The sequence below is a fragment of the Schistocerca piceifrons genome, chromosome 5 (genome assembly GCF_021461385.2).
Source record: "Schistocerca piceifrons isolate TAMUIC-IGC-003096 chromosome 5, iqSchPice1.1, whole genome shotgun sequence".
NCBI classification, from domain to species: domain Eukaryota; kingdom Metazoa; phylum Arthropoda; class Insecta; order Orthoptera; family Acrididae; genus Schistocerca; species Schistocerca piceifrons.
This window is the reverse complement of record NC_060142.1, coordinates 287324974-287469152: the sequence shown is the minus strand read 5'-3', so window position 1 is coordinate 287469152 and position 144179 is coordinate 287324974. Positions and strand designations below refer to the sequence as shown.

The following is a 144179-nucleotide window of genomic DNA, read 5'->3' as shown; positions in this document are numbered from 1 at the left end:
ACTGCTTCTTTCAGGCCTTTATTGACTTCCGGTAGTATTCCTTTAGAATCCGATACCTCTCTGTGTATCATGCAAAGTGTGAATCGTACAGGAGGAGAAACAGCACATACTCTTGGGATGAACTCCTTTCAATTTCCAGTAAATGCTTCCGCCCCGTCGGTACATCCACCAATACAATTTGTCCATGACAGACTGTTATCAATAAATAAGGATTCCACAAGAAAGAAAACGCCTCTAGTCGTCCCTTCCGGAGCCTTACAAAATAGAATGTCCTCCTGCATTTCTTTTTCATACAAGTAGCGTACAAAAGCAAGGAACTGGGAAAGATTTCCGATATCAGTACTGTTATCGAGTTGCAGGGCAAATTTTGAGCTGTAGTGAAGACGTGGGGGCAATTTATTTTTCATGTCAGTAGCTGTTAGGTGGTTAGTGTTTAACGTCCCGTCGACAACGAGGTCATTAGAGACGGAGCGCAAGCTCGGGTTAGGGAAGGATTGGGAAGGAAATCGGACGTGCCCTTTCAAAGGAACCATCTCGGCATTCGCCTGAAACGATTTAGGGAAATCACGGAAAACCTAAATCAGGATGGCCGGAGACGGGATTCAACCGTCGTCCTCCCGAATGCGAGTCCAGTGTGCTAACCACTGCGCCACCTCGCTCGGTAGTAGCTGTTACTTCTATGCGACGAACCACGGTGTCCTTTGGGAGTTGTCCGGCCCCGGTAGCTGAGTGGTCAGTGTGACGGAATGTCAATCCTAAGGTCCCGGGTTCGATTCCCGGCTGGGTCGGAGATTTTCTCCGCTCAGGGACTGGGTGTTGTGTCGTCCTAATCATCATCATTTCATCCCCATCGACGCGCAGGTCGCCGAAGTGGCGTCAAATCGAAAGACCTGCACCAGGCGAACGGTCTACCCGACGGGAGGCCTTAGCCACACGACATTTCATTTCATCTGAGAGTTGTATTGACTTCAGACTATCGCCAAACCTATCTCCGTGCATGATTTCTCACATTTTGCGGGAATAATTAATTTCTCATCAATAATGTGTCATCCTCGATGCATAAGTGGTCAGCGCGGCCGAATGCTGTGCATAGGGGCCCGGGTTCGATTCCCTGCTGGGTAGGAGATTTTCTCCGATCAGGGACTCGGTGTTGTGTTGTCTTCATCATCATCATCATCATATCATCCCCATCGACATTCAAGTCACCGAAGTGGCGTCAACTCGAAAGACTTGCACCAGGCGACCGGTCTACCCGACGGGAGGCCCTAGCCACACGACATTTCATTTATCAATAATGTTTGATGATTCGGATTTTGCAATTAAGTAGTTGGCCTATTGGGATTTTCTTAGGCCATTCCTAGGAACTGATACCTGGTTTTTGAGGAATTTGACATTTCCTTTTATTTGTTGCTCATGACGCTTGAAAAATTCTATGGGTTTACCCACGTGGTCTGGATTTTTTGTCTGTAGGCGTCTCTTTAATTTTATGAGCTTCAAACTCTCATTAACTGAAATCTCCAAAGAAAGAACACTTTGTGGTCGTACCTCGTTCAGAAGAATGCTATGTTAGATAAGTAACTTGATATTTACAAAATTGTTACCACTCCGAACCAGCCACTGGAAATGGTGGAAGTTGTATCACTTTATTTTAAATCCTGTTAACTACTTCTACTAAACACACACTAGTATTAAACTTGTAGTTAACTCACTATCTTTGAACTGACTACGGAAGCCTGGCTGAAATCGAATGCACAGTGGCAGTGGCTGTGATTAATCTGTTCTAGAAGTCAGTGTTGCAAAGAAGTGGCGGTCACATAGTCATTATTTACTTTCAATTGCTGGGTGAGTGTGTAACCCTGGCATGATCGGTGACAGGAGCCGAGCGGTTCTAGGCGCTGCAATCCGGAACCGGGCTGCTGCTACGGTCGCAGGTTCGAATCCTGCCTCGGATGTGTGTGATGTTCTTAGGTAAGTTAGGTTTAAGTAGTTCTAAGTTCTAGGGGACTGATGACCTCAGACGTTAAGTCCCATAGTGCTTAGAGGCATTTGAACCATTTGATTCACCCATTCATTTTAAGCGGTTGCTATTCCCAATCGCATTAACATTTTCATTAACAATAAATAAGGCTCAGGATAAAAGAGAAGAAGAGGAGATGGACGGAGATGGAGGGGAGGATATGAGCATACAGAGAGCGTGGGATGAGATGGAGAGAGCAAGAGACAGCAGGAGGACAGAGGAGGTGGACAGAAAGGAGTGGGGAGAAAATTGACAGACAGATAGTGGGGGATGGCGAAGAAAATTAGGACATATAACCAATTCCCATACTTGTTTAGCAGCTGCGAAGCATTGGCTGGTTCGCTTGCAAATTACATACACATTTCTTCCTCGTAAATCAACAGAACAGTGGAAAATCCAGAATGGAATGTAACAATGTTATGAAAAGGAAAGCTTGCTACTCACCATTCACGGGAGATGCTGAGTCGCAGCATCTCCGCTATACAGGGTGAGTCACCTAACGTTACCGCTGGATATTTTTCGTAAACTACATCAAATACTGACGAACCGATTCCACAGACCGAACGTGAGGAGAGGGGCTAGTGTAACTGTTTAATACAAACCATACAAAAATGTACGGAAGTATGTTTTTTAACACAAACCTACGTTTTTTTAAATGGACCACGTTGGTTTTGTTAGCACATCTGAACATGTAAACAAATACGTAAGCAGTGCCGTTTGTTGCATTGTAAAATGTTAATTACATCCGGAGATATTGTAACCTAAAGTTGACGCTTGAAACCTCCGACGTTCAGTTGCGTGTTGTAACAAACACGGGCCACGGTCGGCGAGCAGCATCTGCAGGGACATGTTTACGATGACGACCGTGTTTACGAGTGTGGCTGTAGTGCACAGTTGTGGTTTGGTCTAGCTGTCGCAGTGTCCGCATGTAGCGCTTGCTGCTATTGTTATTCTGCATTCGTCCCCGCACGCAGACCAACTGTAGTACACCGTGTTACCAGACGTCTGTGATAGTGTAGTGTTGTAGGAACTGTGACCATGGTGTATTCAAACTCGGAAAAAGCGGAGATGATACTCATCTATGGCGAGTGTCGAAGAAATGCAGCTGAAGCCTGCAGGGTGTATGCAGAACGGTACCCGGACAGAGAGCATCCAACGTGCCGCACATTGCAAAACATCTACCGCCAACTGTATGCAACAGGTACGGTCGTAGCACGCAAACGGGTCCGTAACAGGCCCGTCACAGGAGAAGCGGGTGCAGTTGGTGTGTTAGCTGCTGTTGCCATGAACCCACACATGAGTACACGGGACATTGCGAGAGCCGGTGGACTGAGTCAAAGTAGTGTCATGCGCATACTGCATCGTCACCGTTTTCACCCGCTTCATGTGTCGCTACATCAGCAATTACATGGTGATGACTTTAATCACCGAGTGCAATTCTGTCAATGGGCATTAACAGAGAATGCGTTGCAGTTCTACCTGTTTACCGATGAAGCGGGTTTCACAAACCACGGGGCAGTGAATCTACGGAACATGCATTACTGGTCCGTGGACAATCCTCGCTGATTCAGACAGGTAGAGCGACAGCGACCGTGGACTGTAAATGTATGGTGCGGAATCATTGGCGACCACCTCATTGGTCCTCACTTCATTGCAGGGGCCCAAACAGATGCAGCATACACCGCGTTTCTACAGAATGATCTGCGAACGTTGCTCGAAAATGTCCCACTGGAAACGCGTCGACGTATGTGGTATCAGCATGATGGTGCACCTGCACATTCCGCAATTAACACTAGGCTGACCCTTGACAGAATGTTCGACAGGCGTTTCATAGGACGTGGAGGACGCATAAATTGGCCAGCCCGTTCTCCTGATCTTACACCTCCGGACTTCTTTCTGTGGGGTACGTTAAAGGAGAATGTGTACCGTGATGTGCCTACAACCCCAGAGGATATGAAACAACGTATTGTGGCAGCCTGCGGCGACATTACACCAGATGTACTGTTGCGTGTACGACATTCATTACGCCAGAGATTGCAATTGTGTGCAGCAAATGATGGCCGCCACATTGAACATCTATTGGCCTGACATGTCGGGACACACTCTAATCCCCTCCGTAATTGAAAACGGAAACCACGTGTGTACGTGTACCTCACCCCTCATGCTAATATACATGTGCGTCAGTGAAAAAGACCAATAAAAAGGTGTTATCATGTGGACGTAATGTGCTGTTCCAGTCTCTTCTGTACCTAAGGTCCATAACCGTTCCCTTTGGATCCCTACGTAATTCGGTGCTCTCCGATACACACGATCGATCAGCGGAGGAGTGGTACTCAAGCGTCAACTTTAGGTTACAATATCTCCGGATGTAATTAACATTTTACAATGCAATAAACGGCACTGATTACGTATTTGTTTATATGTTCAGATGTGCTAACAAAACTAACGGGGTTCCATTTAAAAAAACGTAGGTTTGTGTTAAAAAACATACTTCCGTGAATTTTTTTATGGTTTGTATTAACCAATTACACTAGCCCCTCTCCTCACGTTCGGTCTGTGGAATCGATTCGTCAGTATTTGATGTGGTTTACGAAATATATCCAGCGGTAATGTTAGGTGACTCATCCTGTATAGTAAATCAATCGATTAGTGAAAGCCATATCAAAATCCCTTCAGTAATTTCTCAGCTTAGACTTTACATCCAGACAGGAAAACATGACCTTGGGACATTGATTTAGTAATACCTATAGACACACTCCTTTTCGCAGTGATGACAATGGCGATGGATTTACAACACTTTGAAAGCATTGCTCCACGAACGCTGGACTTAAAAGGACGTATGCCATTTCATACAACCGATGACAAGTGTTTATCTGTGTCTGGCTGCCTCCTCAGAGGAGTGACCTCTTATTTACGGAAGGAGAAGAACAGCGACAGAGGTGGCGGGCGTTGAAAGCTGAGAGCCGGCAGCGGACCGCCGCCGCTGCGGCTGCTCTCCGCCCAGGTCGGCGTCCGCTAATGAGTTTGGGTTGCCAAAGGCCTTCCGGAGCGGCTATTGTTCGCGGGCGGCCGATCTTTCCGCTGCGCCACTGCCACGCTGCCGCCTATACTCGCCCAAACATCTGGCGCGGCTTGGCGCCATGAAAATGGACCCTAACGTTCAGCAGGTGCCCCAGTTTCGAAAATCCTTACTTCCACATACACTTTCCAGTTATAGTTAAGTCACCTGAATAACCGCCATTTGCAGCGCAGACCGCTGCGAGATGCGTAGGGAGGGAGTGAATGAGATCCTTGAAGGTACCGACAGGGAAGTGGAACGATGCTGACTCCCTTGCCGTGGCCAGCTGCACTAGAATCCTCGGTCGAGGATCCATGAAGCGAACAGCCCGATCGAGGTGCTCTATGAGATTCTCGATTGGATACAAATCCGCGGAGTTTGGTGGCCAGGCGAATACGGTAAACTTATCCTGGTGCTCTTCGAACCATGCACGTTCAGTCCGAGTTGTGTGATCCTTTGCATTGTCCAGCTGGTAGATGCCATTGCACCGAGGAATAACAAAATGCATGTAATGGTGGACACGGCCCCAAGATTAGTTGCATAATTTTGTTGATCCACTATGCCTTTCAAAAAGATAACGCTTCCGCCTCTGTCCTAGACCATTCCGACGATTGCTGCAGAGTGTTTGCTTTCAGACGTTTCACACTGTACATGTCAACAGACATCTGCCAGATTGAACATAAAATGCGATTCTTCTGAAAAGGCTACCTGTCACCTCTCAGTGAACGTCCAGTTGGCAACGCCTAAAGATGGAATACAAAAAAAAAAAGAAAAAGTGGAAGATAACAACTCATATGGAAATCTACAGACGAAATGACCAACAGTGAATCGGCATAAGGATTCGACGAATGTTGAAGCATAAAAGTTTAGGCTGCCAAAAATGGATCTCCAATTCAACAGCACAACAGCACCACAGGCATATGCGAAGGTTAATGAGTGACAAAATTGAGTGCGAGATTACCCAAGGCCTCTCGAGTTTACAGTGGACGCAAGCTGGTAAACCAACAAAGTTTACGCCTCTGCATGCAGTATTTACCTTAAGCTGCAACGAGCTGCCGACTGCAAGGCCACATTCTCCCGCTGAAATTCCTATGAAACTAATCTGGCCTTTGCTGATCTTTCCAGCAGAAACTTTCCCTATGTTTCTTATTATGCAAGAAAACACATAGTCATTGCTAGTCTTTGTAGGTGGTGATATACACGTGCATGGTTGGATCAGCATGCATATTATAGTGCCCTCTCAGTTCTCACATGAACAATTAACTAATTTGGCTGGTTCGTTACTCCATAGTTGGAGCCAAATGTTGCTACAGCTAATTTCTAGCTGTATTGCAGCTGTTGTGAACGCCGTGTCCACACAAATTTCTTCTCTGTGTCATAGAGAGCATTAATCGCTCAGTTCTGCACTTGACGCCCGTTCAGAGAAGAGCCTCTGAAAATTTCTCTCCCGTCTTACTCATGGCAGGACTTCCTTCCCCACTTGGGTTCATTCGTTCTTCACGTCACGGCCTTTTTCGACCAATATGAGCGTTCCTCTTATTTTGTGGAAACTCTCTCTACCAGTCACAATGTCTCTTCTATCAAACTGCATCGAAACTACAGTATTTTTTTCCTTCCTAGTGCGTTTCCGCCAATCGGACGTTTTGTGCCCGTTCTAGACGTCTAAAGTACATTGACCTTTCCGAGTGTCGCACCCTCTGGATACGTGACCGAAATGTGTTCTAATCCTGTTGGAATTCTGAAACACAGCTTTCTAAAACTTCTTCTCTGTCCCTTGTGCAGATGTGCTGCTACATGCTGTCCTCCCTGAATCACCTGGTCAGGGTCACCGCCTTTCCTCCAGCCATCCCTTTAAGTGGTTTCTGCCGTAACCCCTGCAGCATGCCTTAGCTGCTCCATTGTCTGCCTGGCTTTTCAAACTAAAAACAACTTGCATTACCTGTTCCACCTTTCGCTCAAAGACATGCATTGTATAGGAACAGTGTGTTAATTACCATCAATTGACTGTCATCCCTTTTGGCATTACATACTGATAGGCAAATGTTTCTTAACCGCCAAATTACATTGCATGTCATATTCGCCTTCTTATTGCGATGTATAAAGCTCTCATGTAAGGTCCGAATCTGACCATTTATTCTGCCACCTTACAGCCTTCCAAAAATATGAGACAACCCAGGGAATCCCAAGAAAATATTCCAAAGACCACAACACTTCCGCCTCTGTCCTAGACCCTTCTGACGGTTGCTGCAGAGTGTTTGCTTTCAGACGTTTCACGCTGTACACGCCAACGGCCATCTGCCAGATGGAACATAAAACGTGATTCGTTTGAAAAGACCACCTGTCACCTCTCACTGAACGTCCAGTTGTGGTATTGGAGTACAAATTTCAGCTTTCCTCGTCAATGAAGAACAGTCAGCATGCGTGCGTGAACCAGGCGCCTTCTGCAAAAACCCATACGTCTCAAAGTTCGTTGAATGATCGTTGGGGAGACATCGCTGGTAACCCATTGTTTCATCTGGGCGGTCAGTTGCTCTACAGTTGCACATCTATTCGCTGCTGCACACCTCCGCACCCATTGTTAATCCCTGTCATCCATGGCATGTGGTACACCAAAGTTGCCTCGGCGCCAGTTTTATTTTTGATATGCACATTTTACTTTGACCTTGGCGGTAGGTGAATGGTTTCAAAACTTAGTCGTTTAGGGAATGCTTCCATCCTTGATTCGAAAACCTATGATCATGCGCTTTTGAACATCAGGTAAATTACGCGGTTTCCGCATTACGACGCCAACTGCACTCTTCGTCCATGTCACATCCCTCCAACAAGCTTTAAATACACACCACTGCTAGAGTTGACAACTGTCGTCTGAGAATGGTTATTCCACAGAGGCGGCGGTCACATTAATGTGAATCCAGTACACACTGCTCAGGAGAGGCTACATCGAATCAGTTATATTGATTTCCTGCCCTACTCCATTAGCATATTGAGCAAGGGAAACGCAACTTGTTGTGTGCCTATGTTTACGTCCTAAGATCTCTGCCCTTATTCCCATGATCTTTACGCAATTCATAAGATGAACCACAATTCGTAGACTCAGACACCACAACGCAATTCCTTGGCTACTAACGCAACAAAAATACATCATTTCCGTATTTTCGGCAGAAAATAGACGTCAAAGAAAGGCGCAACACTGTAATCTACAACAAGTATTTTGCTTCAGTCCTTTACATCTCCGTTGTCCAGTCAATACTGTGGGTAGACTTCCATACTGGGTGTAGCTGTGCCTTTTTTTTTTATAGTATTCCAATTTTATGTCGCGCGGTATGGTATCTAGTATCTACATCGTAACACAACAATTACATCAAGTCTCAAAATTTTAAACATGGCTGAAGGAGCAACTATTGAAAATCTTCATGGCAAATGATAACAGCCAAACAGTTGCAGGAAAAAGATTTATTGAAATCCTTGACCACGGTTTCGGTATATCTAAATATACCTTCATCAGAAGCAAAAACATACATGAGCAGGGAGACACCTTCATTAGCAAAAAGCTTTTTAACGTGACTAAGACAAAAGTAAAAAACAAACACTTATAGCTTTAAGCACCATGAAAATGACCAAAGTATTACAAGCACAAAAACTTTTAGTCACTTACTAAAATCACATCCTGCCGTGGAGGTGCGTAAAACAATCGTGCCAAAGGCGTCGTCAGTAGTTAAAATTAAAATATAACCTCCAACAGTACAGCATGTTTATATTTATGAAGAGATGGTCGATGCAAACACGGCATATTATCAATATTTAGCCTGTGAACTAGCGTGAAGAGGGTGTGGAAGCACTAGGGCAGACAGTTTCACCGAGAGAGGGCACTTGCGGTATGCGCGAGACACTCGCGCACATTAGAACCCGGGATACATTGTTATGCTCGTCGAAATTTTAAAGGTTATGCTACTTCAAACCCTCTGTCTTAATAAATCAAAATATATCAGAACCTTTTAAAACACCTGCATACAATAATTTTCATGGTACTTAACGCTGTATGTGTTTGTTTATTTCTTTTATCTTAGTTATGTTGATAAGTTTTTTGCTAATGAAGGTGTCTCCTTGTTCAGGCGTATTTTTGCTTCTGATGAAGGTATATTTAGTTATACAGAAACCGTGGTCAAGGATTTCAATATATCTTTATCCTGCAACTGATTGGCTGTTATCATTTACCGTGAAGATTACATCAAGTCTTAACAAATCCTGTGTAATTAGTTAACACTAACACAGATATTCCTTTTTTGAAGACTATTTTTGCCTTTAAACAGCCCTTCCTGTTTTGTCGGTCCATTGTCAACATTCCTTGCTAAAATTAGACTCCTTCCCCCCCCCCCCCTCCCCATAAAAAAAACAGACTACAATCTCTCCCTCGTGCTGTATCTGTGCTTCTTTTATGATAGGTAGCTCTCCTGCAACCCTGCATATCACATGGCCGCGTCATCTAAGGAAACTCCCCAAAGCACCACTCTCAGATTTAGTGGTAAGAGGGCCCGGCAGATAGCTCGTAAAAAACTGAACACAGATTAAGCATGAAAACGGAAGGTGTACTGAACTGTGAAGAAAAAGCAAAATAGAGACAGTGAACTGTCCAAGGACAAGAAGTGCAATATAGAGCAGCCTGACATAGCAACGGGGTCGTCGATAAGTGATCAAGGTGTTGGACCGCTCAGCAGGAAATCCGTGTTCAAACATCTGTCGTGTCTTTCTTTTTTTTTTTTTTTTTTTTCGCTGTTCATTGTATTCAAATTTGTGTCTGTGTAACGTCCGTTTGCAACAGCGAGGTGTAAGGGAAGGACCTATAACAACAGTTGATTCTGCACAACTACTTTATTAGCAACCGAAAGGAAGTGGCTTTCGAATGGGAACCGCAAACGTTTGGTGACAAGGCGGCAAGTATACCGAATACTCCACAGGAAAACACGTCTGGTGTGTCATACACGACATTAGTGACAGTGCGTGTGTCGTATGATAGGAATCACTTACCGACGGTACGCCTGGTGAGTGAGTGAGATATGCCTCCTTGCCCGTGATCACTACCAAGGAAATGATGCAGACATAGTAGTTTGTCACAAAGAATAGTTCAAACGGCTCTGAGCACTATAACAACATCTGAGGTCATCAGTTCCCTAGACTTAGAACTACTTAAACCCAACTAACCTAAGGACATCACACACATCCACGCCCGATGCAGGATTCGTACCTGCGACCGTAGCAGCAGCGCCGTTCCGGACTGAAGCGCCTGGAACGGTTCGGCCACAGCGGCCGGCAGTTTGTCACATAAGCTGCAACAAATGGACGCAACAGTTTCGCAATCACACAGTTGCTTTGTGTTCTCTCAAAACATATACCTTTAACGTTTTTGAAGTTGCGTTCCATTTTCGAAGTTTTGACACTTGAATCCCTTTGTCGTAACATAGTTCACACCGGTTCATTTGTCGTTTTCATTTATGCGAGACGTCTGTGTACTGTCTAGCCTGCTCTCACTATTCATCGCCTGCTCTCACCATTGATCAGTAGTGTATAGTATAACTGCCAAGACTACGGAAGGAGAACAAATATTTCAATGACCAAACAGACATTTCATAATTTTGTTTAAAAAAATAAATGACACGAAATAGTTGATAACACCGCTTGTCCATTTGGAAGTCCAACGCTCTTGTCACTTAACTACGAAGCCACTTCTGTTTCAGGTTGCTCCATTCTGCACTTCTTGTCCTTTGACCGTTCACTGTCTCTATTTTTATTTTTTTCTTTCACAGCTCAGTACACCTTCTTTCTGTTTGCATGCTTGATCTATGTTTAGTTTTTGATGGCTATCCACTGGACCTCTCTTACTACAAAATCTGAGGTGTGTGCGATGGGGAGGTTCCCTTGTAAGTGTAGTGTTTTACACTACTTCATTGAATTGTTTTCGATGTTCTCTCCTACCACTGTGTCTCAGTTAAAACGATCATGCTTGCTATTTTTATGTCCATTACATTTTGTAGGACATTACCTCACCATTAGGTCTATCAAACCGTTTCACAGGTAATTGCCAAACTCCTTTACTTTTGTTGTACTCCGTCGAACTGGTAGTGCTCTTACGTAGCTGCTCTTGTAAATGTGGATGCAACTATACTTAAAAAAGTTCACAGGAGCATGATTCAAAGAGTCGCTAAAAGCAGATGCAGGGGACGGGGAAGGTCCTTTCGGCATCTGGTCTGAACATTATGTATGTTTTCTGAAAGACATGTGGTCACTGATAGTGTATTTAAAATAATACAATTACAGAATGCAATATGTAAGTCCTTTCATCCTGTGGCAGGTAATTTATTTGTGAATTTTATTCATAGTGGATGCTGTTGAACTCCCTGACTGTTCCTTTATAGTGTGTAGAAAAATTTCCGCTACCAGTCACAATAAAAGGTTATTTATTTGTCACAAGACCGTTTTCGGGCTTGCGGCCATCCTCAGGTGTTTATACATTCATGTACATGTTTATATTGCTGGAGATACTGTATAAATACAAAAAAATTATTTGCTGCTGACTAAACAGATACAAGCGGGACAATTGCAAGTGCCAAGGCAGCATTTGTCGAAAATATATCTGTACTTACATAAAGATGAAGCATCATTATTATAGTTACGCTGTGGTAACAGTTTTTCAACTTAGTTGCACACTTATCATTTTCACGTTCATATTTCAGTTTTATAAAGTTTAGCTGCATATTTCACTATTACGACGTGCACTCATGAAATACACTGTGTTTACGTACAAGCATGTGGGCTATGGCCAAAGAACTTAGACGTAGCAGGTGTAAAGATGTTGCTCATACAGAAACATGTAGGTTATGGTCAAAGAACTTAGCCACAGGAATTGCAAGAGTGTTGCACATCTAGAAACTTAAAAATCCATTATAGACTGCGAAGTTTTTCGATACACATTATGAAATTTTTTGATCCACATTTTTGTCGGAGAACTTTGATCTACGAAGTAGAATGATGATATATATATGAACTGTTTTGAGACACACTATTGTCAGAGAACTTAGAGCTAGGAAGTACTATGATTTTACACACACGAAATTTTGAAAGCTATTACAAATTACACAATGACTGTTACAGTTTGTGTTTAGAATATGACTATTACAAATTACGATAATGACAATTGAACTGTTGTATGACTACTACATCGAATTTCCATCGAATATTGCTTTGTTATTATATAAGAGGATAATTAGCTTTTGTTTTTGAATAATTCATGAAATATGTGAAGATAAGATTTGTTTGCAAGCTCCACTTGTTCGTTGAGAATAAGGTCTGGTGAGTTAGAGCCGTGGATATAAATTTCTAGCTCTTAGAGCAGATTCACTTTCTTTCCTTTGTCCACAGTGTGCAGTATTTTGATTCACCCTGTATACGATTGTCACACCAGAGTTCTCACGCAGTCTTCTTGGAATATTGGTTGTCTAAATTTCCGCAACAGAATTTCGCTGGAACAATGTCCAATAGGTAGCACTGCTGCCAAGTGATTGTGAAGCATGTGGTGCGTTGTAAGAGAAAAGAGTAAACGCGCAGATGCAAAATACTTCTTCAAGATTAGAATAATAGAAAACGACTGCCCATTCATTTCTGTGTTAGTGTTTATTATGAACTATGTGTAACTGCCAAGTATGACTCAGAATTAAGAAACAATAATAAGAAATTCATCGCGTTCTCTTTCATGTCCCATAAAGGGGCGCCGGCTCCAACTTACTATCAGCCCGACGAGAGTCAGGAAAGCGCCTCAAGATGACGGCCAGATCAACTGCAGAAATACACAGAAGAGCCAAAGAAGCTGGTACACCTGCCTAATATCGCGAGCCGGCCACTGTGGCCGAGCGGCTCTAGGCGCTTCAGTCTGGAACCGCGTGACCGCTACGGTCGCAGGTTCGAATCCTGCCACGGGCAGGGATGTGTGTGGTGTCCTTAGGTTAGTTAGGTTTAAGTAGTTCTAAGTTCTAGGTTCTAGGGGACTGATGACCCCAGATGTTAAGTCCCATAGTGCTCAGAGCCATTTGAAGCATTTAATATCGCGGAGGGCCCCTGCGAGCACAGTGAAGTGCCCTACACGACATGGTATGGACTCGACTAATGTCTGAAGTAGTGCTGGAGGGAAGTGACACCATGAATCCTGCAGGGCTGTCCATAAATCCGTATGAGTAAGAGGAGGTAAAGATTTCTTCTGAACAGCACATTGCCAGGCATCCCAGATTTGCTCAACAACGTTCATCTCTGGGGAGTTTGGTGGCCAGTGGACGTTTTTTAAACTGAGAAGAGTTTTCCTGAAACCACACTGTAGCAAATCTGGACGTGTGGGGTGTCACATTGTGCTGCTGTAAATGTCCAAGTCCGTCAGAATGCACTGTGGACATCAATAGAAGCGGGTGATCACACAGGACGCTTACGTGCGTGTCAACATTACAGAACCTCCACAAGCTTGAACAGTCCCCTGCTGACATGCAGGGTCCATGGATTCCTGAGATTGTCTCCATACCCGTATACGTCCGCCCGCTCAGTACAATTTGAAACGAGACTCGTTCGACCAGGAAACATGTTTCCAGTCATCAACAGTCCAATGTCAGTGTTGACGGGCCCAGGAGAGGGATAAAGCTTTGTGTCGTGCAGTCATCAAGGGCACACGAGTGGGCCTTCGGCACCGAAAGCCCATATCGATGATGTTTCATTGAACGGTTCCCACGCTGACAATTGTTAATGGTCCAATATTGAAAAAATGGTTCAAATGGCTCTGAGCACTATGGGACTTAACTTCTATGGTCATCAGTCCCCTAGAACGTAGAACTACTTAAACCTAACTAACCTAAGGACATCACACAACACCCAGCCATCACGAGGCAGAGAAAATCCCTGACCCCGCCGGGAATCGAACCCGGGAACCCGGGCGTGGGAAGCGAGAACGCAACCGCACGACCACGAGATGCGGGCTCCAATATTGAAATCTGTGGCAATTTGCGGAAGAGTTGCACTCCTGTCACGCTGAACTGTGCTCTTCAGTCGTTGTTGGTCCCGTTCTTGCAGGATCTTTTTCCGGCCTCACCGACGTCGGAGTTTTGATGTTTTACCGGGTTGCTGATATTCACGGTACACTCTTGGAAAGGTCGTACGGGAAAATCCCCACTTCATCGTTACCTCGAAGATGCTGTGTCCCGTGGCTCGTGCGCCGACTATAACACCACGTTCAAACTCACTTAAATATTGATAACCTTCCACTGTAGTAGCAGTAACCGATATAACAACTGCGCCAGACACTTGTTTATAAGGGCTTTGCTGACCGCAGCGCCGTATTCTGCCTGTTTACATATCTTTGCATTTGAATACGCATGTCTATACAGCTTGTTTAGCGCTTCAGTGTGTTATAACTTGACTCTTTAGCAACAAACCCAAGGAATCACAAGTTCTGTCGCCGGGGAAGTCTCCCAACTCACAGTAATATATTCGCTTATTTCAGTGCTTGACCCTTCTCCTCGAGTATTCCTAGCCAACACATTATCCACTGTGCCAGTTGTCCAGTGCTGCTGTACCGCATTGAATGGGAACGCTTGATTACAGTTTCTTGAAATTACCGCTCTCCGATGTCAGTTATATACCGAAAATAGGCATCTAACAATATATATGAGGGTCACTCCAAAAGAAATGAAAACTATTTCTCTTTAAATCCATCTTTTATTCTACATGTTTGAAAGTTTTACGGTGTGTAGATACATCCTTTAGGAGCAATATTTTCATTTCTTCACATAATTTCCATTACTCTCAACTGCCTTACGCCATCTTGGAACCAGCGCCTGTATAGCAGCACGGTTAAATTCTGGACCAACCTGTTGGAGCCACTGTTTGGCAGGGTGCACAAGGGAGGCATCATCTTCAAACCATGTTCCACGAATAGAGTCTTTCAGTTTCCCAAAGAGATTCATCTCCACCATTCTCGTACTGTTGCAAAAGTTCGCTGCATAGCGTTTTTCTTGTTTCTTTGTGAGCCAACACTTTCAGTATTCTGCAAACACTTCCTTTCCCCATCCCAATTCGTTCACTGTGATGCATCTGTCAGCAGTCAGCAATTCGTTAACACTCTGCACATTGTCTGGAGTGTGTGAAGTACGAGGCCTGCCGCTGCGAGGACAATCCTCAATATTGCCGTTCCCGCTTTCATCACGTAACCTGCTTGCCCTCCGACTAACTGTACTGCGACCGACAGCAGCATCTCCATACACCTTTTTCAACCGCTTGTAGATGTTTCCCAATGTCTCGTTTTCACAGCACAGGAATTCTATGACAGCACGTTGCTTCTGACGAACGTCAAGTGTAGCAGCCATCTTGAAGACATGCTCTGACGGCGCCACTCACGGGAACAGGTTGAACTAAGTTTGAAAACAAGCGAGAAGGATGTATCTACACACTGTAAAACTTTCACACATGCAGAATGAAAACTGTATTTTTACAAAAATAGTGTGCATTTATTTTGGAGTGACCCTCGTATTTTCGTGTAGCTAGGATGCGAAGAACCGCGCTGTGAAATCTGAGTGACCCTGCTTGTGGAAAACAGGTCACTGATGTAGGATCGTTACTGCATCGTGTTATTTTCCTATTTTCCCATATGATACACCTAATAGGATGGCACAGTGGTACATGGCATCTGGCTCGCATTGTGATCGATCGTAGTTCAAATCTCCGTCCAATGTTTTCTGTGGCTTTCTAATGTTGTTCATTGCAAGGTATACGTACCAAGGGCTGGAACATTTTTGATTATTGACTCGAGCATGTCTTCTCGAAACTTTGACTATTGGCTTCTCGCAATATAACTTTACGGTTGTTAAAATTTCATTCTGATGATGACGTCGTTAGAGGTGTAGAAATCTAGGCTGGTGTATTAAAAATTATTTGCAACTGGCTGGCTGTATCATTTTTCCGTTGAAACTTATATACGGTTGCCGAGAGACAGCCATGTACAAAAGTGTTTCCCAGATCTCTTAAGACAAATGTGGCAATTCTTATTTTGAATAGAAGAGGGCCCGTTTTGTTCCTCGTTCTTCAACAACCCGCGTTGCCGCTCTATGTCGTCGTCGACGTGTCATTTGTGTGATCTTTCTTTCTTTCTTCCTTCCTTCCTTCCTTCCTTCCTTGCTTCCTTCTTCTAGGGGAGTGGGCACTTTTTGCGCGCAAAACGTCGTAATATACTGCATAGAATGTAACAGAGGTTGTCACTTTGAGAGCGAGAGACAGTTGCAGTATACTATTTCCAAGTAATTCCATCTTAAAAGTTTTGCTGTACAACAAAGTTTCAGTTATTTTCCCCGTCTTCTGTACATTTAGGCGGTCTGGAAACTGCCGTTGGCAACGCATATGAGCGTCGCAGAGGCACAGGTACGGTCTGCGTTTAGTATTCACGCATACGCACTCGTGGCGGGCGTGACTGTTTATGTGCTGCGCTCGACTTTATGAGACGTGCAAAAATTGCTCGCGTCCGCAATCGTCCATTGTGTCTGCTTCGTTGTCGCACCGAGGACATACGGCGAGTGAATTACGACAAACCCCACGGCCTAAGTGCTAATGCAAGCCACACTTCTCACGCCACACCAGCCATATTTAGTGTTAAAACAATGTATCAGACCGTCAACTCGCAAACAGGACATTTATTCATGTATGTTCAAATAAAGCGTCGCTTCGTTTAACGTAAAATTTTTAGAGCTCTATAGCCCAAAGAAAGTTCGTCATAAAGTGGGCTTTGAGCCGTTCATCGCACGTCTACTACCAACAATCAAAGAACTCAGTTTTGTTTACGTAGCTCTCGTAATGGCTGAATGTGTCTCAGTTCTTGGCCACTGTGGTTTTCATTCACTACTGATGGCATGATTTTGCACTTCGCAGTTACATGCTGGCAGTAGCGTTGCAAGCTGGTCAGGAATCTTCTCTCCCCGTATGCGGTATAGTATACACTTAAACTCACTGCATGCATACTTATTTTTTCTTAACACTTTGCCGTCCGCACGTCTCATACAAATTTATTCACTTGGCGCCGGCAGCGCTAATTCGGATTACTTGGCTTGTCGCCGGCCGCTTGTCACCTTTCCGTTGATGACAAGCTTCAAACACATTGACTTTTGCGCGCTTAAATTTTCCGGAAATCCTCTATTTTGCCGTATCGTTCCACAAACTCGAATTTTCTTTTCAATTAAATTCTCTGCAAGTTCTACACTGTTATAATAATTATCCATGCAATGGTGATGCCACTTTCCATCAAAAGGTGTCAATAGTTCTATCACTGTTTTTGCTAAATGCTGTCCAGCGCGGGAATATATCTTGAATGAGAAAAAGTATCCCGTAATCGAATCACACAGCATCCTAATGAGTATGCAACATTTCATAATTTTCGACGGATTGTAAACTTTAAAATTTAATGGTCCACTCCACGGTATCATTCCTTCATCAAATGAGATGTTTTGACTTAGATTAAACGTTTCTTCAAACTTTTTGGAAAAATAATTAGTTACGAATTGCACTTTGACAAGCCGGTCGGCATTATCTGGTTTATTGTTGCTGTCGGAAAAATGTAAAAATGATAATATTTGTCTGAATCGGTTGCGGGACATCGTTTTGCGAAATATCGGTGTGTCTATCAACCGATTCGTTGAACATTAATCATCGATCCTTGCTTTTTTCACAGTTCCCATGATGATAGCAAGCCCAAACCATTTTCTAAGTTCGGATTCCGTAACGTCTACAAATTTGGCATTTTTAAAATCCAGTTACGCCCACTGCCAACCGCGACGTTGGATGCCACCTGGTGGCGTTGTGGTCACGTGACGCGATAGAAAAATTATGTAAGCGGAGCGGAGACGGAGGTGGGATCACACTAGCGAAGATATGGGCTGAAAATGGGGAAATCAGTTGCTTATATCCAGCATCAGAGTCTCTGCAGCAACGCCCTCACACGGAAAAGTTTTGACCGCTACTTGTAGCATAAACAATACTATAGAACAGGTAATAGAAGAAAACTGTCTACACAGCTAGAGTGTGATCCATGTGTGCTACCTAGGGGGCGTCCTTACCATGTCGGATCTCATTCAAGAAAGCAGTGGCTGTACAGCGTGCTGGAGTTTGGTTCGCATTCAACTGCACGAATATGAACCGAGTCACTGGGTGTTCGCCAGATGCCATACCACAAGTCATGCCACCTCCCCATGTCCAAATACTGACTTATTATGTAATATTTATAATTTATTTTATTTTACTAGGAGTATTTTTTTATTTTTTAAACTACTTATTACTTCCGGTGGCCCACTGTTCCACTAACCTGTGGATTAGGATTTATTATTTCGCATCATGGACTCTTCTCACAGCTCATTCAAAATTTCCCTCTTAACGCATGGCGTCTGTGCTGTAACGGCTCCTTTGAGGGAATGATCACCACTGCCCAGCTTTTTCTAGCCGGATAAACACCTCCATGCGTCATGCCCCAGGCGCCTCGATCAGCCTTGACCGTTCGAACAACCCGAGATTACAGTTTTCTTGAAAACTGTTGCCATTTCGTTATCTTACAGCATAGGTCACATAATGGTTTTGCTACACAGGCCGCACATTCACTTTCTTTATTGCCCCCTTAAAGTAGCAACGGTAGATTAGGTTGTAAATATATCTGCTAAGTGATGGAATTATGATTGCAAGTAGAAGAAAATGGTTTTATTAATTATTTTAAAAATATGTCCGACAGAAAGAATGTCAGCCTCGGTCGCAATATCATCCTTTTATTGCAGATCTAGATTTCAACTAGCAATAAAAAAAGGCAGATCATATTACGCCGAATGCTGACATTCTTTCTGTCCTGTATTATATCACAGTAGTAGGTAACTATCATTCCCATGGAATCGAACATGATTAAAATATGAATATGTTTAATGTTGGGTAACAAACTGCCACGCAGTATTTAAACCTGCGAGGGGATGGATTATGTGGCTGGAAAAGGGATGAGCGGTGACAGTACAATAATGGCTCGGCCACTAAGATACATGCAGAAGCTGCCAACGAGTTGAATTGTACCCATGTCAGACGCATAATGATTTTAGTAGAGCCAGACCCGACATTTACCTATCGTATGGTAAAAAGGACATTTCTGGCAATGAGAAGCCTATTAGTATCATACATAGGACTTAACCCTGTGGCGCATAGCGTCCACTACAGTGGACAGCTATTTAAGGTCGCTTCTTTGGCATTTTCAATCAGTCCTGAGGCTGCAAATGCACACAGTTCACTGCAGTGGGCACTCCCTACTGGTGCTGTGTCCTGCATGCATTTGCAGCCTCATGACTGATTGAAAACGCCAGAGAACTGACCATTAAAAGTTGTCCACTGCAGTGAGATTCATGCACCACATGGTTAATTTGAGGAAGAAATTTCTGAAAATGTACTTTTGGTACTGAAACGTGATACTGTGGGAAAAACAGAGCAGAAGAGACTCGAAGCATTTGAGATGTGGTGATACAGATGAATATTGAAAATTAGGTGGACTGATAAGGTGATGGATGAATGAGCAGGTTCTCCACTGGATCGGCGAGGAAAGGGATATATGGAAAACACTGACAAGAAGACAGGACAGGATGATAACATGTCTGTTAATAACTCAGGGAATGTCTTCCTTGGTACTATAGGGAGCTGTAGAGAGTAAAAACAGTAGGGAAGACAGAGATTGGAAAACCTAGAGCTAAATTTTTAGACAACATAGTTGCGTGGAGATAGCAGCGATTGGTTTATTTATAATCAATTAATCAAAATGAACAGTCACTATCGCGTTATTTATTTTGTCGCCAGCAGGTTTCAACCCGCGATGGGGTCATCTTCAGGGCATTTTACACCATTTGCTCGCTCGTTGGAGTCGTCACCCTGTGCAAGCATGCACGGCTAGGGTGACGACTCCATCGAGCGAGCAAATGGTGTAAAATGCCCTGAAGATGACCCCATCGCGGGTTGAAACCTGCTGGCGACAAAATAAATAACGCGATAGTGACTGTTCATTTTGATTAATTGAAACCTAGAGCTTATAATTCATGACGTAAATTGCAAGTGTTACTTTGAGATGAAAAGGCTGGCACAAGAGAGGAATTCGTGGCGGGTTGCATAAAAAAGAAAAAATAAACTTTTCAGAACACTTCGTTTCTCAGTCCGTGTCTGCTACAGTCCGATGCCCGGTGAATTCAGGATTTTAGTTGCTACAAATGTTGCTGCTAGCAGACGGTCCCACGCCACATGGAATTTCCTGAGTGACACTGCATTACCATGTGTTGTACTGTTTGTTCTGGAAGGCCACAGTCGCACTGACGATTTTCAGCCATTTTCCACGTAAAGAGCGTAGCTTTCCTTCTGGCATGCCTTGTTCTATTTATGTTCAGGCAGCTCTAAGATTTCCAAGGCAGATGCATTCCTAGACACGGTTTGGTTGGATCTGCGTAAGTCCTGTAGTTGTGATTTCGAAAGGATGCCTGTTATGGTCTCCATTGTTCTTCCAAATCATAGGTGGGTGGAATGTAATTCCAGATAGGTTTCACAGTCTTAAGCCTGTTATGACGTAAGGAGCTCTGTGGATTATTTATTGGCAGGTGTTTAGAAACTGAGATATGTCTTATTTGTTCCAGTCTTGTGTCATTTGTAGTTCTCGTCTGAGTTGAGGAGGGGCCGTATTCGAGAGAACTGGTAGCAATGGAAGAGGCGTCGATCTGAGTGTTCCAGATATTATCCTCATCGTACTGTTAAGGTTTACGTCTATCATTTTAACATGCCAGCTTCTATTCCATGCAGGAAAGCAATAATCAGCAACAGAATAGGCCAGAGTTTGTGCCGCTGTGCCTAGTCTTCTCCCCAGCTTGGTCTAGCCATTTTTCTTATCGAGCTGTTCCTGGTTTTCAGTTTTTATTGTGTCTTCTCATTCAGACAAAGGACAGGTTGATAATACGAGGCGCAGATTGTAGTTTCTGGTTTCAGAATATACTGGAAAGTTTACTGATCAGGACTCTACCTCTTCTTTTAAAAATTAAGAGGAGTGAGCGAATGTATGATGAACTTAATTTAAATTTATTACATTACAAATCAGTTTCCCTTCATATAACCCTTCGAGTCCCAACAACACAAAAAACAGCAATTAAAAAATTTTTCATAAAAATAACCTTTATTATCATAGCAAGCAACGAACGCAAGAAGAAACGAAAAGTGAACGGGGAGTTGCTTTAAGGAGTTGGTTTCACTTTCGAACGACCAAGACCATTTTTTTTTTTTTTTTTTTTTTGTTTTCAACCACCCATCATTTCAAGTCATACATATGAAAGGAAATTTGCATTTTTCCCAGACATATTCCGTCATCTGGAAGCTCCCATGAACCCATTATGCCTAAAACAAACCATAATCTTAAATAACAGCCGAAAATGGGTCAAAAATTTAATAAATTTTGTAGCAAAACTACGTAGTGCCTCAGCAGTTTCATTTTGAGACCTCTCATAAAAGCGGTAGTACAAACTCAGACTTATGTTTCAATAACTTTAGGTGTACTCATTTTCACTGTCAATGATCTCCTCAATATAACCGTTAAAAAAACGTCACTATCCAGTTCAATCACATAGCAAAGTCACCGCGCCGATTGTTGCTTTCAACGCTATAAGTGACTGTGGAAATGCATTACATCCTTAGAAGTACCTCAGTGTCTCTGTATTGCTATAGCGTTAGTGGCTTCATGCTAAAGTCTCTGATACTTTCAAAAAAATAATAAAATATTAGTTTCAGGAAGAAACGGCTGGTAATCTGAGAGAGGGTGAGATGTGTTATATGTAGAGAGAATTTCTTTGATTGTGCTGCTTATTCTTCAGAATTATTGTTCGCCTAGAGCGGCGGAACGTTTGCTATTGTAGGAATTACTTACACTACTGGCCATTAAAATTGCTACACCAAGAACTAAACGCAGATGATAAACGGGTATTCATTGGACAAATATGTTATACTAGAACTGGCATGTGATTACATTTTCACGCAATTTGGGTGCATAGATCCTGAGAAATCAGTACCCAGAACAACCACCTCTGGCCGTAATAACGGCCTTGATACGCCTAGGCATTGAGTCAAAAAGAGCTTGGATGGCTTGTACAGGTACAGCTGCCCATGCTGTTTCAACACGATACCACAGTTCATCAAGAGTAGTGGCTGGCGTATTGTGACGAGCCAGTTGCCCGGCCACCATTGACCAGACGTTTTCAATTGGTGAGAGATTTGGAGAATGTGCTGGCCAGGGCAGCGGTAGTACATTTTCTGTATCCAGAAAGGCCCGTACAGGATCAGCAACATATGGTCGTCCATCATCCTGCTGAAATGTAGGGTTTCGCAGGGATCGAATGAAGGGTAGAGCCACGGGTCGTAACACATCTGAAATGTAACGTCCACTGTTCAAAGTGCCGTCAATGCGAACAAGAGGTGACCGAGACGTGTAACCAATGGCACCCCATACCATCACGCCGGGTGATACGCCAGTACGGCAATAACGAATACACGCTTCCAATGTGCGTTCACCGCGATGTCGCCAAACACGGATGCGACCATCATGATGCTGTAAACAGAACCTGGATTCATCCGAAAAAATGACGTTTCGCCATTCGTGCACCCAGGTTCGTCGTTGAGTACACCATAGGAGGCGCCCCTGTCTGTGATGCAGCGTGAAAGGTAACCGCAGCCATGGTCTCCGAGCTGATAGTCCATGCTGCTGCAAACGTCGTCGAACTGTTGGTACAGATGGTTGTTGTCTTGCAAACGTCCCCATCTGTTGACTCAGGGATCGAGACGTGCCTGCACGATCCGTTACAGCCATGCGGATAAGATGCCTGTCATCTCGACTGCTAGTGATACGAGGCCATTGAGATCCAGCACGGCGTTCCGTATTACTCTCCTAAACCCACCGATTCCATATTCTGCTAATAGTCATTGGATCTTGACCAGCGAGAGCAGCAATGTCGCAATACGATAAACCGCAATCGCGATAGGCTACAATCCGACCTTTATCAAAGTCGGAAACGTAATGGTACGCATTTCTTCTCCTTACACGAGGCATCACAACAACGTTTCACCAGGCGACGCCGGTCAACTTCTCCTTCCAAATTAACTATGTAAGTGTAGACCAGAAGTGGCTTGAACTCAAAGAAATAGTATCGGCAGAAATTGAGAGATTTTACACCGAATAAATTAACAAACGATGGAGTAGATCCCACACTATACAAAAGACAGATCAGAACATTATTGCGGAAGCAAAAAGCATACCAAATTTTAAAGGAACGCAAAATCCCCAAGATTTCCGATCTTTTACAGAAGCTTGAGATTTAACGCACACTTCAATGCGAGATGCTTACAATAGTTTCGACAACGAAGCTTTGTCTCGAAACCTGAGAGAAAATCCAAAGACTTCCTGGTCGTATGTAAAGTACGCTAGCGGTAAGACAATTGAATGCGTGACAGCAATGGAAATACTATCGATGACAGTGCTGCTAAAGTAGATTTACTAAGCACAGCCTTACGAAATTCGTTCACCAAAGAAGACGAAGAAAATATTTCAGTATTCGAATCAAGAACAGCTCCAAACATGAGTGACTTACAAGTAGATATCATCGGAGTAGTGAAGCAATTTAAGTAACGCAATAAAAGCAGGTCTTCCGGTCCAGACTGTATACCAGTTAGGTTGCTTTCAGAGTATACTTAACGTACGCTCGACGGAAGATCCGTACCCAAAGACTGGAAAGCAGCACAGGTCACACCAACATGTGTTCGAATATTGAGAATTGCCTCGAAGAGAACGGTCTATTTAGAAAACATTATTGTTGTGAAACACAACTATCTCTTTACTCACACGAAGGGCTGAGTGTTGTCGACAAGGGATTTCAAATTGATTCCGTGTTTCAAGATTTACAGAAGGCTTTCCCCACCGTATCTCACAAGCGACTTTTAATCAAATTGCGTGCTTAAGAAATATCGTTTCAGTATTCCTATCAGAAATATCACAGTTCACAGTAATTGATGGAAGTCATCGGGTAAAACAGAAGTGATTTATGACGTTCCCAAAGGTAGTGTTATAGGCCCCCTGCTGTTCCTTATCTACGTAAACAATTTAGGGGCAATCTGAGCAGCAGTGTTTTGTTGATTACAGATGACGCTGTCGTTTACCGCCTATTAAAGTCATCATAAGATACAAACAAATTTCCAAACGATTCAGGAAAGGTATCTCCAGGCTGCGAGATTTGGCAACTGACCCTAAATAGTGAAAAGTGTGAGGTCATCCACATGAGTGCTAAAAGGAATCCATTAAATTTCGGTTACACGATAAAATTAAAGGCCGTACATTCAACAAAATATCTGGAATTACAACTGCGAACAACTTAAATTGGTAATACCACACTGAAAATGTTGTGGGGAAGGCAAATCAAAGACGCCGTTTTATTGGCAGAACGCTTAGAAGATGCAACATATCTGCTAAAGGGTCTGCCTACTCTAAGCCTGTCCGTCTTTTTTTGCAGTACTGGTGCGCGCTACGAGATCCTTACCAAATTTGATAAAAGCAGTACATCGAGTAAATTCAAAGAACGGCAGCACGTTTCGTATAGTCGAGAAATAGGTGAGAGAGTATCACGGAGATGATACAGGATTTGAGGAGGGCATCATTAAAAAAAGATGTTTTTAGTTGCCGTGGGATCTTCTCACGAAATTTCAACCACCTACTTTCTCCCCGATTTGCGAAAATAATTTGTTGCCACCGGCCTACATAGGGAGAACCGATTGTCATAATAAAATGAGGGAAATTAAAGTTCGCACTGAAAGATACAGGTGTTCGTTTTTTCAAAGCGCTGTTCGAGAGTGATAGATTTAGTGGTACCGGGTGGTTATAATTAAACTTTTCGCTGTTTAACACATTATGACACGGAAACTAATTACCGTATGAGGACCAAACTTGGTAGCATTAATTTCATGGACATGGGGAGGAGAAATAATGCATTGGTAGCATTAATCAAGGACATGGGGAAGAGAAATAATGCAGAATCAGTTCGATTGAAACACTTTTAAATTGCTGCTACTGTACATCGTACCATTACATACCCGTACCATTGCTGCTACAAAAGGGGTTCAATATGGCGCCTATCAGTGTCCAGAAGAGTCTGAAAGCACAGGATTGCATTCTGCACAGCAGAAAGAAGCATGTCCGTAGGTATGCTGGCTACCTCTCTTGAAATGCTGCGCTTCAGATCAGCGCATGTGTGAATGTTCGCCTGGTAAACCCTGTCCTTCACGTAGCTCCACAACCAGAAATCGCAGGGACTGAGGTCAGATGGCCGTGCCGGCCAAGCATTTGGAAACGATTGGCTGATAATTCGACCGTTTCCAAATGCGACTCGGAGAAGCAGATGAACTTCACGAGCGATGTGCAGTGGGGCACCACTTTGCATGAGAATTCAATGCGTCTCTCCCCTGTAGGGCGGATGTGACTTGCTGGCAAGCATATCGCAATAACGGTGGCCAGTCACACTGCATGTCTTTGGTCATTGAATGCCAACCTCTTCAAAAAATAATGGGCCAATGATGAACGCATGCTTGAAGCCACACCTTACGGTGACGCGTTCACCATACAGAGGAACTTTATGCACAGTGACTGGAGATGAAGATGCCCACACTCGGCAGTTCTGTGTGTTCACCTCACCCATCAGAGAAAAATGAGCTTCGTCTGTCCATAGGATGCACCAGAGCCAGTCCTCGTCAACTTCAATCTTTGCGAGAAAGTGGAGAGCGACGTCAACACGTCGTTGTGCGTCCTGTGGAGCAAGATGCTATACGATATGGGTCTTGTACGGACACCGTTTGAGAATGGTTCAAAGCACCTTCCGTACATTGGACCACGAGATATTCAACTATCGTAACACAGCACACGCACTGCTTGACGATAGGAAATTGCGCGCAGCGTTGTCTGTCATAGCAACAGCGATTTCATCAACCACCTGTGGTGCAAGCTGTCGTCGACATCTTCCCGGAGAAACGCCCAGTTATCCAGTTGATTCGAACTTCTTCATCATGCTCCGCTCAACAGGTGGAGAAAGAGGACCCTTTCGTAATCCTTTCAGGCGGCGATATACTCGAAGTGCAGTTGCAGCATTACTGTTGTTTTGATAACAGAGCTTCACAAATAAAGACCTGCTCCTGATGTCCAAGGTCATGTTGACAGGTCAAGACGTGCATAGCGACTGGTCAGGTTTGTGAGACTGACTGACGATGACTGGTTGCGGCACCTGATGGACATAGTTGGAACTGGATGGAGGGGCTGTGACGTATGGAAATCATGCACCCTATTCTACTAACGCAAATTCTTTACAGACGAATGGAAAAACTGGTAGAAGCCAACCTCGGGGAAGATCAGTTTGGATTCCGTAGAAATAATGGAACACGTGAGGCAATACTGACCCTACGACTTATCTCAGAAGCTAGATTAAGGTAAGGCAAACCTACGGTTCTAGCATTTGTAGACTTAGAGAAAGCTTTTGACAATGTTGACTGGAAAACTCTCTTTCAAATTCTGAAGATGGCAGGGGTAAAATATAGGGAGCGAAAGGCTATTTACAATTTGTACAGAAAACAGATGGCATTATAAGAGTCGAGGGGCACTAAAGGGAAGCAGTTGTTGGGAATGGAGTGAGACAGGGTTGTAGCCTCTCTCTGATGTTGTTCAATCTGTATATTGAGCAAGCAGTGAAGGAAACAAAAGAAAAATTCGGAGTAGGTATTAAAATCCATGGAGAAGAAATAAAAGCTATGAGGTCCGCCGATGACATTGTAATTCTGTCAGAGACAGCAAAGGACTTGGAAGAGAAGTTGAACGGAATGGACAGTGTCTTGAAAGGAGGATATAAGATGAACATCAACAAAAGCAAAACGAGGATAATGGAATGTAGTCGAATTAAGTCGGGTGATGCTGAGGGAATTAGATTAGGAAATGAGACACTTAAAGTAGTAAAGGAGTTTGCTATTTGGGGAGCAAAATAACTGATGTTGGTCGAAGTAGAGAGGATATCAAATGTAGACTGGCAATAGGAAGGAAAGCGTTTCTGAAGAAGAGAAATTTGTTAACATCGGGTATAGATTTAAGTGTCAGGAAGTCGTTTCTGAAAGTATTTGTATGGAGTGTAGCCATGTATGGAAGTGAAACATGGACGACAATTAGTTTGGACAAGAAGAGAATAGAAGCTTTTGAAATGTGGTGCTACAGAAGAATGTTGAAGGTTAGATGGGTAAATCATATAACTAATGAAGAGGTATTGAATAGGATTGGGGAGAAGAGGATTTTGTGGCACAACTTGACTAGAAGAAGGGATCGGTTGGTAGGACATATTCTGAGGCATCAAGGTATCACCAATTTAATATTGGAGGGCAGCGTGGAAGGTAAAAATCGTAGAGGGAGACCAAGAGATGAATACACTAAACAGATTCAGAAGGATGTAGGCTGTAGTAGGTACTGGGAGGTGAAGAAGCTTGCACAGGATAGAGTAGCATGGAGAACTGCATCAAACCATTCTCAGGACTAAAGACCACAACAGCAATACTCTGGAATTTAATACTACCAAGTTTGGTACTCGTACGGTAATTATTTCCCGTGTTATAACGTGTTTAATATGGAAAGTGTAATTATAGCCACCCGGTAGATGTAGAAGCAGCGTTAAGAGCGTGCTCAGTTAGGACATAGTCACTAATACTGTAACGTAGTGCTCCCGCCACGAAGTGTGCAATTGTTTCCACAGTGTGTGCACCAACGTAGACCCACCGACCTATTCCGGCGTATTTGTGTGACAAGTGATGTTCCGCCCACTCAGCTAGCGCCTAACGGGCGGCATCCCGCAGTGCGCGGCAGCCCGGCGGGCGTGTCGGCGAGCCACGCCGCGGCGCGGAACTGGGCCGACGGTGGGCGTGCAGTCCGCCTAGCCAGCCAGCAGTTGCGTTCCTCTGAATATGCAAGTGCGTGGCCAGCCGCGCCTCGCGGACGGGGGCGACAATTTATTGCGGTGGCGCGGCGCACACTGCACCCGGTCTCCGCAAGCACCATACCCGGCTTCCGCATCCGCCCATTTCGCGATTCACGCGTGGGTGGCGCACTGCGCAACTGAACATACACGACAAAAAATTTGTCACCTTCAGAAGACATCACGCTAATACTCCGCCACCAGCCTTTCTATTTCTCTCACTTCGGAGACGATATCCCATATCTAAGCGTGGCATCGACTGAAGATTTTTCTTTCTTTCTTTTTTTTTTTTTTCTTTCTTTTGATTCGTCAGTCCCCTAACTGGTTTGATGCGGCCCAACACGTATTCATCTCCTGTGCCAATCTCTTCGTCGCAGAGTACCGATTGCAATCTACGTCCTCTATTACTTGCTGGATATATTCTATTCTTCTTCTTCTTCTTCTTCTACAGTTTTTACCCTCTGCAACTCCAGCTAGTAGCATCGAGGTTACTCCGTGTTGTCTTAAGAGATGTCCTACCATCCTGCTCCTTCTTCTTGTCAATGTTTTCCACACATTCCTTTCCTCTCCGAGTCTGCGCAGCTCATTCCTTGTCAGTCCACTCAGTTCGCCGGTAGCCTATCGACTCAAATGCTTCCGTAGCCTAACGACTCAAATGCTTCCGTTCTCTTTTGTTCCGGTTTACCACAGTATATGTTTCCACACCACAGAATGCTGAGCTTCAAACAAACGTACATTCTCGGAAACTTCTTCTCAAATTGTGGCTTATATTTTATACTAATAGACTTCTCTTGTCCAGTGCTACTCAGCTTTTGGTGTCCTCCGTACTCCGTCCGTCATTGGTTATTTTGCTGCCTAGGTAAATGGTTCAAATGGCTCTGAGCACTATGGGACTTAACATCTATGGTCATCAGTCCCCTAGGGCTTAGAACTACATAACCCTACCTAACCTAAGGACATCACACAACACTCAGTCATCACGAGGCAGAGAAAATCCCTGACCCCGCCGGGAATCGAACCGGGCAACCCAGGCGTGGGAAGCTGCCTAGGTAGCAGAATTCCTTAACTTCGTTTATTTCATGACCATGAATCCCGATGTTAAGTTTTTCTCTGTTCTTATTTCTGCTACTTCTCATTACTTTCGTCTTTCTTCAATGTACTCCCAATACGTGTTTTGTACTCACTAGACTGCTCCTTCCATTCAGCAGATCAAGTAATTCTTCTTCTCTTTCCCCGAGGATAGCAATGTCATCAGCGAATCATCATCGACAGCCTTTCACCATGAATTTTAATATCACTCGTGGACCTTCCCTTTATTTCCCTCATTGCGTCTTCGATGTATAGATTGAAAAGTAGGGGTGAAATACTCCATCCCTCTCTTACACCCTTTTTAGTCCGAGCACTTCGTTCTTGGTCGTCCACTTTTATTATTCCCTCTTGGCTCTTGTACGTATTGTATATTACCCGTCTCTCCTTATAGCTTGTCGACAACTTGTATGAATTTGTCTCAGTTTTTCTTAAGTCTTACTTCCATTATCAACCGCAACGTCAAAATTACTCCTCTGGTGCCTTTACCCAAACTGATCTTCATCTAACAGATGCTCAATTTTCTTTTCGATCTTTCTGTATATTATTCTGGACGCATAGCCTTTTAAGCTGGTTGTGCTATAATTCTCGCAGCTGTCAGCTCTTGCAGTTTTCGGAGCTATGTGAATGATATTTTTGCGAAAGTCAGATGGTATGTCGTCCGTCCCGTACATTCTACACACCAACGTGAATGGCCGTTTTGTTGCCATTTCGCCCAAATATTTTAAAATTTCTGATGGAATGGTACCCCTTCTCCTGTATTTGATCTTAAGCCCACCAAAGCTCTCTTAAATTCTGATTATAATACTGGATCCCCTATCTCTTCTAAATCGACTCCTGTTTCTTCTTCTATCACATCAGACAAATCTTCTCCCGCATACAGGTCTTCAATCTACTCTTTCCAGCCATCCACTCTCCCCTCTGCATTTAACAGTGGAATTCCCTTTGCACTCCTAATGTTACCACCCTTGCTTCTAATTTCACCGAAGGTAGTTTTAACTTTCCTACTTGCTGAGTCAGTCCTTCCGTCAGTCATCTCTTTTTCGATATCCTCGCATTTTTCATGCAGCCATTTCGTCTTAGCTTCCCTGCACTTTCTATTTATTTCATTCCTCAGTGACTTGTAATTCTGTATTCCCGATCCGGCCGGAGTGGCCGAGCGGTTCTAGGCGCTTCAGTCTGGAACCACGCGACCGCTACGGTTTCAGGTTCGAATCCTGCATCGGGCATGGATGTGTGTGATGTCCTTAGGTTAGTTAAGTTTAAGTAGTTCTAAGTTCTAGGGAACTGATGACGTCAGCTGTTTTGTTCCATAGTGCTCAGAGCCATTTGAACCATTTTTTGTATTCCCGAATAGTTCTTCTATTACTCATGGTTTCTTCGCAGCTACCTTCTTGGTACCTATGTTTTCTTTTCCAACTTCCATAGTTGCCCTTTTTAGAGATGTCCATTCCTCTTCAACTGTACTTCCTACAGAGCTGTATCTATAACCTTAGAGAACTTCAAGCGCATCGCGTCATTCGTACCCCACTTATTTGCGTATTGATTGTTCCTGACTAATCTCTTTAGCCTCTGCTACTCTTCATCACTACTAAATTGTAGCGTGAGTCTATATCTGCTCCTGGATACGCCTTACAATCAATGATCTGATTTTGAAATATCTGCCTGACATGATGTAATCTAATTGAAATCTTCATGTGTCTCCAGGCCTTTCCAAGTATACCTCCTCCTCTTGTGATTGTTGGATAGAGTATCCGCTATTACTGGCTGAAATTTATTGCAGAACTCATTCTTTCTCCTCTCTCATTCCTAGTCCCAAGCTCATATTACCCCGTAACCTCCTCTTCTGCAACTTCCCCTACAACCGCATTCCAATCCTGCATGACTATTAGATTTTCGTTTCCCTTTACGTATTGCATTATTCGTTCAATATCCCCATATACATTCTCTATCTCTTAATTTTCGGCTTCCGGCGTCGGCATGTATACCTGAAATATCGTTGTCGATGTTGGTTTGCTGTCGATTCTGATCAGAATAACCCTATCACTGAACTGTTCATAGTAGTTCACTTCTGTCCTACGTTTCTATTCATAACGAATCCTATTCCCGTTATACCATTTTCTGCTGTTGTTGATATTACCCTATCTTATCCCCAGTATGGAGAAGAATGGAAAAAGTGAAATGGGTAGAGCGAGTAAGTAATGAAAATGCATTAAGAAGAGTTGGAGAAGAAAGAAACATGCCGAAAGTCATCAGAAAGATAAAACGGAACTGGCTTGGACATTGTTTCAGGAGGGACTGTTTATTGAAGGAAGGAATAGAAAGAATAGTGGAGGGAAAAAAGGGGAAGAGGAAAAAGAAGATCTCAAATGCTGGACAATATCAAAGGAGACAAATATTGAGAAATGAAAAGACTGGCTATGGACGGACAAAAGTGGAAGAGGCTTAACCCATGACAAGACCTGCCGTAAGGGAGAATACCATACTACTACTGCATCCCCAATAATCCCTTTCCATTTCACTTCTCTGACCACCACTGAGCCTAGCATTTCCCTTTTAAGATTTTTTAGCTTCCGTACCACGTTCAGACTGCTGACACTCCACGCCCTGACTCGTAGAAAGTTATCCTTTCGTTGGTTATTTACATCCCCCTTGGCAGTCCCCTCCCGGAGATCCGAATGGGGGCCTAATCCGAAATCTTTTCCAATGGGGAGATCATCATGACACTTTTCAATCACTGGCAACAAGTCCTGTGGATACGCATTATGTGTCTTTAATGCAGTGATTTCCACTGCCTTCTGCATTCTCATACCATGATTAATATTGATTGTTCCACCTTTAGCGGCAGTTCCCCACCGCAAGGGCGTGTGAGTGCCCTGAACCTCTATGCACTCCTTAGCCCTCTTTGAAAAGGCTGTTGGAAAAATGAGTGACTTGTAGTGGCAGAAGTCTTCGGCTACCACCACTGCTGATAATGTTTAAGCTGTATCGAGGTTCAAACTTTAACTACTAATCAAGACTCTCCCCACAGACCACGGGTCTCTCTCAAAGTCGATAAGATTTAGGAACGCTATCAAATTGCGGGGGTGTTGGTTACTAAGTTCCATCCACTTTTTTCAAATGATTAAAAATATGGAATAAGATGCTTCATACGTCCAGCCGATGTGCTGTACGGTGTCTGAGAGTTCGTCAAACCAGCTAGGAACGTAGACCATCTGATCAAAATGTCGAGACAGAATTCTTTTCCCCTCTAACACTCCGCCACGAATTCCCGTCCTGCGTCAAGTTTTAATCTCATAATGACAACTGCAAACTACGCCCTCAGTTATTTGGATTATTGCTGTCTCTGTCTCCTCCACAGTTTTCACCCTCTACAGCTCTGTCTTGTACCATCGAAGTTATCAGAGGTTTCCAAACATTCCGTTCCTCGCCGATTTTGCGGAGAACCTTCTCACTTCTTACCTTATCATCCCTCTAATTTTCAATACTCCTTTGTAGGACCACATCTCAAATGCTTCGAAATCATTCTCTTCCGATTTTCCCACAGTCCATGTTTCACTACGTACAATGCTGTGCTCCTAACTAGTGTGCTTCTCATGGAGAGGAACGCCCTTTTTGCCAGAGATAGTCTGTTGTTTATGTCCCTCTTGCTCCGACAATCATGGATCATTTTGCTGACTAGGTAACAGAATTGCATAACATCGTCTATTTCGTGATTCCAATTCTGACGTTAAGTTTCTCGCTGTTAACACTTCTGCTGCCTCTCATTACTTACTTTTTTCTTAGATTTACTGCCTGTCTATATTTTGTTGTCATTAGATTGTTCACACCATTCAACAGAACCTATAATTCTTCTTAACTTCCATTAAGAATATCAGTGTCATCACCGAATCTTATCATTGGTAATGCCCTCTCAAAACTTTTCTCTATTTCCATAATTGCTTCTTCGGCCTATAGATTGAACAATAGGGGCGAGAGAATACGTCCCTGTTTTACGTCATGTTTAATCCGAGAACTTTGTCCCTTTTGGTTCTTGTACTTAACGCATACAGCTTATGCCTATTTTTCTCAGGATTTCGAACATCTTGCTCCGTTTACATCGTGTAACGCATTTTCCGGGTTGACGAATCCTACGAACGTGTCTTTATTTTTCTTCAGTTTTGCTTCCATTTTAAATAACGTCAGAACTGTCTCTCTTGTACCTTTACATTCCCTAAAGTGAAACTGACCGTCATCTAACATCCTCAGTTTTCTTTTCCATTTTTCATATCACACCTGTTATTGGACATTAATATGGGGGTATGTCCATCCTTCACCTTTATGACTGCTGGAACTCTGTCGGGGCACTTTCATTGATGTGTCTGAATGTCTATGGAGAAATGACAGCCCATTATTCCTCTAGAACCGAAACCAGAGGACTTAGTGATATTGGACGCTCTTGTCTGAAGCGGACACTGTAACTCATCCAGATGTGTTCCACTGGACTCAGTTTTCGAAGTTCCCCTACTGTACGCAATATATGATGCTTAAAGTTGGTTTATACCCTTCAACATTTACCGTTTTCTGAAGCACAGTAAGGTGAAAAAAATGGCTCTGAGCACTATGGGACTTAACGTCTAAGGTCATCAGCCCCTTAGAACTTAGAACTACTTAAACCTAACTAACCTAAGAACAACACAAACATCCATGCCCGAGGCAGGATTCGAACCTGCGACCGTAGCGGTCGCGTGGTTCCAGACTGTATCGCCTAGAACCGCTCGGCCACACTGGCCGGCACAGTAAGGTGACCACAATCTAACCATGAAAAACGCCCCTTCACTGTACCGCCACCTCTCCATACTTCTCTCTTGACAGTATACATCATGGCAGGTACCGAGCGTCAGGAATTCGCCAAACCCAAACTCTTTCATCGGATTACCTCAAATCACTCGTTTCCAGTCTTCCACTGTTCAGAGGCGTCGCTCTTTGCTCGAACTTGAGCGTCGCTTGCCATTCACTACAGGCATCTGTAGCTTATGAGGACAGTTATACCCCTATGTAATACAATGGAACACCTACAGCTATCCTTATGATGTTATTTATTATATGACTGCCAGGTTCGATGCACTAGTGCACTCAGGCCTTAACAGACGCTGAGGGGGTTGACTCCAATCGTGTACAATATTCATCAGTGGCCAACATCTATGAACTGGTTTTCGTAGACTACCTGTAACAACGATGATGTGTCTCTAACCATCAACTACCAACTGACTGGAGAAACATCCAGAACAACTCGTCTTCAGTCTTCCACTGTCCAGTGGCGTCACCATATAATAAATAACGTCATAACGGATGTAGTTGTTACATTTTATTGCGTAAGTAAACGGCCGAAGTCCCTGAAACCTCCAACCAAACCGATGAACTACGTTTAACTGCCTAAGTACGTAGGTCTAGCTGAACTACTGGTAGCACTTTGGAATACACGTGTGATTCCTACCACTCATTCCACGTGATATGGCACAACCATCCTCTGCGGTGCTCGACAGTCAGTTCCGCATTACACATGCCTGTCCAGCTACTTTCGACCAGGTATTGTTATATCTGTAGCCCTATGAACACCGCTGTCCTCACCTTGGATGAGGTGAATGCAGATAGTACAATCATGAAGATATTACAGAAAGGAAAATGCTTGGCCACCGATAATGTTGAAATAAACATGTAGCGTTCATTTTAGAAAGGACTTTTTATACATTTGTTATTAAAATGTATTCATTAGATATCGATTTTGGCCTCTTGTCCCATTGTCAAACGTCAATCCACTACGACACAGACAGGTTTGACAAAAACATAAACAACTCCGGCAAATTCATTCACGGTAATGTCATCATCACGTTCAATCATGACAATTTCTTGTGCAATTTTGTCTTATTTCATTGATCCCTCATACGATTGGCACGAACACGTTACTTCAGCGCCAAAAGTTACATCTGCGGTGGACGATAAGATAACCTCCTGGTGTCCGCCCCCGGTAACTGAGTGCTCAGCGGGACCGAATGTCAATTCTAAGGGCCCGGGTTCGATTCCCGGTTAGTCACGATTCTGCTTACGAAATCATCCGCAACAGATTTGGGTTTCATAAAGTTTGTGCATGATGGGTCCCAAAACAACTTACACAGTTGCATAAACAAACGGGCTTGGATATCTGCAAAAACATTTGGATCGCTGTGGTACCGAAGGGGCAATTCCTTAGACAAGTTCATTACTGGTGACGAAACATGGATCCATCATTGCGAGCCGGAGAGTAAACGGCAAAATATGGAATGGTAACTCCAAAAGGTGTTGTGTTGTTGCACGACAATGCCCGTCCGCATACTGTTGCCCACACTGATCGAACGCTACAGAAACTCAAATTTGAAGTACTGGACCATCCTCCATATTGTCCCGACTTGCCCCTTCTGACTACCACTTGTTTGGTCCACTCAAACAAGCATTAAGTGGCAGTCGATTTTCCTCGGACCAAGCAGTGAAAGTAGCGGTGCATTCCTGGCTCGCAGTTCAACCGAGAACCTTTTTTTTTATGAGGGCGCCAGGAAGCCTGTACAACGATGGACCAAGTGCGTTGAAACGCAAGTAGACTATGTCGAAACATGATGTTCTTGTAAGTTTACAATAAAATTTTATAACTATTTTGCGGATTATAATTGACTTGCCCTAGTACTATGTCTGTCTGATGGTCCAACGACGGTATGTTTGTACGATTCTCCTGCGTCTCTTCAGGTGTGCACTGGGCCATGACATTATTTTTATGGATGAGAATGTGCGACCTCATGGAATAGCGCGCCTGGGTTAGGTTGTTTTGGGGAAAGAGAGCAAACAGCTAGGTCATCGGTCTCATTGGATTAGGGAAGGACGGGGAAGGAAGTCGGCCGTGCCTTTTCAATGGAACCATCCCGGCATTTGCCTGGAGCGATTTAGGGAAATCAGGGAAAACCTAAATCAGGATGACCAGACGCGGGATTGAACCGAGACGCGGGATTGAACCGTCGTCCTCCCGAATGCGAGTCCAGTTTGTTAACCACTGCGCCACCCCGCTCGGTATAGTGCGTCTGGAGGAGCTCATGAAACGACGTAATATTCGGTGAATAGACTGGCCTGCACGTTCCCACACCTTAAAACACATCGATCATGTGTGGGATGGATTGGGAAGAAGTATTTCTGCACGTCCACTTGCACCAGTGACCATCCAGCAGCTGGCAACCGCGCTGGTGGAGGAATAGAACGCTCTACAGCAACTTCTGAGCTATGTTGTGGCCAGCAGGGAGCTCGTTGCAGAGCATGCATTGCCGTCCGTGGTGATTACACACCCCATTAAGAACCATTTTCTACATTTTGTTATGTCCACAGCACCATCAGCCATCTCCGTAACTGTAGTGTAATTATTGTCTTTGAATAAAAGTCTCACTTCTGACGCGCCATGGTAGCTGACAAGGGAACCTCCCCATCGCACCCCCTCAGATTTAGTTATAAGTTGGCACAGTGGATAGGCCTTGAAACACTGTACACAGATCAATCGAGAAAACAGGAAGAAGTTGTGTGGAACTAGGAAAAAAATAAGCAAAATATACAAACTGAGTAGTCCATACGCAAGATAAGCAACATCATGAACAGTTTTAGCTCAGAAGCACTGTGGTCCAGTGGTTAGCGTGAGCACCTGCGGAAAGAGAGGTCCTTGGTTCAAGTCTTACCTCGACTGAAAATTTTACTTTTTTTATTTTCGCAAAGTTATGATGTGTCTGTTCGTTCATTGACGTCTCTGTTCACTGTAATAAGTTTAGTGTCTGTGTTTTGCGACCGCACCGCAAAACCGTGCGATTAGTAGACGAAAGGGCGTGCCTCTCCAATGGGAACCGAAAACATTTGATCGCAAGGTCATAGGGCAACCGATTCCTCCACAGGTAAACACGTCTGATATATGCTATACGACACTGGTGACGACATGTGCGTCACAAGACAGGAATATGTTGTCGACCCACCTAACTTGTACACTTGGCGAATGGGTAAAAAGATTCTTCTACTTTTCCCGATTTAGGTTTTCTTGTGGATGGGATAATCACTCCCAAAAAAGTGATGAAAACATAAGAGTTTGTCAGATAACAATCGTCTGAAAATAAAAAATTAAACTTTTTACTCGAGGGAAGACTTGAACCAAGGACCTCTCGTTCCGCAGCTGCTCACGCTAACCACGGGACCACGGCGCTCCTTAGCTTACACTATCTTGCCATGGACTACTCAGTTTGTATATTTTGCTTATTTTTTTTCATAGTTCCACACAACTTCTTCGTGTTTTCTCGATTGACCTGTGTTCAGTTTTTCAAGGCCTATCCACTGTGCCAACTTACAACTAAATCTGAGGGGGGTGCGATGGGGAGGTTCCCTTGTGAGAGCGCTAATGCGCTGCTTCCTGGACTCGGGTAGGCGCGCCAGGTCCGGATCGAATGCGCCCGACGAGGGCCAGTATGCCAGCCAGCCTGGACGTGGTTTTTAGGCGGTTTTCCACATCCCACTAGGTGAATACCGGGTTGGTCCCCACGTTCCTCCTCAGAGGATTCGCAGACATTTGAAAACATTCACACCATTCCATGGCTTACATTAGATGCAGACAGCTGGGGTACACTGATTCTGTCCCAGGGGGCATGGGGTGGCGACAGGAAGGGCATCCGGCCACCCCTTCACATTAACATGCCAAATCAATTGCAACACGGCCGACCGTGGGTGGCACGGGCAAAGACCCCAAGAGAGACGACAAAAGTGCCATTTCTGTTCGTCTCATTGCGTGTTTTTTGGTCAATTACCTTCCAAGCTGCATTGTAGCAGTCCTTTCCACATACGGTACAAGTGTGATCGAGCGAGCTCTGTAACAATGAAGTTATTGTCATCCCTAAGTTTTTCACACCAGTGTATTTTATCCGGTTAGTATTCATGTGCAAGAATCTGTGGATGATGTTCGGATACATCATCTTATCAGCAAGCATAGTTTCCTACGAGAGAGACGAATAAAGAGGCATACGTATTGAACCTGAAATTCATCGAAAAAATTTCGTTCTTCAGAGACATGTGAGTATCTTCTATAAGGCATGAGCTTATTGTCATCTGACGTAACACAATATTTGAACATTTAAGTAGCTCACTAGCGCTTGTAATTTGAGATGAACCATTGTCGCCAGAGCCAGTACGTGTAGGAGGCAATCAGCTTGAGTTGAGAACGCGTGAGCAACGAGACAGTACAGAGCCGTAATGTAAATCGCGTTATGCGGAAAGTCCTAACGTTTTACTAACGATTTTTTGCAATGTGTTTTCAGTGTTGTGAAGAATCTGACGAACCTATTTTTATAGATGTGTATTGTACTCGCTAGCATTGGAAAGCGTTGTTGGAGTTCTTGAATACTTGAAAATACATTATAGAAAATTATCCTAATCTTAGATTGTGGTCGGAAAGCACATTTCGCGTCATAGTTCTGCAAAATACGACCAGTCCTGTTGGAAATACTTCCTGCGTAGGGAAAAAGGTCGTACACTTTGGTGCCATCTCGATGTTACCAACACCGACACAGTACGCGGATAGATCGATAGCGCAACGCACGTCTTATCTTTCATTATAGGCATTCTGACGAAATGTGATTTCGAGGTGGGCTAACTCAGCTGACAAACAATCAGGATCCGAGATGACATCGAGGTAAGAAGTTAAGAAGTACCCTTTAAAACTGAGCCGGATGGTGACAACTATCAGAAAGAGGGGGATGGTACGTAGGGACATGGCGTATATCGGAAGTTTGCTCACATTAGCTTGTATCTAGAGGCTGACATTTGTCACCATGTCTGGCTGCAGTAATTTGTATTTCCAATTGACATCCGATCTACCTTTCGCCAGGAATCGTAATGTACTCGTACTCTGTCCTTGATAGTCACTGCCTTTACTTTCGTTATTGCTTTTCCAGTGGTGTGCGTAGCAGGTGGACATGGTTAGACACTTTTAGAAGAGAGTGTTGAAGAGGTAGATGAATTTTGCTGTCAATAGATAAAGATGCTACAAGATAGGGATATTAGCAATTAAATCTCTCATTTTCTATAAAAACCGCTAACTTGTAAGACCACAAGCACTGACAGCAGAAAAAGGTTTATAATAAGCTTTGTTTTTTACACACCTATGTATGGGTGTGTAAGATGTAAAATTGGTAAAACCGAATTGAAAGAATTAGAAGCATTTAAAATGGGGTGTTGCAAGGCACTGGTGGAAATCAGATTCATGAGTAAAAGATTAAGATGTGATTCAAGAGAGGGAATGTCTAATAAAGGTTAAGTTAAAATAGATGTAAGATATTACGGCAGAAATTTCAGCTGAAAACTAAAGAAGATCGCAGGTAGCAACCTTGTCCCAACAAGTTTTGTCGTCAAGCAGCCACTAAAAGTACCCGCTCTCTGGGCCGATGGAATATAGCTCCTACAAACATCACGTAAAAAAATCTGAAATCTGCATACCTTACACATCTCTATAGTGTATGTAAGCAATGTGCACAGTGGACAGACATGCAGGGTGGAAAATGAATTTTATTCATGCTTTAAAATTTTCAATTTTTAACTGTTCAGTTCCTGTTCTTTATCTGACGTAGAAACGTTCCTCTGCAGAACTCTGGCTGGATGCGGGCCGGCTTAGCACCGGATATGACTGGGAATCTCCACCTGTACATGCTCAGTTTCTTGAATAGGTTCTCACAGTAGGTAAGGCTGACGGGGTAACGCCATCGGACACTGTCACTTAGGCACGTACGCTCTTCTAAGCACCGCCGGCAGCCAATCAGAAGGAAGACTGACGAGTGGGCTGTAGTTGCGGCTGCACGCTCTCTTCTCAGCCAGCCCTCATCCGATCTAGCCGTGCCTTTCCGTTTCTCTTTGGGGCACCATGCCCTCTGCCTGTCTGTTGGTGGCAGCCTCCAGGTGCCGTAAATTCACTCTTCTGTACCCTTAGCGGTAGAATTACAGCAATAAAGCCAAGTTATTCTCTCTGAACACACGTGTATCGTACTTTAATCCACCTAACCACAGCCCACACCCGGACGCCCACGTGCTGCCTACCATGTCCGCTGGAAAGTCCTGAACAGCATGCCAGAAACCCGTTTTCAATTTATATTAGGATCGGTGTTTTTTCTTAAATTCAGGGGCACTTTGAATAGTGTATTGTCTATAAATAGTTCAAATACCTGTTCTTAATTTCAGTTAAAAATGGAGCAACGCTCCTTAAAACCAAGTGAAATTTTCTCCTGTGAGAGACAGCTTCGAAATTCTCCCTTCATATTTAGAAAAGTATTCTACTGAATTAAATACCGCTTTTTTTCCTTTATTATCGAAATACTTCCGTCGGCAATAGCTCTTTTCGAAATTGGGTGTTTCATTGTGTTTCCTGTATAAATAGTGTTTAGAGGAATTTGCGACAAATATCTAATGACAGATCACATCATGTGTAGCAACTTGTTAGAAACGAAATGTTCGCTGACGTTTCTCAGCACCCTATGAATCCTATAGTGTTCGCCGGCCCTGTGACGACGCAATTCCACCGAACTAGAATGGCTTACTAACCAGGTGAGCAGTATTCTGGCTATCCTAGTAAACTGGTAGCGATTTTCAACAAGATAACCATTAGAATGAGAGTCTCTAAGTGGAAAAAGATATTTTGCAAGCGAACCAGAAACTTCAATTTTGTTTAGTCTGCCGCCTTTCAAGCGGAGCAGATGGCAGGATAATAGGCAAAAAATATTACATAGGAACGTCGCTCAGTGCCAACACCCCGTTGCCTCTTTAAGAGCATAAATAGTCCTAAACGATACCTAGCCTTACCGACAAGTGTCAGCCAGCATTTTTCTCTAATACAAGCTGTTCCCCTTAACTAATCTATCACTTTAGTGGGATCAGTATTAGTTTTTTTTCATAAAATGGGAGAAATTTTCGCACGCGAAAAAGTATTCTGCCTGAGAACTAGGAGGTACGATGCTTTGCACAGTGGAAATGCCAATACGGCGGAAGCCGGCAGGCCAGTCTGTCTTTGGTGTATTGCTGAGAAGTCCATCTGTCTGTCAAACGACAATATTTTATGTTGGACGACTAACATTTTTCGTCTGGGGTTCACGATCATGTAATTTTTTTAGATGGACGTCATAGTCATCTTTGAAATTAAAACTAAGTCCGTTACTGCGATTTCGGCTGTATAGCATTCTCAGGTAAAGTACTACGAAAACTGTGCTTCGACAAACAGGAAAACTGAAAGTATCTGCTATGTGCGTATGTCTTCATAGTGTCCACATACTAGGTATCTAACGTTACGTAGTCATCTTTTACATAAATACAATGAAACCACTAAAAATATCGACAGTATTTATTTAAAAGATGACAACGCTGAATAACCATAACATGGACGTGATGATGACAAATATGCATGTCGGAACTTTGAAAGAATGCTATACAGTATGTAAAGGGTATTTTTATGTGTGGTACCACATCAGGGTGTTGATTGTTTTCTCTCTGTCTGTAACAGTCTTCCTGCAAACAGGTCGCGTAATTTATTACCCGATGTCGTTTGCACGGTCGTAACTGCACCTATAAGTTGACTACATCTGTTATAATAGGCTAACCATTTTGGATCCATGTGTCTGCTCATCGCCGGCCGGGGTGGCCGAGCGGTTCTAGGCGCTTCAGTCCGGAACCGCGCGACTGCTACGGTCGCAGGTTCGAATCCCGTCTCGGGCATGGATGGGTGTGATGTTCTTAGGTTAGTTAGGTTTAACTAGTTCTAAGTTCTACGAAACTGATGACCTCAGATGTTAAGTCCCACAGTGCTCAGAGCCATTTGAACCGTTTGTCTGCTCATCGACATTTAACCTGCTGCCCAAGGATAAATAAGCAGTAATGGCTTGCTCTTGCCACATGTACTTAGAGATACTAACCAACCTAAAAACATACGGCTTGTAATATTTGTAATTATTAGTTTGCAAATGACGTAAATATTGATATAATGTTGTTCAGTACACCGACCTCAGCCACCAATAAATATATCTGTACTTATGCCCTTATGCCCGTTACACCCTGTATATAGTGAAAAACTGCAGTGGTTTGATGCTATTTGTATAAAAGATGTCAACAGCGTTGAGTACCAAGCATATGGACCAGATGATGACACATACAAGTGCACGGTATTTCAAAGTGTTTGCATCAAACGTAGAGAGATGATATGTCACGTCATTGGGAACAACTTTTGTCAAAGGCGTAACGTTCACTGGTGATTCCCAGTAACGCTACGTGTCCTTTTGTATTATTTATGCCCCTGAGAGGCAATAGAAGGTATCCAGTTTGCTATAATCCAGTTATCTGGTATGTTTAAAAGGGGATAGCCCCAGCTAAAGTAATGCTCCTGATACGCTTCTAAAATATCTTCCTCCCTTAGAGACACTCATTCGTAAGGTTTTCTTGTTGAAATTCTATGAATTTTATGGGCTACGTAGTATGCAGCACATCTGGTTAGTAGACCCTGTAGTTCGATGAAATGTTGTCGTCTCTGGGCTGAAGAATACTGAAGGACGCCTAGCGTCACCGGGAAACGTCACCAAATATTTTGCCCCTAATGAAAGTTGTTCCCCACGATAAGATCTGTGATCCCTGGATGTTTTTAAGCACAATTTTCACTCCACTCAACTTGAAAATGGCCCCAAGATCTTGAAATTTAATAAAATAAATTTTTTATTTGTTTTGTGACTATTAGTGTAATGAAATAAAATAAAATATGAGCCGTGACTTATACAAAAAAGAAACACATTAATGCAATGGCTCAGCATAAAAGGGAAATAACTAATGTAGGAATATTATTAACAGTGTAATATGTTGTTTAATTTAGCCCGACGTGTATAAGCACTCAGTAAACTAGCTCAGTTCTGAGGGTAGGTTACGTAACGTTGATAATTAATTGTCCTTTTCTTATTTATTCAACACTAGGCTCGTGAGAAGTCGTGTGCTTATTGTACCAGAGATGAACAACAATAAATTCCGTAACTCAAAATCGTGGTTTCGTCTCGATTCCCCAATATAAGATAACAAGAGTAGCATCTACAAATGAAATCCTATAATGGAACTGGAATCCTGTGACCAAATCTTTTCTACCTGGCATGTTATCTCGTTATATAAAGAAAATCTGTAAAAAAATTGTTAAATTATTAGTAGCTGCCTCCGGTCTCGTGGGATCTGAAATAAAGTTAATTGTCTAACCGATGGCACGTCTCGTAGATGCGCTAAAAGAAAAATGTTAAAGAATTTTCTAAGATGGCGCCTAACAATGAAAATTCTTTGTTAAGGCCCATATCTACTTGTGGTGTGCGTACTGCAAGACCTTCGGTACACACACCATCAGGTTATTTGACTTGTCGCTCTAACGAAGTAGGCGAGTGTCAGCAATATGTCTCGTGGTCTTATCGTGGCGTATTTATCTTCTGCCGTTAGGTCAGACGATAGAAATGCCACTTGCACGCTTAGAGTAGCAGATTGACGGTGACCAACTTTAAACAGAACTTGATTAATTTTCACACACATTTATTAAAATAATAAAAATCATAGATGTTCCGTAACTTGATTCCGGATGCTGTTTACAATTGACAATCTGAAGTTCCTTTGGTCTTGGTACGTTAATCTTATTCTCACATATCTCTGATACTTGACAAAGTGTTTATTCATTTATCTTCATGGCTATGTACAGGAATATGATAATCTCATTAGGCGCAGACTGAAACTTGACTACAGACTAATGCAGACTAACTAATCGGAGGTCTGTACACTCGTTATAATACCTCGCGCGTTCAGGTATCACTGCGCAAGTATGATCCGCGAGGAGAAAAGGTTCTACGTTAGCAGCAATCTCATTGGCTGCGTTATATATTAATACGCGGATCGGCGGAAGCAGAATTTGGTCCGTCTTTATGGTAGCGTCATCTCGTAGAGCGGAGACGGACGAGCGCTGCGCCTGCGCTGTTGTGCTTAGCGGGGCGCGCTGTAGTGGGAAAGTTGTGTACGCGGTGACTACGCGGAACTATGTACACAACACTGCTTAAGATAGTCTAGGTATCAGACGATCAATTAATTGACCACATTCAGTAATTCTTTTGACAAAATACCATTATATTTTTTGGGTTTTAAGTACAACTTACATTATAAACTGGTACAGCAAGATGAGCTTTACACAAGAACGTCCTCTTAGGTCCGAATCCAAGCAAATGAGATAAGTGAATGACAAAGGAAAGATAGCTCATGCATAGAAGCGCAAGAGTCCATGGAATAACATGTCCATTGTAGTTCTATCTCTTCTTCGTTTTTGTACTTGTCGATTATTTATCAAATCTATCGTAATATTTAGTTTACATTTTTTTAAAAACCCAAGTCCATCCAGGAGAAACAGTACAATCTGATCTGCAAAAGTTGATTTTATGAATGTGCTTACAGCTGAAGGCGACTATGCCGTTCTTCAGCAAATCAGAGAGTGGAGTTTATGACAGATACAGCGATACCGAGGCATAACTTAAACGGTTTGTCGTCATTAACGTATCCTGTTACAATAATTACGTCATTAAGCTAAATTTTGGAAGACAGCTACAGATAAAAAATTTATCATCTTTTGCAATTAGCCAGTGCTTTTGGAGTGTGCGAATGTACCGAGCTGTATCGCCGGCGTACGCGCCCGGGGCAGTGGCTGAGTTGTAAGGGCTCGTTATGAAGTTGAGAGTAGGATCAAGGCGAGGTAGCGGAGAGCTTTACGAGCGCCGTCAGAGCCGTAACTCTCCGTGCGGAGGCTCGTTAGCCAATCCGAGGCGGGCAGGCCGGCTGGAAGCACGGATGAGCTCCGCGAGCCGTCTGCCAGGGGCGGAAGAGGCCATTATTAGCCGCGAGGGCGGCGGTGGCGGGCTCCGTGGCCTTCCGGAGGCCGAGGGGCATAAATCTGGGCCGAGCCTCCCCCCTCCTCCTCCCCCGCCGCCCCCAGTGTGGGTTTCCCTTAACGAAGCACCGGCCCGCCTGCCTGCTCCTCTGCCCCTGGCGGCGGATGCTCCCAGCTAGCGGCCGCTTTGCCTCTCTCCGCGGCACGTCAGATAACTGGGCAGCGATTCACTGCTGGCGTCACGCGAGCTGTCGGCAGAGGCCAGCCTATACGCCCTCCCACATGACTTGCAGCTCCTTCCGCCTTGCAACTACTCACGAAAACAGTTGGGGCCCTTATTTGGCAACGTTGGCGCCTCGGTCGTATGTCAACCGGGCTAAGTTATTTGGCAGCGAGGAGGGCGTTCGTTGGTCGTTGTTGTTTTGACAAAGTGTTGTTGTGACCGTAGATAATTTTAATTTTTTATTCTTGCTTTTGTGACCCTAATAAGAGTCCAGACTCCATAGGCAAACAGTCAGCCGACATTAAGAAATAGTCCACCAGGACGTAGGAACAAGATAAGCGGCCGAAGCTGCCAAGTATGGCTTGTTGATCAAATAGCTTAGTGTTTGACTTCCTGCCAGAAGAAGCAGCATGAATCAAACTTGCGCAATGGAAGACGCAAACACCAGGGCGATAATACAGCAAGGGAGAGTGCCAGTCACGTGCGGAAAAGACTCGTGTTGTTGTTGTTGTGGTCTTCAGTCCTGAGACTGGTTTGATGCAGCTCTCCATGCTACTCTATCCTGTGCAAGCTTCTTCATCTCCCAGTACCTACTGCAACCTACATCCTTCTGAATCTGCTTAGTGTATCATCTCTTGGTCTCCCTCTACGATTTTTACCCTCCACGCTGCCCTCCAATACTAAATTGGTGATCCCTTGATGCCTCAGAACATGTCCTACCAACCGATCCCTTCTTCTGGTCAAGTTGTGCCACAAACTTCTCTTCTCCCCAATCCTTTTCAATACTTCCTCATTAGTTATGTGATCTACCTATCTAATCTTCAGCATTCTTCTGTAGCACCACATTTCGAAAGCTTCTATTCTCTTCTTGTCCAAACTATTTACCGTCCATGTTTCACTTCCATACATGGCTACACTCCATACGAATACTTTCAGAAATGACTTCCTGACACTTAAATCAATACTGGATGTTAACAAATTTCTCTTCTTCAGAAACGCTTTCCTTGCCATTGCCAGCCTACATTTTATATCCTCTCTACTTCGACCATCATCAGTTATTTTGCTCCCCAAATAGCAAAACTCCTTTACTACTTTAAGTGCCTCATTTCCTGATCTAACTCCCTCAGCATCACCCGACTTAATTCGACTACATTCCATTATCCTTGTTTTGCTTTTGTTGATGTTCATCTTATATCCTCCTTTCAAAACACGAATACTTCCTCATTAAGTGAAAACAAATTAAGTTGTGTGTAGCTAGAAACGAAAGTGTCGTGTAGAACTGAAGGCATTGTTGCGCAAGTCGACCAGTTCGAAACGAGAGTGTCATGTGGAACCATTCTTGTGCAAATGGCTCTGAGCGCTATGGTACTTAACATCTCAGGTCATCAGCCCCCTAGAACTTAGAACTACTTAAACCTAACTAAACTAAGGACATCACACACATCCATGCCCGAGACAGGATTCGAACCTGCGACCGTAGCGGTCGCGCGGTTCCAGACTGAAGCGCTTAGAACCACTCGGCCACAACGGACGGCACATTCTTGTGCAATCCGATCACTTAGAAATGAAAGTGTCGTGTGAAACAAATTAACTCGTGTGCACCCAAGTACATGAGAAACGAAATAAAAGGCCAGGCAGCGGAAAAGCTAGAAGCAGAGATTCAGATGCAGATTCAGAGCCAGTGCCGGCAGTTTGGAGATCACGCAGCGAGACGCCGGCGGGACCGACTAGGCCCACAGCAGCCGATTCAGCTGATAAAGACTTCAACAACGAGAACACGGCGATAGATTCTGGTGGACACTCAGGAACTGCAGGTCAAGTAGGATTTTTAGGGTTTCATTGGAATAGCGTTGAACAGAAGCTGTCAGTCATTGTCTCAATTACTTAGAGAGATTTCAGTGCTAACCAAGAACAAGTGATTGCTTTGTACTTGTTTCTCATATGTTTCTTATAAGTACCAAGTCCGAATAAATAGACTGAATGTTACTAAGGGGTTTATGGTCCAACACCTCACATAAGTATATGTGAGAATAAAATTGATAGAAACTAACCGATCTTTCAGTCTGGAACCGCGCGACCGCTACAGTCGCAGGTTCGAATCCTGCCTCGGGCATGGATGTGTGTGTTGTCCTTAGGTTAGTTAGGTTTAAGTAGTTCTAAGTTCTAGCGGACTGATGACCTCCGATGTTAAGTCCCATAGTGCTCAGAGCCATTTGAACCATTTAACCAATCTTTTCTGCCTATTGCAGTTCTGTAACCTATTTTCAGGAAACTTATTTGCTTCATACCAAGGAGATTCTCTCCCTCTCATCTCCGATATAAAGGTTGACAGCAATTTATAACTAACCCATTGTCGTTAACGTCCCGATTGCGCTACGCAGTTCGCACTTACTTCATTCTGGTATAGAGAGGCTGTGCCGGGACGTGACAGTGTGTTTTCACTCGGGCGAACGTGTGTACATTAATTTCAATCAGTCGGTTTGGAGTCGCGATGAGTGAATGGCTTGAGCGCCTTGTACACGATCGACTCTCTTGTCTCACTTGAGTACTCGAGACTGAGTCTTCAGTGATAAAATCCGCTACAGTCACAGTTGTAAAATTATTTGGTGATTCGAGGAATGATGCCACTGGATGGTAGGTGTGCCGAGGAAAGTTAAGATGTTTTTTTCATAGGCTAATATCAATTAGAGTACTTGTTGCCCGCAGGGTGTAACACTACACACATACGCTAATATCAATGAGAGTACTTCCTGTCCACAGTTCAGCTTTCTGTAATGAAGCTATTCGTGCCTTTTGGCACTATATTGTATGACCAGTATCGGTTAATAGCAACGTGTGTGGTTTGAGAATGGGCGTGACAGCCCGAATACGGTTACTATTCCAGCAAAAATATCAGTGCTACTGAGACGGGCGAAAGAAAAAAAAAATATCCAGTTGCCTCAGTAAAATTATTCATTTCTAAAAAGGAAAGCGCAACCGGTTTCAGGATACGAGTCCCATCTTCAGATGTATATTAGAACGTCAGTCCATAAATGATGCCTAACTGTGGTTACAATATGTTAAAAGGGTGCGTCTCTGGTACATGGCACGAAACAGGATAGTATTGGAATCATGTCGTCCCGCAGGTTCAAAACTAACTCGATCGCGGGGCAACAGCGCCTTCCGATAAAATTCGCCTGCGGCACTCGTTCTCGCTATAAACCGAAGGTAATGGATCAGCGTGACTTGAGAGGACGTGCAGAATGCGTCACAGACGTATGAGCGAACTGTATCGCCAAATCAGTGAATTTAAAAGAGGAAATGGCGAACATCCATCCCGAAAAGTGCTGCTCGAAGTGTTTCGGCAGTGCAATGGCTGCGATCAGAATGTTTCACGGAAGGACGTAGAACACGAGGAGATGGATCAGGTCACACCACCCAGACCACCCGCCGAGAAGATCAACACCTCATCCAAAGGCATTGCAGGACAGATATGCATCCACCTCGGCTCTGGGTGACAGTGGAACAGATGTGACAGTCCATCGTCTTTTATTAAGGCTTGGGTTACGTGCACGTCGTCCACTTCTCCGCCTACCTTCGACGAAAGTACAGTAACATACTAGGCGGGACCCGTGTGTGGAACGACATCACTGGGGACAGAAATGGCATAAGATATTGTTCCTGACGAATCTCGGTTCTGTTTTGTTTGAAAATGATGGCCGCATTTCGGTTCACCGCAGAGAAGGGGAGCGGCATCGCAGTGACTGCATGCGCAAAGGACATACCACGCAAGACCTTATGGTGTGGGGTGACTCATAGTCCTACCCATTCTGCAGAACACGACAAACGCCATTTTTCACAAAGACAGAGATCGAACACGTGCCTTCTTGGTGTAACAAGATGCCAGCCTTTTGCTCTAGCCTGCTAAATCACCAGAGTTGTCGCCAATAGGAAGTGCATACGGTAAAGTGAAACGACGGGTGCAGTGCTGTGACCCAATGCCGACCACCACAGATGAACTTTGGAACCAGGTGGATGCAGCATGGATGGCTATGCCACAGGACGCCCTTCGCGCCTTATACATGTCGATGCCATCACACATCGAACAAAATCAGTGTCCAAGGCGAACTGTTTGCCTACGAGGCTACATGCTGGACCGAGCTAACTGAAACGCTAATCATTTCTGCAAAAGATACTAATGTCCATGTCCTGTTAATATTAACGTCCTGTCTCTAGTCCTTCAAGGTGTTCTGTGTCTCTCTGAACATGAGTATATTTTAACCTCAGTTATGCATCCTTTATTGATTCACTTTTAATATGCACCTGAAAATGGGACACGCATCCTCAAACCGGGCTGTGCCTACCATTTTAGAAATAAATAATTTTGGAAATGTGCAGATGAATAACGGTTGTAGATGTCCTGTGAAGAGGAACGTGTGGCAATTCGGTCTACCGCTACACGCCTTGCTTTTTTTTCCTTCACTGGCAAGTCGGTCTGCCGCTACAACCCTTGCTTTTTTTTTTATCCTATGCTGTCTCTCGTCTGTTTCGAGTGCTCATTTTCGTTTACACGTCAGCGACAAAATTACGTATGTTGTAAAGCTGTATGTTTTACTATGCAGTTTGGCATCTGAACCGTGAAGGTGAGATTATGAGCGACTATCCTCATTAGGAAAAAAAGCGAACAAGCACTGATAACAGTTTACGAGGTGCATTCAAGTTCTAAGGCCTCCGATTTTTTTCTCCGGACTGGAAAGAGATAGAAACATGCGCATTGTTTTAAAATGAGGCCGCGTTCATTGTCAATACGTCCCAGAGATGGCAGCACCGTACCGCAGATGGAATTTTACCGCCAGCGGTGAGAATGAGAATTGTTTTAAATACTTAAAATGGAGACGTTTTCCTTACTTGAGCAGCGTGCAATCATTCGTTTTCTGAATTTGCGTGGTGTGAAACCAATTGAAATTCATCGACAGTTGAAGGAGACATGTGGTGATGGAGTTATGGATGTGTCGAAAGTGCGTTCGTGGGTGCGACAGTTTAATGAAGGCAGAACATCGTGTGACAACAAACCAAAACAACCTCGGGCTTGCACAAGCCGGTCTGACGACAGGATCGAGAAAGTGGAGAGAATTGTTTTGGGGGATCGCCGAATGACTGTTGAACAGATCGCCTCCAGAGTTAGCATTTCTGTGGGTTCTGTGCACACAATCCTGCATGACGACCTGAAATTGCGAAAAGTGTCATCCAGGTGGGTGCCACGAATGCTGACGGACGACCACACGGCTGCCCGTGTGGCATGTTGCCAAGCAATGTTGACTTGCAACGACAGCATGAATGGGACTTTCTTTTCGTCGGTTGTGACAATGGATGAAACGTGGATGCCATTTTTCAATCCAGAAACAAAGCGCCAGTCAGCTCAATGGAAGCACACAGATTCACCGCTACCAAAAAAATTTCGGGTAACCGCCAGTGCTGAAAAAATGATGGTGTCCATGTTCCGGGACAGCGATGGCGTAATCCTTACCCATTGCGTTCCAAAGGGCACTACGGTAACGGGTGCATCCTACGAAAATGTTTTGAAGAACAAATTCCTTCCTGCATTGCAACAAAACTTCCGGGAAGGGCTGTGCGTGTGCTGTTTCACCAAGACAACGCACCCGCACATCAAACTAACGTTACGCAACAGTTTCTTTGTGATAACAACTTTGAAGTGATTCCTCATGCTCCCTATTCACCTGACCTGGCTCCTAGAAACTTTTGGGTTTTTCCAACAATGAAAGACACTCTCCGTGGCCGCACATTCACCAGCCGTGCTGCTATTGCCTCAGCGATTTTCCAGTGGTCAAAACAGACTCCTAAAGAAGCCTTCGCCGCTGCTATGGAATCATGGTGTCATCGTTGTGAAAAATGTGTACGTCTGCAGGGCGATTACGTCGAGAAGTAACGCCAGTTTCATCGATTTCGGGTGAGTAGTTAATTAGAAAAAAAATCGGAGGCCTTAGAACTTGAATGCACCTCGTATTTCGGCCAAGCAGGATTCGTCGTGGAAAATCTTGTCAAAGGTCCGGTGTTAGATTCTTTACACTTCTGAGAACTGTAAGAACGTGAAACTTTCATCCAAACATTACAGAACATATACATTAATTTGCTCGAGAAAATATATACTTTCAGACACAACACACAGTATCTAGAGCGTGGTAAATAGCACCTCTTTACTTTATCCTTCGTCCTGTTTCCTTGTTAAGGTCCAAATAACAACGAAAATTATTTTTCTCGACAAATAATTCTGACTTCTTCAGTGTTGAAATAATTTACGTCAAAACACGATTATCTATTTACGCTCTTATTTCTGCTTCGTGTAGGCTTTTTGTCTGTAAAGCGTAAATACCTTTTACGTTAAGATATCTCGTCTCTGTTGTAGGAGAAAAAAAAAACAGGACCTTGTGTAACTTTTAAATGTGTCACGAAAACAAAGCAGACATCACGGTAAAGATTAAGAGGACAGGAAAGCACAATTTTTTGTGACAAGAGTGAGCTCGTCCAGAATACGTTAACTTCTGGTGTTGGCAGATGCCGCCATTAGCCCTTGTTTCGGCGCATGTGCATTGTGCAAGATACTCGGAAATTGAGAATACTCGCTCGGCACAATGTGTAGATCATGGACGCCATAGTCACACTCGTATCGAGGCTGGTCCCTGGTTTACATGTTGGCACGAAAGCCGCAAGCACTTCAGGTAGATTTTGATCAGGCAGTTGCCGGCATGGAGCAATAACTGGTACGAAATATGAAAATTATGTACGTAAGGAGTATAACAGGGCAACCTCGTGGACGGAAATTAATAGCACACGTGAGCAAATACTACTAAGCGCAGTAGACAAAAAATGTGAGCCCCCCCCCCCCCCAGGAGACGTCAAGCTAATACGGTGTAATTTCAATGCTATCCTTAACAATGGCCTCACTTCATGGAGGAAGAGAAACCAGAAGTTTCTTCTGATATGCCACATTCAGTTGTAGATGATAATATCCCGCAGAGGTAACAAACTGTGGGCGTGTTGCCACTTTTCACCCGCTGTTGTAAATAGTGCGCGGTGCAATAGCGTGCCCGATTCTTCGTCAAACCAGGACCGTACGCTCGCAGCCCTTGGAAGACGGCACTGTCCGCAGCAAGCTCAACAGGAAGATGTAGTTGACAGTGCAACACTTGGACATCGACAACGTTGAAATGAACGTGTTGTTTCACGTTCACTGTAACCTGAATGGTTGGGTCGAAGTCATGGTGCGAAAAACACTCCCAAAAAGTCACAGAACCTCCCCCGGCAAGTTTCACGCGACGAGATCAGTAACTTCCATCGGCAGAATAGGTGCAGCCATAAATTTATATTAATTCATTTGTGTGTTCTTTCTCAATTTTAGTTCCCAAACTTTTTCCAATTGCTTTGCAGAGAAATTAATATATGTTTACCTCCTTCTGAATGCCTTTGTCATAGTTAAAAGTAATATGACATTGAAGATAATTGAAGTGAGACACCTGTTACAAAATTTTGTGGTTTATTATTGCTTTCAATCCGGCTGGATTCGTCGCTTTGTAAGCCATTATCGTTTTCTTAATTGTAGACATAGGTAAGTTGTAATATATCGCGTTTTGGTTCAATCTATATACTGCTCTTTGTAAATTATCTTCTATTTCCTGTATAACTACTGCTCATCAGCTTATAAGAGAGTGTTTAATGGCACACTATTTCCTGTATTAATTCCTGGCTGTATTTGATCTACATAAACAAGTCGTCTATATATAAATTAAACGAAGTACGTGATAGATTGGGCTCTTGTCGAACACCGCGATTTATTAAAATTTCATCTGACGTTTTCGAATCTAAACTTACAACTATTTTTGTATGTACGTGTAGGCTTTTTATGGTATTAATAAGGTGTTTAGGAAAACGTTTTATTTATAATATTTTCCACAAAAGGGATTTTTTAACTTATCAAACGCTTTCTCAAAACAATAAATGTTAAATGCGTTTCTAAGCCAAATTTCCGACTTTTTCAAAAATTTACATTATTATAAATATATTATCATTACATGACTCTTTCTGAATGCAATGATAACCAAATCTAGACCCTAAGCTGTCGACAGGCGTTGATATACATCAACGGGGACAGTTGAAAATGTGTGCTCCAACCGGGACACGAACCCGGGATCTTCTGCTTACGTGGCAGACGCTCTATCCATCTGAGCCACATGTCCGAAAGAACAGATACCATCTTCATATAGTTAAGGCTAACTGGCCATTGACCTTCTTCTTCTGCGCTAGATGCACACGCATTGCCCGAACTCTTACGGAACTCAGTAAGATTGTCTGCCGCGAGTAATGAGTGTAATGGGCAGGGGCACTACGAGTGTATTGTGTGGACATTACGTTGGAAATGTGGGTCTCACGGGGAGCGTACAAGGGTAAATCCGTGCAGTCGCACTATCCTCTGTGCCGTCGGTGGCTCAGTTGGAATCTTCCTTCCGCACTACTACCCACCGTTTGATGATGACGAGTGTGATATATGCTGCCATGCAAATGAACAGGACGTCGAAAGTGATTGAAAGCAAACACCCGACTACGAAGTGGCGTGCTGTGAATGCTGCCACCCTTCATACTGACGTGCAGTCTGCATGGTACGTAACTGTTAATGGGAAACAGTTCTGCCAGTCCCGCCTACATCACATCCACCTCGCCGATTCACCCTTGTGTGCCACATGCCAAGTGATTGACACGGATGAACATCGTTTGGAATGCGGGTCGGCAAAGGACGTTTGGTATTTGGTGCGCCAGATATTGGCTTTTCTCACACGCACGACTCCCGACGGGATAACTGCCCGATCACTTTTTTTTCCCGATGAGATGTATTTCCCCAAGAGCAAAAACGAACTCTGTAACGTGGATTAGCGGCCTTGCTGTTCACTACCTATTCGGTAATGGCGAAAAGGCAGTACCCGATTTTTGGTATTACCTCAACGAACGACATTGTACGATCGTCAAGAACCCTAAACAGAGGCAATATTTTTCTAATTTTCTTTGGAGCGCATTCCATAATCCGCCACGCAGCTGGATTATCGATGACATGAGAAGACAACCATAGCACACCTTTACAATTTCCTTTTTTTTTATGAGATTGAACAACAACGAAAACAACACAGTTCGAGACGACAGTCATCGAAAGATTCGCAGCGGGCTATAGTAACGGGACGACTTCCTATCATTCTGTTTATGTAGCCGAAGAGGAACGGCTTTCCTTTATTCATTTGTATAAAAAAAAAGGATGGATAGAGCGTCTGCCGTGTAAGCAGGAGATCCGGGGTTCGAGTCCCGGTCGGGACACACATTTTCAACTGTCCCCGTTGATGTATATCAACGCCTGTCGACAGGTTAGAGTCTTGATTTCAATATCGTTTCATTCCAAGATAGCTGCATGGTCACTGATGATATCTGTTCTTTCATCTTTATATATCTGTTTCTGAAGTCTGATAGTCGTTCTGAGATTATTGGGTCAATAATGGTTTCTAATCATTGATTAAAAATTTTCCCATAAATTTTATGTCTCGCATTTAGTAGGTTTATTCCTCTATAATTTGCTGTGTCTTTTCCTATTGACACTCGACTCGCATTCCGGAGGACGACGGTTCAATCCCGCGTCCGGCCATCCCGATTTAGGTTTTCCGTGATTTCCCTAAATCACTCCAGGCAAATGCCGGGATGGTTCCTCTGAAAGGGCACGGCCGACTTCCTTCCTCATCCTTCCCTAATCCGATGAGACCGATGACCATGCTGTCTGGTCTCCTTCTCCAAACAACCAACCAACCAACCAACCAATCTTTTCCTATTGTGTTTCTTCAACCTATAAATTACTTTATTGGTTTCCTGTTTTGCAGGTCTGGAGCAGTTCTTTCAACACGTATTTTAAAAAATAAAGAATGTAAAATTGTAAAATAATTTCTGCATATTTGATTTATTTAGCACTAATGCCATGCTAGTATAGAGACAAGAAAGTGACCTAATAAGGGTATTTTTTAAAAAAAGAAACTGAGTCACGGTTACTAATACATCTTTCAGTGAGCTGTAGTTGTCTACGTGTGTGTGTACTGCAGCAGTGGTTGTTTACACGTGGTGTTGTTGTGTTTGCAGGCAGCCGGGAGGCGGCGTACACGTACGCGGCGGCGAGCGCGGGCGCCGCGTGGTCGGTGGCGGCGGCGTGCGCGCGCGGCAACGTGTCCGCCTGCGGCTGCGACCCCCGGCGGCCGCGCGCGCCGCCCGCCGGCTGGTCGTGGGGCGGCTGCAGCGCCGACGTGCGCTTCGCCACGCGCCTCGCGCGACGCTTCCTGGACGCGCGGGAGGTCGAGGGCGACGCGCGCAGCCTCATGAACCTGCACAACAACCGCGCCGGTCGCAAGGTCAGCCTCAGACTTACCCCTTATTCTCTTCTCACATCGCACCCCGGCAACAACACTGACACAACTCAATCGACATAAAAATTGACTGCTACGGTCGCAGGTTCGAATGCTGCCTCGGGCATGGATGTGTGTGATGTCCTCAGGTTAGTTAGGTTTAAGTAGTTCTAAGTTCTAGGGGACTGATGACCACAGCTGTTAAGTCCCATAGTGCTCAGAGCCATTTGAACCATTTTGAACATACAAATAAGTCCATTAAAAGTAATTTTGGCAGTAAAGTCCATTATAATGAACTCATCGAATGTGAGCTCTTGTCACGTAATATTAAATAATTCTTTGAGTTGTCTCATTTTTCTTGACTTCCTAAAAACTTTTTTGTTATTCCTCTATCCCCTTGACACCTCATGCAAATTCTTCTGCCACTTTTCCGCCCCAATAATATATATCAAAAGCTGTGGCTCGCTTTATTGCACAGGTTACTGTTCCTTGCTGTAGGCGCTGTAGTTTTGATATTTTTTCTAAACCAGCAAGGTAAAGTGAATGGTTGAAATGGCTCTGAGCACTATGGGATTCAACATCTGTGGTCATCAGTCCCCTAGAACTTAGAACTACTTAAACTTAACTAACCTAAGGACATCACACACATCCATGCCCGAGGCAGGATTCGAACCTGCGACCGTAGCAGTCGCGGACTATGGAACCTTTATACGAATGTGAATGGATCCGCAGTTCGGGACGACCGTAACAAAAAATGGTTCAAATGGCTCTGAGCACTATGGGACTTAACTTCCGAGGCCATCAGTCACCTAGAACTTAGAACTACTTAAACCTAACTAACCTAAGGACATCACACACATCCATGCCCGAGGCAGGATTCGAACGCGCGACCGTAGCGGTCGCGCGATTCCAGACTGAACCGCCTAGAACCGCACGGCCACACCGGCCGGCAAGGTAAAGCAGAGGCCACTACTTCCATCACATGAAGTGGATTTAGTACTCACGTACTCACACTAAGCTGTGAACACTTCCCAGTTTATCACTGCGGGATAATTGAAAATTATTATTACTATTATCGGTACCATGCGAGCAATGGTCCTGCCAGGCTCGCGATATCGAGTCTTTATCCTATCATTAAAGGCGCGAGACCTGCACTACCTTATAGCAACCGTTATAGTTCTGCATTATTCTACTGTAACAAACAAGGGTGACTTCACGTAATGAAAGGGATGGAGGTGGAGGAAGAAAGAATTGAGTTCAGCAGCCTGCCCCGACGTACGTTCATAATAAGCCACGGCATCAGGAGGAAAGTAAGCAACGATCGCCGTAATTGTCAAATGGAGTTCAGTTTACTAAAGGACGGAGTTGCAGGCATGCAACGACCACCACCATGAATCAACCTTAGACTAAGAAAGATGCTACTGGGGGTGAATCGCTAGGTAGCCTCCTGTACCAAATGAATAAAACGAGCCAGACGCGAAACTATTCATACAAGCGATACTAAATAACTTTGGCTCGCGGTAAGACTACTTTAACGAACATGCAGGGGCGCCAACACTCACCACGTGGCGTAGGACAAAGGGCACAAGTTTTCAAGCTAGGAAGACATAAATTCTGAGTCAAATTTTGGACGGGAGAACTGAAAGAGCTACTGCCACACGATGCGGAAAAGTGAGCATGAAAGTATAAACTTTAATGCCGAACTGCAAGCTACTGTGACTAACCAACACATCTTGCACATTATGCCCAACTGTACAAGGTAAACCTACAGTCTAATAACCCGTAAAAATTGCGTAGACCGTAATTTAAGGAACGCACATCAGTAAAATGACCTATAAGGTTCCTTCTCGGCAGCAGGGCGCGAAGCTACAGTGCACGTCGGCGCTCATGCTTACCGAAACTTCACTCCTGGAAGCAGCACCTCCATTCGCAGGCACGGTTACACTAGAACTGACTTACTGCCCCTTTGTCCACTATCCACCCGCAGAGGGTGGTTGGCGCCCACCCGCGAAAAACGGGCGCGCACCTGAACTGGCCAATCAGAGGGCCGGAATCTCACAGGGAGGCGACCTCGCGACGTTAAAATCGAGCAGAAATAGCAGTTACAAGGTTGGTAAGGTAGGTCGGGGAACTGAGAACAGGAGAAACTTTGCCCACTACTGAACTTTCAAACGACACCACGTGCTATCCTGGCGATTATAAAAAGGATGGAAAATGGGAAGCCATTATGGCTGCTAGCAAGACTGCTGCCTTCGCCCATAAATAAAGAAAATTCCTAGCGCCAAGCTCCTCTCACAGATCAGTGTGAGACAAACTGTAAACATCGTCAAATAAATTAGGCAACCCATAGAAATTATTAACAGGGCCTCAATTATTATATTACCGAATACCAGAATGTTGGGATTAGAAATATGAAATACGAGCTTAAGAAAAGCAGACAACATTGAACGACCAGAGATAGGATGTTCATATTCAAAGGACAAATACACTCCTGGAAATTGAAATAAGAACACCGTGAATTCATTGTCCCAGGAAGGGGAAACTTTATTGACACATTCCTGGGGTCAGATACATCACATGATCACACTGACAGAACCACAGGCACATAGACACAGGCAACAGAGCATGCACAATGTCGGCACTAGTACAGTGTATATCCACCTTTCGCAGCAATGCAGGCTGCTATTCTCCCATGGAGACGATCGTAGAGATGCTGGATGTAGTCCTGTGGAACGGCTTGCCATGCCATTTCCACCTGGCGCCTCAGTTGGACCAGCGTTCGTGCTGGACGTGCAGACCGCGTGAGACGACGCTTCATCCAGTCCCAAACATGCTCAATGGGGGACAGATCCGGAGATCTTGCTGGCCAGGGTAGTTGACTTACACCTTCTAGAGCACGTTGGGTGGCACGGGATACATGCGGACGTGCATTGTCCTGTTGGAACAGCAAGTTCCCTTGCCGGTCTAGGAATGGTAGAACGATGGGTTCGATGACGGTTTGGATGTACCGTGCACTATTCAGTGTCCCCTCGACGATCACCAGTGGTGTACGGCCAGTGTAGGAGATCGCTCCCCACACCATGATGCCGGGTGTTGGCCCTGTGTGCCTCGGTCGTATGCAGTCCTGATTGTGGCGTTCACCTGCACGGCGCCAAACACGCATACGACCATCATTGGCACCATGGCAGAAGCGACTCTCATCGCTGAAGACGACACGTCTCCATTCGTCCCTCCATTCACGCCTGTCGCGACACCACTGGAGGCGGGCTGCACGATGTTGGGGCGTGAGCGGAAGACGGCCTAACGGTGTGCGGGACCGTAGCCCAGCTTCATGGAGACGGTTGCGAATGGTCCTCGCCGATACCCCAGGAGCAACAGTGTCCCTAATTTGCTGGGAAGTGGCGGTGCGGTCCCCTACGGCACTGCGTAGGATCCTGCGGTCTTGGCGTGCATCCGTGCGTCGCTGCGGTCCGGTCCCAGGTCGACGGGCACGTGCACCTTCCGCCGACCACTGGTGACAACATCGATGTACTGTAGAGACCTCACGCCCTTCGTGTTGAGCAATTCGGCGGTACGTCCACCCGGCCTCCCGCATGCCAACTATACGCCCTCGCTCAAAGTCCGTCAACTGCACATACGGTTCACGACCACGCTGTCGCGGCATGCTACCAGTGATAAAGACTGCGATGGAGCTCCGTATGCCACGGCAAACTGGCTGACACTGACGGCGGCAGTGCACAAATGCTGCGCAGCTAGCGCCATTCGACGGCCAACACCGCGGTTCCTGGTGTGTCCGCTGTGCCGTGCGTGTGATCATTGCTTGTACAGCCCTCTCGCAGTGTCCGGAGCAAGTATGGTGGGTCTGAGACACCGGTGTCAATGTGTTCTTTTTTCCATTTCCAGGAGTGTATATTACACACATCAAAAAAAGTTTTGCATCGCCTCGGTTCCGAGAGTTCCGGAACCATTACAGAAAATTGGAATAGAGATCAACATAAACATCACTTCCGCCCTTTTTACTGCTCATGGAAACCACACATTGCATGTTGTACTACCATACAGCGAGACGTTCGGAGGTGGTGGTCCATATTGCTGCACACACCGGTACCTCTAATACCAGCAGCACGTCCTCTTGCATTGATGCAAGCCTGTATTCGTTGTGGCATACCATCGACAATTTCATCAAGGTACTGTTGGTCCTGATTGTCCCACTCCTCAACGGAAATTCGGCGTAGATCCCTCAGAGTGGTTGGTGGGTCAAGTCTTCCATAAACAGCCCTTTTCAATATATCCCAGGCATGTTATGTCTGGAAAACATACTGGCCACTCTAGTCGAGTGATGTTATCATGAAGGAAGTCCTGCACAAGATGTGCACAATGGGGGCGCTAATTGTCGACTAGAAGACGAATGCCTCGCCAATATGCTGCCGATATGGTTGCACTATCGGTCGGAGGATGGCATTCACGTAGCGTACAGCCGTCACGGCGCCTTCCATGACCACCATCGACGTACGTCGGCCCCACATAATGCCACCCCAAAACAGCAGGGAATCTCCACCTTGCACTCTCTGCACAGTGTGTCTGAGGCGTTCAGCCTGACAAGGTTGCCTCCAAACACACCTCCGACGATATTCTGGTTGAAGGCATATCCGACACTGATCGGTGAAGAGGACGTGATGCCAATCCTGAGCGGCCCATTCGGCATGTTGTTCGGTCCACCTGAACCGCGCTACATGGTGTCGTGGTTGCAAAAATAGACCTCGCCTTGGACGTCGCCGCTGGCCGCGGTGGCCGAGCGGTTCTAGGCACTTCAGTCCGGAATCGCGCGACTGCTACGGTGGGAGGTTCGGATCCTGCCTCTGGCATGTATGTGTGTGACGTCCTTAGGTTAGTTACGTTTAAGTAGATCTAAGTTTCTGGTATGATTTCTTTTTTTTTTTCTTAGTAATTTAATTGAAAGCTTTGTTGCTTTGGTAAAAATAAAATTGGTTCTTTTTGTCGTGACAGAATAAATTACTATTAATCACACCAGATTTGTCGGAGAACAGCAGCAACATGTGTAATTGATCCAGCTTTAAGAAACTCTATTACCTTTTAGCGGAAAATTCGTGCGGTACTCTCCGACGTTAGAAAAGTCGTAGTGTTCCGTTCGGAGCAGGAGGCGGCTGTCTTTTCTCCTTCGCGATATCGAAAATTACTAAAGAAAATGAACAGAAATTTTTTTTCGGAGGAAGATCGCGCGGAGAAAACAGACGGAAGTTACATGAAAGAAACCTAAGGGACCAACTGATTGGATTTGTACGAACATATAAACGGAACTGAAAGAACTTGGAATAAATACTATAGCGATGTCGTCACGACAGCCTCCTGTTCCGACAGAACACACGCTGGATCATAAGCTGCATAAATCTTTTAAACAGGAAGGATTATCATAAGTATAATTAATGAAAATAAGGTTGAGAGATTTTCTTTGAAATTAAATAAACTTCAAGGCTTCAAGTATTATAATATGAAACGGAAACTTACATTAACATGGCCACCCATTGTGGCGGTGGAGCGAATTTTTCACGATATACATTCTCGCTTGTTTGTGGCTACATATATTTTTAATCACTTAAACTCTTAACTTTACAATAAAAATGATTATATCAGATGGAGCACAATACTTTTGCGTCCGACTCGCAACACATTCACAGAAGAGCTAGACAGCGACGCGGCTCCCTGCAGAAGTAAAAACTGGCAATTGTTATTTTGAAACATAGGTGCATCGGTTTTTTTTTTTTTTACTGATCGATAGCAGCGTATAACAGTTCATAGCTATCGTGATATTCTGCGCTTTTCAGGAGCGCGGCAAAGATATCTGGTTACAACATTCATTGGTATATGTTAGAAGTTCGCACATACTGACGCAAATACAGAAAAAAAAAACTTTTACATGTTAAAAATCGCAGTGATAAAGGCTGTAATGTCACAATGCCTCCCATGTGAGGCATGATGATTCCGGAAGGATCATCAGGACTCACATATAGTTTCAAGACATTACTGTGTTTTATCATCTGTTTACTTTCGTTCTAACATAAAATTGGAATGAGTTTGTCATCTAGTTATTTTATGCTTCCAGTACAGTTATGAAAACAAATAGTCTTTCAGTGTCTTTTGTGCACTTTGGCACTTCTCTCAGTTCATTGTAAGGTGTCCTTGCACTGTCATCTTAATTGCTGTTACGGTGAAACAAAATATGAAAAAAAAAAAAACAATCTTAAGTCTAACACACACAAAGATAAATGAATAATACTCTATATAGAAAACAAAACATGTCAGTAGACAAACATACACAGATACATTGAAATAATTACTTAAACAGTCCTCTAAAATTGTCTGTGACCTGTTTGGTCTCGTAATGTTTTTTTTTATCCGTTTCATTAGATTCTTTTAGAATGTCGTTGTTAATCAGGACGTTTCACTTGACACTACACTGTACACTTTTATTTGTCACGCGCTCACTTAACCGGAGTCTGCAACGTCTATTCTCGTTCGGTGAGCGGCGTCGTCCGAGAGGTCACGACCCTGGGTAGCGTCCTTTTTTTTTTGTGTTCGCTCGTGTTGCCTCTCTAGTGTCTCGCATCAAGCGTCATGTCGTTTACATGCAAATAAACAGAAAGAAACCTGTGTTAGGTTCGTGCTACAATGTAGACTTACAGGTAAAGGTTTTATAGGATTCTGGACAGGATTGATGACCTTCCCCTCCAGTTAACGTTTCAGTGCTCAGTAATGCCTTGTCTTTATTTAACTATCTATCGCAAAATATCCGACGTGACTGATGAAATGGAAATTAATTTGAAGCTAAGACTTCTCGTTTTACAGAATAAATAAAGTTCATAATTAAGTTTCACTGTGATAGCTTTAGCAATGTCTCTTGCGTAGTTGTGAGACGGAAAACATTCTAAGGTCAATGACACGCCTCCACAGCGCGCGCGTCGGTTGTGTTTCAAATGTTAATTGTTGAGTCCAATTGCAAGCAGCTCCGCGCTGTTGCCGGTTACTAGTCCAGTGCAACACGCGCTCGTGTATGCTCGTATGAAGTTTAACGTGTGTCACTCGCGCTCTGCTAAAATGAGAACACGCGGAAACACACGTCTAGTGTCCTTTCTCCATCGTCGATCGGCGTATCGAAAACTTGGGTAGAAAATACCACCGTCTGTTTCGAGGATTTCACACGACAGTCCCTGCGACCCGCCATGCTGCTTACACACAGGTAAGTGAAGTCAACGTTTTACATATAGTTTGCAAAATGCTTTGCTGTGATCGCTGTCACTACCTGCACTTGCGTGTACACATGTCACTGCACACGTATTTTGTACACTTTATCACTCACATTTTGTTTAGAACGTCTTAGAGTGTCTGCAAATTCACATCTCCCATCTCACATTGCGATTTCAAAGTTCACAGTTCAAGTTACTCACAGGTAAATACATTACAAGATTAAACAATGTCCATAAATTACATACATAGATACATACATTTCTTAAGTTTGCTTACAGTCACAAATTCTGTTAACCTTTTCAGTCACGCCACGCCGGATTAGCGTATTGAATACCACTACTTGTGCATCAAGGCACGATTATTTCGGTTATTCTCTCTCCCTTTTACAAAGGTAAAATTGTTCTTAAAACAAATCTTTTAAGCAGCTTGTTATTTCGTTTCTCTTCAAAATTTAGTGTCACTGTTTATGTAGAGCACAGATTGAACAAATTCTATCTCTACTGGTCGAGCATACTCATGCATTTCTCTCCGGAAGATTCATGCTTCATAAAGTTACTGGCTGCAAGTGCTACTCGCGGGATGTATTATAATCTCTCAACATTGCTACTCGCGATACGCGATTAGAACAAAATTTTCGCTAACGGATCTCTCCCACAAATTTCGTTTCCACTTCAACCGTCTAAAGAGCACTCAGATGAGCCTGTCAAATTCTAATCCTCAATTTTTTTTTTAATGGGATAGGATGGGGAAGTGGAAGAGGAGAGGATCAAATATGAACATAAATATACTATATACATATACAAATTCTAGCACAACTACACTAGGATATTTTTTTTTTTTTACCTTAGATGCATGACATGCGTCACGTGTGCCTTCAAGTGGCTATTCTTTAATCTAATATCAGATCTTAGTTTTATTATTATAATGTGAGTCATTTCTGGTGACAGCTTTCTAGTTTATCACGCTTCCTTCTGGGCGATTGTCGGGCTTGGCTGTGAAATAGCTAATTACTTTAGTGCATCTTACATGTTTAAAGAAGAAACATTTACCATCAGGAATACTCCAGGCTTGTCAGTACGACGTATATGTTTCGATGTAGTGGCACTCTCGACTACATGACCTAACAGCTGTTGTAAAACACAATAAAGGAAATGCTTTGTTGCTTAGCTATTAAATCTTTATGAGGCTTACTGTTCGTAGATGATATTTTGAATCTGAGATTGAATCTCCTGAAAACTATCAAATACTACGTGATACTCTATCTGTTATTTACTGCTTTTGACAGTTCAAACACTTGGCTACACAAATCTGTTTAATTCTAAAGATCGCGCTAACAAAAGGTATAGTTCATGGCGGTGTTACAATAACGCACAGTTTACACGCAATAGGCTGTACTCTGTACACTTAAAGACTAACATTCCATCTTGAGGGCTGAAAAAGAAATTGCTTAACCTAATATTTCATATATATATATATATTCATTGGAGTTGGAAGGTGGCAATCTGCTACTTCCTTCCGTATCTCCTTTCACCAATAACGGCATTCCTCAATGCCAACAGCCAACTTGGACTGCTTACACCTATGACTAACTTAAAACTAACTGAGAATCTATCCTCTCAAATGGAATGTGCTTTCTTTTTCGTACGCCATAATAAATCAAATCTTCAATTACCTCCATAGTTTTTCGCCAAAGTGTGAGTACTCGTATTGGTGTGTTTGAATACCGAAGTGTTTCGCAGGTTAAACCTTAGGCTAATGTTCCTTTGCTCGTTACTTTGCCTCGTTATACTTCTTGAGATCCTGGTGGTGATACAATCCTTTAATTCTGCCAGATGCTGGATCCGCCATTAGATAACATCCTGTATGTGGTTTTCTAATTACTACAAATGGTCCGTCGTACAATAGCCTCCATTTCCGATTTCTTTTCAACAACTTCGATGGCTTAAAATGTGTCCGTAAAAGCACCTTTTCATTAATATCATATGTAAGAGCCTTAGATACTTTCTTGTCATAAGACTTCTTGCGTAGATTCGCCTGTACAGCTAAGGATACCAATGCTTGCCTAAGTTTTGCATCTAAATCTAATTCTGGTTCTACAATTTTAGGTATGGGATCTAACCATTCATTTCTTTCCCGATGACACGTCATTAATTCCGCAGCATCCCCAAGGAGGCGAAAAAGTGCTGCCTTTAGTTTTCCGCTTTCTTGTGATGCGACTGATTTGATTCTTCTGTCACATCACTTGACCATTCTCGCTGGTTTTTTACCCATTGTGTTTGTTGATTTGTATCAAACCCTTGTTGGTAATGCACTTGATTACCAGGCTGAAAAATCGGTACATTACTTGCCTGCGTAAAATATACCGGTGGATTGTATTGTTTTCTTGGTTTATTGTTATTGTATCTAAAGTCCTGTTGTGGTGCCGTGTACTGTTGTTGTCGCATGAATGGTTGTTGCTGAGGCGTGTATTGCTGTTGTTGCTGGTGTTGTGGCTGCCCATAGGGTTGTGGTGGAGGTAGCTGACCTCCGCAATTTTGATTGTTGCAACGTTTACCCTTGTATTTGTTCCCATTCTCGTAGAAGTTACTACCGTTATTGTTTGATTGGTATGGGGCATTCCCGTAATACTGTTGTTGCGTGTTGTATATTGGATTGTACCGTTGGTTGCCGTAATGCTTGTTTTTGTGTTTACCATTACGGTAACCATTGTTTCGGCCTCTATTGCGGTTATTGTACTGTTTGTTTCCGTATTGTGTTTCGTGTGAACCATTTCCATTACTACCGTTTCCATTCGAATACGTGCCTGCGTTGTTGTTCTTACGGTTAGCACTCGCACGCGCGTCTTCGTGTATAAGATCGAGCGAATCAAGGACGGATAAAAATGCGTCCTGATCTTCCTCTGACACGTTCACTAATTTCTCGCGTATGGAAATGGGTAGTTTTGACTTAAGGATCATAATAACATCTTTTGTTGTTATGGGAGTGTCCCAATATTGTATCTTTCTCAAGTACTTCTCAAAGTACCGGCGAAGTCCGCCACTGTTCGAATGGAAAGGTTCGGCGTTATAGACCTCTTTGCGTAGGCGTTGCTGAACACCTGCGCTCCAAAATTTGCTTAAAAAGTTTTTCTCAAACTCGCTAAATGTTTTGCACTTATCAACCATCTCGGTTCCCCATATAGCACTTTCTCCTTGTATGTATCCGGTAATGAATTGTATTCTCTGTTTGTCATTCCAGGCAGCTGGAAAGACTCCTGAAAAGTTCTTTAGGAAAACGACTGGATGAATATTTCGCTTTTCCGGTTGGAATGGTTGAAAAACTCTGTGTTTCAATACACTCTCCTCTTTCATGAGGGTTGTGAGTGTCAATTGTTCAGTGTTGTTGTTGTGTGAATCGTTAAATTCATTTTTCAGTCGCGGAATGTACTGTGGTGTGTTGTGTTGTTGTGTTGTCTGGTATTGATGTTCATCTGGCTCAGAAGGTAGTGAGTGTTTCCCGTCACTCTGGTTATCATACTGTAGTGTTTGAATTTGCTGTTTCAGGTCGGATATCTCATCTGTTACTTGCTTCCGCCATTCCGGCAAATCCCGGGTAAACACTCGTCTAATTTGGCCTAGTTCAGTACAAACAGTGTCTCCTGAACTGCCGGGTGCAGATAATATGTCTAAGGTTGCGGATTTAACAACATCTTTCAAGTCACGTGTAACCTTCTCCTCAACTAGCTTCTCTTGTACATCAATCCATTCTTTGTAATGTTCGGTAAGTGCTTTAGTGTGCGAAGCAACACTACTGTTAACTCTTTCGTCAATAGTTCGGTCCGAAATGTCATTCGCCATTGCACTTACTTTTGATTCTACAGTGGCTACCGCTGTCGCTAACTCGTCTACCTGTCGTGCAACTGTTTTATACGCAAGTTTTACCGAATCGGTTTCTTTGCGACACGCTTCGATTTGAGTTGTGAGATTCTGACCGATGTTCTCAATTTTGTTATTCAGAGTGCTTATCTGGGTTGTCAAAGTGGTTACTTGCTCGGTGACGTCACCCTTAACCGAATCTATCTGTGCCGTGACGTCACCCTTAACCGAATCTATCTGTGCCGTGACGTCACCCTTAACCGACTCTATCTGTGCCCTGACGTCACCCTTAACCGACTCTATCTGTGTTGTCATATCCGTTTTCAGCTCTGATAAAAACTTGTCTCTGTCTTTCTCACGTTGTTCGCGATCACGTTCGCGCTGTTCCCTCTCCTGTCTGTCTAATATCAATTCCTGTAACATTTTGACAATGTCAACTGATACCGTTATCGGGGAGGTGGGTGTTTCCTGCTGAGTGTCGTCCACGTTAGCTACCTCTTGTCTGTCGTCTGTCCTGGCCGTCGTTCCGCGTGAGCGGAGTCGGTAATGTTTGTTAACAGTGCCGTCGCTTTCGTCTGCAGAGTTCGCGCTCGATTGTCCGTCCGTCATAATGAAATTCAACTATTGCCAACTTAAAATGGGTACTGCCAACTGAAATTCTGATTGTCAATTATTCTTGCCGCGCAAGTTAAAGTCGCGGCGCGTTCGTCAAATGTCTAATGTTACGTGGGTAATAACTGACACACGTCTGTAGCAAAAAGACAAGATGGAGTCAACGCCGTTGAAACAATTGATTGCCAACGCTGTTACACAGAAAAGACTGAAATGGCATCCATCTTGAACTTACACGAGAATACTAACTACAGTATAAAACAAATAGGCCAAGCAAAAGGTTACAGAAAATGTTCAAATATTTACGTAGAAAAAAAAAATGGTTTTTTACGTTAAGCTACAGAAAGGATAGAGTGAGGTCGAATTTGAAGGTCAATGAGCTACTCTTTAGACAGAACTATGGCAAACGAAAATTTGGTACTCACTCGGCGTTGTCTTCAAAACTGCAAATCTGCGTCTTATTAAATCCCAAGATATTTGTGTAAATACCGCGTCCTTCAAGATTGCGTATATTTATTGCTCATCCGTAATTTTATGCAGCAGTGGGTTCCAAAGAGCGATACATGAAATAAGACAATCATATATTAGTACCGTGACACATTCAATATTTTAGTCAAGTCCCTGTTCGGGCGCCAGATCTGGTATGATTTCTTTTTTTTTTTCTTAGTAATTTAATTGAAAGCTTTGTTGCTTTGGTAAAAATAAAATTGGTTCTTTTTGTCGTGACAGAATAAATTACTATTAATCACACCAGATTTGTCGGAGAACAGCAGCAACATGTGTAATTGATCCAGCTTTAAGAAACTCTATTACCTTTTAGCGGAAAATTCGTGCTGTACTCTCCGACGTTAGAAAAGTCGTAGTGTTCCGTTCGGAGCAGGAGGCGGCTGTCTTTTCTCCTTCGCGATATCGAAAATTACTAAAGAAAATGAACAGAAATTTTTTTTCGGAGGAAGATCGCGCGGAGAAAACAGACGGAAGTTACATGAAAGAAACCTAAGGGACCAACTGATTGGATTTGTACGAACATATAAACGGAACTGAAAGAACTTGGAATAAATACTATAGCGATGTCGTCACGACAGCCTCCTGTTCCGACAGAACACACGCTGGATCATAAGCTGCATAAATCTTTTAAACAGGAAGGATTATCATAAGTATAATTAATGAAAATAAGGTTGAGAGATTTTCTTTGAAATTAAATAAACTTCAAGGCTTCAAGTATTATAATATGAAACGGAAACTTACATTAACATGGCCACCCATTGTGGCGGTGGAGCGAATTTTTCACGATATACATTCTCGCTTGTTTGTGGCTACATATATTTTTAATCACTTAAACTCTTAACTTTACAATAAAAATGATTATATCAGATGGAGCACAATACTTTTGCGTCCGACTCGCAACACATTCACAGAAGAGCTAGACAGCGACGCGGCTCCCTGCAGAAGTAAAAACTGGCAATTGTTATTTTGAAACATAGGTGCATCGGTTTTTTTTTTTTTTTTACTGATCGATAGCAGCGTATAACAGTTTATAGCTATCGTGATATTCTGCGCTTTTCAGGAGCGCGGCAAAGATATCTGGTTGCAACATTCATTGGTATATGTTAGAAGTTCGCACATACTGACGCAAATACAGAAAAAAAAAACTTTTACATGTTAAAAATCGCAGTGATAAAGGCTGTAATGTCACAAGTTCTAGGGGACTGATGACCTCAGATGTTAAGTCCCATAGTGCTCAGAGTCATTTGAACCATTTGATTTTGGACGTCGGGAACGAAGTTGCGCATCAAGCAGCCTATTGCGCAGAGTTTGAAATCGTAACACGTCCTGTGGCTGCACGAAAAACATTATTCAACATAGTGACGTTGCTATATGGGTTCCTCCGTGCCACAATCCGTAGGTAGCGGTCATCCACTGCACTAGTAGCCCTTGGGCGGCCGCAACGAGGCATGTTAGAGACAGTTCATGTCTCTCTGTATCTCCTCCATGTCCGAACAACATCGCTTTGGTTCATTCCGAGACGCCTGGACACTTCCCTTTTTGAGTGCCCTTCCTGGGAGAAAATAACAGTGCGGCCGCGATCGAATCGCGGTATTGACCGTCTAGGAATTGTTGAACTACAGACAACACTAGCCGTGTACCTCCTTCCTGGTGGAATGAGTGGAGCTGATCGGCAATCGGCCCCCCTCCGTATAATAAGCGCTGCTCATGCATGGTTGTTTACATCTTTGGGCGGGTTTAGTAACACCTCGTAGCAGTCAAAGAGACTGTGTCTGTGAAACAATATCCACAGTCAACGTCTTCAGGAGTTCTGCGAACCGGGGTGATGCAAAACCTTTTTTTGATGTGTGTGGGTATCTTCTGCAGAAATGACTAGCATTTCAGTCACCTCAGTTGACTACGTGTCCTGTTGCCTAGTAGGCAAAGGGTCCGCCACAGGCCTTGATAACTTGTTCCATGCCTGATGGCATCGACGTGTATAAGGGCAATGGCGTCTTGTAGTATAGCCATTTGTGCTGCATTCACCTAGTTCCAAATTTCATTTATGGTTGACATTTGGTCACAGCGCTGTACCCGTCGTTTCACCGTATCCTACACATTTTCGACTGGCGACAAGTTTGGTGATATGGAGGGCCAGCGCAAAAGGCTCATATATTGTGACACCAAGAAGGTACGTACTCGTGGAGTAACTTGTTGTTGTGCATTATCTTGCTGAAAAATGGCATCTGGGGTGTTGTGCAGAAAGGGTACGGCTACAGGTCACAGGGTGTAACTCGCGTAGGTTACACCAGTCACAGTACCCTGGACACGCACTAACTGTGATTTATTGTTGTACTCAATAACGCCCCACACCATGAGGCCTTAAGTTAGCGCTGTTTGTCTTGTGTGAGTGCAGTCACTGTGATGTCGCTCCACCTGTCTGCGGCGAAAATTTCAAAGAGAACTTGGATTCCCCCGAAAACACTATCTGATGCCATTCCTCTCCCCAATGATGTCGTTCCATACACCACTGCCGTCTGGCATGTCTCGGTACATTCGTCAAAGGTAAGTGGAAAAATGGATGACCCGCACATAACCCATGCCGTAATAAACGGCGACGGACTGTCTCTCATGATGGTGTACGGTGTGTTACACTGTTCCACTAGAGCCGAGGAGGGCTGTCCTTCTTCTCGGGGAGTATTCTGGGTAGTGCGATCTGACCCATCTCGTCGTGTTCTACGCCTTACGTGAACCATTCGGCACGCAACCGTTTCACTGCCGAAACACTTCGTCCCACACGAGCAGCAATTTACCAGATGTATATGTCACCTTCTCTCATGCCAATAATGCACCGTCTTTCAAACTCACTGATTTCACTGTACTGTTCGCACATGCGTCTGCGGGGCATCCTGAACGTGTGCTCAAGTCACACTGATCCATTACCTTAGGTTTATAACGACAACGAAAGCCGCAAACACATTTTATTGGAAGGCGCTGTTGCGCCGCGGGCCGACATGCTTCAGACGCTAATCATTTTTACAAATCATACTAATGTACATGTCCTCTTTATATGAACGTTCTATCTCTAGTCTTTCAAGGTGTTTTGTTTGTTTTTCTGAATTCGAACCTCCATCAGACAAAATTAGTGCTTAAGTCAGAATAAAAATTGGTAAAATGTGAAATTGTTGTATTAGAAAAATACAAAACGCAAAATTGTAATTCATGAAAATCAATACAGTTTATCAAGGAACACATTTTACGAAAACATAGAGTAGTAAATAGTATTATATGATGTAGGATAGTTTTCACCGAGAAAAGGGATTCGATATGAACTTCCATTTCTTGCTTTGTAAATTGCTACGCAAGAAATTTCGTAACATTTACAACAGCTGTTGTAAGTAAGCTGTTTATGTTTTCTTATTGGCAACGTTACGTAGCGCTCTGTATGAAAATCACTGGCTGTGCTGTGTGCAGTCTGTGGCTAGATTGTATTGTTGTCTGCCATTGTAGTGTCGGGAAGCTGGATGTGAACAGCGCGTAGCGTTGCGCAGTTGGAGGTGAGCCGCCAGCAGTGGTGGATGTGGGGAGAGAAATGGACTGAAAGTCAGATTGTGTTGCGCTAAAAGTATTGTGTGTCACTTTAGTGAATGTTTGAGTACGTTCAGTTTTGCTCAGCTGTTTGAGAAGCAAATAATGTAAGAGGTTTACCAGCACAGTAATTCATAAATTTTTCTAGGGGGACGTTTCACTGTAATTGTCGTAACCATGTTTGTACCTTCAGGCATGCATCCAACACAGACTTCACAGTGACAAAAACTAAAGATTGCCGTTTATTGATTTGTGTCACTTTCCTTGCCAAGATGAGATATGTTCTACTTTCTTTTCTCGTCCAAGTTTTCCATTTCATTTTCCAATAACTTACTTCCAAATGTTTATCCTCTTGTCTCCTTGCATTAATTATTTTCTTCCCTATTTTTTTAAATTTTCCTCCCTCTTTTTCACTTCTTAATAAGCTTGTTTCATTCCAGTTCCTTTTATTAGTTTAATTTCCTAGAACTTCCACTCACATAAACTTCATGCCATTTGCTTTGTTCCTGTATTGATATTAATTCGTTGAGCAATGATGTACTCGTGTATTGAGCAAGGAGTAAAGAAAACCAAAGAAAAATGACGAGTAGGAATTAAAGTTCACGGAAAGGAAATAAAAACCTAGATGTTTGACACTGACATTGTAATTCTGTCAGAGACAGCATAGGACTAGATAGAGCAGTTGAACGGAACGGGCAGTGTCGGATTAGATCAGGTGATGCTGACGGAATTACATTAGGAAACGAGACTCTCAAACTAGTACATGAGTTTTGTTATTTGGGCGGCAAGGTAACCGATGATGGCCGAAGTGGAGAGGATATAAAACGTACACTGGAAATGGCTAGAAAAACATTTCTGAAGAGAAATTTGTTAACACCGAATATAGATTTAAGTGTCACGAAGAATTTTCTGAAAGTATTTGTATGGAGCGTAGCCGTTTATGCAAAGTGAAACATGGCTGCTAAATAGTTCAGGCAGGAAGAGAATAGAAACTTTTGAAATGTGGTGCAACAGAAGAATGCTGAACATTAGAGGAGTAGACCACGTAACTAACGCGGAGATACTGAATACAGGTGGGGAGAAAACATATTTGTGGGGAAATATGACTAGAAGAAGGAATCGGTTAGCAGGACACATTCTGACACATCACGGGATCACCAGTTTAGTACTCAAGGGAAGTATTTGGGGGGGGGGAGGGGTGTAAATCGTAGAGGGAGCCCAAGAGATGAATACAGTAACCAGATTCAGAAGGATGTGGGTTGCAGTAGTTATTCGGAGATAAAGTGTCTTGCTCAGGATAGAGTAACGTTGACAGCTGCATGAAACCAATCCTGGGACTGAAGACTACAAAAACAACGTAAATTAAGACAGATAACAATAATAGCATGAAGTTAAGTCACGTTTTTAAAATTTCTGTTGGTGCTGACCAGTTTCAGTTACCATAACCGTCATCTGACCAGAAATAATTTGCTCAGACAACATGAGAAGGCAGTGCTCGGAGCCACTGTGTAATATCAAATGATAGCTGATGATCCTGGGTATCTTTCGGTACTACACAATGGCTCCAGACATAGTCTCCTCACTGGGTGTTGTGTGATGTCCTTAGGTTAGTTAGGTTTAAGTAGTTCTAAGTTCTAGGGGACTGATGACCATAGCTGTTAAGTCCCATAGTGCTCAGAGCCATTTGAACCATAGTCTACTCATGTGGTCTACACAAAGTAAGTGTGCTCAGATGATGGATATGATAACCAAAAAATTATGATTATGATAAACTAGAAATTGAATATTTTATTTTATACATATCCATTTCTGTAAGTAAAACAGTGCAACGTTTCTTTTTCTTTCACGTTCAGCACTGGATGACACTATCCCTCTACTGAAATTCAAGAATTACAGAGTCTTTTATAATTTTGTATCATTTTTCTGTGTTCTTTGCTCTATTTAACCCCATAACCTCTTAAGTCCATTTCTGCAGGAAATCTGGAAAAAAATTTCTTGATTTGTGTCCAAACTGACTCTAAATCTGCACAGATTTATTTGGCCCTGCTTCTCAGGTTTATCCTCCCACTTTCAAATCTAAAGGCTTTGCTCGACGTTGTTCACATCTACTCTTATTTGTTGCTTTCTCGTTTACAATAGTGAGTTGAAAGTTGAAATAGCTATCAAAATAAATAATACCACAGTGTCTGAATCACACCATTGTGACTACGGTCGCAGGTTCGAATCCTGCCTCGGGCATGGATGTGTGTGATGTCCTTAGGTTACTTAGGTTTAGGTAGTTCTAAGGTCTAGGGCACTGACGACCACAGATGTTAAGTCCCATAGTGCTCAGAGCCATTTCACACCATTGTGATTTTGTTTCTCACTGTTGGCAGTCGTAGTGAGTCCCTTGATAAAACACAGCTATGTTTTGTCAATATGACTTCTGAACAGCAATCTATGCAGTGAAATCACTCATAATTACAAAACCTCAAGCAACAAAAATTCAAATTTAACTAAATAGCATATAAATTCTAATTTTAGACCAAATGCTGTGCTGTTGGAAGCTTTCACTGTTTTGGTAACATCAGAAACGTCTGCAATGCACTGTCAGCCATCTTTGAAACTGCTTCGCGCCATTCAGAGTCGTCGGTCTGAGAATTCTTAGTCTCACGATGAAACAACACGTCTTGACCTCATACTTTAAGAAGAATACATGCAAGAGATCAGCCCTAGAAACCGATCCGGCACGAAGTTTTGGGCCATAATTCTCATGGTACGCAGTTATACCTGAAAGTACAGCTTTAAAACTTCCATGCGCACTGTTTATTTGTCACTCGCTCCGGCCTACTTTAGCCGTCTAATGCCCGAGCACAAAATACCGTACATTGGAGTGACAACCCGGGCTCTCTTATTCGAGGGATTTTGAAGGCTACGAAGGAGGTGTGGAAGGGGGACACATCTGCTCTACTTGTTTTGCAATCTTGTTCGAGAACACAGGCTATTTTACAGAAAAATGTCAACCTCACACACACGCTCACACACACACACACACACACACACACACACACACACACACACACACACACACACATTTATATATGCCTAAAATAGAAATGAATAAACAACTGGAGGACTATTATGAAATGAAGTTAATGAATTTCGATATACAATTTGATCATGCCAAGCACGTTGTAGAATAGCGCATCTCCTTCAATGTACTTTAACAGGGTCGGCTTTAAAGGATACAGGAAATAACACAAAACATTAATGTTAATAATTAATTAGCGCTACTCTACCTCCTTAATGAAACACTCATTAGTTTCACTCATTTACACTGCGTTTGTAAATCGCAACATAAAAATTGTCGAAGCAAATAAATCTCTGGTACTGAATACAGGTTAGAAACCGCGCACTACGACACAATGAACGAAGTTTGTCGCCAAAGTCAAAACAATATTTCACAAACCTGTTACTCATTCCACTGTACAGTACTTTACGCTCGGCACTGAGCGGCTGCTGTAGGGCGGAGCGAGTGATGAGCAACTGATGAGCGCTTAAGTTAAAAGTTTTAGTTTCAAAAGGTCGTAACAGAATTATTATCCAAATTTTCGCTCGGGATAGATTGCTGTGTCTGATCACTTGTATGTGTGTTTTTTCCTCTTTAAAATATGAGGTCAAATTTGTGACTTTCCCTTGTGAGATTGTCATGATTCATAACAATCCACGCCCACACTCAATGGCGCTCGTACTGCCTAGACTTTGCAGAATTTCAAGTAGAAGCTTTCTACACATAGTATCACAGCTGTACTTTCCCACCTAGGGAGTATTAACGCTGTTGCATGAAGTTCAGTCAAACATATAGAAATGTTCAAACCATTTACAGTTAATGGCAATTCTCGCTTCTCAGCCTCCACCTAGCACCTCTTTTGGAGATTCCTGGAGTCCATAGCTTCCTTTACATCCGTCATCCATCTTCTCCTTTACATCTGTCATCCATCTTCTAAGCGGTTGATTTAATATCCTTTTTCCCTCTTGGGTGAATCTCCATACCGCTTTGGCCATCTATTAACATCCATTCATAGTAGATTTCCAAATCACAACCTTTTCCTCTTAACAGCTGCCGTTGTATTCCCTACTACTTCCACCACTTTTTTGCTTTCTTCATATCTGAAGTGGTCTTACCTTGAAACTCCAGCACTTCGTCTCCATGGCTAGCAGTTGATCTTTTTTTTTTCTTTTTTCCAAAATATCTGATTATATTCTTTCTACTATTGTTTTTATATAATCTTTTTCGATTTATTCCTGACCTTATTACTCAAAATTGTTAGGTTAAGCTGTCGAATAACATGTTTCCCTTGCCCAATCATATTTTTAATTTTTCCAGTGCTCTTTCCATAAACTGTAACACTACCGCTTGATTTCTGTAAATCGCTGTCCTATGATACAAAGTCATTTCGGACTAAATGTGAGTTGTAAGAAGTTACCGTTTATACCCTGTATAAGTGGGGAGAAACTTGAAGAGGACCATTCTGTAAAGTTCCTCTATGAAAGGTGTTGAACATGACGTCACGGTGCGGCGCACGTTTATATGGAAGTGCGAGGCTAAAAAGCAGGCGAGAAGGCCCGATATTATCGGTGCTTGTACAGACGGCGGGTAGGTGTGTTACACACGCGTGTAAGCATCAGGGGCCCGTGCGCGAGACAGATCTCATGCTGCCCGTGTTACGTGTCTGAAGTGGGATAGCCATTAATCATGGGGCTGCCGTGCGTGGTTCTTAAAACAAGGTGCGGGCGGCCACAGCGCCGTGTTGCTATGACCTAGTGTCGTATATTACTGTGTGTCTGTCGTATGATACTAGGGCTCCGAGATGACATTAACAAGGCTGTCCCAATGTTCTGAAGGTTACAATCACAGCAGTATTTTAAGCCTTCTTGTCCGTGAGTGTCGCTTAAATGGATTCCCGAAGGTTTATCCTCGCGAAGAATGGAAGCCGAGTTATAAAAGTCGGAGGTGAATAACGACTTCCGTGTTACGACGTTTGAGAGTTGGTAAAAGTCACAAGAAGGTGCAGTACATGCGTGAGCTTTAGATTTAAAGACAGGCTCGGAACGGGGTATTGCGTTGTTTAAGGCACTGGGGATTGTAACCGGGGAAGGGGGCGACGCAGTGAGGTGTTCGATTCCACGCCCGGCACCTCTGGTTGGAATGTTTACTGGTTTATCTAATTCAAGTAAGATGAACAGCAGGGTGTTTCGGTAGACAGAACCACACGAGATTTGCTAGCATATCTTTGGATAGCTAAGTTCGTACTGTGTCTCTAGAATTACAGTATTATAGTAATCACGGTTCAATCTGTTTCCCAAAGGGATTGATGAAATTTCCATAATGCCTTGCTGTCAGTCCGTAAAAATCCACGCCGCTCCCAGGCTGCAGATCATCAACTTCAGAGGTTATCAGGCCACCGCCATAACCCACGCTGCAGTTTTCAGGTGATCTCTCCTTGTATAAGAGAACCCTGGCGCGCTTATTCCTCTGATTTCTATCGAATTCAAAGGATATAGTGTACTCAGGTACTTCACAAATTTGTTTAAGTATCCTGTGCTCAACCGCCATTTCTCGGACAGGATGGCCATCTAAGTCGCCCATTCCCTAGTGCTGTGCCTATGAATTAATACTGAAGGTCATCAGCTAACACAGCAAGTAAGGACGGTACCTTATCGAATATCATCCCATGGAGGAACGAAGTTTCCTGCTTTCTTCCTACGGCAGACTGTTCATGTAAAATGCATAAGAATACGTGATGTTCGAAAATTCCAATAACAAACATCTAAGACTTGCAGAGGAAAGTAAATATGTAATTTTTTCGAATAGGAAGGTATGTCAGGAAGCGCATCGTTTCCGTGCTACAGGCGTTTGAAAATATCTTTGCTAGATGTGTTTGCAAAAGGGTGGTCATGGTTGATGTCATTTGAAGTCTAACTTACCTCTCTCAGCTGGTTCGAGCCTCATCCACTTGTCTGTGAGTGTTAGAGGTGGTATGGATGTAATTGTTGGTCAAACACATCGTGCCAGTTGGAGCTGGGAGCAACACCCATTGCATGCGCAACTGCTGATGCAACCATGACTCGTTCTCTTCAACGTAATGCAGTAGACCCCTTACAGTTTCGGCGTGCAGTGTCTCCCTGGAGCACCACAGTCACACCTGCTGACGGTGAAGGTATCTCTTTCTCGAGGCCGTCGCATAATTATGGACAAAACCGCATGCGATGGAGTCGGATGTTCTGCATAACGCTCGTGATAAAGGCGTCGAGCAGCTCTTCCATTACCGTGAGTTCCGCTACACAGAAGGATCATGTCGGAGTACTCTGCAAATGTGTACTCAACCATGTCGCTCTAAAACTCACACATTTGTGCATGAGGTAGGATGGAAGTCAAACGACATTGCCCAACCCCACATTACTTCCCTGTTGCAAACCTATATGCTTTCAAACGGCTGTAGCACAGAAACAATACGTTTCCATACGTGGGTTCGAATTCATGCTCACTCCGACCTGAAAATCCTAGAGGTTTGTAACGGGAATTTCCGAATATCCCGTATAGACACTTAGTGCCAGGTTTGCCATGTTCAGAAATTATTACCCAGTGTATGTTGCTCTTCCAATCCAATTCTGCAGCTTGCAGCTCTGAAATCTAACAACAGTTCCAATATTGTTGTTCAACCCTGCAAGTACGATGGAAGCGGTGCCCTTTGGTCCAGAGCATTTCTGTCGATTCTGTTTCGATTAACATGAGCAGTTACCCTTGCTGAGGAATCGTCGAATAACTAAACTGGTGACTATCTTTCATACGAGTAATCACACAGTTTTATCTCGGAACCATCAATCCGCGTCTATGAAACTTGATGCTGTTAGTCCTTCTTTATTCAGCTATTCAATGCGAAACCTTTTGGCTTGTCTGCATTTTGACTATGAAATGTTCTCTTTCGAAAATCGTCTCTAGAAAGATCTTCGAAGTAAAGACTACTGACTTCGAGAAAAGTGAATGAAATAAATGGGTGCCATCTCATGAGAAAATGGGGAGTAAGGCAAAATTTGATAGCCCAAAGCATCATCAGCATGTGTGACTGTGTTCTATTCAGAATGAGCTGGGCTGTTATCGTGGAGAAAAAAGTTTCCCGCAGCACTTCGTGTATTTTTTCCCAATTTACTGGCTTTTGGGCCGTACCCATTCAGCAATCTCAACAGTGTAATGTCAATTATGACTACACGAATGTGAGAAAGACACAACACCCAGTCCCCGAGCGGAGAAAATCTGCTACCCGACTGGGAACCGAGGACCGGGTAGCTTCGCTTACCAAACCAACGCGCTGATCACTCACCGTCCGAGGTGGACGACGGTTCGTCCTCAGAAAGAAATTTTCAGTCTGTAGCGGAGTGTGCGGTGGTATTGAACATCATGGCAGATTAAAACTGTGTGCCAGACCGAGACTTGAACTCGCGACTTTTGCCTTTCGCGAGCAAGTGCTCTACCGACTGAGCTAGCCCAATAGACTCACCACCCGGCCTCGCGGCTTTACTCTCACTGGTATCTCACCTCCACCTACTAAACTTCACAGGAGCTCTCCTGCCGAACGTTCAAGACTAGCACCCTTGGTAGAAAGGGTATTGCAGAGACATGGCTTAGCCAGAGCCTGTGGGATGTTTTCAGAACGAAATTTTCACTCTGTAGCGGAGTGTGCGCTCATATGGAACTTGCTGACGGATTGAAATTTTGTGCAGGACCGAGACTCGAACTCGCAAACTTGGCGTTTAGCGGTCTAGTATTCTACCGACAAAGCTACCCAAGCACGAGTCACGATCCGTCCTCACCGCTTTACTTCCGCCGGTACCTCGTCTCCTACCTTCCAAACTTCACAGAAGCTCTGCTGCGAAACTTACAAGAGTAGCACTCCTGGAAGAAACGATATTGCAGAGACATGGTTGAGCCACAGCATGGGAGTCTTTTCAGGATGAAATTCTCACTCTGCAGCAAAGTGTGTGGTAATATGAAACTTCCTGGCAGATTAAATCTCTGTGATGGACCTAGACTCGAACTCAGGACCTTCGCCTTACGTGGGCTTGTACTCTGTCGACAACCAGGGAATTTCTTATCAGCCCCGATAAAGCTGCAAAATGAAAATTTCATTTTGGAATCATTCCCCAGGCTGTGGCTAAGCCATGTCTCCTCAAGTTCCGTAAGAGAACTTCTGTGAAGTTTTCCAGGTACAAGACTAGGTCCTGGCGTAAGTAAAACTGAGAGGACGGGTCGCGAGTCGTGCTTGGGTAGTTCAGTCGGTAGAGCACTTAGCGGCGAAAGGCGAAGGTCCTGAGTTCGAGTCTCAGCCCGGAACACAGTTTTAATCTGCCAGGAACTCATAACTTCGTCACGAGATTCCGGCAATATGCTCCTGTGACGATTTGCTCTTTCCGAGCATAATCTGTTAGCTCCACGCCGCACCATGGCATTCCCAAAATCAAACCTCAAATCAACTTGTACGATGATGGTCTTCGCCTTCTTTAGCGGTGGTGAATCCAAAACTCTCCACTACTCGCTTTGCTCCATTGGTGACACACCCGACACTCATCCATCGTGATTAGATGGCTTAATAATCCATCTGGACTGGCCTGATACTGTAGCGACATTAAAGCTGCTGTCTCCGTTGGGCGTCCTTTAGAATTGGTGAGAGCAGTCGCGGAATTAATCGGACGGCCATCTTTTTCATTTTGAGAATGTGCAAGATGTTGAAAACATCCGTAACTGATTTGCACTTTTTGCTCTATTGCCACGACTGGGACATACTGGTCTACGAGCACCGCGACCTCCACTTCTTCTGCGATTCCCGATTGTTTACATAGCGAACTTTTGGCTCTTCGTTGGCTTTCAGACTACACTGATGTGCTAAACTTAAGGCCAAAAATAATTTTCGCATTATGTGTCATGGTAAGTAACATGACTTAATGAAACACGGACCATACACACAAAGGGCTGCTACAGTATACTACAGAAGGTAACTGTAGAAATACGCAATGCGACGAACATAAGTCAAACTTTTATTACAAGATGATAATTACACTCAAGTCCCTGTGATTGGAATGGTCCCCTCACCATTACAAGAGGCAGAACATGGTTCTCAATACGGCGCGTGAACTCCTCGGACGCCAGTGCATGACCTGCAACATGCTCCTTTGTTGGGCGTAAGGGTGGTAAGAAGTTCTTATGGTAGGACGCTACAGCTGGATGGTCGCTGGTGCTTGTGAACGAGCTGCAATACGTTTCCCCAACGCATGCCACAGTGCTCTAATAACGTTTACTGGTAAGTGTGCCGTTTTCTAAGAGCTGAAGGTCAGTACAATATAAGATTACACCTCCCCACATAGTAGCAGCTGGACCATCAGAACGATCATGTTCGGTAATGTTCATAACGTGTGCATAACGTGTTCGCAACTATCGCGGTATGAGGGTATGTCCATCATTGTCGAAAATGATTGATTCGGTGGTCCAAGTATCATGCTGTGTGGAGGCATAATGTTACATGGGCGTACTGACCTCCAAATCTTTGAACACGGTACAATCAGTCGTCAGTTTCGTTATGACACTGTACTCCTTCCCCATATCCGTCGCCCCTGACTTCGTGTTTATGAATAACAATGGACGACCGTATCGAACAGAGATTATTCAGCGAATGGACTGGGCTGTGCGTTCCCCCCAACTCGAATGGACTGCGCTGCCTGTTGTCCCAACTCAAATCCAATCGTGCACCTGTGGGGTATATTGGGGAGACATGTTGCAGCATCAACGACAATCCAGCGACTGTGAACAGCACTGCTGGAGAAATGGAAAGCCCTACCACATAAAATTATTACTAACCTTGTGTCCAGCATGGGATCACATTGCAGAGACTAAACTCTTGTCCGCGGTGATCCCACACTCTATTAAGAACCATGTTCTGCCTTTTATACTGTCAAGAGAACCATCATGAATCGCGGTGACTTGAGTGTTTATTATTCTCTTGTAATTGCGTATTTCTTCCAGTTATTTTGCGCTGTACACTATCTATGGTCTGTTCTGAACTATGCAGGTCCATAGAGATATTTTTCTTCGTAAAATATAAATGCCCTGTGGCTAGGGCCTCATGTCGGGTAGACCGTTCGCCTGGTGCAAGTCTTCTCGAGTTGACGCCACTTCGGTGAATTACGTATTGATGGGGATGAAATGAAGATAATAACGACAACACAACACCCCGTCCATGAGTGGAGAAAATCTCCGACCCAGCCGGGAATCGAACCCAGGCCGTTAGGTATGACAGTCCGTCGCACTGACCACTCAGCTACCAGGGTCGGACAATTTCTCGGTAGTGACACATGCCAAATTTACTTTCATCTTTAAGTTTTGCACACCACTGTATTTTGAAGACACTGAAAGTAACTGTGCCACTTGACCGCTGTGTCATATGATGGTGCATCATTGCCATACAGGCATAATTGATCGAAGTAATTGAAGAAGAAAGAGTTATTAATACACATACCGTACTTCATTAACGTTGTCCGTCGCCTTTTCCCGTCTGTATGTGAGTGAGTGAGGTACCGCAGTGGTCCGGACACTCCACTCGCATTCGGGAATTTTTATATCCCCGTCCGGCTATTCCGATAGAGGTTTCCCGTGATTTCACTAAATCGCTCCAGGCAAATGCAAGGACGGCTCAGTTAACAGGGCACTGCCGATTACCTTCCCCATCCGAGCTTGCACTCCGTCTCTGGAGACGGCGTTGTCGATCGGAAGAAACTCGAATCTCCCTTCTTCTTTTTATTTGTTTGTGAAGGCTTATCTATGGAACTGTGTCCCGAGTTCGATTCCCGGCCGCATAGGGGATTTTGTTTACTCGGGGATTGCGTCGAAAATGGTTCAAATGGCTCTGAGCACTATGGGACCTAACTTCTGAGGTCATCAGTGCCCTAGAACTTAGAACTACTTAAATCTAACTAACTTAAGGACATCACACACATCCATGCTCGAGGCAGGATTCGAACCTACGACCGTTGTGGTCGCGCGGTTCCAGACTGAAGCGCCTAGAATCGCTCGGCCACAGCGGACTGGGTGTTTGTGTTGTCCTCATCATTTCATCATCATTCATGACAGTGGCTAGATTGGACTGTGTAGCACGTGGGCTGTGTAAAAATTGGGATTTTGTACAGGCGCTGATGACCGCGCAGTTGAGCGCCCCATGCACCAAACATCATCATCATCATCTGGAACTAGTGTAGGGATCTTGATACGGTTTTTGCTAATAAACTGATTACCAAGGGAGATTTGTGTTCATTGTTTATTACCGCCACGCCAGAGAAGTCTCCTGATCGTCCGAGGGGCGTTCAGTAAGTAATGCAATATATTTCCTTCTCGGCCACTTACTATCACAAAAGCGCGGACTTTGCTGTCGGGTATCCTGGAATATTACCGTTTCAGCCCCTACAGTATCACGAAATCTTGGTAGGTGGCGGCACTATACGTAGTTTTCAACTTGGCGTCTGTAAGGATGGTGCGTTCCAAGCAGAGAACTGTCATTGAGTTTCTTTTCGCCGAAAACCAGAGCATCACAGATATCGATAAGCGCCTGCAGAATGTCTACGGAGACCTTCCAGTGAACAAAAGCACGTCGAGTCATTGGGCGAGGAACTTACGAAACTTCATTGGACTGTTCTGCCTCATCCACTCTACAGCGCAACTCTTGCACCTTCATTCTTCCATGTGTTTGGTCTAATGAAGGACGCACTCCACAAGAAAACACTACGTGACTGATGCGGCAAGGGGATGACTCTGACATCGACTATTAGAGAAGTACCATGCAGTCACACATGTCCCTCCAGTAATTCCCACGCCCGGGTTCCCGGGTTCGATTCCCGGCGGGGTCAGGGATTTTCTCTGCCTCGTGATGGCTGGGTGTTGTGTGCTGTCCTTAGGTTAGTTAGGTTTAAGTAGTTCTAAGTTCTAGGGGACTTACGACCACAGCAGTTGAGTCCCATAGTGCTCAGAGCCATTTGAACCAACCCTCCAGTAAGGTGGGGTAAAGCCGTCGCACTGAGCGGAGATTATGTTGAAAAACAGGGACTTGTAGAGAAAAGATTGGGGAGTACTATGATGTACTGGAACCCTGAATAAAACCAACCTACTTTCAGAAGGCCTGCCCGGTTGGCCGTGCGGTCTAACGCACGGCTTTCCGGGCGGGAAGGAGCGCCTGGTCCCCGGCACGAATCCGCCCGGTGGATTTGTGTCGAGGTCCGGTGAACCGGCCAGTCTGTGGATGGTTTTTAGGCGGTTTTCCATCTGCCTCGGCAAATGCGGGCTAGTTCCCCTTATTCCGCCTCACAGTATGTTGGCGATTGCTGCGCAAATAAGCTCTCCACGTTCGCGTACACCACCATTACTCTACCACGCAAACATAGGGGTTACACTCGTCTGGTGTGAGACGTTCCCTGGGTGGTCCACCTGGGGCCGAACCGCACAATAACCCTGGGTTTGGTGTGGGGCGGCAGAGGGGTGAAGTGGACTGCGGTAGTCGTCGTGCGGTTGTGGACCACTGCGGCTGCGGCGGGGACGGAGCCTCTCCGTCGCTTCTAGGTCCCCGGTTAACATACAATACATTCAGAAAAAAAAGTGTGTTCCATTGCTCACTGAATGCCCCTCGTAGATAATGGGTTCTATTCAGGCAATCGCGCCACAGGTCGCTAATTGATTTCAAGCGGAGACTGATGTTTCTTCATGATCTGGGTAGTTTTGAAGAAGCATTTTCCAAGCACAGATGATTGTAGGTGCGGAGGATGTTATGTGTTGATAAAGTTTCATTAGCGAAAATAAGAATGTTAGAAACACCAAGAGTTGGTTCAGTGAAAAAGTACTGGTGTCTGCAGGTGTATCAGCAGATGCTACGGCACACACCGGCGGATTTAGGGACGTCATCCTTATTGATGAGGTGTGAGCGTCGTTATTTTCATCAGCCGCTGCCGCGTTGGCGTCTGTTGACGCGAGCAGATAAAAGAAGCCGTGCTAATGTTCACACCGCACTGCAGCGCACACAATGGTAATAAATATGCGTGGCACAGGCGGAAACATAAATCCGTGCACATTCTCTCTCGGAGTCAGGTGTTCGGCCCACCGATTCCTTGTCTGCGGCGGGCGTGGAAGCCTACGGAGATGTACTGCAGTCGCGAATGCGCGGACTGCGCGCATCTGGCCGGCAGATCTCTCTGCACCGGCCTCACGGCGAGCCTTCCGGTGCGGGCTTTCGTGCTCGCTCTTACGGCAGCCGCCCGGTCGCCCACCTGTGCACCAGTGCGAGAGTCTCCTGTCTTTAACGTGGGTGCAGACACGTACGCGGAAAGTTAACGATTTTTCTGACTTTTAAGAACATGTACAAACCTACTGGTCATGAAGTTGTTGCTGCTAGAATGGTCCTCGTAAATTAAGGAAAAAAAATCACAGAACAGGAATTTCATCTTGCGATCTTTAACAGGCAGAACACACGCAATTTCAGATAATTTGCAACTAGATTAAAAAATTAAAGTATTTGTTCTGAAAAAAGTCATGTAAACAGCACCAAGTTAAAGACATTTCAAGATCATTTCATCCATTCTGTAAAGTAGCGTCAAGTACATCTACATCTACATCTACATACATATTCCGCAATCCACCATACGGTGCGTGGCGAAGTGTACCTCGTACCATAACTAGCATCTTCTCTCCCTGTTCCACTCCCAAACAGAACGAGGGAAAAATGACTGCCTACATGCCTCTGTACGAGCCCTAATCTCTCTTATCTTATCTTTGTGGTTTTTCAGCGAAATATAAGTTGGCGGCAGTAAAATTGTATTGCAGTCAGCCTCAAATGCTGGTTCTCTAAATATCCTCAGTAGCGATTCACGAAAAGAACGCCTCCTTTCCTCCAGAGACACCCACCCGAGTTCCTGAAGCATTTCCGTAACACTCGTGTGATGATCAAACCTACCAGTAACAAATCTAGCAGCCCGCCTCTGAATTGCTTCTTGTCCTCCCTCAATCCGACCTGAAGGGATCCCAAACGCTCGAGCAGTACTCAAGAATAGGTCGTATTAGTGTTTTATAAGCGGTCCCCTTTACAGATGAACCACATCTTCCCAAAATTCTACCAATGAACCGAAGACGACTATCCGCCTTCCCCACAACTGCCATTACATGCTTGTCCCACTTCATATCGTTCTGCAATATTACGCCCAAATACTTAAGCGACGTGACTGTGTCAAGCGCTACACTGCTAATGGAGTATTCAAACATTACGGGATTCTTTTTCTTATTTGTCTGCATTAATTTACATTTATCTATAGTTAGAGTTAGCTGCCATTCTTTACACCAATCACAAATCCTGTATCTTGTATCCTCCTACAGTCACTCAACGACGACACCTTCCCGTACACCACAGCATCATCATCAAACAGCCGCACATTGCTATCCACCCTATCCAAAAGATCATTTATGTAGATAGAAAACAACAGCGGACCTACCACACTTTCCTGGGGCACTCCAGATGATACCCTCACCTCCGATGAACACTCACTATCGAGGACAACGTACTGGGTTCTATTACTTAAGAACGAGCCACTCACATATTTGGGAACAAATCCCATACGCTCGTACCTTAGTTAGGAGTCTGCAGTGGGGCACCGAGTCAAACGCTTTCCGGAAGTCAAGGAATATGGCATCCGTCTGATACCCTTCATCCATGGTTCGCAAGATATCATGTGAAAATAGAGCGAGTTGCGTTTCGCAGGAGCGATGCTTTCTAAAACCGTACTGATGCATGGACAGCAGCTTCTCTGTCTCAAGGAAATTCATTGTATTCGAACTGCAACAAACCGATGTTAAGGATATTGGTCTGTAATTTTGAGGATCCGTCCTTCTACCCTTCCTATACACAGGCGTCACCTGCACTTTTTTTCCAGTCGCTCGGGACTTTACGTTGGGCAAGAGATTCGCGATAAATGCAAGCTAAGTAAGGAGCCAATGCAGTAGAGTACTCTCTGTGAAACCGAATTGGAATCCCATCAGGACCTGGCGATTTATTTATTTTCAACCGATTCAGCTGCTTCACAAATCTAGAGAAGTAAAAGCATCAGTCGTTACCTCCGTGTTGTGATCTCAAAAGTTCCCTCCACAACTTCTAAAACTATGCTGCTTATGATCATTAGTACTACAACATGTAACTTTTGTGTCTATGCGCAATATGATATTTTTGTGTTAGCAGAAGAGCCAACACCGTGTTACGAGTGGAGGCCGAAGTGCACGCGTTTTAGCTCACACAGGCTGGCGTGAGGAGGGAAGAACTATACTGACGTGAGGTCTGGAACATGACAAGGAATGAGAATTCAGAAAGCGGACGTAATTAGTTTGATACTTAACATTAATCCCTTAATGATGAACGTCGCTCTTGACGGTACATGATTCACAATATTATCTGTTCAGGATACATTCTTGAAGTAATTATAGTAACTGAATATGGCGCCTTTCTAGGTCGTAGCAAATGACGTAGCTGAAGGCTATGCTAAACTGTCGTCTCTACAAATGAGAGCGTATGTAAGCAGTTAACCATCGTTAGCAAAGTCGGCTGTACAACTGGGGTGAGTACTAGGGAGTGTCTATAGACTAGACCTGCCGTGTGGCGGCGCTCAGTCTGCAATCACTGATAGTGGCGACACGCGGGTCCTACGTATACTAACAGACCGCGGCCGATTTAAAGGCTACCACCTAGCAAGTGTGGTATCTGGCGGTGACACCACAGATATTCCAGGATATCTGACGAGGACAATGTCCGAAATGCGTAATAGTGGAATAATAAGGACAGCTTGCATGCAGGGTCCATGGATTCATGAGGTTGTCTCCATACTCGTCCATCCGCTCGATACAATTTGAAACGAGACTCGTCCGGCCAGGCGACATGTTTCCAATCATCAACAATGCAATGTCAGTGTTGACGGGCGCAGACGAGGCGTAAGGCTTTGTGTCGTGCACTCATCAAGGGTTACACGAGTGGGCCTTCGGCTTCGAAAGCCCGTATCGATGAAGTTCCGTGGAATGTTTCGCACGCTAACACTTGTTGATGGCCCAGCACTGAAATCTGCAAAAATTTGCGGAAGGGTTGCACTTCCGTCACGTTCAACGATTCCCTTCAGTCGTCTTTGGTCCTGTTCTTGCAGGATATTTTTCCGGCCGCAGCGATTTCGGAGATTTCATGTTTTACCTGATTCCTGATATTAACGGTACACTCGTGAAATGGTCGTACAGGAACATCCCCATTTCATCACTACCTCGGAGATGCTGTGTACCACCCCTCGTGCGTCAACTACAACACCAGGTTCAGACTGAAATACATCTTGATAGTCTGCCATCGTAGCAGCAGTGGCCGATTAACAACTGCGCCAGACATTTGTTGTCTGATTTGGCGTTGCCGATCGCAGCGCAGTATTCTGCCTGTTTACATATCTCAGTATTTGAATAAGCATGCCTGTACCAGTCTCCAGTGTAGAATCCATTATCCTCTCAGGACTTTTTGTCTGGTGTGCACATCGTAGGAGCCCGCAACTCCTTTGAATAAGCGTGCCTATATCAGTTTCTTTGGTGCTTCAGTGTAGAATCCATTATCCTCTCAGGACTTTTTGTCCGGTGTGCTCCTATAAATTATTTCGTTGTGGGATTGTCGTCCTTTGAGTTTGACGTTGAGTAGCAGAGCACAACGCAGTCTGACGATTCCAGACGACCTTGTGCGATATAGTCTGGAGAGCCGGCAGGTGGCTGAGAGTGCGTGGGTGCGTCCAGGTGGAGGTAAGCAGAGCAGAGCAGAAGAGGTCCCCTGGATCCACGTGTCGTCCCGCCCAGCGGACAGAGCAGACGGCAGATTTACGCGGCCTTTGTCTGGCGCCCTCCCATCAATCGCGGCGTCCTCGTCTGCCAATTAGGAGCAGCCGCGGCGTGCCTGCATACGGATGAGCAAGCGTCTTCCACTTGCTGCGACTGCGTTCACCGCCCGGTTCCGTGCTCGCCAAATTTGCAGCTCCAGCGTCCGTGAGCTGTGTGTCATTGCTGTGATGCGGATGGCTAGTGTCGTGTCTCCGAATTCTTCCCCTGTTTTCTACTGTGATTTCACCAACTCCCTGTTAGTTTACCCATTGCCTAACACATACAGTTACGACACTCTTGCTCACTTTTGTAATACGCCGTGTGCCAGAAAAGCAATGAGACTGACAACGCCTTTTTCCAAAGCTGTTTCACAGAGGAAGACTGCACTGTAGTTCCTTCTCTACATTGTCGCACAGATGACAAAATGGTAGATATCGAAATAGATGATAGTAGGATAGAAAAACAATTAAAATCGCTCAAAGGAGGAAAGACCGCTGGACTTGATGGGATACTATTTCGATCTTACACAGAGTACGCGAAGGAACTTGCCCCCCTTCTTGCAGCGGTGCACCGTAGGTCTCTAGAAGAGCGTAGCGTTCCAAAGGATTGGAAAAGGGCACAGGTCATCCCCGTTTTCTAGAAGCGACGTCGAACAGATGTGCAGAACTATAGACTTATATCTCTAACATTGATCAGTTGTAGAATTATGGAACACGTATTATGTTCGAGTATAATGACTTTTCTGGAGACTAGAAATCTACTCTGTAGGAATCAGCACGGGTTTCGAAAAAGACGATTGTGAGAAACGCAGCTAGCGCTATTCGTCCACGAGACTCGGAGGGCCATAGACACGGGTTCCCAGGTAGATGCCGTGTTTCTTGACTTCCGCAAGGCGTTCGATACAGTTCCCCACAGTCGTTTAATGAACAAAGTAAGAGCATATGGACTATCAGACCAATTGTGTGATTGGATTGAAGAGTTCCTAGATAACAGAACGCAGCATGTCATTCTCAGTGGAGAGAAGTCTTCCGAAGTAAGAGTGATTTCAGGTGTGCCGCAGGGGAGTGTCGTAGCACCGTTGCTAATCACAATATATATAAATGACCTTGTGGATAACATCGGAAGTTCATTGAGGCTTTTTGCGGATGATGCTGTAGTATATCGAGAGGTTGTAACAATGAAAAATTGTACTGATATGCAGGAGGATCTGCAGCGAATTGACGCATGGTGCAGGGAATGGCAATTCAATCTCAATGCTAACAAGTGTAATGTGCTGCGAATACATAGAAAGGAAGACCCTTTATCATTTAGCTACAATATAGCAGGTCAGCAACTGGAAGCAGTTAAGTTCAAATGGTTCAAATGGCTCAGAGCACTATGGGACTTAACTTCTGAAGTCATCAGTCCCCTAGAACTTAGAACTACTTAAGCCTAACTAACCTAAGGACAACACACACATCCATGCCCGAGGCAGGATTTGAACCTGCGACCGTAGCGGTCTCGCGATTCCACACTGTAGTGCCTAGAACCGCACGGCCACTCCGGCCGGCAGAGAGCAGTTAAGTCCATAAATTATCTGGGAGAAGGCATTAGGAGTGATTTAAAATGGAATGACCATATAAAATTAATCGTCAGTAAATCAGATGCCAGACTGAGATTCATTGGAAGAATCGTAAGGAAATGCAGTCCGAAAACAAAGGAAGTAGGATACAGTACACTTATTCGCCCACTGCTTGAATACTGCTCACCGGTATGGGATCCGTACTAGATAGTGTTGATAGAAGAGATAGAGGTGGATCCAACGGATAACAGCGCGTATCGTTACAGGAACATTTAGTAATCGCGAAAGCGTTACGGAGATGATAAATAAACTCCAGTGGAAGACTCTGCAGGAGAGAAGCTCAGTAGCTCGGTGCGGCCTTTTGTTAAAGTTTCGAGAACATACCTTCACCGAGGTGTCATGCAGTATATTGCTCCCTCCTACATTTATCACGTGAAGAGACCATCAGGATATAATCAGAGAGATTAGAGCCTACACTGAGGCATACCGACAATCTTTCTTTCCACGAACAATACGAGACTGGAATAGAAGGGAGAAACGATAGAGGTACGCAAGGTACCCCCCCCCCCCCCCCGCCACACACCGTCAGGTGGCTTGCGGAGTATGGATGTAGATGCAGATGGCCTGGAACACTGTTTTGTTCTGCTTGTATAGAACGGCGTGCCCTCCCCTTCCAGACGCTCTGTCAGTGTTTCAGCTCCGTACAGCCATCATGTGATTTTTGAGAGCGCCATCAGTGAAGTTGTGTTTTGTTGCGTGTTAGGAAAATAGAATAGCGGCGTTTAGAGCAACACTATGCCTTCACGTGAAACTTGGGGTAGTCCCGAATGTGACCTATTAAAACTTGAAACAAACCTATGGGAAACATACCTTATCAAGGGCACAAATTATTCACTGGCAAAAGTTATTTCTGGAAGGCGAGAACACGTTGAAGGTGAACCTCGCTCAGGGAGAACTTCAGCGTCAAAAACCGACGAAAACGTTGAACGGGTATCGTGCATAAAGAATCGAACATGTTCGAGATCTTGTGAGGTTATTCCTCCAGGACAAATTACCAGCCAAGCGTTTTACAAAGACGTGCTTGAAAGGCATGCAAGTGAACGCTGAATCACGACAAAGTCCCATGTCGCACGGCCACCACTTCCATTCCGGAATTTTTTTTTACCTCAGACGGCATTCCTGATGTTCCACAGTCCCGTATTCACCTGATCTGAGTCGTTGTGACTTTTTTTCTTTTCTCGAAGTTGAAAATATCTTAAAAGACCGTCATTTTCGGACTCTAGAGAGCATTCAAGAGAATGTTACCGGCATGTTAAAGGCACAACCGCATGAAGCCTTCCGGTACTGCTACCAAGACTGGGAGCAACTACTCTGTCGGTACATAGCTGCCGAAGGCAACTGCTTTGAAGAGGGCAGTATTGTTATTTGAAAAAAAATAATAAAAACTCCGGAAGATAAAGTCCCACGACTTTTCTCACACACTGTGTACATTGCAACATCAGCGCACCAAACCGACAGTAAGCTACTAGGCATGGGAAAAACCAGCTGGTTACAAACGATACCGGAATTTTAGATCTGAATAACCGATATTTTTTCGGTGTGTGTTAGGGCTCGGTTATAACAGGTGTTTTTATTTTTTACTAACAGCTTGGTCATAAACCGAAACTTCTACTAGCCATAGCATGAGTGCTGAATATTTCGTTTTTAAATAAATCCTTTTCAAAGAGCCAGTAATTTTTATTCGTAAGATTGCATTACTATGAAACATTGCTTTATAATAACAATGACGACAGAAATGAGCAACAAACAAACTCCATCCATTGGTACAGTATTACGTACAATAATGTACGTATTACCGTGTGGCCTATTAGATGGTATGCGTGTACACACAGTGTACAAGACTTGCTCCATCTGGTTTATATGGTAGTTTCTCACTGTCGTCGTCGGATACGAGTTGTACTACAGAACAGCGCCATCCCTACTCTAGAAGTAATTTAACGAAGCGTGGTGTCAATGAAGTACAATGCTCCATTTGCTTTAATAACAATAACCTAAATTGTAACAATCAGAAAGATAATGTTGTGGGTAGAGCAAAACCAAAGACTGCGATTCATTGGCAGAACACTTAGAAGGTGCAACAGATCTACTAAGGAGACTGCTTACACTACATTTGTGCACCCCGTTCTGGAGTACGACTGTGTGGTGTGGGATCCGTATCAGGTGAGACTGACGGATGATATTGAAAAAGTTCAAAGAAGGGCGCCTCGTTTTGTGTAATCGCGAACGCGAAATAGGGGAGATAGTGCCACAGACATGAAACGTGAATTGATGTGGCAGTCATTAAAACAAAGGCGTTTTTCGTTGCGACGGGATCTTCTCATGAAATTTCAATCACCAGTTTTCACCTCCGATTGCGGAAGCATTCTGATGGCACCCATCTACACAGGGAGAAAAAATCACGATAAAATAAGAAAAATCAGGGCTCGCACAGAAAAACTTAAGTGCTCGTTTTTCCCGCGCGCCGTTCGAGAGTGGAAAGGTAGAGATAGCTTGAAGGTGGTTCATTGAACCCTCTGCCAGGCATTTAATTGTGAATAGCAGAGTAATCACGTAGATGTAGATGAAGAGATTAAAAACAGGAAAAGCCACAACTGACCTGTGACACGATATAAGGAGAAAACCTAAAACATAACAGGTCGTTCAGTGTTTACAATAAAAATATAAAGCAGCTGATTTGCTGCCTGTATCTACTTAACATGCCTTTATCTGCTTGTAGCCCTTGGAAGCGGACAAATTAACACGAAAAATAAACTTCTTCACCCTCAGTTTTCAACCTTTAGCACTGATTATTCTTAATTTCCAAATGGTGGTATGACGCCGAGTACAACATGAATTTTGAGCAGAGTTTTAAAAAATTAGAATCAGTAGGAGAATATTGGTGAGTTTTCGTACTTATCATCCATGTCCGTGTTTACGAGAAAAGCAGTGAACAGTGGACGAACAAAGTTTTCTTTTATTTGCCAGTTTAATTTAATATTTTAATTTTATGTATCTTGAAACTGAAGGAGTCAAGATTGTCCAATCTTCGTTCAATATTTTTGTTTATTACGGGATGTAATAGGAATGAAACCGAAATTCGGATATGTCGGGAAAACGGTTATTTCGAGCGGTCTTAATAGTTCGGTCAAACTGGCGTTGAAAACACCGATACAGCCGAAAACCGGTTGTCTCAGCGATAACCTTCACCTCCTGCTGAATATCTATGGTAACAGCTCCCCTTTTCCGTCTTTGTATTATTCTGTGCATGATTTTTCACATATGACTGCGCACTTGCGCATAATGAGCTCATCTGATACCCTGACGACCGCAGATTTATCAGAATGTGTTTCTGGTAGTACTTATCTTTGCGAGGCGCCTACGTTCGTGTGCCAAGCGAAACGAACGAGAGAGAGTTCACCTCTCCAATTATTAAGAAATTATTAAGAAATTACAGCGCTCATGTCGTCTTATTTAAAATGATAATAAAACCGCACAGCGGTCGTTGATCTCACTATTTAAGGTCAGACACCGAAATTTTTATAAGAAATTTCAGCTCCCGATTCGAGAGATCAGCGGCATTACTTACCGAGCCCTAACGGGGTCACAGAAAAGCATGCTCATAGATGTTTAACAGTTGTAACTGATTCCAATGATTAATCACCAATCGTGCAATCGAACAGTAATGGTTTATAGATCTACTGCTCGTCTCTAGTGAAACTGTCGATCAAATGCAGATCTTCCCGCATATCGCTTCACTCTTTTTTTGTGTTGAGTCTTTTCTATATAGACAGTATCATCTTCGAACAATCCCGTGCAGCTTCCGAAAGTTTTGTTTTTTCCCTGCAGGCACTGATAGCAAGGAACAAGCAGCACTACACACTGTTTCTTAATTGGACGGTCCGACTGTGGACCGGTTTTAGACTATAAGGCGTTATCCGAGAGGAGGATGCGACGGACACTGAGGGACATGTCTGAAGAATTCCGGTGACGGGTGACGCCTTCAAGTACGTGTGGCTACGACGTGACATAACAGCCTACTCCCACAGTTTTGTAAGATGTCTAGACACGTCGTATCAGTTAATCGTATAATAAGCCAATTTAAAATTTAAATAGACGCTCACGTGGATGAAGACAATGGGGGGCTGATTAATAGCGATCCAATAGCGAATCCGAGATGAATAATGCATTTCGCGTGATTATTTTTTCCCCGCGATTCATAAACATCGCGCCGAGAGCGCGCTGGCCCTATTTTACGAATTTTCCACACTTCATACATAACAGGTTGGTTACTTTGGCGCCGTGACGAACGCGTAATGGCGCGAGCGTGCGAGGGCGGCCCCACGGGATATCCACGTGGGCCGCGAACCACTGGACTGCGGTCTGCGCGCCTGGTGGCCCAAGCTTCTGCCTCCCGACTCGTTACACCGCTGTAGCAGTCAGGTGCCAAGGAAGTTTCTGTCAAGTGCCAAATCACCATCATCATCATTGTCTGATCGGCGTTGTTGTCGTCGTCGTTAACGTGATTGTGATCATCACTATCATTCTCTACACAACCACTATCATCGATTAAAACTGTGTGCCACACCGTGGCTCGAACCTGGGACCTTTTGCCTTTATCGGCTCTGCCGACTGAATTACCCAAGCGCGACTCACGACCCGCGCACTCTGCTATAGATGAAAATTCCTTCTGATTATCTTTTATTCACGACCGTCATTTTCTACATAAATAAAATCATGTCATACACCACAATTAACCCCTACTTCATCATTGTGATTTTCTGCAACATTATAATCATTTAGTACTATTTCTTAACACGTTTTGATGGTCACGCTAATTTCAATATGTGGAACATGGTACAATATGTGGAACATGGTACTTTTATATGTGTCGTCTTGCACTGGTGAAATAACGTTGGTCCAATTTACACCACTGAAGAAGATGTCCCTATACCTTTGTGAACTTGTGTGGAAGCTGCGCCTGCTTATATCTGGGGACTATACAGGGTGGTCCATTGATAGTGACCGGGCCAAATATCTCACGAAATAAGCATCAAACGAAAAAACTACAAAGAACGAAACTCGTCTAGCTTGAAGGGGGAAAAGAGATGCGCTATGGTTGGCCCGCTAGATGGCGCTACCATAAGTCAAACGGATATAAACTGCGTTTTTTAAAAAGTAGGAACCCCCATTTTTATTACATATTCGTGTAGTCGTAAAGAATTATGAATGTTTTAGTTGGACCACTTTTTTCGCTTTGTGATAGATGGCGTTGAAATAGTCACAAACGTATAAGTACGTGGTATCACGTAACATTCCGCCAGTGCGGACGGTATTTGCTTCGTGTTACATTACCCGTGTTAAAATGAACCGTTTACCGATTGCGGAAAAGGTCGATATCGTGTTGATGTGTGGCTATTGTGATCAAAATGCCCAACGGGCGTGTGCTATGTATGCTGCTCGGTATCCTGGACGACATCATCCAAGTGTCCGGACCGTTCACCGGATAGTTACGTTATTTAAGGAAACAGCAAGCGTTCAGCCACATGTGAAACGTCAACCATGACATGCAACAAATGATGATGCCCAAGTAGGTGTTTTAGCTGCTGTCGCGGCTAATCCGCACATCAGTAGCAGACAAATTGCGCGAGAATCGGTAATCTCAAAAACGTCGGTGTTGAGAATGCTACATCAACATCGATTGCACCCGTACCATATTTCTATGCACCAGGAATTTCATGCCGACGACTTTGAACGTGGTGTACAGTTCTGCCACTGGGCACAAGAAAAATTACGGGACGATGACAGATTTTTTGCACGCGTTCTATTTAGCGAGGAAGCGTCATTCACCAACAGCGGTAACGTAAACCGGCATTATATGCACTGCTGACAACGGAAAATCCACTATGGCTGCTACAAATGGAACATCAGCGACCTTGGCGGGTTAATGTCTGGCGCGGCATTATGGGAGGAAGGATAATTGCCCGCATTTTATCGATGGCAATCTAAATGGTGGAATGTATGCTGATTTCCTACGTAATGTTCTACCTATCTTACTACAAGATGTTTCACTGCATGACAGAATGGCGAAGTACTTCCAACATGATGGATGTCCGGCACATAGCTCGCGTGCGGTTGAAGCGGTATTGAATAGCGTGTTTCATGACATGTGGATTGGTCGTCGAAGCACCATACCATGGCCCGCACGTTCACCAGATCTGACGTACCCGGATTTATTTCTGTGGGGAAAGTTGAAGGATATTTGCTATCGTGATCCACCGACAACGCCTGACAACATGCGTCAGTGCATTGTCAATGCGTGTGCGAACATTACGGAAAGCGAACTACTCGCTGTTGAGAGGAATGTCATTACCCGTATTGCCAAATGCATTGAGGTTGACGGACATCATTTGGAGCATTTATTGCATTAATGTGGTATTTACAGGTAATAACGCTGTAACAGCATGCGTTCACAGAAATGATAAGTTCACAAAGGTACATGTATCACATTGGAACAACCGAAATTAAATGTTCAAACGTACCTACGTTCTGTACTTCAATTTAAAAAACCTACCTGTTACCAACCGTTCGTCTAAAATTGTGAGCCACATGTTTGTGACTATTACAGCACCATCTATCACAAAGCGAGAAAAGTGGTCCTTCCTAAAACATTCATATTTCTTTACCTACTACACGAATATGTAATAAAAAATGGGGGGTTCATATTTAAAAAAACGCGGTTCATATCCGTTTGTCCTATGGCAGCGCCATCTAGCGGGTCAAACATAGCGCCATCTGTTTTCCCCCTTCAAGCTAGACAAGTTTCTTTCTTTGTAGTTCTTTCGTTTGACGCTTATTTCGTGAGATATTTGGCCCAGTCGCCATCAATGGACCACCTTGTATACTGATGTGACAAAAGTCAGGGGATACCTCCTAAAATCCTGTCGGAAATTTGGAACAGCTGAGGTCATCGGTCCCTAGGCTTACACACTACTTAATTTAATTAACTGACTTACCCTAAGGGCAACACACACACACACACACACACACACACACACACACACCCATGCCCGACGGAGGACTCAAACCTCCGACAGGGGCAGTGGCGCGAACCATGACAAGACGCCTCAGACAACGCGGCTATCCTGCCGGACCTTCTTGTTTCCAGCGTAGTGCAGCAGTTCGACGTGGCCTGGACTTAACAAAACGACTGAAGTGCCCTGCAGAAATAATAAGCCACACTGCCTCTATAGCCGCCCAAAATTGCGAAAGTGTTTGCCAGTGCAGGATTTTGTGGACAAACTGACGTCTCCATTATGTCCCATAAATGTTCGATGGGATTCGTGTCGGCGATCTGGGTGGCCAAATAATTCATCTGAATTTTCTAGAATATTCTTCAAACCAATCGCGAACAATTGTGGGCCGGTGACGTGGCACATCCATAAAAGTTCATCGTTGTTTGGAAAAATTAAGCACACGTATGGCTACAAATAGTCTCCAGGTAGCCAGACATAAGCATTTCCAGTGAATGAGCGGTTCAGTTGGACCGGAGAACCCAATCCATTCCATGTAAACGCATCCCACACAACTGTGCAGTCACCACCATCTTGCACAGTGACTTGTTGACAACTTACGTCCATGGCTTCGTGGGGTTCTCAACCACACTCGAACTCTAAAAGGAGCTCTTACCAACTGAAATTGGGACTCATCTGTTTTCCAATCGTCTAGGGTTGAACCGGTATGGTCACGAGTCCAGGAGAGGCCCTACGGGCGGTGTCCTGTTAGTTAGCAAAGGCACTCGCGTCGACCGTGTGCTGTCATGGACCATTAAGGCTAAATTTCGCCGCACTGCCCTAACGGATACGTTCGTCGTCACTTTGATTTCTGCAGTTATTTCACGCAGTGTTGCTTGACTCTTAGCACTGACAACTCCACGGATCACTTCTGCTCTCCGTTGGGGTTTTCCGTGGTGAAATGTAACGCCTCAAATTTGGTATTCGCAGCACACTCTTGACACTGTGGATCGCGGAATATTGAATTCCCCGACGATTTCGGAAATGGAATGCCCCTTGCTTTAGCCCCAACTACCGTTCCGCGTTCAAAGTCAGTTAATCCCCGTCTCGCGGAGGAAACGTTGTCACATCAATCACCTGAGTACAAATGACAGCTTCACCAATGCACTGCCTTTTTGCAAATTGTGTAGCTTCACAAGCTACGACCATATGGACCATATGCATATGTGTATATCGTTATCCCATCACTTTATCTCCTCACTGTATGGATGCTGCCATAGTGATTTCAGCGTGTTTGTCTCTACATATTTTTTAGTGTTATAATATTTTGTAAACCTTGCAGTTTAAAAATGTTAACTCTAACAATGATTATCGACGTTTGGCAAGAGTTTTGTCAGACATATCGAAGTACGAGTATATTAATAATTACAGATTTTTAGTTGTCCATTATATACACAACAAAAAAAGTTTTGCATCTGCCCGGTTCCGAGAGTTCCGGAACCATTACAGAAAATTGGCTTAGAGATAAACATAAACATCACTTCCGCCCTTTTTATTGCTCATGAAAACCACACATTGCATGCTCTACCACCATACAGCAAGACCTTCAGAGGTGGCGGTCCGGATTGCTGTACACACTGTAACCAGTAGCACGTCCTTTTGCATTGATGTATGCCTTTATTCGTCGTGGCATACTATCCACAAGTTCATCATGGCACTGTTTGTCCAGATTGTCCCACTCCTCAACGGAGATTCGGCGTAGATCCCTCAGAGTGGTTGGTGCGTCAAGTCTTCCACCAACAGTCCTTTCCAATCTACCCCAGGCATGTTCGATAGGGTTCATGTCTGGAGAACATGCTGGCCACTCTAATCGAGCGATGTCGTTATCCTGAAGGAAGTCATTCACAAATGTGCACGATGGGGGCGCGAATTTTCGCCTGTGAAGACGAATGCCTCGCGAATATGCTGCCGATATGGTTGCACTATGGCATTCACGTATGGTACAGCCGTTACGGCGCCTTCTATGACAACCAGCGGCGTACGTCCACCCCACATAATGCCACCCCAAAACAGCAGGGAACCTCCACCTTGCTGCAGTCGCTGGACAGTGTGTCTAAGGCGTTCAGCCTGACAGGATTTCATCCAAACACGTCTTCGACGATTGTCTCGTTGAAGGCATATGCGACACTCATCGGTGAAGAGAAAGTGATGCCAATCCTGAGCGGTCCATTCGGCATGTTGTTGGGCCCATCTGTACCGTGCTGCGTGGTGTCGTTGTTGCGCAGGTGGACCTCGCCATGGACGTCGGGAGTGAAGTTGCGCATTATGGAGCCTATTGCGCACAGTTTCAGTCGTAACACGACGTCCTGTGGCTGCATGAAAAACATTATTCAACATAGTGGCGTTGCTGTCAAGGTTCCTCCGAGCCATAATGCTTAGGTTGCGGTCATCCACTGCAGTACTAGCCCTTGGGAGGCCTGAGCAAGGCATGTCATCGACAGTTCATGTCTCTGTGTATCTTCTCCATGTCCGAACAACATCACTTTGGTTCACTCCGAGACGCCTGGACGCTTCCCTTGTTGAGAGCTCTTCCTGGCAAGAAATAACAATGCGGACGCGATCTAACAGCGGTATTGACTGTCTAGGCATGGTTGAACTACATACAACACCAGCCGTGTACCTCCTTCCTGGAGTATTTTTTGTAATTTCAGAAAAACTCTGCTGCACCCAAAAAGTGACTGCTATAATTTAACAATGGAGTAAGAAAATACAGTTTATTAAAACTGCTACTACAGAGCTGGCTAGAGGCGAAAGTTTGAAAAGTGTTGCAAGGTGCAACGGTCTCCCCTACAGTAAAGCAAAATTAATTATTTTAATTTAAAATTGGAACTGTGACAAAAAAGGTAATTTGGATCTGCTAGCTTTGGCAGGTTTATATGACTGCATCACGGACTGCATGTATTTACAAACTGTACTTGGAGAAATTACAAATAGAGTGAGCTATACAGGGTGAGTCACTATTTCCACCAAGAATAGCTCCGAAAGTATGATCGAAGCACATGCTCTGACAATTCTTCCTCGTATATCGTACAATATTGGTAGAAATACCTGTAGGAACAAGGAACAGAAAGCGGTATCAACGCAATGGGTGTCCGGCACATTTTTCGCTGATGGCTAGAAATGAGTTTCAGAGACAACCGTTGGATTGGACGCGGAGGAAATGTATCGTGGCCGGCTCGTTCGCCTGACTTGACGCCTCTGGATTTTTTCTTGTGGGAATTCGTAAAAGACATTGTTGATAAATACGTTCCAACCACATCTGAAGAGATACTAGAGAGAACTGTCAGAGCATGTGCTTCGATAAGTGCTGATGTGATAAAGAATACCAGTCAGTCCATGATAAGAAGATTGCAACACTGCATTGCTACCAATGGTCATCACTTCGAACACCTTCTGTAAATGGACGTTCATGCCACCTTTGTGACCTTCGTTGACCTTAAACAACCTTACTATTACACATCAATAGATTGTTCTCGATAGCCGCTATCACAAAATAAGTACCAAACTACAGCATCCCATTTAAAAGAACGAAGTTGACCTTCATATCTCTGACGCGACCCCGCCTAGCAACAAAAAACCAACGTCATATTATGGCCCCCGTCGTCTCATGCAACTTTTGTCCCACAAGCTTTTCAGCCCCTATCATACTTTCGGAGTATAAGTAATGTTTACGCACTGCACTATTCTGTAGAGGCGGACGCTGCAACAGAGGCGCTGATTGTCAAGGAAAGTGTCAGCCTTGAAATTCAAAGAGCGCTCGTTCAAATAAGAGCAAAGCAACATACCACTTCCTCGCGAAATTATTATGACTGTAGAGTCAGAGTAAATCTTACTGAGACGGGAGGTTCTCAGCGGTCATTCTTCCCACGTACCATTCACGAATGGAATAGGAAAAGGAAAAACGAGGGAGATGGGGAGTGGGGTTACTCTGTCACACACATCGTAAGGTGGGTTGAGGAGCAGAGACGTAGATGTGAAAGATAGTCGTCTGAAGCCTTGCGGGAAACTTTTTAGCGAGACTTCCGACGTTGCATTATACAACGCTGGTGTGACAGGTGCTATAAACGTGCGTATGAGCACTGCCCACGTTCTATGCTTTGAGAATGACTTTGAGAACACGTTCTTCTAAGAGCTCCAATATGCTGCCACCGCATTTGTAGCCACTCAAGGACGACGCACGACGCCTAGATTCTTGGCTGTCAGTAGCTTCGATGGTATGAGCAGCTAGATGTTGCTGGAGTTGGCGGCGCTAAAATTAACCTTTCTACTACGCTGCCTACATCTCCAGGACACGATAGCATCTTGCAATTTTCCTCGAATAGCTTCCGACACGAGTTGACCGTCATGAAGGGCGAACTTATTATACAGGAGTTTGGCGTGTTTCCTCTGTCTTGATCTCGACTAGCACGCAAGAAAGCCTCGTCGTGTCGGCTGGCTTTATGGAGTAGGCAGCCCGTCCGTTGTATTGAAATCATTGATAGGGTAATGTGATTACTGTCGTGTGACCGACAGGTACCGGACTCAGGTGCTCTAGCGAGGACAGACAGCTGGTGGCGTTTAAACAGCCGTGGTCTACATAATTATGGACCAGATATAAGGTGCTCAGTGGGGTAGAAGCTGGTTATATACCCAGTAAACCAAAGGACTAGGTCACACTGCTAAAGGCCATCTGATTTGGTCTGACAGATTTGCAGTGCCCAAGTTATAAAGTACACAAATGAACACAAAAAAAGATAAAAACCATACAGACATGAGAAATACTTTATTATCGGTTTTTCTGGTTATTTGTGCAATGTATAATTTAGGCACTGTTTATTTGGACTTGGTATTTAGACTAGTGGCTGTATTTATGTCTGTCTATATATTTGGATGAGAGGGTTTTGAGAATGTACAGGGAGACTGAAACGAATGTAGATTTGGGATGCACTGTAACAGAAAGCTATAAAATCATCAAAGGCCTTGGGAAAGATTTCAGTTTATCTCTGTTACTTTTTAATATACTTATAAACCGAGCGTTGGAGGCGTGACAGAAAAAAATTGCAAGATAGCTATGTTAATTGGACAAGACAGAACGCGTTCACTGCTTTTTGCAGGCGACCAAATAATTGTCGAAAACAGCAGATAAATGCAGTGGGAACGCACAGGAAGAGGTTCCAAAATTAATTTCAAAAAGACAGAGTTCATTTGTATGGGTTAACAAGGAAGTTATTTAGATTTCAAAGATGGAAAAATTAGAAAACGTCAAAATTTTAAATTTTTAGTTTCTGTTTTATGCAATGACGAAAGTAGACATGGCTAAAAGAGCGACGAAGTCCCCACATGTACTGATTCCGAATAACAGTATTTCTCAACGCACCGAAACAAGAATATTGCCTAGTATTATCGACAGTACTTGCGGTACAGAAATGTGGTCAGAACAAAAGAAAGAACAAGATCACGACAGGTAATTAAACTTTATGAGACGATGCCTGCAGGTCCCACGTGGACATACGGTCCAAACGTCCAAAATATGGGGAAAAGTGTCCGTCCCCCTTAGATGAGTCGTCAGCATGTACGGGTACTAGGTGAGGTGTTGTCCACATCATTACTACATCATCATCGACACGCATGTCACCCAGTATGGCGTCAGCTGAACAGACTTGCAACTCGGCAGCCGAACTATCCCAGGTGGGATCTCCCGGCCATCAATGCGATACGATCATTTCATTTCAGTTCGTGGGGAAAATAGGCAGAAGTGGCACAGTCCATAACGAGTGCGCTGGAGATTAAGTCATCAGTGATTTGAGCATATTATTGGGTTGGTACATACACTGCTGGCCATTAAAATTGCTACACCACGAAGATGACGTGCTACAGAGGCGAAATTTAACCGATAAGAAGAAGATGCTGTGATATGCAAATGATTAGCTTTTCAGAGCATTCACATAAGGTTGGCGCCGGTGGCGACACCTACAACGTGCTGACATGAGGAAAGTTTCCAACCGATTTCTCATACACAAACAGCAGTTGACCGGCGTTGCCTGGTGAAACGTTGTTGTGATGCCTCGTGTAAGGAGGAGAAATGCGTACCATCGCGTTTCCGACTTTGATAAAGGTCGGATAGTAGCCTATCGCGATTGCGGTGTATCGTATCGCGACATTGCTGCTCGCGTTGGTCGAGACCCAATGACTCTTAGCAGAATATAGAATCGGTGAGTTCAGGAGGGTAATACGGAACGCCGTGCTGGATCCCAACGGCCTCGTATCACTAGCAGCCGAAATGACAGGCATCTTATCCGCATGGCTGAAACGTATCGTACAGCCACGTCTCGTTCCCTGAGTCAACAGATGGGGACGTTTGCAAGACAACAACCATCTGCACGAACAATTCGACGACGTTTGCTGCAGCATGGACTATCAGCTCGGAGACCATGGCTGCGGTTACCCTTGAAGCTGCATCACAGACAGGAGCGCCTGCGATGGTGTACTCAACGACGAACCTGGGTGCACGAATGGCAAAATGTCATTTTTTTCGTATGATGTTTACAGCATCATGATGTTCGCATCGTGTTTGTCGACATCGCGATGAACGCACATTCGAAGCGTGTATTCGTCATCGCCATACTGGCGTATCATCCGGCATGATGGTATGGGGTGACATTGGTTACACGTTTCGGTCACCTCTTGTTCACATTGACGGCGCTTTGAACGGTGGACATTACATTTGAGATGTGTTACGACCCGTGGCTGTACCCTTCATTCGATCCCTGCGAAACCCTACATTTCAGCAGGATAATGCACGACCGCATGTTGCAGGTCCTGTACGTGCCTTTCTGGATACAGAAAATGTTCGACTGCTGCCCTGGCCGGCACATTCTCCAGTTCTCTAGATCTCTCACCAATTGAAAACGTCTTGCCAATGGTGGCCGAGCAACTGGCTCGTCACAATACGCCAGTCACAACTCTTGATGAACTGTGGTATCGTGTTGAAGCTGCATGGGCAGCTGTACCTGTACACGCCATCCAAGCTCTGTTTGACTCAATGCCCAGGCTTATCAAGGTCGTTATTATGGCCAGAGGTGGTTGTTCTGGGTACTGATTTCTCACGATCTATGCACCCACATTGCGTGAAAATGTAATCACATGTCAGTTCTAGTATGATATATTTGTCCAATGAATACCTGTTTATCGTCTGCATTTCTTCTTGGTGTAGCAATTTTAATGGCCAGTAGTCTAGGTTCGTAGCGTTTTTCCATAAGTTTAACAAACACAACATATACACCTAACAGAGACTGTAGCCATCAATAACATATTCTTCTTCACTATATACAATCGTCTGCCAAGGCTTGGGTAACTCTTCGATTCCACGACTGTAGAAATCACGTGGTTTTCAGGCGAAAAACTCGTCGAGCCATGTTTGGAGTGCATTTTCATCCTGAAGACGTTTCTTGAAGTTTGTTTGATAGAGAGCGGAAAAGGTGAAAATTCGAGGGGGCAAGAACGGGGGAATAAGGTGGGTGTGAAGTGGCTTCCCAAAGCAATTCCTGTGTGGGGAGTTGCTGGTTTGTTTGGGCTCAACCATTCATTTTTTTCCAATCTTATATTAGCATAATGGCGCCATTTCTCATCACCAGTAACGATACAGGATAGGAATCGTTCACGAGCCAATCGCTGACGAGCAAGCAGAGCTGCACATAAGGACACCCGCTGATTTTTGTGATTTTCGCTTAGAGCATAAGGTACCAATATACGCTAATATCGCACAATGGCGGAATGATCACAGTTCATCGCATTATCTCTCGAATACACTAACGTGGATCATTGTGGATTAATGCGTTTAAACGCTTTTCATCAAACTCTGAAGAACTGCTGAACATGGAGAGTCGCTAATGATAAAACGATCTTTCTTAAATCGAGAAAATCATTTTTTTGCCATGCTGCGCCTAAAGGAATGATCTCCACACAGGGGCAAATGTTTCTGGCTGTCTACGCTGCTGTCACTCCTCTGTTGAACTCAAACAGAAGAATGTATTGGAAATGTGCCGACATGTCCACTTAACACTCCATTTTACAGCATCCACATCTCCACTCGCTGTCTTCAAATGATAAAATGATGATTTGTAAACTCAAATAGCAACAGTGAACTACAATCAATTAATGACAATCGATAAATGAACCAATAGCAACCGGAATACCAACATTCGAAACAAAAACGCTACGAACTTAAGCACCAACCTAATAAAATAAGAAGCAACGACAGATAGCCCAAGAAGGTGTTAATGTGGGCCCCGAGAAGTAGCTTTGTTGTGGACACTATACAGGGTGATTATAATTAAAGTTAAACTTTAAAAATGCTGTAGAAATAACAGCACTGGTCAGAATGACGTCGAATAGCAACGGAATATTATCGGAGAAGGGGGAAAGCGTATGGCAGAAGAAAAGTAAACAGTTACAAAATGAAGCAATAGATGGCGCTTTAAGCATTATAGTTAATATAGTGGTCGACTACAAATGACAAATGAATCAAACAACAATTCCTAAGGTGTACATTTGACGTTAAACCAACTGCACTACTCAGCGTGCATGGGTGTACAGGAGTGATACTGGCCGGCCGCGGTGGTCTCGCGGTTCTAGGCGCGCAGTCCGGAACCGCGCGACTGCTACGGTCGCAGGTTCAAATCCTGCCTCGGGCATGGATGTGTGTGAAGTCCTTAGGTTAGTTAGATTTAAGTAGTTCTAGGTTCTAGAGGACTAATGACCACAGCTGTTAAGTCCCATAGTGCTCAGAGCCATTTGAACCATTTTTGAGGAGTGATACTGTTAGTTATGTAAGCCCATCCACCACGGCGAGGTCACATCACATCGGATGGGAAAAATTGGTTTTCAATTGTGCTGAGGCAAAAAACCGCATAAAAAGGATCAATCAAAATCTAATCGTATTATTAATTAGCGTGTGACTGACGCAAATATCTTCAATATGCTGTCCTCCGCTTTCTGCAAGAAGTTGAAATCTAGAAACAGCATGTTCCACAACTGATCGAAGTGTTTCTGGGGCATGTTCAGAATGTGATGCGCAATGCGTGCCTTCAATGCAGCTAAGTTTGCAATCGGAACATTGAACACAACATCCTTCTGATAGCCCCACAGTCAGAAGTCACAGGGATTAAGATTAGGTGAACGGGACCGCCTAGCTGTAGGGAAATGGCAGCTGATAATTCTAGAAACCTGTATTGCTCTGGCCACTGCTTCCACTGACGTCGAATCAATTCCTTTCCTCCCTCTGTCAGGTTTCTCACCAAAAGAAGCGATCTTTTCGAATTTCCGAATCATTTTCTCCAGACCCACAGCAGTCATCGGACCAACGCCTTTTTTCAAACCCTTCAGTGCCTGGAACTTCTGCAGAGCGACGTGTGCACAGTCATCATTCCTGTAATACAGCTTTACAAGCAGAGCGCAATCCTGCATTCAGACAGTGATGGCGAACTTCGCAGGCGCGAAAGGAGGAAAAGCCGTGTACCCGGCGTGTGTACACCAACTTCAATGGGTCGTGCACATGACAGGTGTTTTCATTTACGTATTCTGGCACATACAGCGCCATCTATTGATCAATTTCCACACTATTTATTTTCTTCTGTCATACGTTTTCCCCCTTCAAAATGGCTCAGAGCACTATGGGACTTAACTTCTGAGGTCATCACTCCCCTAGAACTTAGAACTACTTAAACCTAACCAACCTAAGGACATCTCACACATCCATGCCCGAGGCAGGATTCGAACCTGCGACCGTAGCGGTCGCGCGGTTCCAGACTGTTGCGCCTAGAACCGCTAGGCCACCCCAGCCGACTTTTTCCCCCTTCTGTGATAATACTCGGTTACACTTTTACGTCATTCTGACCAGTGGTGTTATTTCTACAGCGTTTTGAAAGTTTAATTTTAATCATATTCACCCTGTATATTGATAGAGCGACGAATGCGAAGGGCTTCACAGGTTTTTCTTGGTGTAATCGAGACTATAGAAAAGCGGAAACGACCAGGATGTTGCGAGAAAAGTCAAAGAGCAAGAAGAAGAGATTCCTGCCTGAAGATGGGTATTACTTTAAATGGCGAAAGTTGTAAATAAATAGTGAAATTGAAATTTTAAGCAGCTACAAGTAGCTCGTAACTTTTCTTTATTGGCATGTTTCAGCCGACAGACGCCAGATCCTTACGAAATTAAGTAGCCAAGGGGCACACTATAAATATATGTGATAACGTATTTTATGTATGAGTACAGCGTTATACCTGCCATATATATTTCACGTGTGGCCTTTGGCTTCTTAATTTATGAAGATGTTAATGTCTGTCGGATGAAACGTGCCAATAAATGAAAGTTAGGTGATACTTGTGGCTGCTTCAGAATTTTTATTTCTGTCGGCCTGCTTTGTTAAAAAACAAAATATTTCACAGACGTCAGTGGAAACGATTATGCTTGGTAATTACGTGAAGGATTCGGCCCCATTCGACATCCAGCATAGTCTAAAACCTGTAAATTACGCCAATGCAGTCTTTTTTACGAGCTTGTTGGAAATGCAGTTGCAGCGAACAGTTGCTCACGACCTTTAGTACGCCCGTCTTAGCTGGGTGCTCTCGTTCTTCCTCGTCGGCTTGCCGACATTGTGTAGCCGCGGGGTATTGGCGCCGGTATCTGCGGATCGGTTCCCGCAGCAGCTGCGGAGGCGGCAGGTCGTCGCTCCTGCAGCGCCCCGGGCGGAGATGGCCGCGGAGATACGGCAGCAGGTGGCTGCCTGGGAACCCAACGCCCCAGGCACCTCGCCACCTGTTCGCGGGCTCCAGTCTCTGCCGTGTATCTCTCTCCGCGCACCATCCAAACCGCACTTCCCTTTTATTCTGTTATGACGGTCCTGGCCCTGTATACAGTACAGTGATACGCTTATCTTCAACAGAATCGACACCAGACCTACATCAGCAACAATAGTTCAGGTGTACATGCAGACGTCACAAGCAGAGATAGGGGTTTATCTTTGATGGTACCCACGTCATAAGAATATGTAGTCGATAGTTTCAGGGGAACCACACTCAGCGCACATGCACAACCTCATTATGGGACGATCCTTTACGTCAGAGGCCTCTGAGCTGCGATAGTGTCGGACCAATTCCCTCTTGCGACCAGTGTGCACTCATCTTTAGTACGATGCTTTTTTATTCCAGTCTCTCATCACAAATGAATTCTTTAGGCTGACCGGATGTCCGGTTTCAGTCTGTAATGACCATCCTCAGATCTTTTTTACACCATGTCCTAAAGTCTTTAGTACCTCGCTTTTTGACGATAACCTGAATGAGCAGTCCACGCCAGGGTACGGGAAATGTGCCATACTTCATTTATTTGTCGTTTGACACAAACGCTTATACATGAGAGGTACACTGGGCATTTAATTTACTCCAGCTAAGGTTCAAATGGCTCTGAACACTATGGGACTTAACTTCTGAGGTCATCAGTCCCCTAGAACTTAGAACTACTTAAACCTAACTAACCTAAGGACATCACACATATCCATGCCCGAGGCAGGATTCGAACCTGCTACCGTAGCGGTCGCGCGGTTCCAGACTGTAGCGCCTAGAACCGCTCGGCCACCAGGGCCTGCTCCAGCTAAGGAACTAAAAAAAAAAAAAAAAATTAAGTTTTATATATTTTAGTTATAGAATTGATATGAAGTATGTAGTAAAATGGACAGCACAGTGTGTGGTGCAGTAAACTGTAAACTGGCCAGTAAAAACAGGTCGTGGGAAGAACCAGTAAGAAGAACAATAAGTTGTACATTAAGATGAGCAGTTCAATGAACATTAAAGTCAGCAATAAAACAACATAAAAATGAACAGTAAAATAAGAAATAAAAAAGACAATAAATTTATACTAATAAAGTTTACTCGATTAAGGAACACAGGAACCAAGCATAGTCCTTATATGTTAATGTCCAAGCCATCCAGGGAGGAAACTGCAGTATCCTTCAGTTCACAAAGATCAGTTTTTGGTAATGGGCACGCTCTGATGTTGCAGTCACGCATGATGTAGTCGGTTGTCTCACGTTCAAATCATGTGAAGAGGTTTCCACTGTCTGCGGGGAAGTTCGAATTCGGTCGGTCTTTTCGTGGGGTTGGAAGTGGACCAGTGAATCGGCGCCCTAGTCTGTCCGCCTCTGTGATATGATGACGTCTGCGGGACAGGATGATAGGACATGTTTTTAGTCACCAGATAGTAATATCACTGGTACTAGAGGGAGCTGCGCAGGGGAAAGAAAACTATAGGGGAACACAGGAAACAAGGAGTGAAATATGTCCCACCAATAATCGAAACTGTGCGTGAAGTACGTGGAAGAGGAAATCGTAAAGAGACTCATCTAACCAGTCAGCAAACTGACGACACCCTAACATCACAGCTGAAAAAAATAAATAAATAAAAATAGATAAATAAATGCTGGGTCTCACGCAGCACATTAGAGCAGTGTTTTGTTTGGTGCAGTCATCAGAACTGTTCGCCTCAGAGGTATTAAAGGCCGCGACCGCTTATCTGATTGGCGCTCAGTTTTACAGGGGCTCTAAAAGCTGTTACGTAGGCGTAACTCAACGCTACGCGTTTTAGTGCATGATTCACCTGACGCACGTTGTGGTCGATAATGTCACTGTTCATAATGAGCAGCAGATGCGGCATTTGCAAGACTAATGATATTTGTATCTGACTGAAATGTCGTAGCAAATCTCTGACCCTGTGGAAAGCTAGTAGAGGAGGACTCGGTTAGTTTCCAGGCTTTCAACATTAACATACTGGACCTATCGCATATATTCATTTTCTCTTATTAGCACATGCGTTGGATCGTAGCACAACCTGGAGCGAAATGAGCACTTTCTGAAGCCATGGCAGTCGCCAACAGGTGCAATAATTACACACTTCAGGACGCTGGAACGTATCGTGAGGTATTACAAATAAACTCACCACAACTTTGCTTTCGATTCAAGGTTAATTCTGAGCATGGTTAGTATTTCTACACGAGGTAGCGGCAGTTTCACTTTCACTAGAAATTTTGATCTAGATTTTACACCCAGTTCTCGTAATGTAATTAATTTCTTATTAAACCTTGTTATCAGAGTCAAACTGTCCTGAGTTTCTTTTCTGTAGCTTATTTTTGTCACTTCCTCATGATAGCCTCTACTAGTTACCAGTTCTGAAAGCAATGGTGTTGTGTGATGTGTTGTTGTTGTTGTGATCTTCAGTCCAGAGACTGGTTTGATGAGCTCTCTACGCTACTCTATTTTGTTCAAGCTTCTTCATCTCCCAGTATCTACTGCCACCTACATCCTTCTGAATCTGCTTAGTGTATTCATCTCTTGGTCTCCCTCTACGATTTTTACCCTACACGCTGCACTCCAATACTAAATTGGTGATCCCTTGATGCCTCATAACATGTCCTACCAACCGATCCCTTCTTCTAGCCAAGTTGTGCCACAAATCTCTCTTCTCCCTAATTCTATTCAATAACTCCTCATACGTTATGTGATCTACCCACCTAATCTTCAGCATTCTTCTGTAGCACCACATTTCAAAAGCTTCTATTCTCTTCTTGTCCGAACTATTTTCACTTCCGTACATGGCTACACTCCATACAAATACTTTCAGAAACGACTTTCTGACATTTAAATCTATGCTAGATGTTTACAAATTTCTCTCCTTCAGAAACGCTTTCCTTGCCATTGTCAGTCTACCTTTTATATCCTCTGCTTCAACGTCATCAGTTATTTTGCTCCCCAAATAGCAAAACTCATCTACTACTTAAGTGTCTTATTTCCTAATGTAATTCCCTCAGCATAACTCGACTACGTTCCATTATTCTCATTTTGCTTTTGTTGATGTTCATCTTATATCCTCCTTTCAAGACACTGTCCATTCCGTTCAACTGCAACAATAACTAAACCTCACTTTTGCTTTGAAGATCTATTGAGACTGGTATTTCATTTACTGCAAAAATAAAATGTTGTGGAAAATAAAGCTGAGGATCTGGTGGATTACGATAAGTTCGGCATCAGGAATGGTAAAAGCATCATAAGAGAAACTCTAATGTTACGTTTGATACTGGAAGCAAATAAGATTTGTGTTCCCGCAAATAATGTTCAACGAGGTAAATTTCTGCAAAATGTTTAAATCCCTCAGAAAAATGGGTATACGCTATGAAAAAAGTAAGTTAGTACTCAATACGCACAAGAAAAAACTGAAGACGAAGATAGAAATACTCGGATTAAAGTGAGCGTAAGGCAGGGATATATTGTCCTTTACTGTTTAACCAGTGTATTGAGGAATTATTGAAGAAAATAAAAGAAATGCTCGAAATTGGGATTAAAAGTCACTGTGAAAGGACGTCGATGATAAGATTCGCTGATCCAGAATGAGATTTTCACTCTGCAGAGGAGTGTGCGCTGATATGAAACTTCCTGGCAGATTAAAAGTGTGTGCCGGACCGAGACTCGAACTCGGGACCATTGCCTTTCGCGGGCAAGTGCTCTACCAACTGAGCTACCCAAGCACGACTCACGCCCCGTCCTCACAGCTTTACTTCTGCCAGTACCTCGTCTCCTACCTTCCAAACTTTACAGAAGCTCTCCTGCAAACCTTGCAGAACTAGCACTCCTGAAAGAAAGGATATTGCGGAGACACAGCCTGGGGGATGTTTCCAGAATGAGATTTTCACTCTGCAGCGGAGTGTGCGCTGATACGAAACTTACTGGCAGATTAAAACTGTGTGCCGGAGCGAGACTCGAGCTCGGGACGAACTCGGAGACGAGGTACTGGCAGAAGTAAAGCTGTGAGGACGGGGCGTGAGTCGTGCTTGGGTAGCTCAGATGGTAGATCACTTGCCCGCGAAAGGTCCCGAGTTCGAGTCTCGGTCCGGCACACAGTTTTAATCTGCCAGGAAGTTTCAAGATTCGCTGATGACGTTTCTGTACTCAGTGACAGGCAAAGAGAATTACAGGACGTGTTGAATGGAAACAACAGTTTAATGAGCACACGCTATACACTGAGAGTACACCGAAGAAAGACGAAAGCAATGAAAATAGCAGAAAGGAGACAAGTGAAAAACTTAACAACGAAACACAAGACAATAAACTACGTGAAGGTAAGGAATTCTGCTACCTTGGGAGCAAAATGGCAGATGACGGACAAAGCAAATACGATATAAAAAGCTGATTAGTACAGGAAAAGGAGCGTTACTGGCCTCGAAAAATCTGCTAGTATCAAACATCGGCCTTAATCTGAGGAAGGAATTGTGTGGTAATGAATCATGGACTATGTCAAGACTAGAAAGAAGATACTCGAAGCATTTGAGTGTGGTGCTCTCTAAGGTTGTTGAAAATTAGGTGCCCTGATAAGCTAAGGAATGACTAGGTTCACCGCTGAATCGGCGAAGAAAAAAACAGTTAGAAAACGTTGGCAACGAGAACGGTCAGGGTGATATTACATGTGTGAAAACGTCAGGTAATAGCTTCAGTAGTACTAGAGGGAACTATAGAGGGGGATGTTGAGACTGAAATACATAGAACAAGTAGCTGAGAGTGTAGCTTGCCAGTGTCACCCTCAGATGAAGAGACTGGCTTCCTGTAAAGACATCCTCCTTACACTTTGAGATTTGACAGAAGAGCGAGCTGGTGGTTGCTCAGTGGTACAACTATAGATCGAACAGAACATTCTGAGCCAGGACAAGCCACCTATTGGCTGAAGTTGACGGGTAGCTCCCATTTCGTGGGCGCCTCATTTCCAGCGTTGCTTCTGCCGCTGGGCCGCGAAACAAATAATGCAGTAGAACACACAAATGTTTCGTCTCAAAATCGTTAAGCTGTAACGCCTTTAAAAATTAAATCGTTATCAGCATGGACAGAACTGAATTAAAGACTAAATATATTTGAGAAATCGTCATCGTTCGATTTCGAAGCTAGGTATAAATAATCGCTAAAGATAAGTCCAAGGTTCATGGGATGGGTGGAGGGCGGGGGGGGAGAAGCTTTCAACATACTACGTACTGTAATAGTGATGTGTCTAGCATTGGAAGTGTTCCAAAACGGTTAGTTACAATACAATATTGCCCTGGTTGATGAAAATATTTTTCAGGAAACTGTAAGCGAATTCTGTTGTCGTTATTAATAGAGTGGCATTATCAGAAGAAAAGGTAGCGTAGGGCTTATTGAAAAGGGGAAGTGAGATTGAGGAACTTGAAAGGGAATCTTTCGAAGAGATGTTATACACTGCTGGCCACCGTAAATGCAACACCAAGAAAGACAAGAGGTAGCACAACAAAATTTATTTTGTAGATAACATGTTTACCAAGTATCAAATGATTACGTTTGCAGACGTCTGTGACATGTGGTTCCTGCCAGAATCAGTAGCCAGAGTAGCCGCCATTGTTGGAGATCACCGCTGCCACACGTCTCGGCATTGAGTCAAAGAGACGTTGGATGTGCTCCTGGGGTACAGCAGCCCAAGCAGCTTCCACACGTTGCCAAAGATCATCTGGTGTGGCAGCTGGGGATGTAATCTGGGTCACTCGTTGAGCAACCATGGACCACATGTTTTCTATCGGCGAAAGATCCGGAGAGCGAGTCGGCCAGGGAAGCAGTTCAATCTGGTTATTGACGAAGAACCTTTGGACAACGCGTGCCACGTGTGGTCGCGCATTATACTGTTGAAATATGGCTGTGGCCGAGCCCTGAAGGTAAGGAAGGACAACTGGCTCCAGCACCTCGGATATGTAGCGCCGGCTATTTAAAGTACCGGCAATGCGTACTAGAGGCGTGCGAGAGTAATATCCAATACCGCCCCATACCATAATACCCGGTGCAAGACCAGTGTGGCGGTGCATAATGCAGCTGTCCAGCATCCTCTCTCCACGGTGTCTCCATACTCGAATCCGACCATCGTGGTGCTGCAGACAGAAGCGTGCCTCGTCAGTAAAGACAACGTCATTCCATTCTGCCGTCCACATCCGTCTGTCATCACACCATTGGCGACGGAGACGTCTGTGGTTCTACGTCAATGGTAGACGAAGCAATGGACGTACTGCGGACAGACCACTCTGCTGTAAACGGCGTCGAATGGTACGCGCAGACACTGGATGATGCGTTACAGACGCAATGTGCTGTGCTATGGTTCGGGATGTCACTGAGCGATCCGTCACTGCCATGCGCACAATTTGCCTATCAGCACGTGCAGTGGTGCACCGAGGTGAATGCGATCGACCACGTCGGTCCGTCGTACCCTCCTGCATCCAACGGTCACATATCCGCATTACAGTTGTTTGGTTTCATCCAACACGACTAGCGATTTCTCTGTATGATAATCCACAATCTCGGTAAGCCACTATCCTTCCTCTGTCGAACTCGGATACTTGATCAAAAGATGTTCGCTGTTGTCTATGAGGCATAACTGATCGTCTTGTGAAACAACCACAAGGTAAACACACGTGCCGAACGTACACTCGTCGAAATCGCCAAGCCTTAAATGGCGCTATGAGGTGGCGCCACAGGCGCGCGTGATGTGCGTCTGCGTTGAAATTCTAATCAGTTGCATATCTCATCGCTGCAAACTCATGGTGTAAATTTCACTTGATTCGGATGCTTCCTTCAGGGTGTTGCATTTACGGTGGCCAGCAGTGTATTTAGAATACCTAATTTCGCTTAAAAATGTCTCTATTCTAACGAGAAACAAACTGATCTTTTCCACGGACGCTTGTCGTCACATGATGCACTAAATTGCTTAAGGCAAATGCCGTGATAGTTCTTTCGTAAGTACTCAGTCGATTTCCGTACGTATCGTTTCAAAGTCCAGGCTTGTGCTATTCTCTAATGATCTCCTCGTCCACACAACTTTCATCGTTAATATATATATTTCTCCCCTTTCAGAGGCATATATTTAGTCAGATTTCCGACGCTCCTTCTCTCTTTGGTCGCACCCTATGCAAGTGGCATCATGTGGTAAGTTCATTGATGACCTGTCCCCACGAAGCTCTGTCTCGGGTATGATGAATCGCTGCAAACTCGTTCCTATCAGGCTCTTAATCTGGTCCATCCACCGCGTCCTCTAGGTCTTCGACTGTCAACTTTTCCTCTGTGACTGTTCTTTCCATCGACCCTGGCCTTCTGGCAACGTGACCAAAATATTTCAACTGATTTTGATTGACAATAGTCAGCAGTATTGTTCTGATGCCGAGCTGCCTCAGCATCTACTCATTAGTTCGATGTGCTGTCCACGGTATTTGAAGTAATCTTCTACAGTACATATTTTCGAGAGCATCAGTCATGCAACGATCCGCCGTCTTCATTATCCAAGCGTCCGCTGCACAGATCACGATAGGGAAGCTCAAGAGTTCGAAGGAGGGAGATTAGTTTTGACAGCGATGGGGTGTCCTTTCAGACGCAAGTACTTTGCTGTAGAATTTCTCGCAATCGAAGTGCGCCTACGGATCTCAGGCTTGCAATATCCAGTATCAGTGACAACAGAGCCTAACTAATCGAAGCGACTGACGACCTCGCAGCCAGCAATTCCTCCGATGTTAGGCCCGTTATCATTAGGACGCCTAACAGTCATCATTTTCTATTGTTGATTTCCAGATAGTATTCACAGCTTCTTTCGACCATTTAATGTTCGTCTATTACTTTTATATGAATGTCATCTGCATAACTAAGATTGTCAATTTTTGTGCCACATACAACAATTCCGTCATACCAGCATCAAGAAACCTTGTAATTATGTGCTTACGGTATGCACTGAACAATTGTGGAGAGAGAATGCAATCTCATGTCAATTGGGATATAGTAGAAAATACCTCTGAGAAGCTGTTAGTGACTCTTACTGTCGCTGTGTTCGATAAGTACAGTTGCTGGATCGGCTACACCGGAGGTGTTGACGTAGCCATCTCGTTGAGGACTGTCCATAGCTTTGGCTACTTCACCTTGCCGAAAGCTTTCTTGTAGTTCACGAAGCAGATGAACATCTCGACATCATATTTCCTTGCTTTCCCTATGAGTCGCTGGATGTTTAGTATTTACTCACGGATTCCTTTATCTGATATTTGTGGGAATAAGAAGCTCTTCAGCCTCTCGTTCAAAATAGTGAACATGGTTTTACTGGCACGGAGATCTACATCTACATCTACATACATACTCCGCAATCCACCATACGGTGCGTGGCGGAGGGTACATCGTACCACAACTAGCATCTTCTCTCCCTGTTCCACTCCCAAACAGAACGAGGGAAAAATGACTGCCTATATGCCTCTGTACGAGCCCTAATCGCTCTTATCTTCGTGGTCTTTCCGCGAAATATAAGTTGGCGGCAGTAAAATTGTACTGCAGTCAGCCTCAAATGCTAGTTCTCTAAATTTCCTCAGTAGCTATTCACGAAAAGAACGCCTCCTTTCCTCCAGAGACTCCCCCCCCCCCCCCCCCCCCCGAGTTCCTGAAGCATTTCCGTAACACTCACGTGATGATCAAACCTACCAGTAACAAATCTAGCAGCCCTCCTCTGAATTGCTTCTATGTCTTCCCTCAATCCAACCTGATAGGGGTCCCAAACACTCGAGCAGTACTCAATAATAGGTCGTATTAGTGTCTTATAAGCGGTCCCCTTTACAGATGAACCACATCTTCCCAAAATTCTACCAATGAACCGAAGACGACTATCCCCCTTCCCCACAACTGCCATTACATGCTCTGCAATGTTAGCCCAAATATTTAATCGACGTGACTGTGTCAAGCGTTAAACTACTAATGGAGTATTCACACATTACGGGATTCTTTTTCCTATTCATCTGCATTAATTTACATTTATCTATATTTAGAGTTAGCTGCCATTATTTACACCAATCACAAATCCTATCCAAGTCATCTTGTACCCTCCTACAATCACTCAACGACGACACCTTCCCGTACACCACAGCATCATCAGCAAACAGCCGCACATTGCTATCCACCCTATCCAAAACATCATTTATGTAGATAGAAAACAACAGCGGACCTACCGCACTTTCCTGGGGCACTCCAGTTGATACCCTCACCTCCGATGAACACTCACCATCTAGGACAACGTACTGCGTTCTATTACTTAAGAAGTCTTCGACCCACTCACATATTTGGGAACCAATCCCATACGCACGTACCTTAGTTAGGAGGCTGCAGTGGGGCACCGAGTCAAACTCTTTCCGGAAGTCAAGGAATATGGCATTCGTCTGATACCCTTCATCTATGGTTCGCAAGATATCATGTGAAAATAGGGCGAGTTGCGTTTCGCAGGAGCGATGCTTTCTAAAGCCGTACTGATGCATGGACAGCAACTTCTCTGTCTCAAGGAAATTCATTATATTCGAACTGAGAATATGTTCGAGAATCCTGCAACAAACCGATGTTAAGGATATTGGTCGGTAATTTTGAGGATCCGTCCTTCTACCCTTCCTATATACACATGTCACCTGCGCTTTTTTCCAGTCGCTCATATTGGTCGGTAATTTTGAGGATCCGTCCTTCTACCCTTCCTATATACACGTGTCACCTGCGCTTTTTTCCAGTCGCTCGGGACTTTACGTTGGGCAAGAGATTCGTGATAAATGCAAGCTAAGTAAGGAGCCAATGCAGTAGAGTACTCTCTGTAAAACCGAACTGGAGTCCCATCAGGACCTGGCGATTTGTTTATTTTCAACCCATTCAGTGCTTCACAACCCCAGGGATGTCTATCACTATGTCCACCATACGAGAATCTGTACGAGACTCAAACGGCGCTAAGTTTGTACGATCCTCCTGCGTGAAAGATTTCTCAAATGCTAAATTTAAAATTTCAGCTTTCGTTTTGCTGTCTTCCGTTGCCAGGCCAGACTGATCAGTGAGTGACTGGATGGAAGACTTTGCCCCGCTTACCGATTTTGCGTAAGACCAAAATTTCCTTGGGTTTTCAGCAAGATCTTTTGCTAAGGTATGACAGTGGTAGTGGTTGTATGCTTCGCTGATCGCTTTTTTTACAGCAGTACGAATCTCTACTAACTTTTGCCTGTCCTCATTCTCCCGATCTTTCTTGTACCACGAGTGCAACTGTCTTTGCTTCCTGAGCATTCTCCGAATTGCGCTGTTAAACCACGGTGGGTCTTTTCCGCCCGTAACCTACTTTTTCGTCATATACTTGTCCAATGCGTGATTTACATTGTGTTTAAAATTTGCCCATAATTCTTCCACGTCCATCGTACCGGAAGTAAATGAAGTCGATTCATTTACTAAGTGGGATGCTAACAACTGCTTATCTGCTCTTTCTAGTAAGAATACTCTCCTAGCCTTCTTGACCGACTTTTTAACTTTCGTAACCATAGTCGTAATGACAACATCATGATCACTAATCCCTGTCTCAACACTGACATCGTCGATGAGGTCTGGTCTGTTCGTGGCTACCAGATCCAAAACATTTCCATTACGCGGTGGCTGTCGATTTAACTGCACAAGACAGTTTTCTGATATGTGTTCAAAAGTAATTCACACAACGGCTTGTCTGTACCACCTTTAATGAATCCATAGACATCCCAGTCTATACTAGGTAGGTTGAAGTCGCCTCCGACTAATATAACGTGATCCGGGTACTTCTGCGATACAGAGTGTAGACTCCCTTTGAATGATTCTAGACCTGTCACGGTGGAACCTTTCGATAGTTCGCACAGTCAAGTGGAGAACGAATAATGGTATGAGAATGATTTGGTCTGGCCAGTTTCCGGATGTTCAGATCTTCTGACAACCTACACAGGATAACCACACCCACGTTACTCAAGATTTTTTGAGGACTTCAGCACTAATTGATCTCTGATTCTGCCACTTTTAACATAAATTCCACTTCATCTCTGAGGATCGCTTGTTCAGCGTCTATTGTGTTCTGGTACCTTGTCATTGCTTGTGAGACCTCAGCAGAAAGATTGATGCAATATTGTCTCCATATTTTGGCAGTGCCATTTCCGACGGTAATGATATTCCCTTGGTCATGATTAATAATCTGAGTCCTGAGTAAATACCTCCATGGGAAGTATTCCGCCTTGTCGTTCAGTTTTGAACTAAAGTTCTCCGTTACAAGTGCCTTTGGCTCTGTAAAATTTTCTTAATGTGTTTATGTTTATGTTGATTTCTATTCCAATTTTCTGTACAGGTTCCGGAATAATCGGAACCGAGGAGATGCAAAACTCTTTTTGATGTGTGTAGTATTCAGTAGGGAAGTAAAATTTTCAACGTGTATTTATAGAGCACTCTCGACAAAAGCATGGTACCAGAGAATCATCTATTATTTGTAAGTATTTACTATAACCACCCGAAATTCTATGTACCGACTTGACAGAAAATCCTAGGAAGTTCTGGTCTTACGTTAAATCAGTAAGTGGATCGAAACAGCATATCCAGACACTCTGGGATGATGATGGCATTGAAACAGAGGATGACAACCGTAAAGCTGAAATACTAAACACCTTTTTCCAAAGCTGTTTCACAGAGGAAGATCGCAATGCAGTTCCTTCTCTAAATCCTCGCACGAACGAAAAAATGGCTGACATCGAAATAAATGTCCAAGGAATAGAAAAGCAACTGAAATTACTCAACAGAGGAAAGTCCACTGGACCTGTTGGGATACCAATTCGATTCTACACAGAGTACGCGAAAGAACTTGCCCCCCTTCAAACAGCCGTGTACCGCAAGTCTCTAGAGGAACGGAAGGTTCCAAATGATTGGAAAAGAGCACAGGTAGTTCCAGTTTTCAAGAAGGGTTGTCGAGCAGATGCGCAAAACTATAGGCCTACATCTCTGACATCGAACTGTTGTAGAATTTCAGAACATGTTTTTTGCTTGCGTATCGTGTCATTTCTGGAAGCCCAGAATCTACTCTGCAGGAATCAACATGGATTCTGGAAACAGCGATCGTGTGAGACCCAACTCGCTTTATTTATTCATGAGACCCAGAAAATATTAGATACAGGCTCCCAGGTAGATGCCATTTTCCTTGACTTCCGGAAGGCGTTAGATACAGTTCCGCACTGTCGCCTGATAAACAAAATAAGAGCCTACGGAATATGAGATCAGCAGTGTGTCTGGATGAAGAGTTTTCAGCAAACAGAACACAGCATGTTTTTCTCAATGGAGAGACGTCTACAGACGTTAAAGTAACCTCTGGCGTGCCACAGGGGAGTGTTATGGGACCATTGCTTTTCACAATATATATAAATGACCTAGTAGATAGTGTCGGAAGTTCCATGCGGCTTTTTGCGGATGATGCTGTAGTATACAGAAAAGTTGCAGCATTAGAAAATTGTAGCGAAATGCAGGAAGATCTGCAGCGGATAGGTTCTTGGTGCAGGGAGTGGCTACTGATCTTTAACATAGACAAATGTAATGTATCGCGAATACATAGAAAGAAGGATCCTTTATTGTATGATTATTTGATAGTGGAACAAACACTGGTAGCAGTTACTTCTGTAAAATATCTGGGAGTATGCGTACGGAACGATTTGAAGTGGAATGATCATATAAAATTAATTGTTGGTAAGGCGGGTGGCAGGTTGAGATTCATTGGGAGAGACCTTAGAAAATGTAGTCCATCAACAAAGGAGGTGGCTTACAAAACACTCGTTCGACCTATACTTGAGTATTGCTCATCATTGTGGGATCCGTGTGTCGGGTTGACAGAGGAGATAGAGAAGATCCAAAAAAGAGCGGCGCGTTTCGCCACGGGGTTATTTGGTAAGCGTGATAGCGTTACGGAGATGTTTAGCAAACTCAAGTGGCAGACTCTGCAAGAGAGACGCTGTGCATCGCGGTGTAGCTTGCTGTCCAGGTTTCGAGAGGGTGCGTTTTTGGATGAGGTATCGAATATATTCCTTCTCCCTACTTACACCTCCCGAGGAGATCACGGATGTATAATTAGAGAGCTTCGAGCGCGCACGGAGGCTTTCCGGCAGTCGTTCTTCCCGCGAACCATAAGTAACTGGAACAGGAAACGGAGGCAATGACAGTGGCACGTAAAGTGCCCTCCGCCACACACCGTTGGGTGGCTTGCGGAGTATAAATGTAGATGTAGGTGAAATAATGGCGATCTGTTGAGTCTATGGTTCAAAAAAATGTTCAAATGTGTGTGAAATCTTATGGGACTTCAACTGCTAAGGTCATCAGTCCCTAAGCTTACACACTACCTAACCTAAGTTATCCTAAGGACAAACACACACACCCATGCCCGAGGGAGGACTCGAACCTCCGCCGAGACCAGCCGCACAGTCCATCACTGCAGCGCCCTTGACCGCTCGGGTAATCCCGCGCGCCTGTCTATGGTTCCTTTGTAAGATGATCACTGGAAGTTCATTGCACCTGCGATTATTGGAAATCTGGCTCAGGAGTGTGCAGCAGCCGAGACGGAAGAAGTGGCTGCAGTTACAATTTGTTCGGAGTACCTCCTGCACTGGCTTGCGGAGTATATTTGTAGATGCTGATTTGTGAAGTGGTCCAGTGGTACGGAAATTGTGGTCCGGAAACTCGGTAGAAGTACTGCGAATGCACTACTTGACGATCAGCTGCGGCAAACGCGCGGCGTGGCAGCTGCCGTGTGGGCAGATCGCGTGGCGCCAGGCCAGAGGAGGCGCGGCTACAGCGGCCAGTGCGGCAGTCGCAGCGGCCTGGAGCGCCGCCAAGTGAGGCAGCGGCGGGCTGGGGAGGGGGCAGCCGCCCACGCGCGGGGCTGCCTAACTGGCCGGCGTCGCCGGGGCCCTGGCTGCGCTGCCAGGTGATTAAGCCAACAGCCGTGAAGCGGCGGCGATGACAGGGCCGCGTCCGCGCGGCACAATGCCGCCCACGCGGGCCGGCACGCGTCACCGCCACCGCCGCCCACCCGCTGCCCGACCAACTCCCACCGGCCGCGCTGTGCTGCGAGCAGCTTAGGCGCTATCACTGCAGCGCCGGCCACCATCTAGGTACCCCTGCTCAGGGACGGTGCTTCGTCTCTGGAGGGGCGGAGTCTGTTAGCGCTCCCACAGATGCTCTACGTAAATGAAAACTAGAGCTACCACTAGTGACGGCAGACTTCGTATCGCTCTTCTTGACCTCCTACCTTCTGAAATACGTAGATTTTAAAGGATGGCAACGACGCCACAGTTTCTGTCGTACTGCGCAAAGATTGCCTACAGCAGGCTTCAACACAGTGCAGTCAACCTGCATTACGGCATTACAGCTTTATGGCAGAAATTGTGGTGCCGTTTCCATTATTTAAAGACTATGTATTCCAGAAGGTATAAGCTTCAGAACAGTGAAACCAAACCTACCACCAATAATTGTACCTTCAGTTTCCATTTCAGTAGAAAAAACAGTTCAAAAATATTAACTTTGTGCTGAAAATGAAGTCTGTTTACTTTTAGGGGAGGTGCATTTCTCCCTAGTGTGTGATTCCCTGGACAATTGCATTTTTAACATTTTGTTTCATTTCGGTAATATATGAAGTGGCAAAGTTTCATAAAACACCCAGTATAAGCGCTCTAAAGGACAGCGGTACGTCGACGATATTCTACGCCCGTTTTGGTGCCCGTCATGGACATACATTTCAGCAAGATAGTACCTGCCCGCACACGGCAAGAGTTTCCACTGCTCGTCTTCGAGCTTGCCAAACCCTGCCTTGGGCAGCATAGTCGCCAGATCTCTCCCCAACTGAGAACGTTTGGCGCAGGGACCTGCAACCAGCTCAGAATTTTGACGATCTAACTCACCAGTTGAACATAATTTGTCACAGTATGCTTCAGGAGGACATCTAGAAACTCTGTCACTGAATGACACTCCGTATAACTGCTCGCATATGCGCCAGGGGTGGACCAATTAGTTAGTGACTTGCTCACTTTGCAAAGCACATTCTATTGAACAAACCATTCAATTTTTCTGAATTTGTAACCATTTGTTTGTCCGCACAAGGACAGCACATCTACCGATTTCTGCCTTATCTTTGGATAATTCCTTCGTGGTACTAATACATAGTACTTATCCACAGGGCGCTTCATCTGCCTCTGCCGATGTGTTTTATGCAACCCACAAAACATTCAAAAATCACACACAGTATTTTCATATTCACTCACTCGCTACCTTTTTGTCGAAAATTCCATATAGCTTAACTTCGTACTGGGATACGTTTTCGCTGAGAGGCTATGATTTTCGAGTTATTCAATATAAATGCATTTAAAGGTCACTTTTGTACGTTTTCCTTGAATAATTCGAAAACCACGGCCGCTAGCGGAAACGCGTCCAACTATAGAATTTAACTACATTAAATTTTCTACAAAAAAGTTTGTTTCGTTTTTTTCTGTAGGAGCTATAGTTTGCCTTAATAAGAACGAAAATATGAAAATTTTGCAAGTGGTATTTTTAGGCGTTGCTGGTTACATAATACCGATCGGTAGGTGCAGCTGAATCACACACACACACACACACACATATATATATATATATATATATATATATATATATATATATATATATATATATATATACAGGGTGAAGCGAAATTCGCGCACTCGGGCTTCGCAGCGCGACTCCTCACATGCCAGCGGTAATGAAATGTCTCTTACAAAATTTCGTCCGGCGAGTACATCTGTCAGAAAAAGTACGTTGAAGAGTGGCAATCTGGCAACAGTGTAACCATATGTGTGGTAACTATCCCTGTCAGCACACATTAGTCGTCCTGTACCGCTGGCGCAGTGGATAGAGATTTACGTTAGCATGCAAGAGGTTGATGGATCGCTCCTTGGTTAAAGCATATGTTTTTTATTTGGTAAATGTAGTCCATGTGGTACTGTATCTGGCACCTTAATCGTCAACAGCGATTGCAGCGGGTCCTCTAGAAAACATTTGCAATTACATACTACAACCGTAGAAATGTAAGACTGATCCGCTTTGAAAGAAACCCTTTCCAAGTCATGGAATAAATTCACACCACTACATTTACGAGATGCGAAACCTTTTCTCTTTGTACCCTCCTCCATGGTCCCATAGATTAGTAGCAACTATTATACCTGCGTCGTTCAGGTCCATTATATTTCGTTAGGGTCTTACGTTACCAGTAGGACTAGCAATGTGCTTTGCGAATAATGTCCAAACTCAGTTACTATTTGTGTGTGTTATCACTATGGCCCCACTATTTATGCCTTTCACCATTGAGTGCGGTAACCCCATGCTGTGTAGTACATATCTCAATGCATTGTTATTATTATCATTTCTTTCTTTTCTCAGACGTTATGTCTGGTCAAAAATGGAAAGTGACGCGGACCTTAATCAAGCGTGACTTCCTTTTAACTGTATGGTACATGTTATATTGCATTTAGGAACTTTCGGGTAATTGAACATGTATCAATAATTACGGATTTCTGTAGTTGTATATATAAGTTTGGATGCAGCTGTATTGCGTTGATGTACTGGTGGATATTGTGTGGTATGACTCCTGTAGTTGATAGTATAATTGGTGTAATGTCAACTTTATCCTGATGCCACGTGTCCATGACTTCCTCCGCCAGTTGGATGGATTTTTCAATTTTTTCTCCTGTTTTCTTTTGTATATTTGTTGTATTGGGTATGGATATTTCGATTAGTTGTGTTAATTTCTTCTTTTTATTGGTGAGTATGATGTCAGGTTTGTTATGTGGTGTTGTTTTATCTGTTATAGTGGTTCTGTTCCAGTATAATTTGTATTCATCATTCTCCAGTACATTTTGTGGTGCATACTTGCATGTGGGAACGTGTTGTTTTATAAGTTTATGTTGTAAGGCAAGCTGTTGATGTATTATTTTTGCTACATTGTCATGTCTTCTGGGGTATTCTGTATTTGCTAGTATTGTACATCCGCTTGTGATGTGATCTACTGTTTCTATTTGTTGTTTGCAAAGTCTGCATTTATCTGTTGTGGTATTGGGATCTTTAATAATATGCTTACTGTAATATCTGGTGTTTATTGTTTGATCCTGTATTGCAATCATGAATCCTTCCGTCTCACTGTATATATTGCCTTTTCTTAGCCGTGTGTTGGATGCGTCTTGGTCGATGTGTGGCTGTTTTAGATGTTACGGGTGCTTGCCATGTAGTGTTTTTCCAATTTACTTTCTTCGTATCTGTTGATGTTATGTGATCTAAAGGGTTGTAGAAGTGGTTATGACATTGCAGTGGTGTAGCCGATGTATTTATATGAGTGATTGCTTTGTGTATTTTGCTAGTTTCTGCTCGTTCTAGAAAGAATTTTCCTAAATTGTCTTCCTGTCCATAATATAGGTTTTTTATGTCGATAAATCCCCTTCCTCCTTCCTTTCTGCTTAATGTGAATCTTTCAGTTGCTGAATGTATGTGATGTATTCTATATTTGTGGCATTGTGATCGTGTAAGTGTATTGAGTGCTTCTAGGTCTGTGTTACTCCATTTCACTACTCCAAATGAGTAGGTCAATATTGGTATAGCATAAGTATTTATAGCTTTTGTCTTGTTTCTTGCTGTCAATTCTGTTTTCAGTATTTTTGTTAGTCTTTGTCTATATTTTTCTTTTAGTTCTTCTTTAATATTTGCATTATCTATTCCTATTTTTTGTCTGTATCCTAGATATTTATAGGCATCTGTTTTTTCCATCGCATCTATGCAGTCGCTGTGGTTATCCAATATGTAATCTTCCTGTTTAGTGTGTTTTCCCTTGACTGTGCTATTTTTCTTACATTTGTCTGTTCCAAAAGCCATATTTATATCATTGTTGAATACTTCTGTTATCTTTAGTAATTGGTTGAGTTGTTTATTTGTTGCTGCCAGTAGTTTTAGATTATCCATGTATAGCAAATGTGTGATTTTGTGTGGGTATGTTCCAGTAATATTGTATCCATAATTTGCATTATTTACCATGTTGGATAGTGGGTTCAGAGCAAGGCAGAACCAGAAAGGACTTAATGAGTCTCCTTGGTATATTCCACGCTTAATCTGTATTGGCTGTGATGTGATATTATTTGAATTTGTTTGGATATTAAGTGTGGTTTTCCAATTTTTCATTACTATGTTTAGGAATTGTATCAATTTAGGATCTACTTTGTATATTTCCAATATTTGTAGTAACCATGAGTGGGATACACTATCAAAAGCTTTTTGGTAATCAATGTATGCATAGTGTAGCGACCTTTGTTTGGTTTTACCTTGATATATCACCTATTATCAGTTGCTCTTTACATCCTCGTGCTCCTTTGCAACAGCCTTTTTGTTCTTCATTTATAATTTTGTTCCGTGTTGTATGTGTCATTAATTTCTGTGTAATGACTGAAGTTACTATTTTGTATATTGTTGCTAGGCAGGTTATGGGGCGATATTTAGCTGGGTTTGCTGTGCCTGCTTGATCTTTAGGTTTCAGATAAGTTATTCCATGTGTAAGTGTATCAGGGAATGTGTATGGGTGTGCAATGTAACTGTTAAATAATTTAGTTAGATGTGAATGTGTTGAGGTGAACTTCTTTAGCCTGAAATTTGCTATTTTATCTTTTCCAGGGGCTTTCTAATTGTGAGTAGAATTAATTGCTTGGGTGACTTCATGTTGCAAAATTATCACTTCAGGCATTTGTGGTATCATCTTGTATGTATCTGTTTCTGCTTGTATCCACCGTGCATGCCTGTTATTTGTGCCGGGTTTGACCACATGTTGGTCCAGAAGTGTTCCATGTCTGTTATGTTTGGTGGATTGTCTATTTTAATGTGTGTGTTATCTATTGTCTGGTAAAATTTCTTTTGGTTTGTGTTGAATGTTTGGTTTTGTTTCCTTCTATTTTCACTTTTTTTGTATCTTCTAAGTCGTTTGGCCAATGCTTGTAATTTCTGCTTCTTTTCATCTAATTGCTCTATCGCTTCTTGTTGTGAGATTTTACCTAATCTTTTTCGTTTTCTTTCTGACGTTTCATTTCCTTTAAATTGTGTTAGCTGTCCGATGTCTTTTCTCAGTTTTTCTATTCTGATCTGTAGCCTGTGTTGCCATGCTGGTTTTGAGGGTTTCTTCTGTGTGTTGGTTGGTTCTGATCTCTGCCTAGTGTGTATATTTAGTGTAGTGAGTGCTCCTATATAAACCAGTAGTTGTAACTCTTCCATAGTTGTGTTTTCATTTATTTTGTTGTGTATGGTTGTGTTGATAGTTTTTATTGTTGTTTCGACTTGTGGGTTATTTGGCGGTCTATGCAAGAATGGTCTAATGTCTGTATTTGTGTCTTTGTATTTTATATATGTCAGCTGAAATTTTTCTTCTATATCTAACATGTGTGTTACTTCAAGTTCTATTTGTGCTTGTTCTGGTGGCTGTCTTAAGATTTCGTTTTCTTCCGATTGTTTAATTGATGCGTGTTGCTCTTTGTTTGTTTGCTCTGGGATGTTTGAGTCCATTACTGTATTTTCTTCTCCTTCTGATTGCACATTATTTTGTTCCAGTATTTGTTGTACTTGTTGTTTGATGTTTTCTAATTCTGACTGGGGTATCCCGTTATTTTTTATTATTACACGGATCTGATCAGCTAGTCGTTGTTCTGTTAAAAAATTTAATTCTGGGTATCTGATAATAAATGTTGTGTATACTTGTGATCTGTATCCAGTTGTGTTGGTTCCTAGGTTTGTTGCTTGGTAATAACAGAACATGAGGTGTCGATTAACTTCATCTGACCATCTCATCCTCTGTCTTTGTTTTCCTTCTAGGGTGATTGTAGGAAGCATATCCTGCAAAACACCTCTATTTGGATTTAAATCATTTTCCAGTTGGCTAGCAGTGTCGTTACCGTTGTGGGCGGGCATAGGGTTCAAACGTCGTCCCCGACCATGACGGCGCATGTCCGAGGCTTCTTTAGTTCTGTCCTGAACCAACTAATCACACTAAAAGGGGGGTTAGCCCTGTTAGTGGTTTATTCTTTTCGTCGCCTTTTACGACTGGCAGAACATACCGGAGGCCTATTCTTTTCCCGGGCCTCCACGGGGTTTATTATTATTATTATTATTATTATTATTATTATTATTATTCTGTCGATGAAATTGTGGAAACATCACGTCTATTACAGTTAGGGAAACAGTATAATTCTAAACCGAACATTTCACAATTAGCGGTGTCAGGACAGAACAGTATCTGTCATAGGGGTAATTTGTGTCAAGTGGAACAACGCGCAGGACTGATGGCGTGTTTACACTTCAGGCACTGTCAGCCAGATAGGGACTAGTTGCCAGCGGAGTAATGAGCCCGTGATAGACTCCAATGTCCATGCGTACACCTACCGATTTTTCTCATTATAAACCCCTGAACCAGAGTAGTAGACGTATGGCATACACAAATGATGAATATGATTCTGGTCATTGCTAACTGGGCTGGTGTTGCCACTCTTGAATATGCTGCTAGATGTCCTCGTCGACGCCATCCATACAAAAATGTTTCGTCGTCTGGAGCTGAGCCTTTGGGAATCAGGTTCTCTCCTTCCACCATCGCGTGACAGAGGTCGTCCACAGACTCGCCGTACTCCAGTGCACACACTTCATACAGCATGTAAACGTCACTACAGATATTAGGATTTGGCTATGACATGTTCGATATGCCTCCCATCGTTGGCGATGGTGAGGCGCAGACGAATAGCGAAATTCTGTATGACGCGCCGATGTTTTTGGTGGCGAAAATGCAGAGGATCTGGAATTATTCAGCCTTACACTCTCCCAAATTTCCTAACTTAAGTATTCATGTTCACTTCTTTCAGTGTAAGAAACATCATTTTCTGCATTAAAGAACGTCCCATCAGACAAATGCATGACCCTCAATGAGGAGAATTTAGATTATTATTTATTTATCATATGGTTTTTAGTTCTGGGAATCTCCAAAGAGATGCTCGGCTCTCCTTCGATGCAGCTCTTTTCATTTAAGCAGACGGGCTGTATCTTTCAGGGAACTGGAATCTTTCGGGGTAAGAAAGGTATTCAGAAGGAATTGGCTGTGACCTCTAGTAGGGACCAACCCCGGCATTTGCCTGGATTGAAAATGTGATGCCACAGAAAATCATTTTCACACTTGCAGGTGAATGGATTCAAACCACCTCGCCTTCTGAATCCAGGGATTTCTAGCTCAGCGACCTAAGTCGGTGGAGAATTAAGAAAAACTGGCCGTTTTACATTGCTTTAAAATAAAATAACATGCATCACAACAAAAGATTTAATTCTGACGTTGAGTGATTCTTCTTTAATTGTGCGTATTTAGTCATTCGATAGTGCATGAATGCACGCATATTTTAACATTCAATTGTGCACGGGATTGCAGATTTCAGTTATCACAGTATTTCAAAGTGTGAAAAAATTTCAGAGGGATGGATACAGAGCGCAGTTGCCTCGGACGATTTCAATCAGCCCACTGAAAAAAAAAAAAATTCTTTTTGCGGCTGGTCCCGGCGGAGGTTCGTGTCCTCCCTCGGGCATGGGTGTGTGTGTTTGTCCTTAGGATAATTTAGGTTAAGTAGTGTGTAAGCTTAGGGACTGATGACCTTAGCAGTTAAGTCCCATAAAATTTCACACACATTTGAACAACAAAAAATCTTTTAGGAACGAACGAACTGTAGAATGTACTCTCCTTCCGTATCACTTCAGCTGTCTACAAACTCCTTCTCATCATTCCGAATCGAAAGTGCTTTTGATAATTGAATACCGCGCAGGTGGTCGATATGTTGTCATTTGGGCAACTTTTGACAGAATACGGAACAATTTTTTTCTAAAGAAATACGATCATTGCCGTTTGGGCGATATTTTTGTTGGTCAACTCGATTTTTTGGCGACGCAGACAAATCGAAATGTATTTTTATACACTGATTTTAATTTAATGTTATTTGTAATGATATTTATCGCTCCGCTGCCTTGGGAAATACTGAAATATGGCAACAACAATGAGCTTCCAATTAATGAATATTAAACTGCTATAGATATAATCATCTTGTGAATGTTGCAGTTCTTCGTAATTCCGTGCTTGCCAATAAAATTTGAGAGGAATTCCGCTTTATCGAAGACGCCTTTGTAATTTTACTATAAAGGTGTGTTGCATGAGGCGGAATTCATCTCCAGTCTGCTATGGATACGTAATTAGGTGATTATAGTAGGGTGAACACATTTTTAACTTACCATAACGCCAGCGGAAGAAACAATATCGATTTCCACCTTTTTTCTTATTAAAAACGTATCACTACAGCATATAGCACAAAAAACAATAGACAGTAACACAGCTGCAAGTAAGAACTAAACCGATTAACAAAACAACAATTGAGCAGCCGGCCACTGTGTAGAGCGGTTCTAGGCGCTTCAGTCCGGAACCACGTGGCTGCTACGGTCGCAGATTCGAATCCTGCCTCGAGCATGGATGTGTGTGATGTCCTTAGGTTAGTTAGGTTTACGTAGTTCTAAGTCTTGGGGACTGATGACATGAGATGTTAAGTCCCATAGTGCTTAGAGCCATTAGAACAATTGAGCTCAAACAAGACGAACAACTGATCTTGTCTAAAACAGGGATAGGTGATAGCCAATAGTACTGCCAATGTACAGATAGTTTAAATCTATTGTTGGTCTTGATTGGCGACTCCATGGCGTGTTGTGTGCACCAAGACCAAATAGTGGATAGAATTGGAAAGAAAATGAGCATTGGCCGTATTTTGTTGTTTTATTGTCAACAAAATCGATTTTCGGTCACTTAGTGACCATCCTCAGTGCTGTAGTATACAATTGAAATTGGTAGGCACTGGTATCAAGCTATAACCACAAGCTTAGAGCGAGTTTCAAAAATGGCTCTGAGCACTATGGGACTCAACTGCTGTGGTCATAAGTCCCCTAGAACTTATGAACTACTTAAACCTAACTAACCTAAGGACATCACACACCTCCATGCCCGAGGCAGGATTCGAACCTGCGACAGTAGCGGTCGTGCGGTTCCAGACTGTAGCGCGTTCAACCGCTCGGCCACTTCGGCCGGCTAGAGCGAGTTTATGTGATGGCTCTAAGCTTGTGGTTATAGCTTGATACCAGTGCCTACCAACTTTAATTGTATATTAGAGCGCTGAGGATGGTCACTAAGTGACCGAAAATCGATTTTGCTGACAATAAAAAAACAAAATACGGCCAATGCTCTTTCCAATTCTATTGTTGGTCTTACTGACTATCGTTAGTGCATATCCCTTTTAAGCTGTATGACTGAAAATAAAAATATTTTCAGTTTTACTACACAGCAACTAGGTCGTGTGTAGTTTCATTAGCTGTTTAGGTGGGGGTCTGGACACCCTGGACCCCCCTTTTGGCCACAGCCTTATAGCACGTGTTTGTAAACAGGATCCATTAGACTGTATTGTAGTGAAAGCAACGCTTCACATCAACTTGAAGTGCCACGACGGGTTAGGCAGCTGCACATTGAAGCACCGATAAACATATATTTAACCGTATTGCAGACGGCGGCGGTGCCGCCGCCGCCGCTGCACAGTGTGTTCAAGTTCAAAAATGGTTCAAATGGCTCTGAGCACTATGGGACTTAACTACTGAGGTCATCAGTCCCCTAGAACTTAAAACTACTTAAACCTAACTAACCTAAGGACATCACACACATCCATGCCCGAGGCAGGATTCGAACCTGCGACCGTAGCAGTCACGCGGTTCCAAACTGACGCGCCTAGAACCGCACGGCCACACCGGCCGGCTGTGTTCAAGTGCCACAGCGTTTGTGGGCAGCTCCACGATGAATCATATTTATAAACAGGCCCCTTTCAACTGTCTTGCAGGCGGTGAAGGCGTCGATGCACATCGAGTGCAGGTGCTACGGTGTTTCTGGCAGCTGCACGGTGAAGCATCCCTTTAAGCAAGCCCCGTTTGACTGAGTTGCAGGCGATGAAGGCGATGCTGCGCATCGAGTGCAGGTGCCACGGTGTTTCTGGCAGCTGCACGATGAAGCATCCCTTTAAACAATCCCCATTTGACTGTGTTGCAGGCGGTGAATGCGACGCTGCACATCGAGTGTAGGTGCTACAGTATTTCTGGCAGCTGCACGATGAAGCATCCCTTTACACAAGCCCCGTTTCACTGTGTTGCAGGCGGTGAAGGCGACGCTGCGCACCGAGTGCAAGTGCCACGGCGTGTCCGGCAGCTGCACGATGAAGACCTGCTGGCGGACGCTGGCGCCGTTCCGCGCGGTGGGCGACGCGCTGATGCGGCAGTACGCGCGCGCGCGGCCCGTCACGCTGGTGGGCCGCCGCCTGGTGCTGCGCGCCTCCGCCAGGGGCCACGGGCACCGGCCGCGAGAGCCGCGCCGCCAGGACCTCGTCTACCTGGACGAGTCGCCCAACTACTGCGAGCGCGACCTCGCCAAGGGCTCGCTGGGCACGCACGGGCGGCGCTGCAACCGCACCGCCAAGGGTCAGTACGCCCATCTGCCAACGTCTCACCCTCTCTATTTTCTTTTTGACCACATGGGCTATTTTCTTTCCGATTTTCCATTCAGCTGCGTATTTGCGTCGCTTTCGAAGCCTTTCACAGCTTCATTTTGAGGCGCTTGCACACAGTAGTCGAAATTAAATACACACAGAAGTGTGTCTCGATGCTGTGCCACATCGTCTAATTTGGTAACTATTCACTATACTGAGCAGGTGTATGGGATATTGAACTGCAGTCCTCCTGAATATGAGTCTAATGTATTTCCATTGTGCCACATCGCTTTCTAGTATGGGATGTAGTGGCAGCTAGAAATTTCCATTGGATATGGCAACTACTACACTACTAGCCATTAAAATTGCTACACCACGAAAATGACGTGCTACAGACGCGAAATTTAATCGACAGGAAGAAGATGCTGTGATATGCAAATGATTAGCTTTTCAGAGCATTCACACAAGGTTGGCGCCGGTGGCTACACCTACAACGAGTTTCCAACCGATTTTTCATACACAAACAGCAGTTGACCGGCGTTGCCTGGTGAACCGTTGTTGTGATGCCTCATGTAAGGAAGAGAAATGCGTACCATCACGTTTCCGACTTTGATAAAGGTCGGATTGTAGCCTATCGCGATTGCGGTTCATCGTATCGCGACATTGCTGCTCTCGTTGGTCGAGATCCAGTGACTGTTAGCAGAATATAGAATTGGTGGGTTCAGGAGGGTAATACGGAAAGCCGTGCTCGATCCCAACGGTCTCGTATCACTAGCAATCGAGGTGACAGGCATCTTATCCGCATGGCTGTAACGGATCGTGCATCCACGTCACGATCTCTGAGTCAACAGATGGAGACGTTTGCAAGACAACAACCATCTGCACGAACAGTTCGACGTTTGCAGCAGCATGGACTATCAGCTCGGAGACCATGGCTGCGGTTCCCCTTGACGCTGCATCACAGACAGGAGCGCCTGCGATGGTGTACTCCACGACGAACCTGGGTGCACGAAGGCAAAACGTTATTTTTTCGGACGAATCCAGGTTCTGTTTACAGCATCTTGATGCTCGCATCCGTGTTTGGCGACATCGCGGTGAACGCACAATGGAAGTGTGTATTCGTCATCGGTATATTGGCGATCACCCGACGTCATAGTACGGGGTGCCATTGGTTTCACGTCTCGGTCACCACGTGTTCGCATTGACGGCACTTTGAACAGTGCACGTTACATTTCAGATGTGTTACCACCTGTGGCTCTACCTTTCATTCGATCCTTGCGAAACTCTACATTTCAGCAGGATAATGCAAGACCGCATGTTGCAGGGCCTGTACGGGCCTTTCTGGATAGAGAAAATGTTCGACTGCTGCCCTGGCAAGCATATTCTCCAGATCGCTCACCAACTGAAAGCGTCTGGTCAACGTTGGCCGAGCAACTGGCTCGTCACAATACGCCAGTCTCTACTATTGGTGAACTGTGGTATCGTTTTGAAGCTGCATGGGCAGCTTCGCCTATACACGCCACCCAAGCTCTGTTGGACTCAATGCCCAGGCGTATCAAGGCCGTTATTACGGCCAGAGGTGGTTGTTCTGGGTACTGATTTCTCAGGATCTATGCACCCGAATTCCTTGATAATGTTATCACATGTCAATTCCAGTATGATATATTTGTTCAATGAATACCCGTTTATCATCTGCATTTCTTCTTGGTGTAGCAATTTTAATGGCCAGTAGTGTATTTGGATTTGACAAACCAGTATGTATTTGTGTACGACCACAGGCAGGGATTTAAAGGTCTGGAGCAGATTCTGGGACATTAGTTATGGGATACATAAAGTCAGACGAAAGCTTTATAGGCGTTTGAGGCCTGGAACTATGTAGGAGAAGATAGCCAGGTGCAAAATGCCGAGTGAAGGGCTCTTTACTCAACGATTTGTAGGGAGTGATATGACTTGGAAGGTGCAGAAATCCATGATACATTTGCAAGCTGAGGATCTTGTATCAAGGGAAACTGGTTGTGTGATTTAGTCCACACCGCCAGCTAGTTAATTTCATAAACAACGTACATATTGTTCAGACATATAGTTATGTCTATATATATATATATATATATAGTAAAACTAATATATGTGGCCGACCGCGGTGGACACTCGGTTCTTGGCGCTGCAGTCCGGAACCGCGCGACAGCTACGGTCGCAGGTTCGAATCCTGCCTCGGGCATGGATGTGTGTGATGTCCTTAGGTTAGTTAGGTTTAAGTAGTTCTAAGTTCTAGGGGACTGATGACCTCAGATGTTAAGTCCCATAGTGCTCAGAGTCATTTGAACCATTTAAATATGTGTGTAAACAACATGTGGGTTGAAATTTCGTGGCAGATCAAAGCCGCGTGCCGGACCGACACACGAATTTAGGACCTTTGCCTTTCGAGGGCAAGTGCTTTGCTGGTTGAGCTACCCAAGCACGACTCACGACCCAGCCTCACAGCTTTAATTCTGCCAGTACCTCGTCTCCTACCTTCCAAACTCCACAGAAGCTCTCCTGCGAAACTTGGAGAACTAGCACTGCTGGAAGAAAGGATATTTTGGAGACATGGCATAGCCTTTCGCGTGCGAGTGTTCTACCGACTGAGCTACCCAGTCCGTCACGAAGTTTCAAATCACTGCACACTCCGCTGCAGAGTGAAAATTTCATCCCACAGGCTGTGACTAAGCCACGTCTCCGCAGTATCCTTTCTTCCAGGAGAGCTCGTTCTGCAAGTTTCACAGGACAGCTTCTGTGAAGTTTGGAAGGTAGGAGATGAGGTACAGGTGAAAATAAAGCGGTGAGGACGGGTCGTGAGCGGTGCTTGGGTAGCTCAGTCAGTCGGCGGTACGGTAGCTCAGCGTGTTCGGTCAGAGGGTTAGCCGCCCTCTATAATAAAAACTGAGTTAATTGAACGACGATTAACGTGAATAAGTGTCATGGGACGTCCTCCCCGAACAAATAGAACAACAATCACGAACAAAATGAGATCAAGGAAAAAAAGAAAAAAATGGCGGTAGAGCACTTGCCCACGAAACGCAAAGGTTCCGAGTTCGAGTCTCTACACAAGCTTTTGCCACTGTGTTTGTTGTTCATAATAGTTAAGTATGGAATGTGTTGTTTGAACAGCTGTTTCATTCTTTTCATCCGACGTAGAATTAGGTGATTATCCGCTCGTCTTGTGTTTGTAGACTGGTTTCTACTCAGTTCTCTTGGGAAGACTAGTACAGCTGTTATAACTTACATTTATAGTTATGTGAGGTCATCAGGACCAATTTGCAGTAAACGTAGTCTAGTGTTGTGGGTGGCTACTTGCTAGGGCACCATATGTTGCCTCATTACTCAAGTTGCCAATTTACAGATTGTTCTTGCAAGAGCACCTGCTGATTTTATTATTGGAAGTAACCTCCACGAATCAGAGGGACGATATGGTTCGAACGTGGTGGGGCCCCGGCGCACTTTCAGAACCAGTACGAGCAGCAATACTTCTTACTTTCGACAAACGGTGTATCGACCGCAGAGGACACTTACGACTACATTGGCCTGCAAGATCGTGAGCCCTCAAATGGTTCAAATGGCTCTGAGCACTATGGGACTCAACTGCTGAGGTCATTAGTCCCCTAGAACTTAGAACTAGTTAAACCTAACTAACCTAAGGACATCACACACATCCATGCCCGAGGCAGGATTCGAACCTGCGACCGTAGCGGTCTCGCGGTTCCAGACTGCAGCGCCAGAACCGCGCGGCCACTTCGGCCGGCCGTGAGCCCTCAGCTCATTATACTTTCCCTGGGGCTAACTGCAAACCAAAGTGTTTCTGGCTCTGTAGAATCAGAGGAGGAGTTAGTTACAACAATCCTTGCAGCAGCCATACATTTTCGAACATGAGACGTACTCCTATGACGATATATCTCTGAACTTATGTTAATGATGCCTATTTTGAACATTTGTTGATCACAAAAAGAAATGACTGGAACGTATTGCTTATTTTCAGTCGCAGCCGGTGACCTCCAGGACACTCCATACTTACTCAATTCCCATCTCTGACATCTGATTGCTTAACGAAATACAGTCCCCATTATCACATCTGTCAGTTAGGGCATTACCTTTTGGAACACCGTGTACATATCAGTCAATAAAAGTAAAAACGCGACAAAGAAACCAAGAACTTGTGGAAAGAGGTTCAGTGTTGGTTGCAATAAAAACTGTGACAAAGCAGTGCGTCAACTGACAACTCGGATGAAAGCTTTATAAAACAAAAAGTGATAGCTTAGGGGTGCCGCTAGTGTTCAAGTAAATATAAAATGACGGAGAGACTTTAAAATTGTAAATACTATACGTTGAATTACAAAGCATGGGACCAGTGGGTACAATTCGACAGATATAAAATTTGAATTTCAAATGGCAGTAACACACACATACGAATTTAATTTAATTGTAACAATAAATAATGGTTTATAAAAGTGTCATGATTTGTAGACTTTAGAGCCCAGTTTGCAGTTGACGTCCTCCTTCAGCTTTCACTGCAACTGACACTGAAATTGGTTCACAAATTATAAATTTAATGTGCGGGTTTTTAACTTTTCTTGCCCGGTGTTGTCTACAGGTTGTAACAAAACGAAACTAGTCATTTTGTTCTGGGTGGGGACCACAGTCTCGATAAATCTGAAGAAGGAGATTATTCCACCCAGCTGTATTTGGTCAGTTCCACGAAACAGTGTGTATAAGTGTAGTTTATACCCATGTATTACAACATAATGAACGCTGACGGCCATAGTGTGCACAAATACGCTTGGCACGCGATTTTATGGTGAGACGAGGATGATCTATCCACGTCTGTTGCTATAAATGAAAGTGAGAATGGGCCGTGTTCGAAGCCAGCAGTACAGAATAAAGTAATTTAAAACACAGCTTGGTGAAACAATGACCTTCTTCGGATACTGACAAACTTGGGGTATTATAGAGAGTGTCTTGAGGAAGAAATATGGATAGGAGCTCATTACGCAGGAAATATGAGTTTTTGTAGGTACAGTGATGATGTAACAGGCATGGATACATTCCACGCCAAGTAACGTGCGGTATACTGTCAGACCCATGGCATGAAGTTCCACACAGAGTCCATCAGAGTACGCATTCATATTTACTGTCAAAGGAGCCTAGCCGCAGACGGTGGCACCTACAACTTTGATGCTGGGCCAGTAAGGCTGTTGGGTCGTTATGTGCGCGACAGTTATGCGCCGCTCGAACTCACTCGGACAGTGTTGATCAAATGGTTCGCGCATGTGCAGAACGCGTGTAATTAGGGCCTTTTGGTGGGTATCCATACTACCGCTGCCTGTCCGCGAGCCAGGCAGTGGTTGACACTTTATGTCCCGTCTGAGCCAGCATTGGAACAATCTGTCTTAGCGTCGTTGGTTGATGTTCCCAGACATCAATTTTCATCTAATTTGTTCCTCAACAAGTCCTCTAGAGCCACTCTAAATCTGTTGCCATCTTTCTGTTGATGATGATGATGATGAAGTACCATACTCATTGACAGAGCGTAGGGGAAAGATGCGGGAGACCAGCACCGCCGTACTAGGCAAGGTCCTAGTGGAGGTGGTTTGCCATTGCCTTCCTCCGACCGTAATGGGGATGAATGATGACGATAAATACGACGCAACAACACCCAGTCATCTCGAGGCAGGTGAAAATCCCTGACCCCGCCGGGAAGACAACAGACTGACCTGAAACTTAGGAAGTTTTGGAAAAAAAGCCACTAAGATCACACTGTACTCGCCATATTTTTTACGCCATTTGTCGCACATTCTCCATGTCACTTGTCAAAGCCAACGACTTATCGAACACTTCTCCGTGTACGCCCATACCTACATGTTGCGATAACAGTTTGTTGCAAAGTAACTTCAAAGTCTTAAACATTTGTAAGGAATGACTGAATGATACTGAGAATGAATTTATTGTTTAACAAGTAGTGGCGCACAATGGACACAAAATACAGATCAGCTGTATATAATGTCAAGTTCTGCTGAGAAAGTAATCAGCTGCTTTACATCTCTTCACAAAATAGAATTTTTTTTGTCAGAAACAAAAGAGTATAGAATCATTATCAACGGTTTCTGTTGATGATCAAGTCTACAATGGCATCATCTGGACTTAAACTTCTGAACATCACAGAGGAAGGAAGGAGATTTTCTGCTTATGGCGTAATAAGGTAGTGGATGGAAACCATACTCAAAGATCAGACTTCAAGACGCAGTTTACTTGCAAATGCGAAAAGCATTAAATAACTACACAGTTAGAGCTGCAAAATTTAAATTAATGTACAACCTAAATGGAAGAAAATAAGCACACTTTCACTGAGACATTGTTTAGCATGAGAGTAATAGCAACAGTATGGGCATGTTCATAAAGTAACACTGTCAAAGAGATGAGTGATTGAAAGTACATCACAATTAGAGAATGAATTTAATCAATACAAGGCACTGCACCACACTCATGAGAAATTGGCAGTCTTCATTACTCTCTTATCTTAATTTTTTGTTATAGCAAGTATATAACACTTCACATTCTCATACTAATTTTGGTCATAGTTACAGGATCTGTTCATGGCAGTATGGGAAACATACCAGTCTTCTGTATAAATAAAATGTAATCGTTTGTTCAAAATCTTGTAGACTATATACCTTTTAGTACTGAAACGTTGTTAGCAAACAGGAAGTCGTATTTATAGCTTATTGGTCTATGATTGGAATATTGCTACAGAATGTGAATCTGCAATAGCAATAAACAAGGCTCGGGGTCAGAGAAAGAGGGGGGGGGGAGAGGAGATGGACAGAGGGGTGGGAGGAAATGGAAGTAGAAAACGGGAAGGATGAGGCGGACAGAGACAGGGGGGCAAGAAGAGCTGGAGAGAGAGAGGGGGGGGGAGAGAAGATGGACAGAGAAAGGGGGAAGGTGATAGTCTGAGAGAGGAGGGAGGAGGAGGAGATGGATAGAGAAAGGGGGAGGAAGAGGGACAGAGGAAAGAGGAGGAGATTAGGACATGTATCCAATTCTCATACATATTAGAAACATATGCTTCCTCTTTTCTTTCGTTTCCATTTAAGCAGACTGAGTCACGGCAAAGCGCGTGGCCGGGTACAGCTAGTAACGAAATAAATAGAAAATACAGTATTCAATCTAGGCACTTGTTGTTGCACTCTTCAGTCTTGAAGAGTGGTTTGATGCAAATCTCCTCCCTTGTCCATCCTGTGCAAATCTCTGCATTTCTGACTCAATAATGTTACCTACATCCATTTGAATCTGTTTGCTGTAGGAAAAGCCTTGGTTCTCATCTACAAGTTTTACCTTCCTTGATCCCTCACGATGTGCTCTATCAACAGAATCCTTCTTTTAGTTATATTGTGCCATAAATTTCTGCTGCCTGATTCATTTCAGTACCTCCTCGTTAGATATCCGATCTATCCATATAATCTTTTTGTCTGAACTGTTTGTCGTCCACATTTCACTTCCAAACATGGCTATACTTCAAACAAATTCCTGCAGAAAATAACTTCCTAACGTTTCATCATATATACAATGTTACCAAATTTCTCTTTTGCAGAAATATTTCCCCTGATATTCCTGGTCTATATTGTATTCTTCTACCTTCTTCACTTCGCTGCTCAAATAGAAAAACTAATCTACAACTTTCATTGCCTAATTTCCTAATTTAATTCCCTCAGCGGCACCTGATTTTATCTCACTGCCTTCAATTACCATAACTTTCGTTGATGTTCGTTTCATTAGCTACACTATATACACCGTCAAACTGATCTTTCAAGAGCTTTTCTGTCTCTGACAGAATTACATTTTCATCAGCAAACCTAAAAATTTTTATTTCTTCTCCATGACCTGCTCAATTTGCAGAATGAGTAGCTTCGGAGGATATGAAGCAATCCTGCCTCAGTCGTTTCTCAACTACTAGTAGCCTTTTACCCCCTTTATTAGTTAGTTACATGTCCCACATACCATTTGAAAGATTTTTTATCAAAATTTTGTGGAACGATTCCGTTTACAAAAAATGTATAAACGATTAATTTCAGTGGACGGATGCACGATGGCCATTTGCAGGTTCCTAAATCGCACACTAGCCTAAATTTAAAATTAATGAATATTATTTTTCGTTCTACTCGTGCAAGACAGAAAACTAACATTTTTTTCAAGCTACCACTTTTTAAATGAACAATCATCTATGGATTACAAGGAATTCTCCACAAGAATTGATATTATGTTATGTTTAAGGCTTGCTTTACTAACTTTTAGACTTTTGTATTATGGAGTAAATGATCAAAAAATTTTGTTGATGAGTACTGAACTCGTTTCTGAGCCCCTGATAGTTTTAATAAATAATAACAATAAAGATAATTTTTTCTTTCTAGTGTTATATGTATGGACATCGCTTTTCTTCTCAAATTGTGACTATTATTTATGATTAATTTCATTATCTTATAACTGGTCAACTGGTTTCTGTAAAAGTTGTAAATAACTTAGCGATCCCTGTATTTTATCCCTGCCACCTCTATGATTGCTTGAAATACCTGTTTTAATTTATGAAGTGATCCTGCCAAGGACAGGAAGGCCATTTTGTTACTCCTTATAGCGTTTAACATAATGAAGCAATATGTAATGATGAGAGTGATGTTTGCTCTGTTCGCAGGTACGGGAAGCTGTGACATCCTATGCTGTGGTCGCGGCTACAACACACACCAGTATACGCGCACGTGGCAGTGCCGTTGCAAGTTTCACTGGTGCTGCCACGTCACGTGCGACACGTGTAGCGAGCGCACCGAAGAGTACACTTGCAAATAGGCACCTGTTGCCGCGTGGATACCTGAGCTGTGTGACACGTGGGACTGACGATGTCGCTCCCTGTTCTAATGGGACAGGATGACACGTGTGTTTCCTGACCCCTGTACACGCAATGGCGCACTTACGAGTCGGTGCTTCTGAAGACAAGTGTGACGTGGCCGTTAGCGCTCTGACGTCACGTTCTCCAACGCCATGGTGTTGGAGGTGTCCTTGCTGCGGCGTACGTCCACAACAGCGCATTACAACACGCGGCCTGAACTCAGTACTTCCTATTAGTGCCGCCAAGTCACGTGGAGCAGTTGCTAGCATCAATACTCACGTGAACTCTCACCTGTGATTAGCTGTGTCGTCAGCTACGCATGTGCCACTCTTGCAGTGAACTTTGTGGGTGCTGTTGGAGCACACATAAACAAGGCTGCTTCGCAAGGACTGGACTGCTTGAGTCTTTTGTGTTGTAACTGGAGTCTGACCGCTGAACTATTTCTGCAATCGGCATTGTACAAATCGCGAAGGTCGAAAAAAAAAGACTTGAATTACTTCAGTATACATTCCGCAGAACTTTAATAATTTAATGAGTGTATGTATGGACGCGCTCTGTGGTGGAACGAAGTGACAAAGCCGACTATGCAATTAACTTCGTCTACATGACGCTTATTTAACCATTTCCAGCTGTGAGTTTAGTGAGGTTGAAAACATTTAATGCATACACAGTGACAAATTCCTGCATAACAGAAGTTACCCGTACACAACACGTAACTCCAAGTGATATGCAAGACGTCAGCACTGTAACGATTTAATACATTGCAATATTTAACTACAATTAATGTTCTCTGACATACATATCAACTACTATCTTGTGGAAATAAAATGAATGTTCCTCTGTGTGTAATACGAAAAATCTCTGCAATTTATTTATCTCCCACTTACCGCATACATCCTGTGTCCTTTCCTTAATTTTCCTTTACCTTTAATTCTAGTTACTAGAATAAAACATACAACTCTTCACAACTCATTTTACATTATGGCAGCATAATCAGAAACCACTGATTTTGGTGAACACTGCTAAGTGTGTTGTAAATTGTGCCTTGAAGCATTACATGAAGACAAGAACCCGTGGAGAATCGTGGCTCTGGCTGCATGGATGGAATAGAGTAGTAATTAGCAGCAAAAAAATAATGTCGATTTACGCCAGACAACTTTGCTCTGGTACTGCTAAATGACACTCCCTAAGCAGCATTGCGTTATTTCAGCCTTAGAGGCCTTTGGTTCATTCTGGCTGTTCCTAGGAGCCAACGTAGTCTTTCAAAACAGTCGGTCGGTACTCTTGTTTGGGAGTACCTCTATGTTTATTCTGTAGCTGTAGGATACGAAGGTAGACCTATATTTTATGACTGCTGAGGAGACGGTAAAATAACTGCAACGATGAAAAACGTGTATATAGCGAGTGCTAGCTTTTATAGTTAGGAGGACGTTGATTGAGCAGAGAGCAGAAACCATTTAAAAATTTCGCATCATTCAGCGAGAATTACACAGATGCACATTGGGAATTTTTAGGAGAGGCAGGAGAACTTACAAATGGATCAGGGACAAGATGAAGTGGACGATGTAATTATGTCTGAATTGAAAATGAAATGCAGGTGGATGAAACATGCAGCAAGTTGAATCGATAGTAAATACAGCAAGGAAGTTTTCGTTGAATACCAAAACAGATAGCACAACACAATGGAGCATTTTGGGATGATATTTGGAAACACGAAGGATATAACACAACGTGATAGCCGAACTAAATACAAGTGATACAAATGACCATGGAATCAAGTGATGACCTAATTTCGTTATTTTACGTTGAATGTAGTTAAGTGTGTTAATTAATAGTGGTCATATCACTTGTGGGTTTCTAACTCGAAAAGAATGAGGTTAAACTGTGTAGCTCAAAAGCAACGATGCTGTACATATATTCTTCCTGCAACTTTACACTAACTTGCAAAAGCCAGGACGAAAAGAAATCAAATAAACATCATTCCCTGACATTAACAAAGTTGCCACAAGCCTAAAGTACCAACGTTGTTGAGTAACAAATAATCACGCACCCAAAATACACTCAGTTACTCGAATTAGTGTACTGAGCCCAACACATGCAACTCGCGTAATGTTATAAACAAACAAGCCGAAAATACGTGTTCACAAGTTGTGAAATGCTGATACAGCGCGGGCTACGGTTCTGCATCAATCAAACCAAAACACATTCAAGATAGGTTCGCGAGCACGTCGTATAATGACGGTTTGAAGATTTGTTCACTACACAAAGCTATTTATTTATTATGTGAGAAATCAGAATCTTTGGAACATGGGCAGTGTACTGAATGAATTGGACCATGTTTGTGACTACGACTTTGAAAATAAATAGGCAAATTGTAGGATAGGATGTGGAGCAAACATTACATTTATATGTTGGTACTGTTGCAGTGACAATGTAGTTGTTGATCGACAATTTACAAAGTTACAACTGGAATAACATTATATTCTAAAGGCAGAACAATACACAACTTCCACAGTTGAGAGCCTGATCTTACTTAGCAGACTGTTTCAATAGTCTCCGCTTTCACTGCACCTCACCTTGTTACAGGAT

The 144179-nt window shown here is 43.9% G+C and overlaps 1 protein-coding gene across 1 annotated transcript; it reads left to right on the top strand.

Annotated features, from left to right (window-relative positions):
• The first annotated feature begins 45142 nt into the window (after nt 1-45142).
• On the top strand, nt 45143-142422 carry LOC124798947 (protein Wnt-2-like). The gene is made up of 4 exons (XM_047262481.1): nt 45143-45356; nt 55564-55829; nt 132353-132674; nt 141399-142422. Exons 1-4 carry the CDS (start codon nt 45143-45145, stop codon nt 141548-141550), a joined length of 954 nt encoding a protein of 317 aa, XP_047118437.1. The 3' UTR covers nt 141551-142422.
• Nucleotides 142423-144179: the final 1757 nt, after the last annotated feature.

Coding starts and splice junctions, on each gene's coding strand:
- LOC124798947 (XM_047262481.1), top strand. CDS start 45,143: ATGAGCTCCGCGAGCCGTCTGCCAGGGGCGGAAGAGGCCATTATTAGC. Junction 45,357..55,563: donor CCTGGCGGCGGATGCTCCCA/GCTAGCGGCCGC, acceptor TTGTGTTTGCAG/GCAGCCGGGAGGCGGCGTAC. Junction 55,830..132,352: donor ACAACCGCGCCGGTCGCAAG/GTCAGCCTCAGA, acceptor ACTGTGTTGCAG/GCGGTGAAGGCGACGCTGCG.